The sequence below is a fragment of the Ammospiza caudacuta genome, chromosome 15 (assembly GCF_027887145.1).
Source record: "Ammospiza caudacuta isolate bAmmCau1 chromosome 15, bAmmCau1.pri, whole genome shotgun sequence".
NCBI lineage: Eukaryota > Metazoa > Chordata > Aves > Passeriformes > Passerellidae > Ammospiza > Ammospiza caudacuta.
The window spans coordinates 4,129,237-4,251,132 of record NC_080607.1 but is presented as its reverse complement, the minus strand read 5'-3'; the positions used below and the strand labels follow the sequence as shown (position 1 = coordinate 4,251,132).

Here is a 121,896-nt window from a genome sequence, read left to right as displayed (position 1 = left end):
GGGGAGCAAATTTCCCCCTCATGTCAGAGACAGACTAAGATCTTTGTGTGCCAAAAAAGCTGGGCTTGTCTGGCTGTCACCAAGTCCTTGTCCATGTCTTTAGCAACCTCATGGAGGTCAGTGGGCTGCATTTGGGATCCATGTGAGGAAAGAGAATCTGTTCAAATTTACCTTCTGTAGTTACTGTCAGATTAATTTGATCGTTTATAACCTATTCAGGATTTTCTCTGCTGGCATATGGACATGGTCTACGCCACCTTCACATTTTGAAGGGTATTTTATCTTTAATTTAATATTTCCATAACCTTTTTTTTTTTTGGTGCTTTGTAGCCATAGCTTTTTCTTTGTGGTAATACAAGTGTTCTGAGTAATTTTAGAATCTCCCTGCTTCTTACAACCTTTCTGTTTATTCATTTTTTAATAACCTCTTGAGGCAGGAATTTCTTTGTTGACGTTGTTTTTTCAATGTCACCAGATAGAGTACATTATACTCACTGCTATGCATAACTGTTCTAACAACCCCTCACAAAACTCAGCATTAAGCCCAGTCGCTTGTTTTATGTTCTCCAACCAGCTATTCCAAAAATCAAACCTTTGTGATATCTAAATGTAGCAAGCACATGATATGCTGATGTAACATTTACTCACTCAGTGTGGGGGAAATTGGAGACTTTTCATAATGATGTTTTCTGCCTTGGTAGCAACTCTAACCTCCTAAATACATTACTGTCACCACCGCTGGTTTTACACTCTGTTCACTACAATAGTCCTAATTCTCTCCTTTGCCTATTTAGGTCTGAATTTTCTGCATATAGGGGTTCAGCTACATCTTGGAAGATTAAAATGGTTTAGGTACATTGATTCTGAAGTTTCTTCAACATCCAGCATTACTCCTCCACATGCTCAGCAGTCAGTTCTTCCTGCATATCCGCAGCCAGCCACTTCAGTGTGCCACCTGTTACCTGCCTTGTACCTGTCTGATAAGGTTGTCCTCGGTCAAAACTGGGTAGTGCAGTTGTTCTGCCTGCTTTTGTGGTTGCTCAGATTTGTTACAGAGCACATCGGTGGCTGTTGCGAAGTTTCTGTGCCTTTTTAGGTCGTACTTCATTTGTTCATCTTCCCATTAGTAATTTCCAACTTCTTCAGTTTTGTCAACTTCCAGCCTCATCTTTTAAGTAAGCGAGGGAGTGGCCGTGCACCCCTCACCCCACTCCCTGATCCTGACCAACGGTGCGGGCAGAGGTCAGCGAGCAGCGAACGGCGGGCAGCGGGAAACGAGCGGTGGGCAGCGCGTAGCGCGGACGGGCGGCGCAGGCGGGAAGCAGAACAGAGAGGGGACAGTGCAGGAACGGAGCTGTGCAGGAATTGGGTGGCGCAGGAAGAAAAAAACCGGCATGCAGTCCCACATGGTCTAGCGGTTAGGATTCCTGGTTTTCACCCAGGCGGCCCGGGTTCGACTCCCGGTGTGGGAAAGCCCAACTTTTAATTTCCTTTGCGTGCTTGCTTTTTTTGCTCTGCGCGATCCCTCCTACCCCTCGCAGCGCAGGTAACACAAACTCCTGCCCGCAACCCTGGACCTGAGGCGAACGAACTTCCTGGCGCGAGTACGGAGCCAGGTTTAGAGTAAGGAACACCGGCGATAAGTCGGCATTATGTCTCAGCACTGCAGAGCCACTCTCTCCTCCGAATCAAGCCATCCCACAAACAAGAAAACCTTTTTTAGGAAGTATGTTACTGAGAGCTTCCCCTCAGCTCCAGAGGTGAATCCAGCCAAGTGTGTACTGACCACACCAACAGCCCTGCGGAGCTGAGCGTCGACAGCTGATGGATGGGTCGGGGCATTGCTGTGATACGCCGGGTCTAGCAACAGGGCTGGACATGCAGCTTGTGCAGCTATTTGCTAATCCAGGTCCCTCAATAGCCATCTTCACCCTCTCCGTGAGTACTGCTAGCGTGGGGTTGCATCCTTTCTCCCACACTGCCTGGGCACCAGCCATGGGCAAGGAGTGTGTTAGTGGAGTAGACAAAAAACCCCATGTCTGTGTACCCGTTCCAGAGCCTGGCTCCACAGGCAAACGGTGATAGAGAAAAGCCGTAGGTAAATCCACCAACGTGAGCCTATGCACATACTTCAGTCACAATCACAGCAAAGTGAGGGAACAAGGAACATGGAGATGGTTATACCAGACCTGGTATCTGACTGGAAGCCGAGAGGGGTAAGAGACAAGCAGCCAGAGCAGTGCATGGGAACAAATATAACAAACCGCATTTTGTCTGTAAGACTAGTAATTTTGTTTACAACCAAACGGTACAGAAATTATTAGGTTGGAAAAAACCCTATTATAGTAATGCTTCGTATTTAATTTTAAACAGATATTTTTTCCTGAATGTTCCAAACTCTACTAGTTGACTACTTCATCTTAGAAAGACTTGGGTACTGCGGGCAAGAGCTGCAGGATGATTTTCTGCTATTAACATTTCAGGAACTTAGTTAGAAATGAAATTAAATGAGACAGTAGCCTAGGATTTTCAGATAAAATTATAACTTAAGGAGGCAAAGTTTGTTTAGAATTTCTCTTTATGTTGTTTCGAATTTCTAAAATAACAACAACAACAAAACAACCTAAAATTCCCCAGCAATTTATTTCATGCTGATTGCAGCAGGAAACGTACTTAATGCTGTCTGTCCTACCTTGAACAATTGCCCCAAACTGTATTATTAAATTTAAATACAAATGAACAATTCTGTGAGCTCTGAGGGAAACAAAGCATTGTTAATGAGACAGCATCGAGCACTGTTAAAAAGGGGCTTTTTTCACAAAACACTATTTCCCTTCTGAGTTAAGCTTCAAGGCTCCAGCAATCTGCAGTGGCATGGGCCAAAAGCTGCACCTGAAGAGCAGGTCATTGACAGGTTGTTTTACTTGGAATTGAAGTGGCTAAAAAATCTGCAAGACACTGCTAGCCCATGAAGGGAGGTGGAGTTTCTGGCAGAAGAGTATGGCCGAAGGCGGGCATTGTTAATCTGATTGAACCACATCGAGCCCTCAGCCAAAAGGACGAAGATCAGACCACAGGCCTGATTTAATCATCGCGTCAGAACAATTTCTGGTGAAGGAACACAATAACCTCACCCTCCTGTCCACTCCATAACCTAAGCCACTTTAGATTGCTGGAAACCAAGAGTCTATGAAAGGCCTCGGCATGGGGCTCAAGAAAGTCCTTGAAGGATCTGGGACACGGCTCCTCCAGAGCCCGGGAAGGAACGGGTGCTCCGAACGCACCGGACCGCCACAAGGCCGGAGGCACCCGCACCGCGAGACCGCCGCGGCCCCGGCGCCCTCCTCCGGCCCCGGCCCCTCCCGGCGGGCGGGCGAGCCCTCGCGAGAGCGCAAAGGCGCGTGACAAGGCCACAAGGCTACCCAAATCTCGCGAGTATTTGAGCCACTGCTTCCGGGCTCAATATCTCGCGAGAGGCGGCGAGCTCGAGCGTGTAAGGGCTTGTTTGGCCGTGCGTCTCGCGAGAGGCCCCTGCGCGGTGCGCTGGGCGCCCCCGTGCCGTGCGCGGAGCCGCGAGCGGCCGGGCGCCATTTCGGGAGCAGCTGCGGAGCCACAGACGGGGCCAGACCGGCACCGGGATCGACTCACGGTCGCGCCGCCCCTCGCCGCCCGCTCCCCGGGGCTGCCTGAGCGCCGCCGTCCATTTAATATTCAGACGCCTGGAGAAGGTGCTCAAGCCCTCGGGCCCGTTCTCGACCGCCAGGGTAGTAACGCCGGAGCCGCTACTGCCGGACCTCGGGGCCCTAGCGAGGATCGCACTGCCCGCGGCGCAGGTAACTCGGGTGGGCCCCGGGCCCCGCCGCCGGGCGAGCGGCGGCCTGCTCCACGGGGTGCTGCGGCCTGGGCGTCTGCGCCCCTCCCGCTGCCATGGCCGCCTCGGCCCTGCCCGCGGGGCCGCTTTGCGCCTCACCAGGGCTAGCGCGGCCGGCGGTCCCCGCCCTGCGGCCAGGCCCTGTGCGGTTTGGTTGTTCCCGTGGCCACGTCGCGGGGAGGCCCCGCTTCCCCCGGCGTCGTGCTGCCCCGCCCCGGCTCCCCCCGCTCCAGCTCCCCCTCTCTTCTCGTGATGGCGCTGTGCGGAGGGACCGGGCGTGAGCAGCTTGGGGCCGTTCGCGCAGGGAGACGGGGCGGACGTGGGGGAGCAGCGGCCGCCGCGGGCGGGGAGTGAAGGCTTTGGAAGAAGCGACGTGAGAGGGCGGCCGCGGCGGGGCAGGCAGCGCGGGGCATCGCTGTTTCTGGGAAAACCGAATTCGGTCCGCTCGATCCTGTCAGGAGTATGTGGGAATTGAGGGAATTGGGAATTGCAGGCTGTGGACCTGCCCGCAGATGTATGTATGGGTCCTGCTGAGAGGCTGGCTTCCCTTCTGAGGCGTCGGAGCCCTCCTTAAAGTTTCCTGATGTTCTTCCCGGACACTACATGAAAAACGTGTCGAATTGACATTCGTTGGATTTCTAAAACAAATAATTTTGAGAACGGGACCCTTTTAAATTGCTTTTATGTAGTATAGTTTAGCAGAAAGAGAGTGATTTCTTTCCAAATAGTGACTAGTTCCGTTGCAATAAATTTCATGTCCCTTTACGCTTTCTGTAGATCCACAAAGTTTCAAGTGTAGTTCATTTTTTAAAATATTGATGTTTTGGTATGTGTTTTTGTTGGTGTTTTTCGTGTGCTTGTTTGAGTGGTTTTGGTTCGTTTTTCCCCTTTACGAACAAGTTAGCCATACTTAGCTTTTTTGAGAAAGCTGAAAGGCTTTTAGGAAAATTATTTGGAGCGTTGTTGTTTAATGAAAGATACCTAAGAATCTGTCAGGATTTTCTAGTAATTTGAAATTATTAAGGGTTTTCGTTTGCGTTTTTTAAAAAAATACTTCGAGCTTTGTATGAAGCATGATTATATGCATTACATGTATGCATCGCAGGGCTGATAGCAGGACTGGTATACGTAGAGATAAGGAATTCTGATAACATGGTATTGTCCCAGTGGAAGTGTTTTGTAAAGAGTACAAAGGGTACAGATTACTAGGGTGAGGCCAAAGGTCCATGCAGCTCAGGAGATTGAATGCTGGTGGCCGGCAGTAAAAGCCAAAAGCAGAATGAACAGCGCAGTCAAACATTGACAGTTCTCTCTGTGTGCGCTTAGTTGTCAGTTGTAGTTCAGGGTCACGAGGCGTGCCTTTGTTTAATGAAAATCTTTTTCTTTAAACTTTTTTGGTTTGGTTTTTTTTTTAAACATTGCATGTGCTTCTTTTTCTTTGTTAGGATCCACAGTGCCCTTCAACAGTGAATTCAATGATTAAATGCTTTGTGTATAAGGACGATTGTTTTGAATCCACTGGATGATAGTTCATTCACTTATTATGTGGGGGAATGCAGTAATAGTCATTCTCTCTGCAATTTTCCATGCTTTTCAGGATTTGGTGGTCCCTATTATGGCCACCCCTCTTCAGGATGAGGAATTCTTCCCCAAGTGTAGCTCGATATGTTGGCTAAATTACACGTCTGGAAATGTAATTTTGGGTGGGAGTTGTCACCAGGGGGAATTTTTTTGTAGAAATCTGGGTTTGCCTTTTCCATGCCTTTAATCATACTGATGTACTATTTATACTACATACTGATAGAACAGCTGTGAATTAAATCACGTGCATGTATGTAGATGGCTTGAAAAGCTGACTATAAATACTGTAGTAAAAAGTAAAATTGAGCTCTTACACTTGAAGGACAGTCATATCTGTAAGCGATAACACTGTAGCCCAACAGTAATAATTTGAAAATGAGGTTAGTATGCCTCAATTAAGTATTGAATGTGAACTTCCAGTGTTGTGATCCTGCTTGAGGATGGTGTTTTATTCTGGAATGTATCCCTGGGCCAGGGTCAGGTGTGCTGCAGCTCTGGCAAAGCATTCTCAATTACGACATTATAAGTGACTGGTGTAAAGGATCTTGATGTGTTGGAGCATTTTTGTTATTCTGCTGAAGTCTCAGGACAGCACAGTTCTACTGCCTGTAGACAAGGTGCAAGAACTAATCTGAATAATTAAAAATCCATTTTATGGTGCACACACAAACCTTCAGTGTTGGGCTGTCAGACTCTGATCTAGAGGACTGGCCATTCTGGAGCTTAAGAAAGAAAAAGAAGAGAAACTTCCACTAAGAGATTTGAGGAAGTTGAATATCTAAGTTTAATGCCAAGAGTCTTGAGAGGTGCTTAATGGCATACCTGCATAGGGAGAGGAAATCAAGTGTCAAAGTGATTCAGAGTATAGTGAACATAAAATTATATTGAGGGGTTGAAATTAGAAGTAAGAGGAGCAGCTAAACCCAAAATGTCTATGGTGTCAAGTGTTACCTGGTGTGATGGATGTTTTTGTTTTGAGATGTGAAATTCCAGACTGGATGGAATTTCAGGGCTTCAGCAATCTGCAGTGGCTTGGGCCAAAAGCCGCACCTGAAGAGCAGGTCATTGACAGATTGTTTTACTTGGAATTGAAGTGGCTAAAAAATCTGCAAGACACTGCTAGCCCATGAAGGGAGGTGGAGTTTCTGGCAGAAGAGTATGGCCGAAGGCGGGCATTGTTAATCTGATTGAACCACATCGAGCCCTCAGCCAAAAGGACGAAGATCAGACCACAGGCCTGATTTAATCATCGCGTCAGAACAATTTCTGGTGAAGGAACACAATAACCTCACCCTCCTGTCCACTCCATAACCTAAGCCACTTTAGATTGCTGGAAACCAAGAGTCTAAGTGTCAAAGTGATTCAGAGTATAGTGAACATAAAATTATATTAAGGGGTTGAAATTAGAAATAAGAGGAGCAGCTAAACCCGAAATGTCTATGGTGTCAAGTGTTACCTGGTGTGGTGACTTTTTGTATGCTTTAGTAGCTCCTAGTGCTGGAATCATAACTGTTTTCCTGTGACCCCTGTAATGGATTAAGCTGCATTTCTTAAAGCACCATGGTGTCCCCATGCTGAGATTGCTAAATGATGGTGGCAAAGGCTAGGAGCTGTGAACAGGTTTGCCTGATTGTTCATTGTCCTTTGCTGAAGCTCTAGCACTTCTCAAGATGGCCACCAGAGCTGTGTTAGTGTCATAAATATGCTGTGCTCTTTGTTTTGAAAGAAATTCATGGAGTGCCTCTGGATTTCCTCTGGCTAATGGTGTTCAGTCACATTTTGTTGTTTGCAGCTGTAATTATTTCGGACACATTTGTTACTATCTCATTGGGCAAAACTTCATTCCAGTTTTTGTTGGAAATACCTACTGAATTTTTAAATGTTTAGTGAATTCGAGCCAGTGCAGTGATGGCCTCATAAACAAAAGCTTTTGGAATATAAAGCACAAGGGTGTTTTCCAACTCAGATGAAAGTTGTTTCTTCTTTCAGGTGTCCTGAAAAATGGCTGATGATATTGATATTGAAGCAATGCTTGAAGCTCCTTACAAGAAGGTGAGAAAAAATATGCCAGTGAGGTCCTGTTTACCTTAATTTAGCATTATTCATGAAACTACTGCTGAACTGTAAACTAACATCCCTGGAGCCCTCATGATTTATCTTATTGGACATACATTACATGTAACTTTCAAGTTAATATATACTGTTAATGTAATTATATTGTGCAGTAGTTTCACTTCAGCGTGATGAATAAATGCCCATCTATCTCTCTTTGTAGACTTGCCTAACGATATCTCACCTCTACTCCCATGAATTCACCTTTGATTCCAGTGTGAACTGTCAATCATAAGGTAGTAATTGAGTGACGTATCGCTGTACCGTGGTCCCCTAGGTTAAAAAAAAAAAACCAGCCACCAAACACAATCCAAACAAAACAAAAGAAATCCACCCAAAAACCAACTAAACAAAACCAAAATCAAACAAACCCCAGAAATCAAAATCCTAAAACCTTTCCTCTAAAATTATGAATTCTAGTTTGGTATAGCAACAAGGTGAATGCAGTGGTTTGGGAAAACAGCGGGGCTCCAAGAATAACCTTTTCACCAGTCCCATGGCAAGTAAATATTTGAACAATCTGCTCAGTGCAAGAAGAGTGGGACTTGCTTTTAATGCAGAAGGCTGCTGGCGGGTAATCTTTCAACAGGGCAGATGAAAATCAATTGCTGAGTGAATGAATTTACAGAAATTCTTGGATCCCTGAATAGAATGTTCTTAGCAAGTAAAAGACAGTATCACAGTCTGCGGTATCATTCTAAAAGAAGCTCTTGTGTTCTTCTGTCCTAGTTGTTTAATTAGGAAATGTCAATTTTTCTGTAAAATTTTTATCAATTAGCTTAGTGATGTCCTTCACTTAAACCAGCAGCAAATGAATACTGTCTTTTTTTGTTTTCCACCAGATGGTGGTGAAGTGTTAATAGACTGCATGCTTTAGCTACTGATTTTGGAAGAAACGTATATAAGTTTAAATCGCCTAGGAATTGTACTTTTGATGTAACCAATGTGATTAAACTGTAAAGCCAGTATATAAGTTATATAGCAGCTGTTGTCAGTCTGTTCTGCAGTGTTTATTACAACCATGTCATGAATTTTTGGATGAGCATTTGTAAGTTTTAAGTGGTATATTTAGTTAATGTAATATTTAGCAGTTACATTTACATCTTGAAGAGAAATTTGTGAACTGTTGTGTTAAAATTCTTATGTCCTGGCTTAACATGGATATTTTCCATGTAAACAGGTATGGAAATAGGGGATGTTTAGGCTGCACTGGTGGATTATTGATGGCTTTCTTGGGAGTCGACGTTACTAAAGCAGTGTGAATCCCTGTTTGCTTCAGGGCGAGATGTGTGACAGAGGTGACATCAAGCTCTTACAACCCTTCAACGAAAATGAGTGAAGATCTCGGGAATGGCATCGGTCACAGGAAATCGATAGTGGCTGGCTGCTAGTGTAGCCACGGGGCTTAGGCAGAGATATAGCCTTGGTACTAATCAGAGGGGCTTGCAAACACCTCAGACTTCCTCTTAAATTTTATAGAAATAACATTTAGTCACTTGAGTGCTGAATTCTACAGGATAACTTGCTCTCTAAACCATGTATGGAAGTATCTACAATTTAATACACACTTATAAATGATGTAAGTCTTGTATTTTGTAATTGTATGACTTAAATTTAAGCAGCAAAGTGGTTAAACATGCCTACCTAAATTTTCTAAAGCTTTCCACATTAAACTGTAAACAAGTAATTTAGTATTAAAATTTTTGTTTTTTATTTTCTTATTCCTATTCCCATTACCCTTTGACCACTTGAAATATTTCCACTTCGTCCTCACGATGTTCTTCTATCAACCCTGCTTAGGATGAGAACAAATTGAGCAGTGCCAATGGCCATGAAGAACGCAGCAAGAAGTAAGTATTTTCTCAGTTCCCTGCATTTGGGTAGAGGCTGCTGGTTTTTGTGGACTTGTGAATCCGTGTCAGTGGTGTTTAAGGAAATAGTTTGCAAAAGCTTGGAATTTGCAGTTGCAGCAATTTGGAAATTTTATTTTGTTTACAAATGTAGTTAATACCCTTTGCAACTGATGTAATCTAAATTGCAGAAACATTCACCTAGCATCAGATAAAAATGCAGACTTAGTATGTTCAGCATATTTAAATTACTTTTGTTAATTTACCTATGCAATGGATTTTGCATTTTAAAACTTATTTATTGTAGAATTGTGGTTTGGAGCGGTGGAAAGCTGTTAAAGACACCAGTGGTTTCTTGAAAAGGTTTAGGGTGTTGAATTGTCTTGCTCTGTTCTCTGCGTCCCTGCCCTTTCAAGATGTGTAAATTTATAATACAAGTTTTTTAAAAAACAAGAGTACAAGCACACCTTGCTCACCAAGCGTAATTCCAGGATGTGAACGCCTGGATGTGATACCCAAAAGATGTGTAGTCTGTAAAATAAATTCCTTACCTTATAAGCATCATTTGGTGAAGAGGTTATTGATGTAAAGAGAAAAATTACAAAGTTGATAGTTGACAAAACACTAAAAAGTTAGCTGTGTATTACAGAAATGCACTGAAGTCAGCATGTATGCTGCTGTCACCTTCTGAAATCATACAGATTACATGCTTGTACTTGTGTTCTAAATAATATGAGTGGGAGTAGCAAGTAGGAAGCAAAACTCTTAAGCAGCATGTAAAAGACAATTGGCAGGGAGTATTAAGAGGAAACAACCCCAGAGTTGCCTTTCTTTCTGTTTTTGTTGCATTTTGTTTTACTTTACTATATGATTTATTCTTAAAATCACGAAGTATGTTTGAACACCAGATGAGGTACTGCAACTGCTGGGTACTAGGTCTAACATGGGAAATGGGTTTTTAGTCCTTTTACTCCTCTGAAAGCACTCTCTAGCAGTTAAAAAATTTAAAAGAAAAATGTGCTGTTGCCGATTTCATGTGGCTCATGAAAGGAGATTGCTGACATGCTTAGCCTCCCATTTACAATAAAAAGTACAAATACCATCAGGTACAAGCTTTTCCTATGGGTGTCTGTAACAGAGACACTGAACTGTATGTGTATCTGAAGTTGCACTTTTCTTTGTCAGGAGAAAAAAGAGCAAGAGTCGAAGTCGAAGCCATGACAGAAAGAGGAGCAGAAGTAAGGAACGCAAACGGAGCCGAGATCGGGAACGGAAAAAGAGCAGAAGCCGGGAAAGGAAACGGAGCAGAAGCAAAGAACGCAGACGCAGCCGGTCTAGGAGCAGAGACCGCAGATTCAGAGGCCGCTACAGAAGTCCCTAGTAGGTTATTTGTTCAGAGTTGCATGTGTGCTGCTTCACTGTTACAATGTGGAAGGTTGAAGTTTCACTCTCTGCTTTCTAAATTGGTTAATAATTATAATTGAAAAGAAAGTGAGAGGTGAAGTTTAAAGAATGTCAGTAAATACAGAGTGAAAATGAGGATAGTAATATTCCTCTTCTAGTTTTCATTTTTAGCCAAGACAGAGATGGGAAAGCAAATGAACGAATGTGTACAGCTGAGTGGAAAACCAAGTTTATCACAAAATCAATATAACAACCAAATTCTCTCCATGCCCTAACTATTTAAAGTATATGAACTTGATGGCTTAACTGCCAAAAAATTAATTGTAGTATGTTTATTTAGTTCCAGGCTCGTATCCTTTTTTTTGGGTATTACTAAAGATTTTTACTGTCTTGCTGTTCTTGAACATTAACTCCATAAATGGATATTCACACAAACATATTCCACGTTTATGCATCCAAACTGGGAGCATCTTGTCTTAGTAATGCCCATGTGTTGCAAATTTGCCCTGCTTTTTTCTCAGGCTTGTTTAGAGGCTGACAATTCCTCTCAGATATTTAGCTTGATAGAACTTCAGCAGTAGGTAGTTCCAGACATTTGTAAATCAATTCTCAAAAGATGTTTTTTCATCAGTATTGTTTCTGATGGTTTGTACTGTGGCTCTCCCCTATGCTTCCCATTGCCTCTTTCTGCAGAAACTCAGTGAGAACTGGGCTGTATGCTTGACTGTCATTGATTACCTGAGGCTGCTGTTTGTCTCTGTTGTTGTGCAGGTCTCATCTCAATTGTTGTCAAATTTTGGAATGAAAGATGATGTTAAAAGAAGGCATTTGAAAAGAATGTATTTTTTTAATCATGACATATAATGCCATCCATGATAGAGAAATCTCTTCAAGATGTTTGAGCAGACAGTGTTTACCTTCTGATAAATTGTAGGCTTGTCCAGTTTTATGAACATGAATGTTTTTCTTCGGGCTTTTTGTACTCTTGGACTACAAACAAAAACTTCCTGAGGTCTCAGGGTCTCAGTCTGTGCCAAGTCATCTGGATGTTGGCATTTTCGTCATGAAAACCTGCTGCAGTTCCTGGGTCCTCTAGGGTGCAATGGCGTCCTGTGCATCATCAGCCCTGTGTATGTGGGGATCGTAATATATCAGCCCTGCTTTTCCTTTGTCTTGAGTATCAGAGCCTCTGTACACGGCTCTGGACTTCAGCTGTAAAGATTTCAGCAGTACAGAGTAGTTTTCCCACAACTGTTGCACGTGTAAGATGACAGTAGCTGGTTGGGTTATGCCAGTGCCACTGTTGTGGCTCAAGGTACAGACGACCTTGATCAAAAACTTCAGCCTTCTGTATGTGGAGCCTGCTGGCATCCTTCCCTCCAGTGCAGTGTTGTGTGGAGAGGATGTCCTTTGTTTCATCTTGTGGTTGCTTGGGAGCTCTTGGGAGTTGCTGCGTTCTTCCAGCTGTGTTGGAGGGTTTTATTCTTTGTTTTTCTTGTTGTCACTGGGTGAGAAGGTTTTTCACCTGGAGAAATTTGGGAGTTCCAATGTTCTGAGGTTGAAAGTATTGTTTTACAATAACCCATGCCTGTTTTAATGCTCTGAGATACCTTATGCCAGAAAGGTAAGTAGTTGCAAGGGGTCTTTTTTGCTATCCTGACACTCTCTCGTAGCTGTTCTGGGTGATTGCTCTGGTGTTGAGATACAGGGAGCAAGAAGCAGGGATAATGTACTATGCTCTGACGGTACATAGTTGTGCTGTTCATTTGATAGTTTGTTCACTGCTTCAGTTGCCAAATCATTGCTTTCACTTAACCAAGTAGAATTCTAGTGTGTTTAGATGGTTTTGTGGAAAACTGGTATAGGGCAAGCACATGTGTCCCAGAAGGTTTGGTGTTGACTGATGGCAGTCAGCAAGCAGTTGCTGTCATTCAGTTGCAGAGGATGAACAGTCCTGTTAAAATTATAAACATGCTAATGTGATTCCAGAGTTCTAGTTTTGGCTCCAAATGTGTGAAAGAGAAGGGATTGTGAAGAATTCCTGTTCAGGGCTCTTAAAATGCAGGGACTCACTTTTAAATCTATGTAACAGATGCTGAATTTCAGAGAGATGAAAACTTTGGTGATAAAGCCCTCCTGCATCACCAGCCACCTTTGGATCTACCAATACTGAGCTTTCATTTGAAGAAGTTGTCTCTGTATCAGTGGCATAAGTTCAGTGTTTCAAAAGTGACTGCCAGAATACTCTTTCTGGCTGGAGAATTTATTTCTGGAATCTCTCCTTGTGGGGCTGTTCCGGTAGTTTTGGGTTGGAGTTAGTGCTGACAGGGTTGTGGCTAACTGCAGTATCTAGATCAAATTGCTTAATGGCTTCTATTTTATCTTATTTTTTACTCTTCCTCCTCCTTGTGATCTTCCTCATGAGCTTTATAAAGGCTCATTTCGAGCTGATTTTCTGTAAACCAAGATGGTTTTACTGCTGGGAGTAGCTAGGAGGCATCTCAGCAGTAGTGAGGAAAAAAGTTTAGTATAGATAATTCTGAAGGAAAAGGAGAGGAGAGTGCTACAGGGAACCTGAAAACTTTGAGTTTCTCACTTTAGGCTTCAAATGTGGTTAAATGTTTTAATTTTAAATTAGGTTAAAATTAGGTGACTGTATTGCATTGCTTAGTGTTCATAGGGTTTTTTATCTCATGTTATTTTCACATATATTGTCACTTAAGTGTTACATAGCTGTATCATAAGGTCTCTTAGGAGAAGGAATTTGACTGAGTAGTCTTGCATAGACATCTGTTGGGGAAATCCCAGCTGCTGCTAACATAAAGTAGCAGTCACTTAGACCATCCTGTTTCTATTTTGAAATTACAAATTTAGACAAAGCTGTTAGGAAAACAGGTTTATTACAATGATGACTGAAAGTTCCTTGTGATTCTCCTGGACTCTGTTAGCCAGAGTTTGCCTTGTCCAACATTTTTTTGTTGGAATCTTGAATATGAGTGAGTAGGTAACAGCTGATAATTTGCTAGCTGTCTTCTGACCTGACATTATTGGGCCCTGTGGCATCTCTTAGGTTTTGTGGAAGTGTGTGCTTTGGCTGCACACGGGACTTTGGCTTACAAAGAAGGTGACTCCTAGACATAGAGATTAATGGCTTGTGACATGGTGTTTACGTACAGGTTAGCAGGAACTGGGCAACAGTTGTAGAGACAGTGGAAGCAATGTAGAAACTTTACTTGAGATGTACAGCTTTATAAGCGAGTCTCCTTAGAAAAACACAGGGAGAGTACTGTTGAAAAGGGTAAATTGTTGATTTTGAGAAGATAATTTGGGCTCTCACCTTGCCCTAGGCAGTTTTCTGCTTGGTGTGTTCCAGTGGTCTGGGGTTTCTTAATGTTGGCCTCATGGAGTTCTGTAAATAAGATAGTACTAGTCAAGAAAGAAAAATGGAGATTTTTGGAGTTGTGATGGATTGTGGGTTTTTTGCTGCCCCTTTTTCTTCCTCCCTCCACCCCCACCCCCGCCTTGTGCATGCATTTGAAAACGGTTACTTCTCAGTTGTTTGTGTTTTGGTTTTGTTATTCATTAGATTTAGATGAGTACTTAAAATATTTCTTTCACCTTTTCCTTGAAAACTCCTGCTCTTAACTATTATTGTTTAGTTGGGTCTTCATGTTAGTGTTCTGGAGTCACTGTAATTGGTTTGTCTGTCTGCATTTGAATTAAAATAGAGAGCACCATGTTTTACATCTGATGTGAAAATGCAAGGTAGTCCCATGTCTGATAAGAAGGTAGCCTCTGAAATTAGTACCAGTATTTCCAGATGCAGCTTTTGGTAGTTGTTCCATAGATACTGAAGAACCTGAATGGACACTCCTGGCAATAATTTGTCTGGACTTGAGCAGGAAAGGGAGTAATTTCTCCTAGGCAAAAAAAAAGTCTGGTTTTGATCAATTGTGATCTCATCTCAACATGTGTCTGTGTTTTATGTCTTATTTTCTCTCAGTAAGTAGTTATCTTCTCTTCATGAGTAGTTTCTAAATGGTCTTTTTTCTTTATTTTTTTTCCAGTGTTGTACAGGGCCATATTTCCCTTGCTTTAACCTGGCCAGCACGGTTTTGGATCTTGGCCCACTACTTCCACCTGTGTCATGACATGCTTAAAAAAATGGGCATCCTCCTCCTTGTGGCGGATGCTGAGTTTAACTATAAGCATTACTGCTCCACTGAGGAGCAAGAAGACATTTTTCAGACAAATTGCATGACCAAACGGATTTAGTGAAAGACTACTTAATGTCTTCAGCCTGCCGTGTCTTTCAGGGTGTTTTACATCAATTTGTAGCAACAGCAGAAAGAATCAATTGTGTACAGATGGAAAGCCAAAGCCCAGTGCACAGTGTTCAGTCTGTGCAGAGTGCCTCTGCGCTTGGTGGAGATACAGGAAGAATGTTAACAGGTGTTGTTCTTTGCCTTTTGAACAACTCTCTACCAGGAGATCAAATTCAGGGAGAGCACAATAGGATAAATCTTACTGCCCTTGTCTCAGTCTCTTCATGGGTGCCCCCTTAACTAGCAAGAGGACTGTCCTGAACGTGGAAGCGAAGGGCAGATTACAGTTTGTTCTAAGAGACTCTGTGTGAGGCCTGGGGAATTAAATTAGATTCAGTCAAGAGATTGGATTCCTTTTGTGGTTATATGTCTGTATACAGCTGACTGCTGGGTTCACTGTTTCTGTGGTTTGATGGCCATGAGGAATTTTAAGGAAGCTTCATTTATATATTTGCAGCACTTCAGTGGTTAGAGCTGAGACACCATTAGTGAATGTGTCCCTTGCAGGTTTCTGCATGGAGCCACTTTTGGTTTGCTCTTGCACCTTAAATTTCTTGGAACTTTTTGATTTTAAAATGTTACACTTGAGCAAGTAATCCTGCCAGTACCACTTGGCATACAGCTCTGAAGCCGAGTTCCAGGCCATGAATGTTATGCTTTGCAGTCGTCAGTATGTAGAACTTGCATGTGGACAAAAAGACGGGTGAAAATAGTTATAACAGTAACTGTAGCTCAGAATAGTTTGCATATACAAATGTGCTATGGCTGACTGTCTCATGAAGAGTCCTGCATATTCTGGGATTTTGTGGTATAGATGAAAGTGGGAGGGGATCATATTCTGTGCCTTATGGTCTGAAGTGCTGCATGTATTGGTAACCAACTGATTATCTGATGCATGCTGTGAGTGCTGCTAATGGAAATGCTGACAAGTTCAGAGGCAAGGGTGGGTGAGCACTTGGAGTGTAATGTGAGTACAGACAGGAAATTTTGAATTCAAATACTCAGGTCTTTTGTCTTTTCTTCTGCCATAGTTCTGGTCCAAAATTCAACAGTGCCATCAGAGGGAAGATTGGTCTGCCTCACAGCATCAAATTAAGGTTTTTGACTTTTCTCTGTTTTTCATTGCATCATTAATAGATTTTGTTTAGAACCAGGAGTGGTATATTGGAAAGTTTTCTTCTAATCTTGTTGATCTTTCTTTTTAGCAGACGCCGCTCTAGAAGCAAAAGTCCTTTCAGAAAAGACAAAAGCCCTGTTAGGTATGACTTTTTACCTATGTTTGGGTTTGTTTGTTTTTGTCTAGTTGGAGTTGGAAAAGTGATGACGAAATAATGAATGACTACTTGCTCTCCAGCACTCATAAGTGATGCTGGAATTCATTGAGAAAGCTAGTGAGAAAAGGATATTGGTAGTATGTTGCTTTCTTCCCATGTCATAAAAGGTTGTAAATAATGTCAGTTTGCAAAACAAGTCTTTATTAGTTTGTGTTTCTGTATTTTCAATCTTCTCCCCATTAATTATGATTTAAATTAGTTTTTCTGCTGAATCATAGTTAATAATCTAGAGTATGAAATGGGAAAGTACAAATGCTTCTTTTTGCTGTCCAGTATTTATTAGTGTTATTTGTTGAGAGGCTATATGTCTCTGCAGTCCAGAAGCTGCTTATTCATTCTTAGTCTTCTCATTTAAGGGAATAGGATTTAGATAGCTGCTAATGAGACTATTCTCTTACGTTAATGCAGTCAAATTTCACCAATCTCATTTTGTTTTTCAATGACTGGCAAACTCTTACTAAGATAATGATGTTTAAATTTTTATTGTGTTTTCTAAGTGATTAGTATCTGTGTGGTTAATTTAATAAAAATACATACTACATCGATGGATACTCAATCCAGGATACACCATGCTACTTCTTATGTACTTTGTACTTGAGTATGAGTCAGATTTGTTTAGATTTGAAGCTTCAATATGTTAACAGTGGTGCATCTAATTTCAGCTAATAAATAAAATTATTGTAGTTCTGAATGTGTCAAGGATCAAAGTAATTCTACTATTCATTCCAGTAATTCAATACTATTCATACTTCTTTATGGGTTAACAAGCTGAAACTGTGGAATGAGGACTGCGCGTTCTATTTACAGGGATGTCAGTCTGGTTTTATGCAGTGGCTGTAGTGACTCCAAAGTGACTGGGTAAATGCAAGATGTGAGTTAGTAAAGCCTAGCCCACACTACTTCTCTGAGGATTTGAATAGCCAGTCTGTGCTAGTTTGCCCTGTTTGCTTTTATATTCTTGTTCTTCCATCCTTTTGATGAAAAGGACATATAAGCTCCAGTGGTATCTGGTACCAGTTCTGGACAGTAGCAAAATGGTACCTCAATTTATGGTTTTGCATATAAAATAGAATTTTCCAGTTATATTTGGTGCTCACAGGTGAAATAGGATATTCAGTCATGGAACAACTTGCCATGTTAATATTTGGTATTCCCTTCAGTTCTTTACTCTGCCTTTTTTTTAATACAGCAGGCTTTTTTTTTCCTATCAGACTATGAAGTACTGATTTTTTAGTGTATCATATGTGGTCCAAAGATGAATGATCTCAATTCAGTTGATTTTTTAGCTGAACTTTACTCTTTCCAGAGAACCAATTGATAATCTTACCCCTGAAGAGAGGGATGCTCGAACAGTGTTCTGCATGCAGTTGGCTGCAAGAATTCGACCAAGAGACCTGGAAGAATTTTTCTCTACAGTAGGGAAGGTAATTGATAGGGAAGTTAAAAAAATTTTGAACTTTGCCACAAGCTGTCCTAGTACAACTTAATACAGGTTCAGTATTTTTTCAGAATTGTAAGCATGTGGCTTTCTGGAGCTTCTTGTGCCTGTGCAAAGAGGGATTAATGATGAACTAATTATTAAAATCTTTGAACACAAAAATGTAGTTTCTCTGTAGCTGCTTGTTCATGTGATGTGAGGCAGAACATGTTGATGCAATTCTGACTCAACTTCATTTTTCATATTTTCTTCTTTTTTTAGATAGGTCAGTCAGTTATAGTGTCATTTGAAAATTCATCTCACTTCTAAGTTGGAAAAACTTCATTTCTTCTATCAGCTGCAAGGTTCTGGTGTAAAGCATTAGAGTGCTGCAAGCTCTGTCACATACAAAAAAAAAACAGCTTTAGTGCTAGCTTGCCTCTGGGATATGTTTGTTACAAAAAGTGTATGCTGCTGTAGAGTTAAAGCTGTTGGCTTGGCAAATAATTCTCAGTATTAATATGTGTCTGAGAAATAGGCTGCGTTAGGTTTTTTCATCTTTCTCTAAAAGTATTTCCATCTCTGTTGTTGCCTTTCAGGTTCGTGATGTGCGAATGATTTCAGATAGAAATTCCAGACGTTCAAAGGGGATTGCTTATGTTGAATTTGTTGATGTTAGTTCAGTGCCCCTGGCAATAGGACTGACTGGACAGAGAGTCCTGGGTGTACCTATCATAGTACAGGCATCACAGGTAAGGAATTGTAAACCTCATTTTTGTTCATGCAGAGTTATGCTTCTTGTATTTTGATGAGAAACTTTGTTTGAAAATTTGGCTACTACTGAATGTTTGGAAAACCATAACAAGGATGATTATTTAAGCTAATAAAATGGATTTTTGTTGCCAGTAGATAACAGGCAAATTAAAGTGATTGAAAGTTGTGTAAAGGTATTAGGAAAATGCTGACCTTAAGCAAATAACAGTAAAGAAATTGTTAATAGTGTTACAGAAGTGAAGGCTATATTGTGTATGCCTTCTAGATAATTTCCTAGGTAGAAGTCAGAATTTTGCATGAAGTTGTTCAATTTGAAGGCTTTTGGAGTCTCTTGTCTCTGTACTTGGTCATGATCTTGGGTTTTGTAGCTCTTAAGTTCAAGTCTGATAGACTGCAGATCATGCAACAGCTTCTGTATGTTTGGTGAATCTTCTAGTTTAGGTCTGATAGGTATTTACTTCTTATTTTAGGGGTTTTTTATTGATTTCTTATTGAAGGTGAATTTTTATTTTCTCCGTAGGCAGAGAAAAACAGAGCAGCAGCAATGGCAAATAATCTGCAGAAGGGCAGTGCTGGTCCTATGAGGCTCTATGTGGGATCATTACATTTCAATATAACTGAAGATATGCTTCGAGGAATCTTCGAGCCATTTGGCAGGGTAAACTTGAATTTGGCATGTTATGTTAGAGTAGTTTATTTGAAAAGCCTAGCTTAGTTGTAGAGCCTTAGCAGCTTCTGGAAATAATTCAGCTTCATACTCACAAAGCACTTGTCAGGCATACTGCTTTTCTTAGTTTGTAAAACAGAGTTTCTCAGCATATGAAGTGCCATGATGAGTGCGTTTCAGTTACGATCTGATCATGTCTGTGTGCTTATGCTGCTAGAATTCTGCATCAAGCCTCTACCCATAGATGAGCTCAAAACCCTTATGTTTACCTGCTTCTCTTACTATCCAAGTGCCTATTTAGCTGTCTGTATACTAATTTTGAAACGAGGAAGGAATGAGAAACTAATTTATAAAAAGTAATAGTTTCACATTCATGTCTGTGTATTTGACAATTTGACAGGGCTGTTTTCATGTTGTGTTCTGGTATCTTGGAGTTTGTTCCAAAATGTCTGTTAGTAAATAGCTTTTTTCTTATCTGCAGATTGAAAGTATTCAGCTCATGATGGACAGTGAAACTGGACGCTCAAAAGGATATGGATTCATTACGGTATGACTAGAATTGCCAGGTTTCTAAGATGATTTGAGTGTAACCTTCCCTTGCAGGAGTATATATCTCTATATGTCAACCTTCCTGTGTATGTTTATGTGGTTATATAGTAGCAATCAAAGCATAATAAACTAAGCGCAATCAAAATTTGTTACATATGCATGGGAGGTACTAAAATGCTACTCGATAACTGTATATGTCATTTCAGAAGTGTCATGCTGCAGGATGCAGCAGTGGCTTTTTCTTTGTTTCTGATGGTTGTCTGGGTATTGAGAATGAGCAGTGAATATGTTTAGATGGGAATAGTTTCCTCTGTAGTCAGTGCCAGCAAAAGTAAATGCTGTCTTCTGCAGGCAAAGTAACACCAGTAATGACTGGTGTTTTTATGGCTGAAAATAATTTAATTTGAACTTTATAGGGGAAATAATAGGGGCTAAAAATTTTTCAGTTAAAAAAATCTTTCGTCTTTACCCTCGGGTACACAGTTTTTTGAACTTGAGTTTCTTAACTGACCTGGCAATTTGTCATGAGGAAAATAGTCTCGGCTGGGACCTCTGGCACATGGACACAAATGAAACCAAACTTACTATATAGTTCATACTTGACGGTTTTAACACTGATAAAATGGCTTGTGTGTTTATTTTGATGTTTTGCAGCATAAAGCAGAATATCTCTTAGGAATAAACTGTAAATACCATGGCAGTTGTAAGGTTGCAGAAGAATTGAGTGTCACTCTTGAAAGACAGCCACAGTCATGACTTCTGTTGATTGCAGTATCTAGATGCTGTAACTTCAACAATATATTTAAATATATAGTACCTAACCATGAGAAAGTAAATACCAAAATATGTGTGTGTTTGGTTTAAATGAAAAATTCTGAGCACATGTACATTAGCTTGTTGCTATTCTCTTAAAGAGTTTCTCCTGTTTGCGTAATTGTGGATATTACATACAGTAGAAGCGTTGCTGAATCCTGTAGGCAAGCATTACTGAATTTTTGTTTCTCCAAACCACAGTTCTCAGACTCTGAGTGTGCCAAAAAAGCCCTGGAACAACTCAATGGATTTGAGCTGGCTGGGAGACCAATGAAAGTTGGACATGTAACTGAGCGTACTGATGCTTCCAGTGCTAGCTCATTTTTGGACAGTGATGAGTTGGAACGGACTGGAATTGATTTGGGAACAACTGGTCGGCTTCAGTTGATGGCAAGACTTGCAGAAGGTGTGTGCAATGTTGGATAACAAGTGTGTGAAGAAGTTTGCAGAATTTGAATTAAAACACTCCACAGAACTGTTTGGATAAATGAATGAAATATTTAAATGCATGGTATTTTTTATCTTATGACAAGAGGAATATTTATGATGCTTCTGTTACTGCATTCCTAAATAAATGAAAGGGCTTGCTCCAAGGTGTCTCTGTGTTCTGTTCCAGGTACTGGTTTGCAGATTCCTCCAGCTGCACAGCAGGCTCTGCAGATGAGTGGATCTTTGGCCTTTGGAGCAGTGACAGGTAAGAAATGATGACCTATATATATTTTTTAAAATTACTTTATAAATTTGAGACAGGCGGTACTTAACTATGTTTTTTTGTCTTTTAAAATAAAAATGCATTTTGGTCTTTTAAAATGAGGTATTGCAGCATGTTTTATGCACTGTAAAACACTGCAAAATCATAAGCAAGTAACTAATAATGGTATATCACAGTTTGGATGGGTGCGATTCACTTTGCATATTTTTCCAAATTTGCTGGTTTTCACCCCAAACCTTCCTCTCTTCACTATTCTCTGGGCTAGTGGGGATTTGTATGTTCTACTGCAGCATACGTGTTGACTGTTGAAAATGGCAGGCTCAGAATTGGAAGGGGATTGACCCCTGTAGAAAAATCAGAGCGGTACAAAGGGCAGGAAGGTTATTAGGACTCTATGGGAGACACATCATAAAGATGGCAGCAGCGTTTTTACAGCGTATGTCCTCGTGAGGAAAGACATTTTATGTCAGGGAATGTGTCTATTGCTTGGATTTGGCTATAGTTGTATGTGTGTTCTGCAGGTGGGTGTGCTGGAATGAGGCTGAGGGATGTGATTGCTGCTGCTTAGTTCATAGCTGGTCTGAAAAACTAACTATTCATGGGGTCTTCAGAACTAGAGCAGGGAGTAACCTCCCTGAATGTAATTTTTTTTTTTGCTACTTTTGATTAATACTATGAACATGGGATATGAAACTGTCATAACAGTAGAAAGGACCTGAATGTCACAAATAACCAGATGCTGGAATGTGTGGGATGTGTCAGAAAGTAGCAAAGAAAAGGTAGCATTCTTGTTTGCCTTCCAGCAGAGCTTGTGATGGAAATGATTCAGGCTTAGTAAGATAGGTCTGAATTGTGTTACTGAAAGGTCAGGTGCAGTCTTAAGAAGAGCATACATATGAAGCTGTAGACAGTTGCTAAAAGAATATAATAGAGGTGTTTTAGAGATGTGCCCTTGGAAGGAAAATGAACTGGCCAGTGACAGAAAAATGCTGGTTGCCTGTTTGAGAAGGATGAAAAACATACAGTAGTGAGGAAAAAGTGTGTCTAGTCCAGAAAGAGAAGGAAAGCTAACCACCGCTGAAGTTAGATCATAATTTATGCAGGTTATAAAGTGGTGTGGCAGTCTCATGTAGAAACATGTCAGCAATTAGAAATGAGAATAGTGTTTTAAAAAAACACCAGTCCATTTCCTCCCCTGCATTTGAAACAAACAAGGTCTAAAGAAATCCAGACTCACTAAATCAAGAACATGGCCATAAATGTCTGACACAGCTGAATGGTTCAGGTAGTATGCAATCAGCATGAGAAAACATGATTCTCTGCAGAGAAATACATGAGGCTGAATACAGATGTTAGAAAAAGATGCATGTTAGCAGCTGTGGAAATTAAGGTGGTAGGGTCCACTTGTATTGTACAAAAGCAATAACGCAGACATGTGCAACTTAAGTAACTTTGGAAAAAGATAAAGCTTTTTGCTGCCGTAGAGTCAATGAGCTGTCCCCAAAGTGAGATTTGGTTATGGATTAAAGATCTCTTTACTCTTGTTAGAGAAAATTACTACCAGGAATTATGTCATTGTGGGAGACTTTAACTTCCCCGATACAGATTGGAGAAGAATTGCTAGTAATAATGGTGGGGCCCAGATATTCCTGGATGTGATATCCGACAAATTTCTTCATCAAACACTCACTGACTCATGAAGAGGGGATGCTATTTTAAACTCAATTTGGTAAGTAATGAAGATGTTATGGATGAGAATAGAAATGACCATTGACTTGAGGGATCATGAGTTGCTCACATTTAAATGGAAGGATACACAAACAGGTCTAGCTGATGGTTGAAGAAACAAGGCAATTAAGTCATCTGGTCTGAGCAACTTGGGTGTTTGAACAGGCAGGATGTTTTACATTGCTAATGCTGTGTTGGATCTGTATTCTACAGAAAGAAGAAAAAGTTCTGTTAGTGTGGGCTCCACACTGAACCTGGGTGATCAGCTACCTCAAAAGAAATAAGGAATGACCACACAGCCTATGAAGAATAGGAAAAATGACTGATAATAAAACAAAATTTTTAGTTTGGGGGGAAACAGATAAAAAGATAATTGTCTGCCAACAATCCGATTGAGTTAGACATTGTTAAAGTCATGAAAGCAATAGATGAAGGTTTACCAACTCTTGAAGAAAAAAGGAAGTGGGACTCAGGTGAATGAAAAACTACTCCCAAGATGTTTGTATGTATTTAGTTGCCTCAACTTGCAGTGGGGATACTGGTCATAAAGTTTAGAATTTGAGGAAGGTAAGCTAGGAATATGTAGTTCAAAAATAAAAAAGGAAAAATACTCCATAGGTAGAAAGAAAGCTAAAAGTAAGAGGCTAATGTAAACAGGTCAGAGAAGTAAAAGTCCCATGAAATGAGTGATGGAATACATGTATGAGACATGTGGTCTCATCTCTGGTATTGTTGATAAACATTTTAAGTCCACGATGTGTACATAGCTGAAACATGTGACTAAATTAGACTTGAAGTACACTTGAAGGAAGAAGAATGTGGTCTGGCCAGATTCTGGTCCCGTTACTGAGTAGACTTTGCTCCTTCAGAGGTTATACTAAAGATGGGTAAACTGGAGAATATTATGAAAGTATAGCATACAGTCAGAAACTGTATTTAAAGACCAACAGTCATTGATTAAATTGCCTTTCCTTGGCAGAGGAGGAGCAGCTTCTTGCTGATCTTTAGATTCCTGTCATTTGCAAGTTATTAAACTGGAGAAGTGAGTAATACAGGAAGTACAAGGTGTGTCAGGAAGCTGGCTCAGAGAAAGAAGGACTTTTTTACAGGTGGAAGCTGGGAAAGTTGGAGGCTATTGTTAAAGCCAAAGTTTAGGTGTTGGTCTGGTCTTGAGTAATATTTACATGAATGAAAATGGTCAGTAGTAGAAATGAGGTGAATAAATGCGTAGGTGCTGTTGACAAGAAATTTTTGGGGTTTTGTATATTGTTCACCTCTTCAGGGTTAAATAAAATTCCAGTTGCATAGTCTGGGAGCTTAGCAATGGAAGAATGGCCAGGGAGGAGAAAAATATCTAAATGCTTCCGTTTATCAGAGCCAGAACATGACCTGGCAGCATGATATATCATTAAAATATTAGGTGTGTTCCTAGAGGCAAGTAGGCCTGAGCATCTGAGGTGTAATGTATACCTCTGCAAGCACTTCTGATAATCCATGTTCAAGAGGGAGTCAATAAAACTAAAGTAGGGAAGGTAAAGAATTAGTTCAAGGGGATACCTGAGAATTTGGCAATCCAGCAGGAAAAAGAATTTGAAGCTGAACAGTTGTCGCTGTGTACTCCCTGTTCTCTTTCTCAGCATAGGAAATTTAAAATAATCAGCCTATAGAATATGCTTCTACTGTTTTGTGGGACAAAGCATTCCTTTCTTGTGAAAGGAGCTGTCAGTTTATGGAAAAAATTGATATGGTGTGCTGTAAAAGAGGAAGAGATAGCTATTATCATCCTGGACCTCTATTTGGTCTCTGTTCTAAGAAATTACTCAAGATGCTAGGCAATGTTTGGCAGACTTTGGCTTATTTAAAGCCATCTGGATTTAAAAATAAACTTTTTATTTTAAGACACAAATTACTTTGATAGATTTGTTTGTATTTGTGCTTTCTGTGTACACTAAACATGTACTCCCATTGTGCTAAACTTGCTGCTCTTACAGGTGTTACACAAGAATATACTGAAAGAGTTACTTATATCTGAATTGGTCAGATGTATTAATTTTAGTTTCTGCATACTCTTTAAAACTATGTGTAGGGAAACATGAATTGACTATATAGAGTGACAATCAATTTCTTAATTTTGAGTGATTTTAGAAGTGAGAGGACAAGACTGTTCTTGAGTCATGAGCAACAAAAGAATCCAGTTTGTTGATAAAAAATCTGGTGAGCAGCAGGTTATGTTTCAAACGTGGTTAATAATTAACCTGTGAAACTGTTGCACACGATAGTGGTGGCTGACTTTGCTGTGCTTAGAACAGATCTTGGCTGTGGACAGAATTTGCAGTGATGATATGTGCAGGGATTTGGCTGTAGAGCCCCAGGCTGACCCACATAGACGAGTTCTGCTGGACATGATGGATTGGAATTGCAGCAGGAAAAGTGTCTCTCCTCTAAATTGGGAGTTTGGATATTTGCTGTTTTCTTTAAAAGGCCTTTGTTTTCACAAGAGTCTGAATATTAATTAACTAGGTAATTAGTTACAGATTTGGCCAAGACCATGCCGTTTCTTCAGAGAATACAGGCTAAGACAGCCTTTGCTGTTGTGATATTTCTCATTCTGTGGAGGTGAGGACTCTGGGTTCAGATCTGGATGGAAAACATGCCAAATATCACCGGCTCTTTTTACAACTCAACCTTCAGAGCTTACTCCTTCCAGCCCTTGCTTTTCAGTATGGTTCCTGGTACGTGTTCCTTGCAAAACGCTTGGAAAGGCACATCAGGAAAATCTAGAGAAAAACATTTATTTCTGTTGGTTCTTCAGTGTCGTGGAGGAGGTTTTATTAGAACGGGGAAAAGTATGTTGATACCTCGTGCCTTCAGGTATTTCCAGGTAAGCTTGGAAGCTTACTTGGTGCTCATCACTTTGCTACTCTGTAAATGAGTGAATTAAGGCAATTGTTTGCTCACACCTAGTGTCTCTTAAATGGAACCATGATTGAAGGGGCTTATACTTACAGTCTTGAATTCTGAAGTTTTATGTTAGCTCAAAGATGTCATGTTACTTGGAAATGGCTAGAAAGTCTGCATTTGTTTGTTCCCATCACTTTGGATTGGGACAAGTGTATGTTGTTAAATAAGTAAATCATGTTTTCTAGGCAAATCACATGTTCTGAACACTGGAAAATGTTTTGAATTTGAAAAATACCAAAGCTACTTGTATCATTATGCCATCTATATGAAAGCAAAGCAGACAAAATATTGCCTTATTCTACTTGAAATGAAATTTGATAACTGCTTTAAGAATGTCAGGTTTGGATAGCTGTGTGCTTAACTGCTTTCTGGTAGTAAAGATGTTGGTGTTGACACACACCTCTAATGCATGTCAGAATTGCTGTAATTATTTTCTCATGGAGTAAAACATGTCTTTTGAAGACGATCACAGCAAAAGCAAGTTGGGAGTGATACATTGAATTAAAGGTACATGGTCATGTCTGTCCTTTTAAGGTATTGTTGCTCTTTAAAATGCTTTGTTGTCACAGAATCTGTCAAGTACAGAACATTCTAGTACAGAAGCTGAAATTAGTGAAACTACTCACAACTAGAGAGGAACAGTGATACTGAAATAAGCTCTTAACCACAGAAAAACAAGCTGAACAACCTGGCTGGCAGGTGATGATACAGTGACTCTAGCAAGCATTATAATTAACTTCTCTGTATTTTTCTTTAGATTTACAAACGAGACTGTCCCAGCAGAATGAAGGTAAACTAGCATTTATTATGACTTGTAATTAGTAGATTTTATTTCAGATGTCTGTAGGGGAAATTCTTGTGGTATAGGGTTTGCCCATACCTGAGAAATTGTGTTCTCCTAGTTGTCTAGTCATCTGTGGGGAAGTGGGGAATCATCCTGTTATTTTTTTGACTGAAAATTCTTGGTAGCATTTTCTCCAGTGTTGGTAGCATTCTCCAGCCATGTACTAGTCCAAGAAAATGCGTGGACTGGTATTTGTGATTGGGTAGTAGTGTTCTCCCTGCCTTAGAGGGGTTATTTGAGAATCAGAAGTTTGGGTTTACTGTCTCAGAGTTTCTCATTATCTGACTGCACAACCCTTAATGTCTGAAGTATATGGGGAAGGCAGCTGTTATTGCAGCTCCATTGACAGAAGTCTGAAATCTGTGGAAGGGCAGCCTGTGGGACAGTGTTTAATGCAATGTACTGGCATGATAAACAGCAATAAATGACAAGTAATAATTTCACTGTTATAGGGAAAGAGCAATTTCAGGTGTCAAATGTTTCCTTCAGTCTGCGTTTTCAAGGGATGAAAGTGCAGGTACACTTCTGAAGCATAATTCAACGTGCTTAAAACAGGTTTTAGGAATTCCCCAAGGTTGTCTGTCCTTTGCTGTCCAGTCAGCTGGGGTGGTGCTGTCCTGAGCTGCTGCTGGGCATCTGCGAGGAGCAAAACATTAAAGGTGCTGACATACAACTCAGGCAGACATTTTAAATGCAAATGAAGATGCATGCCTTTTAATGTTCAAATGGAAAATCTGCCAAAATCAATGTACACGATGATATTTTCAATTTTCAGGTTCAACTGCGATTCATAGTGTGCTGGCTTTTGTATTGATCATTTTAAATATATCTATCATCAGTAGTGTCTGGTTTTGAGTTTTGCTTTCCTGCCTTCAGTTTCTGTTTAGTCAGAGCAGCTTCTATTATGCTGAATAAATTAGAGCCATGCATAGTGGGTTCTTAGATATGCTGTTTGTTTTTTTTTTTTTTTTTTCATTACAACAGTTCTGGCTGCAGCTGCTTCTGTACAACCACTTGCAACACAGTGCTTCCAGCTTTCCAACATGTTTAATCCTCAAACGTAAGTGATTTATCGTTGTCTGTTTGGCATTTGTCAATGACTTGAACATGTAAGAAAGAAATCAGAATGTTGCAGGCATGTGTTTAATGGGTTTTGGGGGTGGATTTTGTGTGAATGATCTCTGTCCTGTTTTTCCTTCCCCTGTACAGTGAAGAAGAAGCTGGCTGGGACACAGAAATTAAAGATGATGTGATTGAGGAATGTAACAAACATGGAGGAGTTATCCACATCTATGTTGACAAAAACTCAGCTCAGGTATGCCTGCTTCCGGGGATGACACACTGAGCTGATGTTAGGAGCTCTGTTGCTTTCTTTTGTCCAGGGGGAGCATTACAAATATGGGGCTTTTCCTAAACTGTACCTAAATTTCTTAGTTTGTGCAGAATGTAGATGGTTCTCTCCGATTGTGAATCATTGTGTGTAACTTGGATGAGTAGCTTTCTGGTGCTGCTCTTGAAGGTTTACCCAGCTGAAGTTGCTGTAGAAGAGCAGTGACTAGTTCAGGCATTTGGCATTTCCCTTAAGCTGTGCCTTTCCCACAAGTCAAGGACTTCAGTTGCCTCTTTCTAGAGCACAGGCTTCAGTAGAAAAGAGCTCTTGCTCCAGATAATTACAGTATAAGGTAAATATGTGCCTCATCCCGTGCTTAGAAACAGTTGTGGTCACTCACGGACATTAGTCTTGCAATGGGCAGTCTGAGGGCCTGGAGTTAGAACAGGGAAGAGCAACACCGTTGCTGCTGACTGAATTCCAGATTAATACCTGCATCTTAAACTGGTAAATATATTTTTCTTCTAAATTGACCTTGTTTACATAAACCCCAGACTGGTTACCTCTTCTCTGTATTTCAGCTCTTAGACTGTATAAACTCTGGAAGGTCTGTAAATAGATTAATTCTCTTGAACCCTTTTTAAAAAGAATTCACAGCCCAAACAGAAGTTCAATTTTCAGATGGTTTCACAGTTGGGTTCATTTCTATCTCTCTGACCCTAAAAGTGTCATCTTGTGTTCCATGCTAAGGTATAAGGCTGAAACTCGTGTTCCTGCTGGTGTGCTTTGGTGGGATTGTTCTGCCCTGCACTCAACCATTGCTGTCTTGTGCAGCTGCCCCAATATCACCTAAAACCGTTTCTTATGGGTTTCACAGAGGTTAGATAGGAGCTGCAGTCTAGCACATAAAACAGTGTGCTGCCTTACCTAGCATCTTGTAATCTTCAAGATTACGCCTGTGGTCTTGGACCATTTGACTGATAAGAGGAAGAAACCTTCCCCATAATGGGTTTGTTACTTAGAGAAAATGAAGTGTTCTTTGACAGAAAAAAAAAATTCCAAAATAGCCAACAACCCATAACACTTCCCACGTCCAAAAAACCCTCTCAACAACTAAACACACAAAAAAATCACTGCACAACCCCCCAGAAAACCACCACCCCCAAAACTACACTAGCCCTCAGGATACCTCACATAGATTCTAAGCCCATGGAGCTGCAAAATTCTGTTTCATGTTAGCAGGTGGATTTAAAAAAAAGCAACTGCAACATAATAAGTAATGAGTTAATGTTTCATAAAAAATGAAATCTGTTTTGTCATAGTATCACAGCAGTGACACAGCTATAAAATACCCACTGATAGTTTCCATTGTACAATTCTGTTTTCCAGGCTTAGATTCTGGGCACTTTCAGGGCTCTGTCCCAGACTTCTGTGCTGAGGGCTGTCAGGGGTTGGTTTATGAGCATGTGATTTGTTGAGGATTAAACAGTTGCAGTCCCAGCTGAGTGTATGGCTCATGTACCACATCTGTCTGTTCTACCTGGTGTTAAGGAAAGCCACAGCTTTGTGTTCCTGCACCTCATCTGGGCATTTAAGCAGTCTAGGTGCCTTTGCAGGGGGAGGCTGAGAGCAGAGCTCTATGTGTTAATTGATTCCTTAGTGCCTTAAACACCAGCCCCTAAGCTCAGGTTCACCCCATGAGAAAGGAATGAGTTAGATTGCAGTGGGAAGAGTTAATACCAGCTGACTAAAGCTGCTAAGGAAAGGCTGGAATCTATTTTTTAATGTACTGTTTTCCTGAAAAATCTGTTTCAGCTAGAATCGATCTTCTTTGGGTATTACTGATGGTCTGTTTTTAAGCAGGCAACCAGAAAAATGCCACACATTACTGTGGGCATCTCTGTGTCTCTTGGAGTTGTTGGGTGTGACTGTTGTGGTTCTCTGGATTAGGGAGGCACAGTGCTTGATCTGCAGATGGCAAACTCCAGATGTCTCTGGTGAAGTTCAAAGATCAGTCTGTCATGTGCTTTGGGAACAATCTCAAGCTCTTCCTGCCCTGCGGGGATGGGATTTTCCCTTTGCCTCAGTTCTTGCTCGAGTAAAGACAGACATGCTGATGTTTATGGAGGAGAATTTTTAGGGAATCTGTCTCCCTTGAAGTGTTGCTTCTGTGTGGGGGAACGGGGAGTGCTTGGTTCTTGTGGAATATAGGCTGTGAGTTTGCATGTTGAGTGGAGCATATGTAGTTGAGGTTTGTGGCTTATAGACCTTGGCAGCTGGGCTGCCTTGGGGGCAGTCAGACCCCTTGTGCTGTTTTATTTCACATGGTTTTAATGATTAGGAGCCTTTAGATCCTTTCTCTAAAAGGCTCTCAGGAGCAGATCAGCCATTCATGGCTCAGTGATTGCTGGTCAAATGCATGTTTGGGCTATCTTGCAAAATCCTATTTAGAAAAATTGAAGGTTGCAGTAACTGCCATAGTGGAGTAGTGCCTGCCAGTACCACCGTCCCCTTCTCTTGTGCTCATTCTGTGTTACGGATTAATCCCAGCGGGTGCCTCGTGGAGCAGGTGTGGCTCTCTCCCAGCCAGGTCCAGGGGTGGCTGAGGGAACAGCATTGGGCAAGTGTCTCTGACTTCTCATGGGCTGCACTATTCTGTCTTGCAGGGCAATGTGTATGTGAAATGTCCCTCCATCGCTGCTGCCATCGCGGCTGTCAATGCTTTGCATGGGAGGTGGTTTGCAGGTGAGTGTTCCATGTACACGCCTACATTTAGTCATCCATTACAGAAATGACAAACACTGATGTTTACTTTTTTCCTCTTGTGATTAGGTAAAATGATTACAGCAGCGTATGTACCTCTTCCAACATACCACAGCCTTTTCCCAGACTCTATGACTGCAACCCAACTGCTGGTTCCTGTTCGACGATGAAGATTAATTTAGTCAGTTTTGTACATAGGTATTTTTTGGAGGAAGATTGAGTTATCTTTTATTTAGATAAAACTAAAAGAAAGGATTTAATGTCATTTTGTGTACACTTCCTGCTATCTTTAAAAATAAAATGAAGTAAGCAGAAATGCAGTGTGTTCATTCTCCCTAACTAGCATTTCCACTGTATACAAAGCTGTTGACTTCTTGTTCTGCCTTGTAATTCTTGTACATTGACAAAGGTGATCTGTAGGAACCGAGAAGTAGCTCATAGATAACAAATACTCTGTAAAAGGCAGATGGGACATAATGACATTTTTAATGTTTCATGAGCCTTTCTTTTAATGCAGCAAAGACATTTTACATTTCACTAAATGTGGGTGATCTGCTCAAGGGTAGTATCAGAGAGAGACTGGATGAAGGGACATATTTAGTGTTTTTGTATAAATGGAAAATCCAAAAAGCTACTGAATGCTGACTGCAGACAGCTACTCAGCTTGCTTTGTGCCGAATAATTGGTAAGAATAGGAGGATTGAAGGGTTTTACTTCTTGATGGTAACTTTTGATTATTGTATCTGTAAAAGTTTCTTTGTAAATACTGTGAGGTGTGTCTAAGTTTCCAAACAAAACATCTCTGCATTTCCAGATGAGTGCAGTGGGGCAGAGCTGGAGGATTTCAGCCAAGTCTGAAAATGGGTAGGAAATACAGAAAAGTGTTTTGTTCTGGTTGCATATAATCTTTGCTCTTTTTAAGCTCTGTGAGCTCTGAAATATATTTTTGGGTTACTTCAGTGTGTTTGACAAGACAGCTTGATATTTCTATCAAAGACTTTCATATTGCAACAATCTTTGTAAGAACCACTCAAATAAAATTCTCTTAAAAAGGCTTTCATGAAGTTTTATTTCTCTGCTCTCCCAATGTGATTTAGGCAGTGGTGTGCTTAGGCCTGGAGGTGAGTGATAGATGCTGTGCAGTGCCCAGTGTCTGAGATACGACTACACAGTATGCAGGTACGCCCTGGGATGTCATGTGCTCAGAGTACATGCAGAAGCTGTTCCCAGCCCTCTGTGCAGTGTGACCGTGGTTGCTGAGGATCTGGGCACAACTCCTGTCCTCCTCAGGCATGCTTAAAGTTCAGTCCAGAGACAAAGCCCTCCTGCCCACCTCCACTCCCATCCTTCACAAATGGCTGAGAGTCCTGGGGCTGGACGAGTCAGTTATGTTTGCTTTCAGTCTGGTTTCTAGGGAGAAGCTGCCCCTGTGCTTTGCTCTTTCTATCCCTGTCCCACCTCCCTGGCCTTTTTAACCACTAAGAAAAGACCAAGGTGGAGAGTAGGGAGAACAGAACATTCCTTGGCAGTGGGTGAAGGTGGGGCAGGCAGCAGTGCTACGGGTGTTCTGTAGTATTGCAGGGAGAGGATCTGCTCTGCAGCCTCTAGGGCTGTAGCTGTCCTTGAGCTGCAGTGTGGCAAGGGCCTGTCCTTAATCAAAGAACTTGGAGCAAGCAAAAGGTAGAAGTGGAGAGGGGCTGGGGATACAGCAGGATTCTGGGAATAGTAACACAGCGGAAGAAGTAAAACTGGCTGTCTAGGTGTGCTTTATCTGAGAAAGGCTTTGAGTCATGAATTTGTGTTTCTGCCTTAAAAACTGGGGAAAAGGCACTTGTACCAGGTCCAGGCTGTACAGGTGCCAGTTGAGGCAGCGCTATTGCTCACATGTCTTCCTTACACAGAACTAAAGTAAAAGCAGAAAAAGGCCTTATTTCAAAAGGCAAGTAGTGGAAGACTACAACACCCAACGCCTTTCCTAGGTCAGCTGTAGGCAGTGCTTCTGGGGGTGGGGAGGATGAGGAGGGATTTCCATGCTCTCCTAGGGAAGTCCTGACCACCTTGTAGGCCTGCTAAACCAGAATGAAAGAAAAGGCTTTGTTTCTGGGAGCACAGCTCTTGCGGGAGCTGCCTGGATCCTGGGGTCCCTTACGCTGTTGAGGGCACCTGCCCCATGACACTGTGAATTCAGAAATGTGACCAGCTTCAACCCACCTATTTTTGCAAGAGGACAGAAATTTTATAATTAATCTGAAGTACCCACCATCTAACTTTCCTAGACTGAGGACTGCAAGAAGGGACAAAGCAGCTCCACATCCACATCAGCAATGTGAGCTGCCCAAGTGCCAAAGGGGGAAACTTGTGTGGTGTACTTCTATCTGTAAAACAGGAACTTCAATGTAGTAAAAATTATTATTAATTCTCATTGTTTTGGGAGAAAGAGATGGGAAGAAAGTAGAAATTTTTCTAAAAGGTGTGCTTACAATCAGCAGAGCACAGAGGGTAGGACTGTGCTGTTTCATTAAGAGCTCTCACTTCCAGGTATCTAAAGATTTTATTATTGTACAGTGGAGGAATGGCTGGGTGGGGGCACTCTGGGATAAATCCCAAACTCCAGATTAGCAGCGTATTCCCATACCAATGGCCATGAACGTCCCAAACGTCCCACCGCTTTGCATCATCGTTTTGCCAACTCCACCCATCAGCTCTCGTCCTCTCATGCCAATCCTGAGATAAAGAAAATCACAGGGATTATATAAAAGCTGAAACCTGACAGATCACAGACATGCAGCAGAAAACATCTCAGACAATCAGCTCACGGTTGCAAATTGAACACTTCTTCAGTCTAAATCTGTGCAATTGTACAGCTGCCTCCCCAGAGACTGGGTGCAGTGCCCTGTGCTACTGCCGGGGCTCTTGGGTGGCCCCCACCTCACATGGCCTATGTGTATTTTTCCTGCAGTGGAACCTTCCTGCCACACCCTTAGCAGGCACAGCTTTGCATCCTGGTCTCCCAAATACCCTTAATATGGGAAAAAAAATGCTGGCCAAGTATTTCACTTGCCAGAGTACAAAGAGTTGTCTGAGCTGTTGTACTGCCATCCTCTCTAGCTGCAGTGGCAATCTTTTTAATATCACCTTAAAATTTTAACATCAACTTAAAATTAAATTTTTATTTACTACTGACTCTGTGTTTTTAATATGGGATACCTGAAAGGCCTAGAAACTTCAAAAAGTGTTTCTGTTCTCCATTTTTCACTTACCTGAGGTCAGACTAAAACAAAAAGAATTGTTCTGTCGCAAGAAACTCTTGTAATATTTGGCTTTTAAACAGTGCAGTGACTTAAGAGTCTAAGGAATTTCATGCACTTCATTCTTAAAACATGAGATTTTCTCTCAAAAATAGAACAGCACAAGTACTGCAGCTGTGTCATTCAAGTACAACAGAACCACTCTCACTGATTCTTCTAAATTCTGTTAATATGTATCTTCTGCCATCTTCTGCTTATCCTCTGGGAATTGAGAGAGATTAGAAAACTTCAAACTCCCATTGGATTAAGATTTGTACCTCTTCCTCCTTCACCGCACTACCAAATCATCTCCAATGTTTAATCACAGGTAAAAACCATCAAACAGAGTTCTGCAAAGTATGAAAGAGCTGACTTCAGTGATTCTTTGTCACAGATTATGTGCAACACCAGTCAACAGTGCCAGAGCAAACAGAGCAACAAACACAGCTTGTTTTCATGTCATCATGCTGAGTCGCAGGGGAAGGTGGAATTTTGTCACTCTCCATTGCACAGTGGGACTGTGCCAATGTGAGCCATGGGTGTACCCACACTCCTGCCATTCAGACTCAGGGTCAGTTTGGTAACTGCCTCTGTGCAGGGCATGGGACACACAAAGGGACCATGATGCAGCCACTGAGAGCTTACACAGCACTTCAGGGAGCCAGGAGAGGGCTGCACATGTATCTGCATTGACAATTCATCTGGTTCCTCCTGGAGGTGATCCTCCACAGCCTCAGCTTCCCACTGAACCTTCCTTACAAGAGGCAAGAAAAGGTCTGTGAAGCTGTGACCTCCCGACATACAGGGCACCCAGGGGTGATGCTCTGCCAGCACCACACTCACATTTTGTAAGCCAGGGGCTTACTGCAGTAGCTGGGACTCACAGACAAAGTTCCATTCATGGGACCAGCACAGGACCAGACCCAATCCCTTCCCAACCCCACAGCATGACCATTTCTCTCTGGCTATCTCCCTGTCACCACTTGTCTGTGGAAGCCATTTCCTTGGCATACCTGAGGCAGGAAAATGTGCCGAACAGCGCTCCTGCAGCCATGCCCACTGCAAAGCCCATCATGAAACCCATCTTTACTCTGTCGAAACAGCTGGGCTGCGACTGCCCATATGGGCCCACGGTCACAGGCATCTAAAAAAGAAAGGACAATACCCATATCGATTTACTGCTTTGTCTAACAGACTTCTATAACCAAACTGGGCTGGCAGGCCAGGCTGTGCAGATCAGAGCTTCTCGTGCGTGCAGCGCAGGAGGTTGTGCTGGCTCCCAGGCTTGTTTCCTTGCGTGTCAGATAGGAAGGAGGAGGGAGCGATGGCGTCGTTTCCCCTCAACAAGCTCCTGCGAGCGCCGCTGTGGCAACCGAGGCTCTTTCGGGGCCTCACCCTGTGTGTTCTTAGTCCCTAGCGAGCAGCACACGCGGCACCTGAGCGAGCCTCCACTGCTGGCCCGACCTTCCCGGCTGCCGCTTGGTCTCGGAGGCAGAGGAGCGGGCAGTGAACCCTCCCTTAGGGAGATCGAGGCCAGGCCGAAGACTTAGTGCAGATATTCAGGCCGCGGAGGCCGTGGACTCCCCGGGAACGGCGGCCATCACCGTTGCGAGGCGCAAGAGCTCTCGAAGGCGAACTGGGGTCCTCAGCGCGCGCTTCACCTCACTAGCGCCCCGCCCCCCTGCCCCTCCCCCGTTCCCGTTCTCGTTCCCGTTCCCGTTCCCGTTCCCGGGTCCCAGCCCCGCCCGTACCTCGCTAGGCCGCACCGCGCCTCCGCCTGTCTGGGCCTCGCTTCCGGCGCGCGCCGTGACGTACAGGAAGAGGGGGGCACGCCCCGCTCTGGCCGTCGCGCGCTATGCTGCTGTGGCGGCGCTTGGCGGCCCTGAGGGGCGAACGAGCCCCCCGGCGGTTCCGAGCGGGGGGACCGGGACCGGGACCGGGACCGAGACCGGGATCCGGATCAGGATCGGGTAAGGCCGCGGTCGGGCAGAGCCCCTGTCTGGGAAGGAACAGCTCCCCCGCTCCTGCCGGCCCTTGACAACAGCTTTCCCCCTCTTCTCCCCTCAGGGCGAACCATCGATGGCGGCGGTGCTCCTCGGCCGCTTTACATGGATGTCCAGGCCACCACCCCGCTGGTAAGGGCCGTACCGAGCACGGGAAGCGGAGCAGGGCCCCCACACTCCCGGTTCTCTTGCCCGAGCGGTCGCGTGTGTCTCGAGCTGCCGTGGGGGACAGAAGCGGCGTTCGGCGCCACCTGTAGCGACACAGGCTGTTCCTGTCACCACAGGGCAGTGCGGGCATCCCCCAGTAGGGCTGTAGCTACGCCGGGGCAGCCCCCGGGATGGGCAGCCCCCGTGCCGCAGGGCCGGAGCGTGGCCGAGCCGCGAAGTGGCTTCCACCGACCCCTGCGGGAGTGGAGACAGTTGAGAGAAGCAGGAAGTGAATTCAGCCAAAATACTGATCTGACATTTTTCTTAACATTTTAAGACTTTGGTTTTTTTTCTGCTCAGAAGAAAGGCCAGGTTGGATGGGGCTTGGAGCAACCGGACCTAGTGGAAAGTGTGTCCCTGCCTGTGGCAGGGGCGTGGAACAAGACAAGCTTTAAAGTCTTTTCCAGCCCATACTGGTCTGTGATTCTGTTTTCTCAAATGATGTTGTTCTTCTTTGACCTTCGGTGCAGATCAGGGTTATGTGCACAGAGCATAACTGCTGAATACTTGTGTTACACGTAACATGTAATAGCCTCAAGTTTTAAGGTCAGGTCTAAGCTAAAGCAAGACACTGCCACAGAAGTGCTGCTGATACTGTGGCAAGGGGGTCTGTCCAGAGAGGACAGATATAGTTTCCGTTCTCCTTTTCTAAGGCTGGGTGGTTTGTGTTCCACAGGATCCCAGAGTCCTGGACAGCATGCTCCCATACCTGACAGCCTACTATGGCAACCCCCACTCCAGGACCCACGCCTATGGCTGGGAGAGTGAGGCTGCCATGGAAAAAGCGAGGCGGGTGAGTTGTTGGTTGTTGTTTGCGTTGGTTTTCCTACTGTTGAGGAAAATCAGGGTCAGAAGAACCTAACAAAAAAAGGAAGAAAAAAACCCCTGTTCTCTGTGGGCTGGATTTAGCAGCTTCCTCTTTGCTTAGCTGTACTTTAGTAGATTTATTGTAGGAAAAGATAGACTCATAGAATACTTCAAGTGGGAAGGGAACCACAAGCATCATGAAGTCCAACCCTGGCCCTGCACAGGATGCCCCAACAATCCCACCACCTGAGAGCATTCTCCAAACACTGTTTGAACTGTGGTAGGCTTCAGGCTGTAACCACTTCCCTGGCGAGCTTGTTCCAGTGCCTGACCACCCTCTGGGTAAAAAACTTTTTTCCTACTATCCTACCTACACCTCCTCGACACAGCTCTATCTGTTTCCTCAAGCCCTGTCATTGATCACTGAGAGCAGAGAGCTGCCTCTCTGATGCCCCTCATGAGGAAGCTGCAGCCCCCAGTGAGGTCTGACTTCAGTTTCCTTTTCTTCAGACTGAAAGAACCAAGTGACCTCAGCTGTTTGTTTTACAGACTGTCCTCTAGACCCTTAACCATTTCATGGCCCTCCTCTGGATGTTCTCTGATAACTTCATATCCTTATATAGATTTGCCCCAAAGTGCCCCCAGGACTTGAGGTGCAGCCTCCCCAGAGCAGAGCAGGACAGGACAGGACAGTCTCCCCCTTGCTCGATTGGCAATGCTGGGCCTGATGTCCCCTAGGACAGGCTGACCCTTGGGGCTGCCAGGGCACTGCTGGCTCCTGTTGCACTTGCCCTCAGCCCAAACTTCCAGGTCTCAGATTTCTGTGCTGCTGCTCTCCAGCCTCTTGTTCCCCAATCTGTCTGGGCTCCCAGGGTTCTCCAGTCCCAGGTGTAGAAGTCAGCACTTGCTCCAATAGTGATATTAGAGCAACTGAAATGGCAGAAACCAATACTGTACGTAAAAGTGCCACAGTATTAGTGGTTTCCTGGAGTCACAAGCATGTTGCTGCAGTCATTGGACTAACTCCTTATCTTATCATTCTTCTAATCTTAGGGAAGGATGTTTTTCATTTTTTTTTAAGTAATATGTAGTGGGGTTTTGTCTACTTAAGCTTTTATCTGTGTTATAACAGGTTAATGCTTAATACCACTTCTAATGACTGTGGATTCCTTGTGTATTTTATAATTCAGATATTTAGACTATTTTTAGCATAACTTTGTTAGGTACCAGCTGTAATCCTTTGAAGCTCAAGGGAGTATTCTTGAAAACATTTCACATGTATTTTGCTGTAGTGAATTTATTCTATGTTTTCTTAACAAGTTAAATTTGTATTTCTTTTTAAACAGCAAGTTGCAGATTTAATAGGAGCTGATTCACGGGAAATTATATTTACCAGTGGTGCAACAGAGTCCAATAATATGGCAATTAAGGTAAAAAGTTTATACTGATTCTCATTTATTATGTTAAAATTTTGTATTTAGGAATTGTATGCATCTCTCAACAATTTAAACGTTAATAATATGTTGGAGTATAACATATTTGCATTTCTGGATTTACTTTTTGTGATACTCTCTTACATATGTGGAGGAAATACATGGATGAATGTTTTGATGCCTGGGACATGATTTTGAGGGCAATGTAAAATATTTGATGTTTGTCTCGCATGCACTAAATACATTCCTTCTGCTTATGTAATTAAAATCTTTATTGTGAAATATAGTGGACATGCAGATTATAAACCTTTTTCTTATGAAGACTAGGTTTTGTATGTGGTATGTGGTTGTTCAGACTTCTCAGTGTTTATGACTCCATTGCAAAAGTTTTCCAAAAATGCTTTGGTTAATGGCTTCTACAGCTTAACAGCAATAAAGATTTTCACAGAGTTTTTGAGAAGTAAGATGCATTGAAAAGCAGGTGCTGATGGAGATATGTAGTGTGGATTATCTGTCAGTACCTTTTAGATTCATGACTTGGGTCAAACAGGAAAGATCCAAATGACCTATATCTAAGTAGTAATTTCTTATTTCCGATCATACTGTGTAATGCCTGCTTTCTTCAGTGGCCAATTTCTTTTTCATGGACTGTGCCTGACAGGGTGTTGCAAGGTTCTATAAATCCAGAAAAAAGCATATCATTACTACGCAAACAGAGCACAAGTGTGTGTTGGATTCTTGTCGTTCCCTGGAAACAGAAGGTTTTCACATCACATATCTACCTGTTAAAAAAAATGGGCTCATAGATCTGAAGGTAAGTTGTTACTGACAGAAAGAAACTAAAAAAAGAAGAGGTTTTTGCTTCAAATTGATGCTCAAAACCTTGTGTCCTCTAAAAGGATAATAAATATCACAAAGTAGTATGAGAATCATAGCTAAATCTGTCAGACCTGGAAAAGGATTTTCTGTTCTAACATCCTACACTTTTTCTCAACCAGAACATCCACCTTCTGTCCCACCCTTCAGCTGCTACTGTGCAGCTGGAGCTGTTGAGTACCCTATAAGGAGCCCAGTACTTGAGGCATTGTTTCAGTGATTACAGTACTTCCTATGGCTGTCCATGAGCCAGCCCTTCTGTGTGTACTGGCTGCAGCCCTAAAATGTAGAAGTTGTATGTTTTTAGTTCATCGTTGACGTCCTTTAGCACAGGGCAGCAACAGTTTTATTCGCAGTCCCTCACCTGCCATGGAGAGCAGTGGTTTGTGATGGGACCAAGGGATCAGCCTGTGGGCACAGTAATGAGTGGTGTTTTCTGAGCATGTTGCTGCAGATGTGATGTGACTGTTTAAAGAGCAGTTCCTTTACAGCCAGCCTCACCTTGGCTGGAAGAGGCTTAAGCTGTACTGTGGGTGGTTAATTCATTAAAGAAAATAGTTCGGGGACATATATGGGATATAGCAAAGCCTGTTGAGATTTGATTTAATCAAGTGGGGTGCCAGGTGCATTGAAGGGTTAGGACATTCAGAGACACAGTTGATTCACTCCTCTTCCAACAGGCATTTGATGTTCACATGGGTTAGTGTTCTCCCCAGAGCGGTTTGTCAGAACCCTAGGTGTTTGTTGCAAATGAGGGACTGGTGGTTGAGTTGCTGGTAAATTGAAGATGTGCACTGAAATCCTGCTTCTCTGTTAGTCACAACTTTTGTCCTTCTGAATCTTTCGCCAGGAGCTGGAGGCTGCATTCCAGCCCGATACAAGTTTGGTTTCTGTAATGACTGTAAATAATGAAATAGGAGTAAAGCAGCCTATTCATGACATTGGTAAGTACACTGCGGCTTCTAGATGCCAACTAAGGTTGCTTCTGCTTCATTTTAGATAATGTTTTCATCTCCAAATGGTACTGATGCAAAAGATTAGGTGTAATATAGCTAAGGAAAAAATGATAACATATTTTAAAATAAAAAATGTACTATAAATAAATAATACTACTGTCCCAAATAAAAATTGATTTCAAAGGGAAATGGGAATGAAATGCACTACCTTTATGGTGAGCATTGCAGCAATCATTGCTCTGGATGGATCAGCTGCAATTCATTCGATTGTACGATGGATTAAAAAATTGTACAGAATAACTGGCCAAAATTGGCTTATATACTATAATGATTTATTGAGCGCTTGTAGTGTTTAAGAGGAGAATTGTGCAGGATTTGGAGTGGGATAGTGAGCACCACACTTGGACAATCCTTCCCCCAGTATTGCCGTATAGAGTCATGAACAATTGCTTTGTAGGCCAAAAGCCCACTGAAGAGCTATGCTTCTGGAACAGGAGGCAGGGAGAGGGTGAGCCAGGCTCTGAGCTGGCAGGTGGAGTGACAGGGACCTCAGAGCAGATGAAGGGAGACCCTGGAGAACCACGGTTGTTGGAGCAAGCAGGGTGAGCATGTGCCTCCCTGATGATCCTCCAGATCCCTGGATCCCAGGTGATTTGTTGATAGTTTACTGTGACAGTAGCAAAACATATACAGATACCCTTTCTGACCTAGTTTCACCCGAGCTGGCAACCAAGCACCTTGCAGCCACTCAGTCACTCCCCTACCAGCAGGACTGGGGAGACAATTGGAATGGTAAAAGCTAGAAAATGCAGGGATTGAGATAAAGACAGTTTAATCTGGAAAGCAAAAACCATGCACACAAGCAAAGAAAAACAAAGAATTCCATACTGCTTTCCATGGACAGGCACCTCCAGGAGAGCAGGGCCCCATCCTAGTGGTGACTTGGGAAGACAAACACCATCACTCCAAATGTCTCCCCCTTCCACCTTCTTCCTCCCAGTTTTCTGTACTGAAAGTGTATGGCATATGTCATACGGTCTGAAATGTCTCTTTAGTAAGTTTGAGTCACCTGTCCTGGGTGTGTCTCCTCCCAGCCTCTCACATACCCACAGCCCCCTTGCCAGTATGGCCATATGAGGGGCAGAAGAGGCCTTGGCTCTGTGCAAGCCCTGGTCAAGCAATATCAGAAACATCTGTTATTACCCCTGTGTTCGGCACAAATCCAAAACACAGACCTATACTAGCCATTGTGGAGGAAGTTAGCTCTACCCCAGCCAAACCCAGCACACCTTCATATTCAAGATAGCCTTTCATAAGATGTTTGAGTTTTTGGACAATATTTGGACTGCTCTGGAGTACATATTCCGTAGGGTATTGTTTTCTTAGGCTGTGGCAGGCATCTCATGTATCTGGTTTTCTTCCTTAGCTGCTGCATTTATTTCTTTCTTCTTTAAGCTCAAAACATTATTTTTGCCAAAGTTTTTCAAGGTTGGTTGTGTTTCTTTGTTGACAAGCATTTGAGCATCAGTGAGTTGCTTATAGCCCCAGGGATTCTTTTTTTCTTCCTGTGCTTATATTGTCAAGGTCCTTACTATGGTCCCGTGTTTAAATGCCAGAGACAGCTGGTGCCAGCTGTAGTTCTCCTGGTATGTTCTAACACCTTGAACAGGTCCAAAAGGCCAGGCCTGAGGCCTTGCAGAGGGAACCTGAAGCCCTGCTACTGTGTGATGTGTGGCCTGTGGCCTGACCTTGCTGGACCACAGTGGGGGTTACTTATCCTGTGAAGTGCCATGTTGAACCTCTTGTGCAGAGGAGAGGTCTCGGATGCAGCTGTGCAGATCCTGTGGAAGATGTATTGTGATTTTTTTTATGACACAAATAAATAATACTTACGTTTTCTGCCCATGAACAATACATTATTTCTTCATATATTTTAGCCTGGTGACCAGTTCAGCTGACTTCATGTGGTAGTAATAAGTGTGTGTGTGATAATTCTGAGAATATTTTTGAAGCTGAATGCTGGAAAACTTGGAAAATAGAGGGAATGACATAAAAATATATGGCAAATAGAAACTTGAAAGGAAGGCTGGCTTGTACTGGACTTTGAAAAGCAAAAGAAGCAATAAAAACCAATATTTTCCAACTGTGGAGTCATTTCTGTGTGGAGACTTTGATATTTCATGTAACCATTTGTTCTTAAGCTTGTTAGGTGTGGGTTTGGAAATAGTCTCAATTCTTAACAGTAGAAGACTTTTACCTTCTCAGCTGGAGAAATTCACTGTAGTCTTACCTGCCTAAACCTGTGCCAAGGCATCAAACTACAGTAGCCCCTGCACAGCTTTAGCCACTTCAGTGTAAAAGAAACATCACATCCCCCATTTCTGCCTTTGTCACCTCAGATAGCTCAATAACTTCCTCTTGGTTTAGATTCAGTCATGCTTTAGATCCAGTGCTGGAATCTTTGGGATCATAGCAATTAGTTAAGGTAATCTGGTTTTGGTTTGGTGTTTTTATTACAGGTGAGATCTGCCGTGCACGTAACGTTTTCTTCCACACGGATGCTGCACAAGCGATTGGTAAAATTCCTATGGACGTCAACAACATGAAAATTGACTTAATGAGCATCAGTGGCCATAAAATTTATGGGCCCAAAGGTACTCACTGAAGTGCTTTATAGGGAATTGTTGTCTCCATACCTACCTTAAGGTAACAACACAAGGTGTGAAGTCGAACCCATTTGTCACAGTGTCAGTTACTTGAGCTGTAGAAAGCTGTTCTGAATGGTGTTGGACAGACTGCAGAGTAGCTCAGGCACTGCTGCCAGCGTAGAGCTGCAGTAAGTAGATCTTCAATGCTAGATGGGTTGAGGTGGCTTCACTGAAAGAAGAAAGAATGTTGTATGATGGTGGCAGCATAGCAGCAGTGGGTTTTTCAGGAGTCATGTGCTTGGTGTGAAGCAGAACTAATGCTGAAATTATTGAAATGAAATCACTTGGTGATAGAGCAAAGTTTAGACCAGAGTGTGATTTGAAACAAGGAGACCAAAAGGTAACTGATAGATGATTTTTGATTGTTATCTACTATCAGTGGCTCCATTCCAACAACTCCATTTGTGCATTTTCTTTGCAGAATGGGGTTTAAAATCCAGCTATACATTTTCTGGTTGACTGACAAATACTAAAAATACAGCTATTATTATTGTCAAGGTCTATTTGGCTTGTGACAGTGGGTGTTAGAGAGCCAGAAATCAGGTTTGCTGTATGCTATACATACAGCATTTTAACTTATAACGTTATATTATATATAACATTATATATATAATATTATAACTTTTGTTATTCTATTCAGAAACAAAAACCAAAATTCTTATTTTTCAACAAGGGTTTTTTTTTCTGAGTTCTGCTGAGAGCTGAAGACATTATCTCTGGACAAGGACTAAGTTTTCAACTAGTAATTTTGGACAAGTGATAGACATAAATTTTCACCATTTGTTATGCTGAGAAGTTGCAACTGTCCTTCCTGTGGTGACAGTCACTTATTAAGTGTACCAGGGCACTCAAAGACATGAAAATTTGGTTTCAAGGTGAGGAGAGTAGAGCACTAAAGTGACTGACTAGCAAAACTGGCTTATCTAATCCACTCGCTGAAAATTGTTGCCACTAATGAGTCTTCCTAATGAGAAGAAAGGGAGAGGACTCCTGGGACTGGTGCTGGTCCAGTAATCGAGGGAAAGAACTTGGAAGTCAGTAAGAGAGCACTGGTGAATGCCCATAAAAACTTTAGTGCAAGGGGCTGAACTTCAGCTGTGTACAGGAATTGTGGGAAGGAGGAGAAGCACTGAGTCCTTGGGTGACTGAAGCAGAGTGGAAGAAGCTGAGCTCCCATGGCTGAAGCTCTGCAAGCCTCAACATGGTTATTGGGGATAAACACCATTTCCTAGAAAACAATACTGAACTTGTTCACTTTATTTTTCTCCCATTAAGTGTTCACGTGTGTGTTTGCTGTGGAAATAAGAAATTTACCAAAGTTTGGAGTCCCTGTTCATAATTTCAGAACTCTGGGCATATGGTAAAACAGCTTTCCTTGCTTCCAAGGGGTTGGTGCTCTCTATGTTCGCCGTCGACCACGTGTCAGGCTAGAGCCCCTGCAGAGTGGGGGAGGCCAGGAGAGAGGACTGCGGTCTGGGACTGTGCCCACACCTCTAGCAGTGGGACTGGGGGCAGCATGTGAAGTGGCACAGCAGGAGATGGAGGTATGTGCAGCAAGATACTTTTCCTGGGTTCCAGAAAATAATGTAAAAGCACCATTTAAGTTATGGATTCCTTAGGTATTTTTGCAGCTATGTAACTGAATTAAATTTGATTCTCATATTTTAGCATTAAGTGAATGTTTTGAGAATTTAAGGGATGTTTTTGGGTGATTGTAAGTTCTTTCTAAAGTTTCTTTTTATTTCTTGAGTTTCTTGAATAGTTGTAGTTTTCTACAACAAGGCTACAATTGACAGTTTTAATGAAATATGGATTTATGTGCTTGTATTTACTTCTCCATTATGCACATCTGTATTAGCAACATCTTTGAAATGACTGTCATGTTTATGTAATGTATATTGAAAAAATAAGACTTCCCAGTCTGTTATTATATGTATTGCACCTATTAAGTATAATTTAAAGTTTACTGCAGCTTTGCAACTAAGAATTTATTTTCTTTTTTTTCCTAGCTTGGACAGTAAAGTTTACTTGCTAGGTCTGGTGTCTGAGCCTCTGTATGGTGCTACATTGGTTTGTGAGCACCAATGTCTTCCTTACAGCTGGAAAGTAAAAATACTTACAGTGACAATGGGATGCATAGGCCAGATACCTGCATCCAAGGATCAGGCTTCTTTCCAGGAGATAAGCAGAATTCCACCTTCTGAGCTGTGTGGTTATGGAAGTTGAGGCTAGGGAGCCTGCAGAGTCTGAATTCTGCACAAACCCCCAATCTGGATTCTCCTCCTTGCCTGGCAAAATTACGGCATTTTAAAACCAACTGGTGTTGGAGCTAGCCTGGTTTTCTTTTAACTTTTTCAAGTGTAAACAAGCATGAATTGCATGTGTGCATGTGGCCAGTCCTGTGTGCCAAAGCTGATCCTACACCTTTCTGCTTTCTTGGTTTAAGTGACCTCATTTTTCAGTCTAGAGCAAGACACTGCACATGGGCATGTGTCTCGCCATACAGGTTACTTATTGTAAAAGCTGAGTTCATAGTCATTTGCAAGTCCATGTCTTTCTGTGGTACAGTTAGAGAGCTCCTGGGAAATAAGAGGCATTGTCGTAATAGGAGCCCTTTCTTGTGTGCAAAATGCATCATCTTCTGCACTGCGTAACTTGTCTTTAAACCCAAAGAACTCAATGCTGTTATGAAAGTCGGTTTGGCAGCTTGTGTAGGTAGATCTTTCTGAGTGGTTTGAAACATTTGTGAAGACTGAGCTAGCTACAAGCCAAGGAGTTATTCTCTTTTAAAACAGTGTCCAGAGCAGGCAAAGTTTAACAGTTTAAGCTTCAGCTATGTTCATTCCCTTGTCTGGCCAAACCCAGTTACTTAATTCTGCTTGCAGCTAGTGACATGGAGCAGTTTGAGTGAGGTCTGACTGTATACTGTTTATTATTTGTGTCTTTTCTGCTTTCTCTGTTAGTATGACCATAAGCGAATCTCACAATTGGCAGAACGATTGGTTACAAAAATAATGAGTGAAGTTCCTGATGTGGTGATGAATGGAGATCAAAAGCATCGCTATCCAGGTAACTCATGCAAAATTCTGAGCCTGTTAGTACTGTCTGGCTCCTTGGTGTTAATGGCCATGGCTGAATAATGCACTTGAGCACATGATGCAAATCCTGCCTTGCAGGGGACAATTTGCTTGAGATTTCAGTTGATGGATTCTTTTTTCTATTTCATTTATGTGTATGTAGGATGCATCAATTTATCTTTTGCATATGTGGAAGGGGAGAGTCTTCTGATGGCTCTGAAAGATGTGGCTCTGTCTTCAGGAAGGTATGTGGAATGTATGGGAAGGATAGCAGTTGTATATTTTTGAGAGAAAATAGCATCTGCTAATGAAGGTAAAAGCTAAGTAGTAGTTTCCTCTGTGCCCTGTATTCACATATTCAGTTAATGAGTCAGCCTGGCATTGATTACATTCTACAGTGGTGTTTAGGGACACATTTCAACTGAAGGTCAAATTTATTTATCCTGGAAAAAAAAACAACAAACAAAACTAAACAAAAACCAACCAAAAAAATATCCTAACAGAAAGACCCCCACAAAATTAACCCAGAAATTCCTACCTACTAGCCTTGCAAACTGGTTATTTGAGTAACCTTAACTTCTACTGGTGACACTTTTATTCTAAAGGCCACCAAGATTTGAACAACTTCTGTCCTTCAGCAGATTTTTACTGCGATTAGTGAAGCTGGGCACATATCTGAATTAAATCAGCTCATAGTTCCTGTGTTAAATGCCAAACTGAGAAAGAAAATTGCATGTGCTTTTATGGCGCTCTCCTGACTACAGGAGTGATGAGGAATATTTCAGTTACCCAGACAAACCTGATGTTCAGGATGAAATGAATGGAGTGTAAAGATGCCCCTCCTCTCCTTCTCTCACCTTTGAGAACAAAGTGGTCAACATATCCTAATTAGAAACTAGTTGGCACTATGAGGAGGAAGAGCAAGTCTCCACATGACTGCCCCTGAAGCCAAACACTTCTGTAATGTGAAGATCTCTTTTGAGTCTCTACTTAGTGCACTGGGGAGCTTTTTACAGCTCTCCAATTGGCACTGCATGTTGCTACCTGTAAAAACGGAGTCACGGCCAACTGAGTCATGTAACCAGTTCTGTATACTGCTGCAAAGTGGAAGCTCTCTCTATTGACAACTGCAATCATCTCGCTCTGGATCCTTCTGTGCGCTGTTTTTCATGTATTTGTTCTGCTGCCAAACAGCAGCTTGTGAAGTCTTTTTTTTTTTTTTTTTCCTTTTATGTTCTGAGTGTATTACTTTCTCCAGGTAGTTTCTGTCTTTTTTTCACAGCCTCTACATCAGCTACCTCTTAATCTGCATTCCTGCTGCCTCTATGTGGCATTGTGTTTATTCTTGTGTATTACCTGTATTCTCTCTCCTTTCCTTATACTCCTAATTTATTACTCTCATTTCTCAATAATGCCTGGTTCTTGTATTCTTTTTTTCTGCAGTAGCAGAAATATCACTTTACTTGCTTGTATTCACTTGTGGTTTCTAGGAGGCTGGGGAAGTAGATAGATGGTGTTGTAAAGAGGTAAGTGACCTGTTCTGTGTTGGAGGAGATTAAGCAAAAGTCTGACATTTCCCTGCCTACCCTTTCCCAGTGCTTGCACATCAGCTTCTCTGGAGCCTTCCTATGTTTTGCGGGCAATCGGAACAGATGAAGACTTGGCTCACTCATCTATAAGGTGTGTAGTGTGGTCTGCCCTTATGCTTCCAAATATTTTTCTTTCCTGATAAACATAAATTTGTTCCACCCTCTTCATGTACTTGTTATTCAGTTCCTTAAGATTTTCTTTTTCTTTAGGTTTGGCATCGGTCGTTTCACTACAGAAGAAGAAGTGGATTATACAGTGCAGAAGTGCATACAGCACGTGAAGAGGCTGAGGGAAATGAGGTGAGATATTGTCTCATTGAACACAAAGACTTCTTAGGTGTGGTAATCATGGGAAGAATTGGATTTATTTACTTGCAAGTAATTGTTTGCTTCAAGAATCTGCTGGTGTTTCTCCATATCAGCAACTTTGTCCCCCAGGTGGGTAGGAGCCTGATTCGAACATTAGTGACAAATAAATTTCTAAGGAAACAAACCTGACACTAAACCTTTTCTATTCAGAGAAAGAATATGAGTAGGGCAGGCACATAAGGCAGTACCTAGGAGATTTTAAGCCAGAGATGGTATTACTGAGTTAATGTATTGATAAATTGTTTTATTCTGATGAAACTGAAAGACTGGTGACTAATCTGGACAGTAAAAATGCTAGGGCTCAGTCTCAGAGACACCAGTGCTTTATGCTGAAAGTAGGAGCAGGAAATGAGGTGGAGCATCTGCCCTCTCATCTCTTGTATTTTTGGTTGAGAACACAGTTGAGGGCTGATCACCTGAAGCTCACTGACCTCCAGAAGGGCAAGACAGGCAGATAGATATCTCCTAATTCCTTGTGTCATTGAAAAAATCTGTTTAATTATTGTTGATGATGTCCTGTGCATTTTAGCTAGCCCTCAGTTTTCTCCTTTTCTTTACAGCCCTCTCTGGGAAATGGTGCAGGATGGAATTGACCTCAAAAGCATTAAATGGACTCAGCACTGAGAAAACATTGCTATCCATGGACTAGATATGGATTAAAACACATTTTTCTGCACAGTCTTGAGCAAATTATGCAGCACTTCTGTTTTCTGACACTTGCAGTTTGACTGGAGAACTACCTTTACAGACCACAAGCTCTAAGAAGCCAAAAATAAAACTAGTTTTTAACATGGAGAAGGGCAGGCTGATCCAACATATACTGTGCTTCTATTGACACACAGAAATTTATGCTAAAATGTAATTTATTCAGAAATTAATTTTCTAATGAGAAAATTAAATCAGTGTGTTACTCCTAGGCCAGTGAATTCTGGCAAGAGGTTGCTTCTTGGTGTGATTCATCCCAAGTCACTGTTGTGTTTGCACCACAGACCTGTTGCAAATTTGTTCTGTTTGAGGTAGGTATCCTGCAACATCAGCTGGGTTTTGCCTCTCAAATGCCTTGTACTGCAAGAAATTCTCAGATAGGAGGACCCTTGGATCTCTAGAGGAAAACGATGCCTCAGTGTGGCTATGTGCCTTCACAGATAAGTTTTATGTATAGTTAAGAACAATTTTTTTCCTGAAATTTAGTATTTTTGGCCTATTTTCCTTGGTTTCTTTGTGTGTGCATCTTTTGTGTGTGTGTGTGCATTAATTCAAAAGGTTCTTCTGTGTTCCAGAGTTTATGATACAATCATGATGCACTTTGCTGTCTCCTCCATTGGTTTTCTTCCATGCAATTTTTTCTTAGTGAGGTTAGAAAACTTGAATGACTGGGGGAGGGTATAGGCAGAATATGTCAGCTTTGGTGGCAGCACCAGTTTGGTGGGAGCATGAGTGGTAGAGGTGGTGGGGAGAGCAAATAGAGTGCAATGTCTTAAGGCAGTCTGGGGGTTTGGGTTTTTTTTCCCTCCCCTTGTCATGAGATCTTTGCTGTTACTTGGTTTGCCTATGGGCCCTTGTTTTCTGTCGCTGCAAGGAGTCTGCCCAGCTCAGCCAGTATATTTTGACTGGAAATAAGAAAGATAAGAACACCTGGCACTGAAGTTTTCTTTGTCTCACAGACTGTACTGTCTGACTAGAGATTCGCATGGGAATCCATTCCCTGCACATGCTGGGGGAAGTATCTGTTAAAGAGGGTTTGATGAGATAAGAAACCCAACCCTGTGTATGGCAAAGTGCCTTTTTTTCAGTGCATAAACAAAGAGCTCTCAAATTAGTTGTGCTGATTGATGGATGCTGTGTGAGCTGCTGAATTTGGTATACCCCATAGACAACATGTTCACCTTCAGTATGGGATGGAATCTACCTCGAGGATCAACCGTGTTGTGCAAAACCTGAAGCTGAATCTCACAAGATGGACTGTGTTACAAGAAGCTTGTGCATTTTTTGTAACTAAGGACAGATTTAGCTGTTTGTAATGCAAAGCTAATCCTTGTTCGTTCTATTCAAAATTATGAGCTTTAGCAGTTTTAATATTGTAGTGCTGGCACCTTATATTTCATCACAATATTTTTTAAAATACCATATGCATAAATACATTTTAGAGGTGTTGTATGTACTCTTTTTCATCCTTGGGCCCCACATATTTTCTGGACTAAGCATGTGATAACATGCTTTCCTAGCATGTTTTAGAAATATATGTTTATGAATTGTTCTTTGTGTTTTGAGAGTGATAAAAAATTGCACATAAGAATTAAACTTGGCTACTGTCAGTCTTTTTGGATCCGCCTTTTTGGGTGAACCATGCAGGACAATCAATAAGTTGCTGTATTGCAGGTTTCATTAGGCAACAGAAAAGGGTAAGCTTTTCTGTGAACATTGTAAGAAGTTTGCCATCATCGAGGTGACACTTGACTTCTGAAGAGTCATTCTTCTCAAACTCAGTGCCTGTTCTGAGCTAATTTTTTTTAAACTCAACCTAAATTGTGGTTATTTTGACAAAAGGGAACCTCAAATCTTGAAGATTCTGACCACTTCTTATTTGATAAGATTTAAAATAAAAATTCTGCATGTAAAGGTTAGGGAAACTCATTCATACTAGTAACAAATGTTTATTTGAAATGTTTATGGGACAAGATGAGGAAAAATGTATAGTGGAGATACTTCCCTCATGACAGAAAGAAGTAATGCTAAGGATGAACATCTAGCTGTACCTCACTGAATGCAGATAAAGCCTTTGGGGAATGGGAACTTCAGTCTGTCCCACTCTTACCAGCTGGATGCCAATAAATGGTCGTGCATCCCTCCCCAGGCTGCACCATGATCTGAAAAATGCTTACTAGGCTTGGCCTTGAACAACCCTCAGGTTCAGTTCCTCTGGAGCTTATCAAAAAAACTGCTTCAGGAACTGGTCCTGTATAATGAGTTCCTGGGATTTTTTTGGTTGGTTTTTTGTTTGTGTTTTTTTTTTTTTTTCTTTTGTTTTTTTCTTTGTTCATTAGTTTTGGGGCCTTTTTGTTTGGTTTTTTTTTTTTTTTTTTTTTTTAATGGCATAATATTCTCCCACTTTCAAATAAAGTTTTTGACCTGAAGTGGGGCCAGGATGAAACACTGTTGTGACTAAAGCACATCTCTTGTGGCCTTGTAAACAGCGGCCCTGAGTGAGACCCTTGGGGCTCTCCTGGGTTGCAGTGACCTCCCTGTGCTGGGGCCTCTCAGAGCCGGGAACTCTCCCATTTTCTGTACTCAGAAAATCCCCAAAGGATGGGTCCTGGGCCAATCCCCCTACTCCTCAAGGCTCTGCCCTTCACACAGTGAAAAAAACAAAGGTATCTAAAGTGAGAACCATTTCAGTTAGAACCATTCATGTGTCTGCATGGCTGTGATCTTATTAATGACAAGGAAATGTGTTGGGATGACTCTTGCAACTGGAGGGTTGGAATGGAAGGATACAGGCAGGGGAGAAGAGAAGCAGTGTTGCTCTTTATGCCAATGACCAGCAGAAGTGCATGGAGCTCCACCTGGGGATGAATGAGGAACTGACTGAGAATTTAGGAGTCAGGATTAAATGGAGGGCAGGGACAGGTGACATCACAGAGGGGGTCTGCTGCAGGCCACCTGAGAAGGAAGATGAGTCAATGAGGGTCATCACAGACAAACAGGAATTGTCTCATATTTACAAGCGCTAGTTTTCATGGGGGAATTCAACCACCCTGACGTCTGCTGGGGGGAGAACCCAGCAGGGCACAGGCAATCCAGGAGGTTTGTCGAATACACTGATGTCAACTTCCTTCTCCAAGTGGTAGAGGAGACAATGAGGAGAGGTGCAATGTCACCATATTCTCACCAACAAGGACAGGCCAGTGGGGAATGTGAAGCTCAAGGGCAGCCTGGACTGCACTGACCATGAAATGGTGGATATTGAGATCCCCGGGGCACTGACAAGGGTGAGAAGCAAGCCCACTGTGTTCAATTCAGGAGAGTAGACTTTGGACTCACATGAGATCTGCTTGATAGGGTCCTATGGGATAATGCCCTAGAGGGAAGAGGAGCCCAAGCAAGCTGTAGCAATGGGAAACAAAGCGACACAGATCCCCTCACGCATCTGAAGGAGATCCCTTTATTACAGAAATTGCCCCTTTTTTACACCTTCAATCTCCACCTCCACACCTGAAAGCAAACCGAGGCCCAACCAAACCTAAGAGAAAGAGGGCACCCATTGGCTGGCTCAGTGCTGTCACCCAATCAGCTCCCTGCTCATACACTGTCCTTGCGTTCCTCCAGTCAATCACAACCTCGCTCCCAGCTGTCACTCAGCTGACTCTCTCCTCACTCATAAGGGCCCCTCAGCCCCTCAGCCGATTTGCCGCACCGGGGCCTTTCCCACAGGGCCTTCTCGTGAGCATAAGCCTCAAACACTTTAACAATTATAGCCTGGTGTCCTACATCAAACTGGTTGATATTAAAGGATCCGCTCTTTGAACTCAGCAGCAATGCATCCCAACAAAGACAAAGTCAGGCAGCAATGCCAGGAGGCCTGTACGGAACTGAGAGAGGAAATGACTAAACACCATTCATCAGCTTGAGAAGTTATGGCAGTCTGGTGAAGTTTTCACTGACTGGAAAATATCCCCCATTTTTAAAAAGGGAAATATGGAAGCCTTGGGGAGCTACACCTGCCTGACTGGCTGGCAATTCTCTCTCTGCTGAGACATCAGTCATGGGCCAACTGTTTCCAGTCAAATTGTATCTGCTGACATGTATGGTCTGTGCTTTGAAGTGGTACAGTTTCCCAGTGCTGAGTGCCAAAAAACTGGCCTGAGACCTCTACTATTGGCAGCTTTGATGAAATTTCAGGCTGGCAAATAAGGTCCTGCACTAGAAGGAAGAAAATGACAGTTTTTAAAATGGACAATGTGAGTGGCTAGGAGAAATGATCCCTCTGACAGCTGATCCAAATCAGAGTCATAAAAAAGGCAGGTACAAGATGCTCTTACAAGAAGCAAAGCTCATACTAATGAACAATCAGAGTGGGCTTGTGCTAAGTAGGCATAGTAAAACCAACAAAGTGTTGATTCTAAGAGTACCTACACAGGATCATTAAGCCAGATCATATCTGACAGGTTTTAAGTAGAGATTGAGATGAGGCATGAAGAGAGTGTTTCTGGGAGATTCTGTGAGGATTATTTCTCTTGAACAGTTTTCTAAATGATTTGGAAACAAGATTTGTGGTTGACATGTAGTTATTGGAAAGGAAAACACAAAGTAGTACAAATCATTTAGCAAACTGAGTTAATTCGTCCAAACCATAGATGAAGGAATAGGTTTAGAGGCTGTATTTATGGAATGGTACCGTTAGGGTCTGGGGAAGCAAAGAACCCTGGATTTGGGGGTAATACTTCCAGACTAATGGTGCAGCAAAACTAATATTGCAAGGAGGAAAATATATTTATTTAATATGTGCAATTGACACAGTGGATGCTGGTTTCATCAAGCTTTACTTTAAAATGTCTTGTGTAAATTTTCCTCCCCTGGTTGCATACCTAATACCTTTCTTCAGTTTTGATTTAGGTAAAGGAGACATAAATTAGTGTGCCCTCAGTGTTTTCCTAGTGTCTAATAAGGGAAAAACCCATTATTTTCTAATGCTTTTTTTCCTCTGCCTTTCCCCACATGCATGTTACAGGGAAAATACTGGACATGGTTACATGATCACTTGTCCTATAACCTTCTGTCTATCAATGTTTTGCTTTCCACAGATACTTTCCTCTTGTTGTTGGTAACTATCTGCATTATGCTGCTGACTTGTCTTTGGTACTCTTGGTCCCTTGGCATGCTCCTAATGGTCCACACAGTAAACCTCACAAGTATCTTCACCATACTTTTTTTGACCAACAAAAATTAACGTGGTGACTCATCACATTGAACATAAACTTGTTATCGGGCTTGCAAGGGTTTTTCAGGGTGAAGAGAGAGACGAGAATCTTGACTCCATGATCAGAAGGCTGGATTCATTATTTTATGATATAAGTTTCATTAAGACTATACTAAAAGGAATAGAGAGAGAAGTTCAGAAGCTTGCTAAGCTAAGAATAGAAAAGAAATGAATCAACAAAGGAGCTCTCTCTGATCTGTCCCAGAGAGAGCTTGGCCCCTGATTGGCCCTTAATTGTAAACATCCAACATGGTCCAATCACAGGTGCACCCGTTGCATTCCACAGCAGCAGATAACCATTGTTTACATTCTCTTTCTGGGGCCTCAGCCTTCCAGAAGAGGGAGAAATCATAAAGAAAGAATTTTTCACAAAAGATGTCTGTGACATAAGCTGAAAAGTCTTATTTTTCCTCTGACCTGGGGTATTCCAGCACTGTCCTTTTGTTATGCCACACTGTCTCCCCACTGCAGGGTGGCTGGTGCAGCTTGGGAAGTGCTATGGTGTCACAGAGTGAAGCCCTGAACTGCAGATGCTCCTGCTCGAGATCCCTCGCATGCTCTAGGCAACCAGCTCTCCAGGGAAGCTGGCAAGCCTGGCTATTGATGCCTCTGGTGACTTCACTCACCTGCTTTTCTGGGCTGTGTCAGGGTGCATGGTGACAGCCAACCCTATCTATTGTCACTAGTGCTATAGAAAGGTGAACTACTGGATACTGCCCACACTTGGCTAGACGAGAAGGAGATATTAGCTTGGCAGAACTAGTATTTTCAGGCCATATATTATCATAAATACCAAATAGAATACAAAATCTTAAAACTGGAGTTAATAGGGAGAAGATAAGCACATGTATGCTGTTGCCTGGGAGGGGATGAGAGTAGTAAAGTAGAATTTGAGAGTAAAAAGAAGGGATATACAGGAAAACAAATGGAGTGGGGATGATTGTGCTGCTGAGCAACCCCATGCTGGATCTCTCCACCTCAGGAGAGCACAACCGTGACTGTTTTCACCCCTTAAGAGAAACCAGGGCCAAAGTAAACTGAGTTGTTGAACTCCAACATTCACTGCAAAAGCATTTTCAAAGGGAGGCAATTATTTATTTTTATCCGTTTATTGCAGAGAAGTAAACGGGGATTTTTTCCATTGGAAATGGCTGGTGCTGCTGTGCCTGTGTCCGTTGAAGCGCAGTGACGGAGAACCCAGAAGAGTCCGGGGGTCGCTGAGCTCAGTGCACTGCCTGGTTATCAGTGTTGCATTCAGTCAAGCCAAGGAGACAATCACAGCACGGGGCATCGGCTCCCAGGAATCTTTCATTTTTATTCTGCAACTTGGTCGTACATCCAGAGGTTAGAAACAGCCGCTCTCAGGGTTGTTTTCCTCCTTGTTAGTTCAGCGCTCTCCAGGAGTCCCCGTTCCCTCAGCAACAGTCCTCAGCGGCGCCGCACGCGCAGTGCAGGCCCCGCCCCGGCCAGTCCAGTCCAGCGCACGCGCCACCGCCCCCGCGCGACCCCGCCTTCGCCGTGCCGCTCGCCCGGCCCCCGCGCCGCCCGGGCCCCGCCCCCCAGCGGCGCCGCATCGCGGCGGCCATTTTGTGAGGCTGCGGTCGGTGCGCGGGGCTCGGCGCGCCGCGGGCCCGGTGGGGGTGGCTCCGTTCTAACCCTTTTTCCCGTACAGATCCCTCGGTAAGAGCGCGGCGGCGCCCGGGCAGGCCGGGTCGCCTGCCTGATCCGGCGCTGCGGGCCCGCGGCGCGGCGGGGAGACGCGGGGAGGGAGGCCGGGCGGGCGCGTTCCCGCGCACAAAGGGCCGGGCCGGGCGGCGCCTCCCGCCTGCAGCCCCGGGGCGCCGAGCGGGGCCGCTCCCGCCTCGCCGCAGCCCGGCGCGCTGAGGCCCGCGGCTCGGGCCGGCCCCGGCCGCTCCCCCGTCCCTGACTCCCTGTCGCCGCCCGCGCACGCCGGCCCGCGGAGCTGCGCGGGCAGGTGAGTCGGTGCGGGCCGAACGCAGGCGCCGCTGGCCCGTCCGGCGGGAGCGGCCGAGTGACCTTGCGGTGGCGCCGGGGCCCGAGCCGTGGCACGGGCCGCATGGCGGGGGCTGTGCCGGAGCCCGAGGCGGGGATTTGACGGGTGCGACGGGGTACTCTGCGGTCCCGTTGTCGGCGCCGGGCCCCGGCGTGTCTGGATCCCGGGGGTGCTGAGGCGGAGCGGCTGCGCCTTGCCCCGCCCCGCCCCGGGGGACGAAGCGAGGCAAGTACTCCGCACCTTGCGGAGAGGAAGGTCCCCGGTGTCTGCGGCGCTACCAACGCTCGTCGGGTGCACCTTATAAACACCAGCGGAGTTGCTGTTCAGTAAAGTCGCTTCTGCTAGAAAAAATCAGCTCCGCTAAAGAAACCCAAAACAACCAAACAGCAACAACCAACCAAACAAAATACCACCCCACTCCCCCACGATCGATAAACGAAAAAATAAAAAACCTTAAAGCCACCTTTCCAAGAAAAAAAACCCAAAGCGAATTAGCGTTCAAATGAGCCCCGGAAATACACACTGTGAGTTTTCTTTCGATAAAACCTTATGGCTCTGGTTTTACTCACTCCTAAACTTACTTGTTATTAGTGGTTTATTTCCCCACCTTGATCTACTCGTGTTAGTCAGGCAAATCGGCTGATTGTTTCCTTGGTGGTTTCCTCTGGTTAAATAATTTGTTGTGTCCAGTGGATGTTGGATCTTTCTATACAGCGGACAGGGTGTTGTGGAGGTTTCTCCAGAGAACTCTCAGAGATGGGGTGCCAGCTCTGTGGGAACACCTGTGCTCTAGCTGATTCTTGTCTAGTTAATGTGCTCTTGCATATTCTGTTGATTGGAAAGGTAATTTTTACCTACAGAAGGCATGGATGGTTTTCTTTAAAGTTGGGAGATGTGACACTTGAAATTAAAAGTAGATGGTATTTGGTGAAGAAGTTAAACATAGCAAAGTGGAGTTTTGCTCCTATTCTGAATGCTGCCTGGTTTTGTTTGCGTTGTCTTAGTCCACTGCAGATCTTCAGCTTGTTTTCAGTGTTGTGAAGGGGAACATGGTTGCTATACTGGAAATCCATCTAATGATTTAGGCTTTTCTTCTAAATGGGAAGTTCCTTGTGCATGAAAGATTTATCTGCTGCTTGAAGCAGGTGTGGTTTTGCATGAAATGGTTTTTCAGGTGGTTGCATTTCTTTCTTTCTTTGCAAACTGCTGGTTGACGCTGCTATACATGAAACCATGTAGTTGAGTTCTTCTAATGCAGGATTGCTTGTTTCTCTTAAAGGTCTAATAAACAAAAGTCTTATTTTTCTAAATGTGTTTGCCATTTTAATTTAAGTGTAGTGTTATCTTTCTCACTTGTAAGTCTGCCGTTGATATCCTGGAAGATATGTGAATAGTTACGTTTGTTTTAATTCTCTCTCTTAGGGAGTTTGTGAAGGGTTTGTTAGTACTTCTTGCTCTTGCTCTAAGTTCACTTCAGTAATGATGCTTGTAACTGAAACCAGCTTGTTGGGGTTGTGTGAGGAGGCAGTTATCTGTTCTTAGTGAGATTCGTTCCTCAATGACTTTCCAAAGAATCACAGTTTAAGTGTGAGGTGGTCTGCCAAGTAATGAAAGAGCAAAGGTTTTCCATCCTATCTTTCAATACAAAATAGTTGTGTTGCCACGTAAAATGCTTGGCTTTTTTGTTGAGTTGTAAACCTGGGAAGATAATTTTTATAAAGGAATGAAAAAAATGGGCATTTGATGAGGATTTGAGTAATAAAATGGCAGATTACAAATGAAAGTAGAGTGTCTTATGGGAGTTCTTGCTGTGTGCTCTGTGGAGTTGACTGCATAGACATGGCTGTGAAATGTCACTTAGTTTTACCCAGTTAGTGTGACTCTTGAAGAATTCTTCAGGTGCAGTTCTGGGGTGGTTTTCTTAGGCATGGCTTACTCTACCTTACTTTGTTCAAGTAAGTAGGTGCACCATTGGAGGAAGGAATACCATTATTAATGGAGCAGGGTTTGGTAAAATTCAGGGCTTTCAAGTATTTAACTCTTATTCTTTGCCTTTGAAAGAGAGATTTTTTTCACCTATTGGTGATAGGAAAATTTGAAAGACTCTTAAAAAGCTTTCTGGCTCTTTCTATAGTCTTTGTGGAAGGCATTTATGTCTTGAAACCATACAAAAACTCTACAATGCAATTGCCAGTAAGTCATATAGAGATAATCTATAGAAAATGCACCCTTATGATTCTTTTATGTTGCAGTGCCTTGTGGTGGTTGCAGGTTTGAAATTCTGTGTATACAGTTCTTTGTGGACTGTTACTGCTGTTGTGTTGCCTGCATTGATTTTTGCCTCCATTTATTCTTTATTGCAGTCTAAAAGTTGGTTTTAATTGGTTGCCCACAGGATTGGCTTGGCTTCTGCTACTTGTTAAGAAAAAAACATCTGTCTTTGCAGGTAAGAGCTTTTGAATTGAAGACTTCTTTTTATGCCTATTGAGTATATCCTAAGAAACAAATGAAGGTTTTGGAATCAGTAAATTTGTGTCAAAAGACTTGAGTCAGATATTCTATAGCTTGTCTACTCACCACCGGTGGTGGTTGTTTTGGCAATGTTTTTCTTGTAAACAATTTTCTGCCAAACTAATGTTTTGTTGTTTCATCAGCATGTGGTAGACTGGAACACTCTCCCATTTATTTTGCACTGTTGGCAAATGCAGTTACTTTGCTGCAAGCCACGGGTCTGTGTGTTTGTAATTGTTGGAGTGTAGGAGTGTACATCAATTGGTTCTGATTAGGTTTTGCAGTACTTAAAGGGGTCAGATAGTTTTGAATTGGCTCCAGGATGACTATTAACAGGTTGATTTTAGCCTTAAGTAAAAGACAAAACTGTAGTTTGCAGTTTTAACTTTTGTGAGACAGTTCATTCTTAAAATTCCTCCTACAGGAACCAGTGTTCCTGCAGTTCTTAGTCTTCAGTCAAGACCTGCCAAATATGTTTGTGTGTGTGTGTTTGTGTATCATGTGGGTATTGTACTTTAAATACTTCCCAGGGACTAGGAGGAATCTTCTGAACTTTTCTATTGCAAAATCCATACATCTTAAAAGGCTAATGTGGTGTGCTTACGAATTTAAATGTTTGACCCAAATAATTATTATTTTACTAATGAGCACATTGATGAGATAAATAGTATTGTCATCTTTTACACCTTTTTTTTCCCAGTGTAACATCAACATTTTAAAAGATATTACTGTTAAGGCGTGTTAAAATTCATTAAATGAGTTGAATTAGGTTGGTTGTCAGCAGCCTGTAAATCTCCAGCTTTGATCACAGCTAGCTAATGGGGATGGATTGTCCATAGTACACTCATAGGATGTTGTCTTTCCACAAATATATGAAATGCAGAAAATGGCAATAAAACCCACTTTTGCCTTGAAGTACCTTTTTGTACTCAGAGAAAATTAGGCAGTCTGAGAACTGACAGCCCAACAAAAAGCCTTCAGTGCCTGCTGAAATGATGTGTGGCCTGTTTTGTGTCTGAAATTAATGTTGCCTCTGCATGTGCTGGTCTCTGCAAGTCAACAGTGAAATATTGGAGCAGGCTTTGCATTTTCATTGCTTGGAAAATTTGAGCAAGTGGGTTATTGTCTCCTAACTGCATTTTGGAAAAAATGGGGTTTGTGAGTGTTTAGAAATTTAAAATTTGGCCCTTTTTGTCCTTGAGATTTTTCTGTAATTAACAGAACTGACACTATTACTTTGTCTAAGTATCAAAATTCTCAAAAAATGAAGCAGCTGTGTTACATGTTCCTTTATCAAAAATACTTGATTAGTCAAGTCCTTAAAACTCTTTTTATTCAGACCATGGTATTGTCAGCTCTTGCTTAACATTAAGCAAGCATTTGCTTAACACTCTGCATGGAATTAACTACACTGAAGTCATTGCAGATAGGTTTTTTAGTAATTATATGCCTAAGCAGCTCTTTAGATTTTTTTGTCAATAGTGATTTAGTGGATCTGAATAGAGTACTTAGTAACAAGACTTCAAATACTCTCTTAGTGTTTATTATGAAGTTTTGAATTTAATGTGAAACTGAAAGATTTGCATTATCCCAGAATTTATGTAAGTGTTCAAATGCTTGAACTCTTCTGTTACTTCCTCTGTTGATTTGTCCTCTGGGCTGAAATAATTTATAAACGCAGTTATCTAGTAGGTGCCAGTTCTCTTAGAGAAAGTAAGGTGTTCCAAAGCAGCAGACCTTAGTACAAGGTCTTCCCACACCTTCCCAAGTTGTCTTTGTTCCACCAATGGCTATATGAGATCGTCATCCCTTTTGGATTAAGGAAATAGCTAAAAGTAGTCTCTCACTTAACACAAGACACTTCAAATGTCTTTAACTTCTGATACCTAAAAATTTCTAAACTAATTTCTATCTATAACAGGTAGTAGAAGAAATCTAAATCTCCTGGCAAGATTTGCTTTTAGTAGTATTCCAGTTTTGAAAGCATAGGTGCCAAGCCAGGGATATTTTTATACTGCTTGCTTGCCTCAGGATCATCTAATTCAGAAGCAATCCTGTAGCACAACATAAACCTTGGGTTTACAATACTCTTTAATATGGCTTCTTAAAGGTGGCAGAATTTTAATTTTAACTTTAATTTTGGAGATTGTCATCAATGCTAGGCAAGTTTAAAATAAAACAACAGAATCATTATAAACCACTACTTTTTAAAGCAGTTCAAAAAGTCCTAGATGTGTTTTTAGATGTTTTAGATAGCATAGGTGGTCCTTACTTTGACTTCTATTTTTTTTTCCTCATGGGCAAGTTATTTTGTTGTTGGAAAATGATTGGGCAGTGAATTTTATTTTCAGATTAAATGTAATTCCACTATAAGAGTTAAAGGCAAGGATGTTGCTTCTGTTGCCTCACGATGGAGATGAGAAAGTTGCTTTCAAAAAAAACTATCCCCAAAGCTTAGTACAGTATAAGTCTTAGTATAGTATAAGCCTTTCTGTTGCAGTCTTTCCTTGGTGGAATAGGGGTTTTCTTAGTGGTATTTTTTCTTTTTTTTTTTTTTGTTTAGTCTTATATTATGAACTGCAAGGATGGTGCAGTAAGGAATCCAGTATTTATGCACAGTGACTAAAGCTGCAGAACTGACTTTGTGCAAATGGACTTGTTTGCTGCTTCCTTGAGGGAGAAAGGCCCTCCACACTTTTCTGGTGTCTGGTGATAGTTGTGGGGCAATGCCCTATAATACCCCAGGATGTTGCTTGAGTTCATTAGTGTGTTGGAGGACTTACTTCTGGTGTGTTGGTCAACAGAACAAAATACTTAGGACACATTTTAGTAATCTGAGGTTCCATTATGCAAACAAAAGAATTGTTGCTTCTTCACCCTGTAAAAGAATTGTTACTCTTGTTTTCATTAAGTACTGGATTCAGCCTTACCTGATTAAATTGTGGCTTTACCTAGTCATTCAAGACTTGTCTTCTCTAATGTGTTTGGATGACCTGGACAAACAAATGGAGCCAATTTAGAGATTTGACTGTATGCTGGGATATAGCTGAGTTGCTGGGAGATGGTTATTGATTGTGGTTGGTCAGAGCTTTGGTAGTGGCTGGGAGTCTTTGATGCATAGCTTTGTGGTGTTGCATTGGGGCATCTGGTTAGACTTGGTCTTTAAGGTCTTTTCCAGCGTAAACAGTTCTGTGATTCTGTGATCTAGTTCATCCTTGATTTCAAATGATGAGTTAACACTACTGGTATGTGACTTAGGGGAGCTTTGGAGATCTTCCATACAGATACTGAACTGGCTTGTACTTAGGAAGTTCAGAAGTTTCAGAGATTAAGTGGCTCAAGTGAAGCATGGTGCTATTGCTGATAGTTTAGGATGAGAGACTGGCTTCTGAGATGTTGAATTGTGCTAATATTATTTAATATCATGCTTTCAGCCTTTGCTGAAGGTTTGCCTAAGTGACAGCTATCTAGTTTCCTCTTTATATTCAATTTCTGATATGAGAAATACTTCTGAGGTCACAAGGTAACTGTTCAGATCTAGCTGTTCAGAATTACCTTAAGGATCTATTAATGGCAGCTGTGGAAATAAAATTCATTTATTTACATCTGAGATGTAAGGGGTCACAGTAGACAGAATATCTGCAACTTTTAAAAAATACCTTGTTTTTGAAAATTGTGAAGGTCATTATCTAGATATGCATAAATGTTAATTTAGGTGAGGTCTCTATTGTCACAAAACGTCTGGGGCTGGTTTATAATAGCAAGCTTCAGGTCACCTGGACCTCTTGCCTTTGCTAGGAGAAAAAACATCAGGTCAGTGTAATATATAGACGCTCCCTGTCAGGATGTCTTGTGAGTCTCACAGTTGCTAGTTGTCCGTAATGGGTTTTTGTTCTTTCCCAACCCACTGTTATGTTTCTAATTGTCTTCACCTGGCAGGAGGTAAAATCCTTCCCCAAATTAAAGGGAACTGTTTGTTTCCTATAGCTGTGCAGAAGTTTTCAGCCACCTTGTCAGGTAGAGTGGATACCATATCAGGGTAATGGTAAATTAATTTTGCTTTGTCTGGCTAAAATACTCCTTTTGCTTACATTCCATTGATGAACTACTGATGTAATAGTTACGGTTTTTGATGTTCCTTTGTTTTTTTTAACTGACACTTGTGGGTCTTCGTATAACAGCTATTTTGGAATTTCTCGTGCAAAATGTATACTGATTGTGTTGATAAATGTTTAATACTTCAGTCTGTATGAAGTAAACAAACATGAATAAGGAACTTGGAATATAAACACGCTTAATCTTTGCAAGATGTTATTAGGTGTATATAAACAAATATAGTAGATGGTATCTGTAGGTAATTGCATGATGCCACGAACAGTAGTCTGACATAGCCGTTGCCTTTTCTCATCTGCAGGTGTGTGTTGTTTCAGCGCAGCATGGCTGTGGTCATCCGCTTGCAAGGTCTCCCGATTGTGGCGGGGACCATGGACATTCGCCACTTCTTCTCTGGATTGACCATTCCTGATGGGGGCGTGCATATTGTAGGGGGTGAACTGGGTGAGGCTTTCATCGTTTTTGCCACTGATGAAGATGCAAGGCTTGGTATGATGCGCACAGGTGGTACAATTAAAGGGTCAAAAGTAACGTTGTTGCTGAGCAGTAAAACTGAAATGCAGAATATGATAGAGCTCAGTCGTAGGCGTTTTGAAACTGCCAATCTAGATATGCCTCCAGCAAATGCTAGCAGGTCAGGACCACCACCTAGTTCTGGAATGAGTGGAAGAGTTAACTTACCTACTACTGTACCTAACTTTAATAATCCTTCTCCTAGTGTAGTAACTGCTTCTACTACCGTGCATGAAAGCAATAAAAACATATCCACTTTTTCTACTGCCAGTATTGGCACTGCACCTCCAAATCTTGGGAGTACCTTTGGTAGTCCAACATTTAGCTCAACCATACCTAGCACAGCATCCCCAATGAACACAGTACCTCCTCCACCAATCCCTCCAATTCCAGCTATGCCATCTTTGCCACCAATGCCTTCTATTCCCCCTATACCTGTTCCACCTCCTGTACCCACACTGCCTCCCGTTCCTCCAGTTCCTCCAATACCCCCTGTGCCCCCTGTACCTCCAATGACGCCTCTGCCTCCCATATCAGGAATGCCTCCTATGAATCCTCCACCTGTAGCACCCTTACCCACTGGAGTTAATGGGTCTGGAGCAGCAGTGAATATGAACAGCGGCTTGAATCCATTGTTTATTGGTCCCATGAATCCTGTAAATCCTATCCAGATGAATTCTCAAGGTAGTGTCAAGCCAATTCCAATCAATCCAGATGATTTGTATGTCAGCGTTCATGGAATGCCCTTTACTGCAACAGAATCTGATGTGAAAGACTTTTTCCTTGGGCTCCGTGTGGATGCAGTCCATATGCTGAAGGATCATGTAGGTCGAAATAATGGAAATGGACTAGTTAAGTTTTTTTCTCCTCAAGATACATTTGAAGCACTGAAGCGAAACAGAATGCTAATGATTCAGCGCTATGTTGAAGTTAGTCCTGCAACAGAGAGACAGTGGGTAGCTGCTGGAGGCCACATAACTTTCAAGCAAACCATGGGTCCCTCTGGGCAGGCACATGCTCCTCCCCAGGCTCATCCTAGGTCCAAATCTCCCAGTGGACAGAAAAGGTCGCGGTCAAGATCTCCCCATGAGCACGGTTTCTGTGTTTATTTGAAAGGTCTTCCCTTTGAATCAGAGAACAAACATGTGATAGATTTTTTTAAAAAGCTGGATATAGTTGAGGACAGCATTTATATAGCTTATGGACCCAATGGGAAGGCAATTGGGGAGGGGTTTGTTGAGTTTAGAAATGAAGCTGATTATAAAGCAGCTTTGTGTCATCATAAGCAGTACATAGGGAATCGCTTCATTCAGGTACATCCAATTACTAAAAAGGCAATGTTAGAAAAGATAGATATGATTCGTAAAAGATTGCAGAACTTCAGCTATGACCAGAGAGAAATTCTGATGAATGCTGAGGGAGAATCAGGCTTGCAAAAACTGTGTGCGCATATATCTAATATTCCATACAATATAACAAAAATTGAAATACTTCAGTTTCTAGAGGGACTGGCAGTGGAAGAAAACTCTGTGCAAATTCTTCTTGATAATAATGGGCAAGGTTTAGGACAAGCACTGGTTCAGTTTAAAGCTGAAGATGATGCTCGTAAGGCAGAACGCTTGCACCGTAAAAAGCTGAATGGAAGAGATGTTAATTTGCGTTTGATAACTGTAGAAGAAATGAGAGATATTGAGAGAAACCCAGCATCTCAAGGAAAAAAGATCCTGAAAATACCGATCCAGGGAAATGCAGCTGTGCCAGGAGCACAGGGCCCTGGTGGGGATGAGCATGCCTTCTTGGGGGGAAATGCTAAAGAAGCAAATAATGGTCCTCCGTTTAATTTCCCTGGTAGTTTCAGTGGGTCTGGCACATTTGGTCCGCCTTTACCGCCACCTGGAATAGGTGGCTTTCCTGATTCTAGACCAGGAATACCAACAGTTGCAGCTAGTGGTTTACCTGGTGCAAGTATTGAGGTACCAGGTTTTGCAGGTGGTCCTGCTAATTTAAGTGGACCAGCAGGTTTTGCAGGGGGTCCTCAGACGTTTGGTAATGGTCCTGGCAATTTAAGTGGGCCCCCTGCCTTTGGTGCTGGTCCTCCAGCAATTGCTAGTGGTCTTGGACATTTGAGTGGACCTCCAGGGTTTGGACCTGGACCGGGAAACATACATATTGGTGGACCCCCAGGTTTTGGAACAGGGTCTGGGAAGCCAGGGCCGACTGTCATTAAAGTGCAGAATATGCCCTTTACCGTTTCGGTGGATGAAATTTTGGATTTCTTTTATGGTTACCAAGTGATCCCTGGTTCAGTGTGCTTAAAATATAATGAAAAAGGCATGCCAACTGGAGAAGCAATGGTTGCATTTGAGTCTCGTGATGAAGCTATGGCGGCTGTTGTTGATTTAAATGACAGGCCTATAGGTTCCAGGAAAGTAAAACTTGTATTAGGGTAGCTGTTCATCAAGTAGTTGTAGAATAGATATTCATAGTGCTGTGACAAATGCATCTGGATTGGTTTTTATAGTATTTCCAGGATAGAACCTGTGGATTGTTTAAATTGTAAAACAGATGGGTTTTGATAAGACAGAGCACTGGGTTAGCCATTACATGAGAAACACTGCAAGGAGAGAGGTGTGGTGGATTTTCCTCGTACAAATATGTGGAGAAGCTGGAGAGATTCTTATTCGTCATAAAAGTTTGGTAAACTCTTCTGGACACAGTGCTTATTGAGAAACTGAGATTGGTTTGACATAGTTTTGGATAAGGGAAATAGATGAAGTCAGTGAAGCTCTTCAGTGGTGTTCTTGTAAGCCATTGTAAATTAGATAGCTATTTTTAGATTTGGTTATAAGCTGGCTGAATTCGCTTTGTTCACAGGTCAAGCTTTGTTTGAAGTCCTGATTTTATTCTGCGACTGAATGAATTCTCAGTGTACACAGATGAATTGTTTTGTATATGTATCTTTATTTTTTTCCAGAATTCTCACTGTATGAACAGTTGAATTATGCCCTTTGCTGATATGTCTACCAAACTAATTCCTATGAGTATGAGCAGAATCGTTCTGTAAAATTCAAGCTGTTCTGTGTGGTATAACCTTTAGTTATTTATATATTGCAATTATAACTGTGCAGAATAAGACTTTTGCCACAAGTGTAGCTAACCTCAACATAAGCCATATGAGTTTTGTAGTACATTTAAAATGTTTTCAGTTGAAAATAATCATTATTGTTTAAGTAGCTTGATTTGTTAGGATTACACAAATCAGTTGAGAAAGGATCTTTGACACTAGTTGGATATTGGTGTTTCTCACATGTCTCTTGAACTCCTCACATAGAGTCTCTGCTAAGAGAACCAAAGTGGTGATTGTTAGTAGAAGATTGGAGTCCATATAAAGTTTTTAAATTAGGTTATAATGGAAGAAACTTGTATCTTCAGCAACTCTGTTGTGAATTACTGCCGTGGGTGAATTCAGAGATAAAATTTATTTTTCTCCAAAAATTGAAAGTACTGAGTTTACTATATATTTTTGCAATAAAGTTGTTACGTTGTATTCAAAGTCTGTAAAGAGTTGCCATTTTCTTTGTTGTGCAGTGAAACCTTCCATGGAAAAACAGAGAAATGGAAAGGAAGTAATTACGCAAGTGAAAAGTAGAATTTTTTTGGTTTATCCTTGCTTGGCTTATGATAAATTTTAAGACTTGGGCATTGCCTGAAAAAAATCCTGCTATTCCCTGCAAATCATTGTACTTAAACATAGCAAACTTCAAACTGTTCTTGGTTTTTTTTGACAAAGAAAAACACTGCTTTTTGGTGTTGCATTCCATGGAACACTGAAGTGCATGGGCAGGCAAAATTGAGAGGTGCAAGTGGCAACAGTTTTATTCATGTGGTGTGTAGGAGAGATTTGCAAACCTGTGCAGCGCTGCATCCTGAGAGGATTTCACAGTACAGGAATCCGTGGAAGGATTGTATAAAGGTGTACTTCAATAAAGAGGCTGGTTGCATTACACAGATGCTTCTGTAATTCATTAGCATAATTTTGTTTTGACAGATTACTAGGTGGTCCCAACTTTGGAAAAGTCATGTGATTTGTATATACTGTTTAAAATTAAGCCTCCTGTTAATAAAACTGTCTGTCTCTGAAGCTTCATGTTATGCATTTCAACAGTCTTTGGGAGTAATGTTTCAACAGCAGATCTTTGTTTCTTTCTTTTTTTTTCCCGACAGTCTGAAAGTACTCTTCCTGATGTCAGAAAGATGTGTGTGATTAGGAGTCAAGTCAGTTTATTTTAAAATTTTGCTCTTTGTTTTTTAAGCAACTTTTATTAAAGTTTCATACTATATTGGAGTTTTTTGGGTGCTTGTTTCTTCGTGTTTCACATTAGAATAAAATCACTGAAAAGGAAAACTTGGCTTCATTGTTCACAGAATTGATTTAAGATATTAGTGTGTGTTGACTCACCAAAACTGGTGATAACTGCTTTTTCAAGTTCAAATGCATCACAACAATGCTTGCCTTGTTGTGAAACGTAGTTAAACTACAGGTGTCTGGAATTAGATACACAGTTCTGTGTTACTGTCTTTTGATTTCACATCGTGATCCTCTTGGTAATGGATCCAAGGCTTCTAGTGTTTGTGTTAGACACAGCATATGCTGTGAAACATGCTTGTGTGCCTGTTCCTTTGGACTTGCTAAAAGTGCAGGTTTGTTTTGGAAAGCTTTTTTCTGATTCTTGGTTTTTCAGTATGGTCTAAAGATGTTTCAATGCTTATCTGAAAAAAAGCACAAACCAGAAAGCCATGGGGGTTGGGAATGTTGACTTGGATGGAATGTTTAAATGGAAGATTTGGGGTGGGGCAGGGGCTCTTCATTTTGCCAAGCAGTTGATTCTTCTTATCTTTTAGCATAAATTGGTTAGTAAATATCCCCTCTTTCTTAAGAGTAGGCTCTTGGAAAAAAATAGGAAGTCATAGCATGCTTAGGTTTTCTGTATGTATCAGAAACAGTACATCAACTCAAATAGTTACAGTTGATCCTTTAAAACGTAGAGAAAAGTTCATTATCAAGGGTCAATGCAAACTGTTTACTGTAACAATGTGGTTTCATGTTAGAAGTAGCCTTAAACTGCTAAATTATGAGCAATGCCCATAGACTACATGTCTAGAGTTCATAAAATTGCTTACCTTAGCACTTGTCTATATTCATGAACAGCCTTGAAAATGGGGTAGGATCTCTGAGGTCCCATCCCCTATGTGGAAGGTGTGAAACTGCCATTGGATAGAACACCCCAAGCTGATTGCTAGCGAGAGGTAGCAATAGACAGAATCAGCTGATGAATGCTGCTCAAATCCCCAGTTGTTTTAACCTTAATGCCTTGAGTGTCAGGAAGTTAACATCCTTGATGTCCCAATTTCTCCAAATAATGGCAAGAAGGTACTTGTGTTTATGTTACTGGCTAGGTTGATATTTTAAGCAGTTACTTATGTGTGTCTAAGTACTACTGCTGAAAGAAAAGTTGGGAATGTAACATTTTGCCACATGATTTGTTTAATGTATGGGGTTTTCCCCACCCTAAATAGTAATGTAATTAGTCAGTGATAAAATTATGACTTACATGAAAGAACTTCAATAGTTGGGTGACAGTGTGACTTAGTATTACCAGATTTCAAGCAGTTATCCATTAATGTGACAGTCAGATTTTGTTGGCATTCTGTAATATCAGCATTAAAACCAGTTCTTTACCAATGAATTGTTGCTGTGATCTGAATGTGGATTTATGAGATGTTTGAGGCTTTTTAGGTTTAAAGAAACCTGAAGGATGATTTAAATAGCATTCCTTTCATAGCATGTAGTATTTTCCTTGAGTGTCTATGCTCTGAATTTGTGTTGAGTGGAGAGAAAGATTGATGCAAAAATGAAGACTGTAGTTGTGTAGCAAATGACATTGAAGGTCTGCCTTTTAAAAATACATGTACTGCTCAGTTCCACATTGCTCATGCTTGTCCCTAACGTCATTGCCTATACTCAGTGAAATCAACAGCTTGTTTTGCTGAGAGTATTTTGGAGTGCTGAAGACTGTAGACTCTATAAAAAGAGTATGTTTCTAGTTTCTAGGCACACCAGTGGTGCATTAAATGTAAATAATGATTCTGGTTTCTTTATTTTGTTTCTCCTTAGTCTTCTGCTGTGGTGGTTCCTAAGTTGCTGCTTGTAGCAAGTGCCGTTGACCCTCAGCGGGTTGTTCAGCAGCACTGAACTGTGTTGGTCTTCTGATGTGCAAAACTGAAGCTACTATGTATTATGGACCATTTAAAACCTCTGGTTGGCCAATAAATCACTGTTTGAGAGCAGTTGGTTTAGGTTCATTATTCAGATACATGGATTAGACCCTGAAACAAAGGATTGCAATTCCTGTTCAGTATGGACTCTAGTGGAAGAAAACAACTAGTTGCTATATTTGCTAATTGATTGGAAAGAAACAGTTTTGAAACTGGACATATTAGGAAACATTTAGTTGGAGTTCAGGGAAATAGACAAATTAGTTTTATGTTGGTTTGCTGCTTTAGATGTGCATGTCTTTGAAAAGAAAATGAGATGGTAAATTCTGTTGCTGTAAGGTTTTTCATAAACTGCTTTGGCCTGGAGGCAGTTGCCAAATACATTTGGTTGTCTTTGCTCTTTTCCAGGTTTGCTGATGCTGCTTGCTGCTCTGTGGCTGTATTTTTTTTAATGGCTTTGGGAATACTGAGCTAGAGTTTGTGTACAGAAGGAGGAGAGGAAGGGAGGCTGTTTAATGCTTCTGCAGGAAGAGTAACTTCAAAGTGTTCTCTTCCTATCTGTTTTTTTGCAGTGAGAATGTGATTGCAGTTCAAAGATTTGTTTTTTCTACAGTCTGGATTTTCCATGGAATGAAAACCTGTTGGTTGGTAGTACGCACACTGATTTGTGGCTGTATACTGAAATCCACCTCTCTTTCCATATGTCATGATCAGGTAGGTCTAACTGCGGCTAGTTTTCTATACAGATGACATTAGTAATTTTTTTGGAGCTTTGTTACTGAGTGGAATGTTTGGGTGTTGTTTGTGTGAGGAGTGTTTCCCACCTCCCTGACCTGGATGCTTTTCACTCCTGGCTATAAACACCAAAAGGAACAAAAACAGCCCTAAAAGCAGCCCAGTTCTTTTTTGGTAGCTCCAACCTGAACATGGGTGTCAGATGGTTTGGCTGTGACTCCTTTCCCTTACTGGTGTTCACTTCTGTGCAGATTCCTTTGTTATCATTCTGGGTTTCTTTGTGTATTCACAGCATGGCAGCTTCGGAGAGAATTAGCCAGATGAGTTCCTTTACTGCTTCTGCAGAGGCAAAGCTTACTCCTTTGTGGCTATCTTTCTTGTGTGTTCTCGTGTCTACGGCCTGAAATTCAAATGGTCTTACCTAGTTGCTTCCCAAATACCTTAGGTAAGCTTTCAGAAACAGGGAATGTGTTTTCTTTCACCATGAGTTCCACAAAATCAGTTTGAAACTCTGTTTTTGCTATTCTCACATCAGTTTCACCATTTTCCTCAACTTTTGAGTTCTTTTGCTATGAATCAGCAGTGAATTAGACCTGGTTGATCATAGTCAGGAAAAATTTGGGGCCTGGAGTGGAGGTTGCCCTTATGTTGCACAGTACACAGGAGTGCTAATTTAATTTCCCTGTAAAGTTTAAAACCAAAAAGTAAGGACTTGTAAGGCTTTCACAGGGAAAATAGGAATTAATCCTGCCTAAAACCGTCTCTGGCATAGTGTGGCCTTTTGGGCTGGTCACTACTTCAGGAAGACTGGTGACACTTACAGCTTTTCATGTTGTAGTTACAGTATGGTTAAACAAGGAATTGATTGGATTGTATGACTCTGATTTCTGACCATCTAAAGGAAGGTGGAACTTCCAGCTAGCAATTTCAGAGTTTGGAACAAATAGTTTAATGTCGACTCTTTTCCATTGAATGTGAATATGTGGATGTAGCACTGCTCTATGTGACAGTGGAAAGCTTAGAAATGCTTTCTAGTCACTTAAGCAAATTTGGGGAGGAAAACAGTGATATAATCGGAACCTAGACTACTTCAAGAATTCCTTCTAGATAATTTTGGTTGAGTGCGTTTTATGATGAAATTCACAGGATCTCTCTCATTAAAATATGAAGCCTCTGTGTAGCACCCATTTGTTTAGTGACCTTGCTGTGGTGGCATTTGGCAGAATGTGCTTCTCAATGAGCTTTTTATGAAACTTCTTTGTTTTCAGCAGTATAGCCAAAGCACTGCTACTTGTTTTGAGGGGAGGATTGATATGGGTTGTGGAAAGTCCTTGCTTGTTTGATCAGGAAGCTGAGCTCTGAAGTGCAAATGATGGTTGCCAATACTTTTTCATTATTGGGCAAATGTTTCTAATACAAGGGTAGAATTTATAAACCATGTGTGTTTGAGCAACACTAGTGCAGCCAGCTATGAAAGTGAAGAGGCTCATTAAAAGTAACATTAGACACTGGCAGTTCACTGACTGAATGTATGGGAAATCCTGTTCCTTAAGGAGAGGAGGCAAAGTTATTAAATACCACAAATTCATCTGTCTAGAGTTCCCCCACTAGACTCCATGGCTGCAGAGCCAGTTTTCTGTGTTGCATGTCCAGTCTTACATGAATACATGACAGTGTTTTTAACAGCTCTTAGAGATCTCTTCAAATACTGACTTGAGTGCTCTTGGGAGGTATGTGTCCAGAGTGGTGGTGGTATAGCTAATTTGTCTCTCAGTAACCAGTATGCAAGTGGCAGAATGTTTTCAGCCTCACTTTAAGGGGACTTCAACTTTATCATCAGAGATGAGGCAGTAGGCGGGTTAATTGAAAGGTTGAGGCCAAACCGTCATGCTTTAGCTATAGTGAAAACAACAAGTGTTGCACTGATCTAATGAAGAATGGACACGGGTTCAGAAACTTCAGCACTGAGTTTGTGTGAAAAGGAGCACAATAAATCAGTGACTAAATACTTACATTGTTAAACTGATTTGAAATGTAAATTCAGCTGTTATGATAGAATGGATGAGATAGGTAATTGATCTAAATGAGTTGCTGTTAAACTTTGCAGAGTCTTACGTTTTCTTAGATTGTAAATCAAAATATTTTTGATGGTAAGTCTTTATAAAGTTTTTTTTAAGACAACTGGTAGTTGTTATCACTTAAGTCAGCGTGTATTTATTCTGGATGCATCTCTTCAAAAAGTCTTTCGGGTATATGTGGAAAATCACATGCACAACACCGTGACCTACTGCACAAATGCCCTGAATTTTTGAAGGCCTTTTTTTGTCATCCAAACACTTAGCTCTAACTTTGGGTAACTGACGCTGTAGTTTTGTTAAGCTAATAACCCAAATAGCGCTTCTTCCTTGCAGCGCAAGCACTGCATCATGCTACTTTTTTGAATGAGTAGGCAGTATTTGGCTACTTTCATGACTCCAGGAACAGAAGACTTTGTAGTCTTTTTTCTGCATGATAGCTTGTGTTACTTTTTGTATCAAATTTTGTCATTAGCTAGGTCTGTAAAAACAGCTTCAAACAGAAGCGACAGTAAATTTTCTGAAACCTAAAATGTTTAGTTTTAAACTAAATAAGTGAATGTACTATGAATCCTAATGAATCTGCAGGTAATGTATCTGTATGAAATACCAGCTATTTCAGTGCAGTGACTGGAATGAATATATAACTACAGGATCACTTAATTTTGTTATTATGAAAGGTGAGAGGAATCTCTGTAACTGTGTTCTGTGCCAGCCATGGTGTGGTGATGTAGAAAAACCTTCTTCTCTGTCTTGTTTAGATTTGAAGAAGTAATTTAGGTAGGAAGAACCTGCTTTTTGAATTTCTTTGGGCAGCTCACAGATACTGTTTTAATATTTTTGTGCTTTTCAAATCCCCCTGCTCCTGCATTAGGTTCACATAAAAGCTCTGAATCTGTGATGGACAAATGACTCTGGTGCTGAATTCAGTCTGATGTTTGTCCTGACTGCTGCCTGGTTGAGACAAGTAGTGCTCTGCAGTTTGTAACCCAAGTTTGCAGGTTCCACCTAATGGTGGTAACTCAGAGTCTCTCTGCTTAGAGGGAATATAATTTCATTATTTTGTAGCTGTTAAATTTTCTCTAGATTTTTCATCAGAGAGGTTGCTTGGAGAATTTGGTCTGCTTCAGTTCAGTCATGTTTCTTACAAGTTTATTGAAACTTTTCCTTTCATTTTGAGGAAAGAAAGAAGTTCCCTGGTGGGAGTTGTGGGAGTTTTCAGGTGCTTGGCTTGCAGAGATGTGCTTTCTCAAAGGTGTGGAACACCTTTGTAACAAATTCAAACCTGATGACAACAGATTTCTTCAGGGTATAGATTAGAAACTATTACAGTGCATATACTGTGGATTGCAGACATGGAAGAGCATTGAGGAAATAGGTGACTGCCTGCATTTGTGTAGTCTCTTCTCCCTTAATGCAGGAAGATTCATTTGGCCCACTTGTCTCTGGCACAAATGGAGTGGCTTGAACCCACAGTTGTAATGGGTTTGTGCTTTTGTGAAGGCACACTGGCAAGAGAAGCTGGATCTGGAACAGAAAGGGAACATGAGGTCTGTTTTGTGTTTGTGGCCTTTAAATTGTTCTATTGCTAGTCTGAATGGGCAAGAGAAAAAACAACTTTTAAAATCTCTTGCTGTATCCTTCCCTTTATCCTACTTCCTTAATGTCAGGCTTTTGTGATGGTGGTATTTCATTTTTTTGTATGTTTGTTTGTTTGTTTTGAAATATCATTATTTTGTAACAGATTAGGATGGAGAAGTTAAGATGTTCATGTTGTAGGTGGTAATCATTAGTGACAGAAAAGTAGAATGAGTGTGAATCTCTCTCTTAAAAGGGAGCATATACTCAAAAGCAGAACTGAAAGAGTTTTGGCAATTAGGCTGAACTTGCAATGAATAAGTCAAAGACATCAATTTTCCAGGAGTACTGCAGAATTGATACTAAGGTTTGGGATTTTTTCTGGATCATATTTAGTGAGCTAGATTCAGTACTAAAGTCTATAAAGAGGAAAGCCTGACATATAATGTGAAGGGGTAATGTTTTTAAAGTGTGAGAAAATGAAAGGTTCTGCTTTATGTCCTTCCTAATTCTTTAGGCAAGAGTTGTCACTGTGCCATAATAACTTCAGGGTGACTGGGAATAGCATAAAGAATTCCTGTAGTATTTCAGTATTTTCTGGTGATTATTCAACAAGTGCAGTGAAAAGAAGCTGGCATGACAAGCTTGTCATTTATTAAATGGCTGTTGGTACAATGTAGCCACCAAAATTCTTATGTGAATTTGATACAATAGCAAAGATCAGTAAAATGTATTGCTGGCATATTTGTATTTAAAGTCTTACTTTGAACTCATGATATTCACACAGTATGAACTAGTCCAGATAGATGGACTTACTGAATTTCTGCCTTGAAGTCACCAGGCCTAGTTTTGGAGATGTAGTTAAAATTATATCAGTGTAGTATAACTACAGGACAATGGTGCTATAGTTTAGATTTCCAGAGTTTGGGAAGGGTAGAGGTTGTGAAGGGGAAAGCAGAATTAGTGCTGAGGAATCACTTCAAAAATCATGGGTGCATGTAAGTAAGAATTGGTGTGTGGAGGTACTTGCTGGTGAAGCTGCAGTGTAGTTGAAGAACCAAAGAAGAGGAATATGGTGAAGTCATTGATCTCAGCGTAAGGAGTTTGGATGGAAAAATGGAAGACTGAGTGATAGACAACTGGATTTACCTGGGGAATGGGACAGAATGTTTAGGCCTGAAGTATAAATAGCTAGAGTTTAAGGGAAAGAACAAGACCTTACTGGAGAAAGGCAAAGATGATTGGCAATGTAAAATATGTGTTTGGGGTTGTTACAAAGGTCTGTGTGGTGGAGATGTTAAGTCTGTTTTTCAATTTAGTTGTTCTTCAGGTTTCAGTAATAAATACTTGAGAATCATGGTGAGGAGAAGGAAAAAGCAGGTGAATAAATATGAAAGGAATGGAAAAAATATCTTACTTGGTGGGAGGAATCAGTGAACACTTTTAGGGCTGCAGTTACTATTGTAGCTTAAGTCCAGTGACTGACTCCAAAGTTATAGCCTGTGTCAAGTTACTTTTTCAAGGAAATGGTTTTGCTATTCTGCTGTTAAATCCTATGAAGAACTTTGAAATGTTTTCTTTGTGTGAAGAATTTGGTTTAGTAATAGGTTTTGCTTAAGTCCAGGTGCTAATTTGAAACCTTTTGTAATTTAATATGTTCCAAACGAATATTTTAAATAGTTTCAGTTTTGGCCTATCAGTTCTTTATTTCTCAAAAAAGTGGAGAATATATCTATAGTGAAGGCATGCATGATCATTTCTTTGACTTTATTGATCGTGATTAAGGGGCATATTGGTGGTGTACAAGTTAACAGTGAACGTTGTACAGGTGGAAAGGTGAATTTGTAGAAGGTACTTTTTCCCCAGAGCTGGGACTTGTCTCTTGGGTAGGGGGGAAGCTGCAGTAAAAATGAACTGAGTGAAGTTCCTGTTTGCATTTTTTCCTGTAAATTGCCATGCCAATTGTGATTGTTTGGCTTGGTTTCAAGTTTTATTTTTTTTTTCCCCCCAGTGTTCTAAGCTTGTTATTTTTGTTATAAATGGGAGCTTTGCCTCCTCAGTCAGTTTCTGGGAGCTTCGTGGAGGTTAGGTTGTCAGAGCTTGTACCCGTTGGCTGACTTTGGACACACTGCCCCCCCAACCCCCCCATTTTCAGGGTGATACTGGAGCTTCAGTGTTCCTGTGGAGACAGCTCAGTGGATAGAGCCAGGCTGTACCTTCCTGCGTGTTCAGTGGGCCCACAGGTCTGCAGTGGTCAGTAAAGTGTTTGATGAAGCCTGCAGTCCAGTTCTGAGCTCAGGGGCTGGGCTGGGGGTCTTACCCTTGGTCATGGCTCAGAGTTTCAGCATCAGCACAGCCTCCACTTGACCCTGCAGCAGTTGTGTCGGTCCTCTCTGGGAGCTCTCATCCCTGGAATTAAGGCTGGCTGTACCATGGGCACTCTTTACCAGGACTGAATCAAGTTGACAGTGGTTTGTTTAGAAAGTTGTTCTTCATGGTATTCACCATTCTTTTATAACAAGAGATGCCTTTTGTTTCAGGTTATATGTCAAATTTGTAACAGCAGTTAATTAACCCCTTGTATCTATGGTGACAGCTTGGAACACAGTGTGGAGAGTATGATTTATTCCCTGCCTGTAGCAATAGTGATCTTAACGCATTTGCATCCCCGTTGCAAACAACCACAAATAATGAAATTATAGAAAAATTGCAGCCATTTATATTTTCTGCAGAACATCTCAAGCTATGGAATGAGGTTCTGTGGCCCATGGAAGAGCTGAAGTGCTGGAAAAGGCCTGTATTGACGAATAATTTGTGCACTGTGGTCCTTCTCATTAGATTGCCTTACTGTCAGTTTAAAATAAAGATGCATTTTAGTGCATCTTTACAAAACTAGCTATATGATTTCTTTTAGAGCCTTATGGTGTTCAGGAAAGAAGGATCAAATGATAGCTTTTATTCCGATAGCATTCAGCAAGTGATCCTGACCTCAGCACTAGGATCAATTTTGTAATATCAAAACCCAAAATGTAACAAGCTGCCCCCTCAAAATTGAACTAATAATAAGACAAAGCATTGCTTCTGCTGGTCTGCATATTTTGGGATCACAGCAGAAAAAGAGAGAAGGAGTTTTGAAAAAAGTTGGCTGATAACTGGAAGATGTGGGATTAAACTAAGCAATAGACAAGGGGGAGAGGGTTTTTCATAAGTGCAAGATTAATTAATGGAGATGCTGTGTTACATGTGTTGGGTTAATTTCTTGAGTTGTTGGATAGCAAAAGGCTAGGATGATGAAAATTGCAGTAGGGACATCTTGCAGGTATGATTGCTGACAGTTGTGCTGGGTTTGTAAGCAGAATGTAAGGCAGGAGTTATGGCCAATCCAGTACAAAGTAAATTTTTTGGAAATCAGTTGTCCTGGACCATATGCATTAAAACTTCAAGTTTGAGTTAAACAAGGTGCTAAATTAATGTGTAAAGTTTGGTGTACACTGCAATAGAGCTGGTTGGGTATTTTGTACAGTATTTAATGTGAATTTATTAGTGTGTTTAAATACAAAAATCCTGTGGATTTTCTTGGGCTGAATCCTTGCTTGTATTTCATTTTATGCAGAGGAGCGAAACCAGGCTGATCCACGAGACTTGTATTCAGTGATAGTACTACCGTTTTCTCTCAAGAAGATACCACCTCCTGGCACTGCTAAAAATACTGCTGATGGTGTTTGATGCCATGAAGTTATTAGAGTTTTTTCTTGTCCTCTGGGTGACTGTGGCTACTGTGACTTGCCGTGCTGGGGTGATCACAGTGCCCCTCTTGCCCAGTGCTTGCTGTCTCCAGCTCATCCTCCCAGCCTGAAGAGTAGCTTCTGGCCTTAAGGCTTATTGAGGGATGGAAGTATATAAAACAATGTAATTCAATAATTCTCACCTTAGAGTGTCCAGCACTTGATCCTTAGTTGGCTAAATGGTGGCACTCAGGGGTAAGTAAAGAGAAGTTTATTTATGCTTCAGGCACCCATATGTGGCATTTTGGGGAAATGCAAGACTCTCCAAAGTTCTAAACTGGGACAGTTAAAGCCTTCAATCACACTTGGTTTGGAGTTTTCTTCAACCATAAGTGTACAGTGCTTTCTTCTCTTACAATTGACTTGCTTTAAGCTTTGGTTAAGCTCAATCACTAGAGGAATAATAAATTTAATGTTATAGAGACTTGTAAATGTGTTGATTTTCTTTATGTTGGAGGTGTTCTTTTTTGTGTGGAAAGAGGTTGCTTTTTCTGCAGGAATGTGAAAAAATTGGAAGTTCTGAAATGCCTATATGAAACTCCAGAAAGTAGCGGGTAGTTGCTTATTCTTCTGAGTGTGTAGCGGTAATTTTCCTAGAAAGCAACTTTTTATTTTTCATCTTGGTTTGATTAGGACCGTATTCATTACTTCTGTACTTCATTTCTGTGTAGAAAAATTCTATTGAAAAGTTGAGATTTATCTTTTCGTATGTATTATACAGCTATTGGAGTTTATGATCATCTTTACAGGTAAAAGCTGGTATGCATAGTAAAAATAATTTTGACTTTTTAAACTGGACCTCAGTTTGGTTGTCTGAGCACTTCTTAAAGTGTACCTAGTACGGAGGCATTCTGTGTTTTACTTAAACAAGTGGGAATGACATCTGGTTGGGTAGTGAAAGACTTCCCTGAAATATGTGCTTGGGATCTTGCAGATTTCTATGGATAGTATTTTGCTGTAGTGTTGGTAGGGATAAGATGGGTGATATATTTTTTTTCTTCAAAATTTGGTGTTATATCATGTGCAATTCTAAATAAGAGCAAAAAATAGAGGTACCTGATGGATCTGAAGCTGTATGTTGGAAACTCTTCCCTTGAAGGAGTGTACAGAATTTGACTCAAGATGAAACTTCATGGGTGATGTCTCTCACCAGTAAGATCCCCAGGTGGTGGGAGCAGTGGATCAGATGTTTGTGGCTATTGTCCCTGTAATCATCGATCATGAGGGTATAGCACAGCCTCAGCTGTATTTTACAAGCTCTTTCAAGCAACAGCACTTCCCTGGTGGCTTGTTTATGGTGCCTTTTCGTTAGAAACTACTATGATGGGATGTACCCAGTAGGTCAGTTTTCTATATTTTAAAGAATGTTTGAATTTATTACTGCTTTTGGAGTTAATTTTCACCTGGTAATCTGAATTCCTGTGGCTAGATTAGTTTTTATACTTCCAGACCATGCTGTACTTCAATGAACTGATGGCAGTTGGAGGTTGTTAAACTGTTGCTGTTGCAAGCTGATCAGGATCAATGTATAATAAATTCTTTGTAAATTAAATGTGATAACTTTGTGGAAAGTAGTTTGCTCTAGCTGCTAGTTTTCCTTCGGAAATACCTACTGTCTTCCGTAAACCAGAAGATTCAAGTAGTAGACATCAGTATTAATTATCAAAGGTGGTTGTGAGGGGAACAACAGGAAAACAGTGCATTTTATAATTTCTGAAACTGTTGGAAAAATTTGTGTTGCAACAAATGTAAATAATATTTTGTCATTATAAATACTGTTGTAAGTCTAAAAACTAAGTTTCTTTTTTGTGTATGAATGAATACAATAAGTATGCTCTATGAAAATTCAGTGAAACAACATAAAATGTGGTTTTGAAATGTTGATTCCAGTCTGCAAGCTGAATACAGTTGATGTTCTTGAATGCATGCTGAGGAAAAAAAGGACGGCTGTTAATAAAAATAATAAAACCCCAAGTCCTTTCAGTATAATTGCAGCAAACTGTATGTTTAGCCTGAGATCAGAGCCTTTGTACACTGTTAGAGCTTAGTAATCACTAGAAGATTGTTCTCTGCTCATGTGTCATTGCACAGCACTGGTAAGTGGTGAAGTGTTGCTGCTCCGACAGTGTCAGCACGGAGGGGTGCCATAGTGCCTGTCCCTGGCAGTGAGCTGGCATGTGCCAGCCTGGCAGCTTGGAGTAATGAAGTGCCAAGATGGCGTTGCAGCGTTGTGTGGAAGTGGAGAAAGCATCATAGGCTCCAGCTTAAAGAGGAACAGAGTGGGGGGTTGTGTTAGGTGTGGCATATTTGAAGACTTTTGGAATTGTTACTTCTCTTATAGGAAAATAACTGGGACTTTGTGGAAAGAAGTGGAGATGAAAGTCAGCAGATAAATTTCACACAAACTATTCACTTTTTTATAGAAAGAGAGATGCAATCACTATAGTTTACTATGAGAAATGAAAGTAAAGTCTAGAATCTTACTTTATGGAGGAAAAGAAAAAAATTAAGTCAATATTATCATAATGAAATCCTGTTAAAAAAAATCAAGTTGGAGGTAGATTTTCTAATTGGTGAGGAACTTCACTATTTTTTCTTCCCATTCAGTTTTTTTTTGTTTGTTTGTTTTTGTTTTTGTTTTTTTGTTTTTATATATATGTGTCTGGGGATGAAAATATGTTAAGCTTTTAATCTTTCTAAGCTTTTCAAATGCAGGCAGATTTCCAGAAATTTGTGCTGCTCAGTTAACTGCATGAGCAGGGTAACTGAGCAAAGTTGCTTACTTGCAGACTAAGCGGGTCTTCAGGCTTGGCTGAAATAGATACTGTGTTTTAGCAGACCAACTACTCGTTGCTCTTGCTGCTGGGATGTCTATGACCAGGATTTTCTTCTGCTGCTATTCATGGAATGGACTGATACTGTAGAACACCTTACAGTGTGTTTGGGTAGCCATGAGGTGAAAAGAAGGTTGTGTGGGCTCTTTGAGGACATCCATAGGCAGTAATCTATAAATAATTGCTGGCTGAGGTTCAAACCGGTGTCTTCAGGTTAATTTTTTAAAAAAATCTGAATCTGTTAAGGAGCTCTCCCTCTTTTCTTAAGGATTCAGTCTGTAGTTGTTAAACCTGTTATCTCCCGAGCTGGTGAGGAAAGGTGTACAGCCAGTTAGGACAATTCCTGCTCAGCTACTCCAAACAGCTGGCCTGCTTTGCTGTGTCTTGGTGATTATGTGCACCAGTGAGCGTCCTGTGATCTCCTGATGGAGCAAGAGGATATAGTGGGAAAGGATCCCTTGTAGTTTGTGTATGTCCCCAGTGGTTCAGCAGAACATCTGGGATGTATTTCAAGGGAAATCCTATGCCATTACTAAATGTAAAACAATCAGATGAGATAGCCTTCTGGGTGTTAGGGCACTGGAAGTCAAATCTTTGAAACAGTGGAGTATTTTCATAATTTCATTGTTGCTGATCTGGAGAAGAGATTCGGGTACCAGTTAAGAGGTGATTGGGTTTGAGGACTTGCGTCCCTTCAGCTCCTGGCTTCATTGTGTTTAACAGTTGCTATCTCAAACTCTTCCTTTTTGGTGTCTTTGTAACATGGAATAAATATATGTGGGCTTGTTCTGTATGCAGCTTAAGATCTGCAGTAGCGGTTTCCTCCCAGAAAGAAGCCACTGCTGACTGGGATGCTAAAGCTTATGGGGAGCTGTTTCTTTGAGGTCAACTTAACTCCTGCTTTGAGCTCTACTGGGAGGAAAGGTATCTCTTGGCTAGTACAGAACTCTCTGTTGCAGTAGAGAAAAACAGAGGCAAAATGTTGGCAAAGAGCCCAGACTGGATGTCCTAATCTTGTTGTCAAATAGTGGGTGTCAGACAAAGTTTTGCTGTTGTCTGTTTGCACCTATGTGAGTCTGGGAGATGAATGCTGGTCTGGTAGGACAATATGTGTCAGTAAAGAAAAAACTTGATAACTGTGACTTGCAATTTTACAAGAAATGTATTTATTAAAGTCAGTGGTTTCTTTGTGAATCTTGTGGTTGAAGGCAACTGAGTAGAAAATGGATGGCTTCTGCCACTAGTTTTAACAGCTGACCACCAGACCACTTCAAACAATTTTTAAGAAATATTCTGGTGTTAAACCAAGTGATGATGATGACCTTAGTTTAATGCTGCACTATGATTGTCTTTGCCTAAAGCTTTGCTAAATTTTACTGAGTGCTGGTTTTGTCCTGTCACTATCACTGGAGCACCATGCACTGGCATGTTAAGTGACTTCGTTAATATTTGACCAGGGTAGATTGCTGACTGGGATGTCCAAGGGATTAAATGTTGTACAATAAAAGCTCATCTCTTTGAGTTAAATATATTCACCTTGCAAGTATGAGGAAGCCATGGGTTACTTGGGTACTAAAAAGCCAAAGCAAGTATTTCCTTATTTTTGAGACTTAGAAGAAGAAGCTTCTCTATGAAATAATCTCATTTAAAGGTCTAGTCCTCAAACTGTCCAGTCTCTGAAATGTTTTGGTGCTTGAAGGCTTATTTTCTAATTCAGTTTTGAGAATTATAGCTGTTCCTCAAACAGAAACGTCTGCAGTTTAATGTCTAAAAAAATTTAGTTATCCCCTGTTTGCGGGATGATGTTGCGGTGTTTTGGAAGCCAGCACGGCAAGGCACGGGGGCTCTGTGGCTCCCGTGGGTGAGCAGGGGGAGCTTTGGCAGTGCTTTCACCGCGTGGGGCGACTCTTCGGCGCGGAGCGGTGGCTGCGGCGCTGGCGGGACGGAGGTCCCGGTCCCTGTGCTGGGCTGTGAGCGGCGGTCCCGGGGAGGGGACAACAGGCCCGGCCCTTTGTAGAAACCTGAGGCAGCAGCACGCACCGAGGCAAAGGGAAGGGCTCCTGCGGGGGGAGCGGGAGCAGCGGGGAGAGGCCGGTAGAAATAGGTGAATTCAAGAGGGAGGGGCGAGGCGGGCCGCAGTTGGTGCCCGGCTGCGCGGAGGTCCCGCGCTCCTGCGCACCGCCCGGCCCGAGGCGGGAGGGGCCGCGGAGCGCCGGTAGCCGCGGCCCCGCCCCGCCCGCGCGTGCCTCGATCCGCCGCGTCGGGGGCACGCGGGGTCCGGGCCGGGCCGTCTGACGCTGTGCTCTGCCCGCAGATGGCCGCGTGCGTGTCCCGGGTGGAGCTGTCCGTGGCCTGGAGGAGCCTCCTCGACGGGACCTGAGCTCCAGGTCGGACTCCCTCTGCGTCCTGCCGCAGGACGCGGGGCGATGGCCGCTGGGCTGAGGTAAGAGCGGCCCGCGCGCTGCCGGTGGCTGTAGAAACGCTGAGTCTCCCCTTTTCCATCCCGTAGGTTTTCCTGGCAGGTGTGTGACATACTTAATTCAGATTTACGATTGGTGAGCAGTCACATTGCCCACACTTCAGTGTTTTCTTTAATTGCTGACTTGTTTGCTCAGAGTTGCATCAGGAGGCTCATTTGCCTGTAACGATGTGACTTGCTGTAGAGCACAAGCTCCAGAATACATTGTTTCAGCAGTCTTTTCCCCCTAGTTTCCAGAATTTTCCCATACAATAGCGTTTTTCAATGCCATTTCCTTTCTCGGTGAGCCATTGGTCAGCCCAGTTTGTCACTGAGCATGAGGCATGGTGCAGTGTGTGTAGCCTTGCTGGTGCCTGTGTCCACCTGGTGCAGGTAAAAAGCTGTGTAGGAGAATATGGGCTTGTTACTCATTGTCAACAGCTTTGCTCCTGTGTTGTTTTGCAGCTAGATCACATGGAAAAGGTCAAGAACTGCCAAGACGCTGAATTCTGCAAGAAACTGGTTGTGGACTACTACTTTGAGAAAGTACAGAAGCTAAAATTCAGTGTGTATGATATTGATAACAAGTCCTTTGATTTAAATGATGATGACTACCTGGGAGGGATTGAGTGTGCACTGGATCAGGTACGTGTAGACGTGTTAAATGATGTACAAAATAGCAGCGAAAGTTGGCTTTACTATGAAAAATGAAGTGAAAATATGCTTTGTCAAAGGCTGAAACATATTCAAATTTGAAAACACTGTTAAACATGTTTGTTTGTGTTACCATTGAATGTGGTTAGAAAAATCATGATGTCGATCAAAGCAAAGGTTAGAAATACATGTATTTTGTAATTAATTGCTTAACTTAGGAGGCACTTCAAGAGTGATTCTTTCCTCTTTGTCTAACATGATATTTTTATTATTATTTTTTTATTATCTGTCTTCTAACCTTAGGTTGTGTCCAGCTCAGTGTTCGCCCAACTGCTGGAACTGAAGCAGGAAAAGCCAGCAGGAAAGGGCACTATTACAGTAGATAAGGTTTTTGTTTGAAAAAACTCTCTCAATGTGTTGTCTGGGATAAAGTGGCTTTCTTTTCTGGTTTCTTGTCAGTATATCTTCAAACGCTACATATATACAGGAGAGAGATATTTAAAAGAAATTACAGTTTCTTTTATGGACAAAATATAAGCAAAACTCTGTGATTTCTTGTTTACACTTTTTCCCCCCCTAAATTTCCATGGCAGGGATTTCAGCAGAGAAGATTAAGGATACCAGGGTTGTGTACCTGGAAATTGAAGCCCAAAACTTGGAAAAAAAGGTATTGATTTTAAAAATAATATCTTGCATACTTCTCTAGTAATTACATTTTGTGCCTTTTGGTCAGGAATCTCTGTGTTTGCAGACGTTAAGCTAAGCCAGTAATCCATTTGTGAGCAAAGGCTTGCTGTATTTTGTGTTATTTACAGTGGAGTAAGTTGGAGATACAATTGCATGTTGAAGTCCACAATGTCAAACTAGAAACTCAACTGCCAGGTTTAGGTTTTAAGGTATTATTTTGGTTTTGAATATTCTGTATGTGAATACCAATCACTTATATAATTGTCTCAAGCGAACTGATATTTCAGTAATTTTGTTAAAGAAGAAAAGGTGGAAATTTAGGTGTTCTGCTCAATGTTATTTTAAGACCAATACAGGGATTTAGTCACCTAACTCTCAGTTAGCAAAATGATGCGATTTGTAGGGACAAAAGTGGTTTGAGGAGGAGATCTTGGAATTGGAGCTTATAAATGCTGATGACTTACAGAGTGCAGCAGTTTTTAAAAGGAAAATAAAAAAGGAAAGAAAATTAATGCACAGTTTGTTTGACTTCATTCTTTTTTGAAGTATTGTCTACTATTTAGTTAATTCTTTACTCATTTTGGTAAAATATAGAGGAGGCTGATTACTTCTGGGTTTTTGTGTGCAGGATTTCTTAGGTAAATCAGATCAATTTCTGGAGTTTAACAAGCAGAGCAATGCTGGAGCATGACAGCTTGTGTACAGAACAGAGGTAGAATTTCCACAAAGTGTTTTCCTTGAGTTGATCAGACAGCTTATTCTTACTCAAAGTGAGAGAGACTTCCATTCCTGGTCACGCTTTGCACCAGTTTTGTAGAGAAAGTATCGTATAAAAAGGTATTCTGCTCACTATGGCTGCAGCAAATTGTTTATTTGCTGCCTGGTGACTGGATGGAACTACCTGAGTAAGGAGTCTGACCACGGACAGCAAATGAGAAGAGGGTCTCTCTTCCTTCTCATTGGTGTTGAGCTTGGCTGTAAAATGTAACTTCACTGAGAGCATCAAGCTTTTATTTCTTGCAGAGCTGTTGCTTGGCCATTGATACATGCCCAGATTGAACTGATTGAAGCTATTCTTAACTTGCCATGAAGAGCCCTCATGTCATCATTCCTTGTGAGTTGCATGCTGTATTCCTCATGTGACATTATGCTGTCATATTTTTAAGGTCATCAAGAACAACTTAAATCCATGCTGGAGGAAGTTCAGTTGTTCCCTTGCAAACTTTCTGTGGTGGAGATTTTAATAAACCTATCAAGGTACAGCCTTTAGAAATTCTCTTTGTTGTTCCATGGCATCAATTTTCTGTTGATGCTAACTATGAGTTATCAGGTTGTCTAGTCATATTTAAGTTATTAGATTGCCTTTCTAGAATTGTAGTGCAGCAGATGAGGGATTATATGTCTGTTTTAAAATATGATGAGTTGTCAAATTGAGAAGTCAGGAAATGCAGAAGTGACACAGTTTCCAATGATTAGTCATAAGAAGAATTGTAACTGGTTTTTTTTCACTATTCTGGCCAGGGTTTCAAGTTGAGCTTTGGTGATGGTGTCTTGGTTGGTTGGGTTTTTTGGGTTTTTTTCATTGCAGCTTTCTAGCACTGTTTCTAAGTTGACTGAGAAACGTGCAGATATTGGACAAACTTAAGTGCCTTGGGATATTAACACAGAGAGGTCTTTGAGTTATCTGTCAGATTTATCCACTCAAGAGACTGGAAGGTTTTCCCAACTCTTTTTCTATCTTTTTCAAGTAGAAATTTAGTTTTGAGTCAGAATTGCATTCCCCTGTGGTCTTGTATATGATAATTAATTCTTTGTGTCCCTGGCTTGTGGAGGTATAGCAGAACAACTGCATATTTAAGGCATTTAAATACATAGATTGTTCTGTGTGAGTGTAATTTCTTTCTACTTTTCTAACACCTAAATGCTTTACATTTGCAGAATTTTACTTCTTCATCCTCTCTCTGAAGAAATCTCATGCTGAAAGCTTGATATGGAAGATTTAGCAAACACATGCATGCTAATGTTGTTCTTTGTGCAGTATGGTAGTTCCTAATAATTACTGAGATTATTAACCTCGAAATAGGTGTTCAGGTGTTGTCTTGGTGTAAAAGACAGGTGTCTGCCAAAGAAGGCAGGAACCTCCCATGGAAAGGAGACTATGACCCTCTTCCCTCTGAATTATTATAACTTTGAAATTACAGGGCTTTCAGGCAAAGATAGGAGAAGAGGAATAGCAGTTCCTTGCTAGCGTGTGTGTGTGTGTATAACGTGGCAAACCAACCCCAAGGCGGCAGCACCGACGAGCAGACGCAGAGCCCCAGGGCCGGCCTTGTCCCGGCTGCAGGCCCCTTCCCCTGCGGTGCAGTTCCGGGCACAGCCAGCAGGGGCGCTGGTGGCTCCCGGCCGGGCAGGGTGGGGCAATGATTCCCCCGGGGCTGCAGGGGGCGCTGTGGCGCGAGCTCGGCCGCCTCTCTGCGCACGGCAATGGCGGCCGGGCTGGCGGAAGGGATGCACAAGGGGCTTCTTTGGCGAACTCACGGGAAGCAGCCAGGCAGGACCCTCAGAACAGCAGGCTGGAACAGCAGAGGTGAGCAGACCCTGGGTGGCAAACAAAGTGGAGCAAAAAACCCGAAGCTGTGGCAGGAGCAATGGGGGTCCAGCAGTGGTAACCAGGCTCCCACAGGCAGCAGGGAGCTGCTCCCTCCAGAGGGGGAGAGGGGTCCTGGGTTTCCCCTGAGGCACTCAACAACTTGATGAGGGTCTCTTCCAGTGAGGTTGGTTGCTGAAAAGGTCCCAGTTCAACAGCTGCTCTTACGAGCAGAGGCTCACCCAGGGTTAGGAGAAGCAGTGAAGGACAAAACTCCACAGTGGTGAAGCCTTTGGGCAGCAGCAGTTCAGCACCAAATTAGTCTTGGTATCTCTGCACTTCGCAAGAGAAAATCTCCCCCACGTACCAAGCTCACTCCCCAGCTGAGACTGCAGCCAACTACACCCCTTGTCCCCTCCTCCCCATCTTGGCCACATCTTTTGTCCCTCGTAGGCAACAAATGGGAGGAAAATTCCCTGAGAGAAAGAAAAAAAAAAAAAAGAAAAATCCAAACCTTGAACAGGTGTGCTGGGCTTATTGATTGGTGGCAGTGTTCTAAGTGGTGTTTGTGAGTTGTTATTGGTGGGGAATCAACAATCTTAGGTCAGAAAGAAGTCATCTTTGTTCAAAAGTGTGCAGCAAGCATATAGAGGAGGTGACTAAGAGGTGCATATTGTCATTGGTTAGAACTGACATGATATGGTCTACACATGCTGTTTTGTGGGGCTGTATTTGCTATAGCCCAAAAATATTGTGTTGTTATTTTGTTTTGTTTGTTTTCTAGAAGCTTTCTATGCTTTGGAGTTCACTTCAGAATTATGTACTTCTTCAAAAGGATAGCTTTTTTCTGTTAGTTCATTTAAGCCAAAATTCTTGATGTATGGGCAAATAATCTCTGAAATTTCCCAATGTAGCTGTGAAAAAGGATTAAGCTGTTCATATCCTTAACATGCTGGGGAAGTTAGTCAGGGGAGTCTAGACTGATAGTCCGGAGTTTCACTAACAACACTGAAGTATATAATGTTGCACTACTGTTTTATTTTTAATTTGGAATTTGTTCCTCGAAACCTCTTGTTTGAGGCTTCCAAAAATTTACCTAGTGGTGAAACTTTGGGCAGCATACACCATTTTGGTGTATGCCCTAAACAACAACTTTGCCAGCTCTGTGTGAGGATTAAATGCTGAATATGTGTGTGAACATAAATCTTTTGATCAAATGTTATGTACTGTTATGGCAATTCTTTCTTCATTGTGATTCAGAGTGATGTTCTCCTTGTTCTGTGTTAAGAACAGCTCATATTTGTGACACAGCCTAATCTTTGTTCTGGTCTTACGAAAAATAAGTGAGAGCAGCATCTCAACCCCATAGTTACTAAATAGAAATAACAAATGTAGCAAATAGAAGTAGCAAAATAGAAATTTGTATTTGTTGGTATTCTCAGGTTTAGTGGCATATACACAAAGGCAAAATAATTTTATGTGGATTTTGAAAGTTCCTCCTGTAGATGAAAGGGGCCTTTTTCTTGCTGACTGTATTCCATGGCTTGTAATGAGTATTGGAGAGTTCATTTGTGAAGAAATAATAAATAAGTCAATACAGTGTCCTGCAGTATTGGAGGGTTTTGTTTGCAGCAACACCACTCTTTGGGCTGCCTGCAGTGAATCTTGGCCAGTCTTAGAAAAAAGCCCTTGTAAGAAGAGGTTTGTTTTAAACCATACCATGTTGTGAACTAATAACTGAACTGGTCCTTGGCATAGCTGTGAGGGGAGTAGGAGCAGGAAGGAGGGGAGAAGAGATATGTGGAGATGGCTGGATTCCCTGAAGCTCTCCAGGGGTACTGGCATAAAGGAGACTCTTCACTGGGAGTCTGCACCCTGGCTTCTGCACAAGAGAAGGCCTCCCTGGCATGATCCAGTCACTTTTGGGTGATGTGCAAACATCAGAAATGTTGGGAGAAGCCAAGTAAAGTTCAGGGAGGAGGGGTGGGAATTGCTTCATGGTGGAGTGTTTAGATGAGAAGAGCAGGAGTTAGGTGGGAAGGATGGGGGAGGAGAAGGGGAAACAGTTTCTGTGGTATCTTTTGCCATTAAGACACTGGATGATGCCACGGTGCTTCCCATTTAGGTGACTACATTAAGCCATAATTCACCTGGCTGTTTGCATGGGTTTTCCATTGATACCAGTGGAAGACACCCTTTAGATCTGAATAGTCCTGTAAAGAGCCCTATGTCAAATTCAGGTATGTAGCCATTGAATTTGACATCCTTATCAGGGTGTGAAATTACCCATGGGTTCATCTTGTCCCATTGTCCTTAGGAGAAAGCTGTCACTGTGGTTTATACTGGAGTAGCGTCAACTTGATTTCTGAAGGCAGATCTCAGAAAGAGAGTTCCTGAATCTGTGTGGCATGTGAGCTTCAGAGGAGGAAGAGGCAGCTGCTTACAACTGTCCCTTAGTTGACTGCTTCTGGAATTACTTGTGTTCTGCAGTTGAACATGTTAGAAATGCTCCTCGCTGGTGATTTTGTGGAGAGCTATGACACCATGTTCCTGTAAACTGGTTATTAATGTATTTTTATTTGTATATGCATTGCTGTTCTGCATTATCTAGTTCTGAAGCCTTCATTCTGACATAAAAATTACTGTTTATTAATAAAGTATTTATAATTTGGTTGGTATAAGATGCAGAAAGAGACAGACTTACTGTTCCATGGAAATTGGAATTTCCTTATAAATTGATACTATTGTTTGACAGAAAAAAGGAACACAGTTTGAATAATAAAGTTTTAATTGCTTGTTCCCATTACCCCATTTGCATATCTTGTCCTGAATGACCTCACATTTACACATTTGTACTGTGAAATGTTGGGGGGTTTTAATGTTTCTTTAAAATATTTATTTATTTATTTAATCTCTTCCATTTAAACCAGGGGAAGATTATTTTTTTTAAGTTTTCACCATGCATACTTAAATGGGTGAGGAAGTGAACATGTTCCTCTCTTGAGATTAACTGTGGCCGTGTGTCTTTGCTCCTGAGTTTCAGTTAGTGGTGTGGCCAGCATCTCCAGTCCTGATGGCATGGGGGAGTTCACCAGCATTGATGCAGAGCTGTCAGACAGGAGATGGGGCAGTGAGCCATGGCCTGCTTCCTCCTCCTTTCAGGTGCAGTGTGCAGATCGTGACAGTGATGGCTCCCATGACTTGTTAGGCGCTTTAGAAACGACCCTGGGCACATGCAGACAGCTGGTGCTGCCTCTCTGGTGAACTTCCTCAGCCCCTGCTTAGTCCAGATTTCAGCCTTTCAAACCCTTTCTAATATTGACCTTGGACATGCCCTTTTAGTTGTTGCCTCCAAATGTGTATTTTTGTATTATTAAGCCAACATTTAAAAATAATAAAAACTGGTGTGGGAATTATATTTCTTTGTTTTCTTTGGGTTCTGTTACCATTCCTATTTCTAAAAATATCCTTGAGCCGGTTATCTGCTGATCCTGTTGTCCGCTGAGCTACTTTTCCCAGCAGTTCAGCTTGCTTTGGCCTCTGCTGAGTCAAGTGAAAATAGAAGTGCGTTTTGATGTTGTAACAGGTGAGTCCAGAAACACAGCTTGTCTCATATAATGTATGTGCTGGAGCTGGTCCCCCTCCTGAGCACTCTGGTCACCTTGCTTGCTAACAGCTAACTGTAGTCCTTCCAAGGGGCACTTGTCTTGGTCATCCAATACTAGAGTAAGTTGAGTCACATGCTGGTGGTGCTGGTTTTGGTTTGTTTGCAGTGAAAACCTGACATCTCATTCTCCTGGAGATTGAGATTCACCTGAATTGAGGCAGCTGTATTTGCACACAGGACGTAGCCCAGGACTACTCCAGTTGCCAGCCAGCTTGATTGGGCATAATACAAAAGTGGATGGAAGTTTCTTGCCTTTTCTCTAGGCCTTGTGACTTCAGAACCAATGTGAATGAATCCAAGCAGGTAAGCACTGCCACTGGGAACCTGTGGCCCAGGCTTTTTTAGCCTTCCCACCCTGAGAATTTTGCTTCCTCTGCCTAGTGCTGGTGGCAAAAGCACTCTGTTTAGCTCATCAGATAGTGGCCAAAGTAGTCACAGACCTTTCAAAATTCAATTTCTTAATTCTGCTGGGTATTTTGGTAACTCTGAAACTGGGGGATGTGTGGCACTGTCTGTTTCAGTGATTTGCTGTCCTGTAAAGGCACATATTTTGGAACATGCTTCTGTGCTTGCTTTCTGTAAGTGGAATATGAATGCATTCATCCTGAGAAAAAAACAAAAGAAAAAACTACAAAAACTCTGGCATTATTAGGATAAAATCCTGCAAGGTAGGAAGATTTTTGTTGGGTATCTTTTTTTTTTATTTTCTGATTGTAGTGACATGAGTAGATGATATTATATCTATTCCTCTAGATTGAGACAGAATATTAATTTCTGGACTATGTGATGGGAGGCTGCCAGATTAACTTTATGGTGAGTTGTTCCCTACTGCTTGTATTGGTAGATGACAGGACAAAAGCAGTGAGGTTGTGTTCAGTACTTTTATTGGCAGCATGAGTGACTGCAAATGCAGTATGAATTTGCAGTGATGAAGTCTGCAAAACACTAAAGGATACTGTGTTTTTGCTTTTTGTGATCAAATAGCACTTTAATGGAGCTAGGGCTTCTTAAATGTCTTTTGAGAAATTGGTTTGGTCTGTCAATGGAAAGGATTGCTATGGGTTGGAAATACCTGTACCCAAGTGGGAAAAGGGGTGCAGACTTGTGTGCATGTCCCTGCGTAGGGTTGCTGTGTGCCTGGGAGAAAAGGAACTGCGTGGTCTTGAGCTAACCCCCTGTTTCTGGATATAGTTTGTTCTTCTCATTTGTTTGTGCTGACATATCAGTGACTTGCTGCCATCATGTTGCCTGATCAGGTGGGTGTAGACTTCACTGCCTCTAGTGGAGATCCCAATTCACCAGATTCTTTTCACTACATCAGCCCAGATGGGATAAATGAGTACCTTGATTGCCATCTGGAGTGTGGGAAGTGTAGTCCAGAATTATGATACATATGTAATGATCTTGACTCACCATGTCAAAAATGTGACTAGAACAGCTTGTTCTAGCCCTGCACTCTTTTAAGGATTGAAGGACTGCCTTTCCTTGGGAGATCCCTTTAGGAGCTGCTACTGTTTCCTCTTGCTTCTGTCAGTGCTAGGGAGGGCAATGGCAGCCCTTCATAATTTGCCATATTTGCTTGGCTTGTCCCTTCTGAGTCCCTTGATGCTTCAGCTGGGCACTGATCTCTTGTTGCAGATGATGCATTGCAAACATGAATACCCTATTTAGTTCAATGGGAATGGACATTGGGAGCAATGGGAGCAGTCATGTTTGTCTGCTTTGTCCTGTAGCCAGGCTGGGAGTGGTCTGGCTTTTCTTTTGCTACTTTGAAATCTCCTGAGAGTCCTGTGGGGTGCTGCACTGAGAGAAATTATCTAACTCTCAAGCCCAAGTCTGAAACCATTGGATACCTGGTGCTAGGCCATGGGCAGCTAGATGATGTACCAATTCCTTGTGGCAGGAATTCTGCCTTGGTCTCCAGCTACTTTTGGTGAATAAAACTGAAGAGTGAGTTATTACAGAATTGCTCTTTCTCATTTTTATTGTTGCCCTTTCTTTCCAGTAACAAGCTGTTTCCTGCATTTGGGTTTGGAGCTCGGGTTCCTCCTAGCTGGCAGGTAGGGCGTTCACCATGCTGGGCCCTTGCTCTGTCCATGTCTGCATTCCCTAACTGTTTGTAATGTCCCATTTCCCAAGGTATCTCATGAGTTTGCTTTGAACTTCAACCCCAGCAACCCTTATTGCCAAGATGAGAACACCTTTTTATTAATAATGCCACTGAGTGGGGTGTTGCCTTCTGGATCAAGGCAGGTGACCTAGTTCTGAGGATCAGCACGGCGGCCCACTCTCCAGGGCTGCTCGGGCCAATGACACACGCAGACACCAATATGGTGGACGGTCAAAAGGCGTTTATTACTTCTTCTCGTGGGGTCTTATAGTCTAAGGGGTCTCTACGTCAAAAGGGGGTTTGTCCTTCTTATCTATGGTTAGTAGGGAATGGAAAAGTACTGGGTAAGGAATGGAAAGTTACTGGCATTACTGTTAGTGGGGCCACATTCCTACTGTTAGTGGGGCCACATTCTTAGGGTAATCTCTTATCTTAGAGGAACAAAGGGTCCTGGCTTTCCGTGACATCGCGTGATCTTCCGCAGCGCCTTTCCCTATCTACCACATCTCCCCCCCCTTTTTCACAAATGAATGAGGTAGTCATATACTAAAATGAGGCATAAGGTTGTAACTTGACAAGGGAAAGGGGTTTTGGAAAACCTGAGTAAGCTTTTGCCAGACAAGTTCAGAAAATCTTGTGACTGGCAGTGTTCCCTGGTTGAATTCACAGCAATTGTCGTCGCCCTACGAACAGGATGTTGGTCCGTTCCAGGCGGCTCTGAACGAATGAGACCAGCTTGTTCAGCAGGCATGGTCCGAAGGTAACTGTTAGAAACAGCATCGCCAATGGACCTATCAGGGCAGAAATCAGAGTGGTTAGCCAAGGTGATTGATTGAACCAGGACTCGTACCAGCCCTGTTGGGCTTCCCTGTCTTTCTGTCTCTGAGCCAGTCGGTTCCGGAGTTCTGCCATGGAGTCTCTCACTACTCCCGTGTGGTTTGCATAGAAACAACACTCCTCTTTCAAGGTGGCACACAGGCCTCCTTGCTGCATGAACAGGAGGTCCAGGCCTCGCCTGTTCTGCAAGACCACTTCTGAGAGTGAGGAGACTGACTTCTCTAGAAAGGAGATGGATTTCTCGATCCTTTGCAGGTCCTCATCAATGGTCTGTTGCAGCTGGGACAGTCCTTGGTGCTGGGTCGCTAGGGCTGAGACACTCGTGGCCGTTCCGGCTGCTCCCAGGCCGAGCAGCATTGCGATAGTTATACCTGTCATTATTTCTCTTTTGTGGATCCGGCTGGGTTCCTCAAGAAGATGGTACATTTCTTCGTCTGAGTGGTACAGGACCCTAGAAACAATCAGAACTTGGACACAGAAGTCGTTAGAGTCATTGAATTTGGGAAGGAACACACGAGGACTCACTTCCGGATCGCTGGCAAACCCACATCCCAGATGCGGATGGGAATACCCACTTATTGTTTTTCCTGTTAGGCTTGACAATTTTGGTGCAGACGTTGCCTTTCTGCCTAGCTAGGGTTGCATTGCCAAAGCATCTGCCTCGGCCTGTGACTTGACTCAGGGTGATTCCTTTGCGAGGGGTATCCCATCTGCACTGGTGAGGGGCGTCGGCTGTGGAGTAACTGAAGGGAGTGTTTAGAGCGACTCCTTCGTAAAAGGGGGGTTTGACATCGTAACAAAGCCAGCAGGGTTCGGTTAGGTTAGGGTCGGATTCGTTCAGGGATACAAAGGTAGCTTCTAACATATGAAGGATTGGGTCCGAGTCTGACTCGGTTAAGCGGCTCATCTGAAAGGTTTCCGCTTGACCGGTCGGGACATTGCTGACCCCTGTGGGTAAGGTTTTGGGGTAGGTTACATTTCTCCCTTTCGGCACGCTTTTAATCGTTTTGTTGGGTCCGACCGCTCGGGGTGCCGATGGTTGGAGCCTGATAATTTGCACGTTCACCCTCTCTTTTGACCCTTGAAGGACCACTGTCCATGTTTTGCCTGTGGCCCAGCTAGGGTGTTCTGGCTGCAAGACCGTCATATTGTAATCAGTGCATGCCCAAAATCTAGGGATTTTATGTTGGTTTCGATGGAAGTTTCCGTGAGAGAAGAAGGGTGTTTTGCAGCCGATGGGTGCCCAGGTGAACTGTAAGAATTTGTCTGGTTCTTGTGGATCCTACCCAGGCCCCGACGGTCTGGCATCTGTAACTATGGTTTTGCAGCCCCAGTGCCCACAATATCCCCACCCTGGGTGATTGCAGTAGCTTTTCCCAGGGTTTGAAGCTGGGCACCAGTAGGATAGGTACGAGTGTGTGACGTGTGGGGAATAGGGGTTTACCCTTGGCTGTCCTGGAAACAGGTCGGTGATGTGGAGCACGAAGGATGGGGTGTTTGGTGTGGTGATTTCTCTGAGTACTTTGCCACTACTAAGGTGTCGCATGACCCACCTGAAGGGCCGATGGGGGTAGTGGTCTGGGCTGGCTTGCCCTCTGGCAACAAGCCCCAACAGCAAAATCACACAGAAACACCCTTTGTGCTTGGGTCTCACCCGTGCGGGTCTCTCGGGTTCTGCCTGATGGCTTGGTGGTCTGTCACTTTCGTCTGGAACCGGGATGTACGCGTCACGAGGACGTCCCACGAGCAGGTCCTGTAAACAAAGACTCGCAATTCTCGTCAGTCTCATTCCGCTCGCTATGAAGGTCCGGTTTAATCGACTTAAGTGGACACCACCTGATTTTGCCATCCTTTTTGACAGCTGCGTACCCTCGCCCCGTGAGCATCAGCCTCCAACCCCGTTCCCACTTGCCTAACTCATTTCTAATTACCACCTGTGGGCCCTCTTCTAGCGTTCGAGTGGCCCAGTGTTTTTGGACGGGACTGTTTGTTTCATCTCCCCTAGGGAATTGATTCAGTGCCAGCAAAGCGGTTGCCAGCATACGTGCCTGCTCTCCTGGGGGAATGGCATTGGCAAAGCCCTCTGCTTTTGCCAACAGTTCTATCTTGGTTTTCAGGGTCTGGTTTGCTCTCTCAACTATGGCCTGCCCGGTACTGTTGTATGGGATGCCTTGCACTAACGTGATGCCCCATTTCGAGGCGAATTCCTGTACTGGTTTGGAGGTGAAATTGGAGCCATTGTCCGTTTTGATCTGCTTGGGGATACCAAGCCAAGCCATGGCTGTCAGCCAGTGCTGAATTGTGGTTTTGGAGTTAGTTTTAAGGTGCTGTGTGGCTATGATCGTTCCGCTATAAGTGTCCACTGTCACTGCAAGCCATGCTTGGGGCTTCAGCAGTTCGCACCAGGTGAAGTCTGACTGCCAGATTTCTGAGGGCTTGAGACCTCTCGGGTTGACCCCGTAGGTCCAAAGGGGTGACTTCTGGCAATAAAGGCAGGTGGCTACCACATGTTTTGCGTCCGCTGTCGAGATTTCGCATTTCTTCGCCAGTGCTTTGACTCCGATGTGGAGTGACTCATGCAGTTGACGAGCTCTTTGCAAGGTCCAAACGCCTTTTGCTGTGGCGTCCGCTTTGTCGTTGCCGATCTGGAAGTAACCTTTGACTGGGTCATGGCTGTTGATGTGGATGACTGACACGGTGCCCTGTCGCGAGGAGAGTGCTTCTTCCAGCATTAGGGCTGCTGCTGATGTTGACACTCCTGGTCCTGCCATGGCTAGGCAGAGCCTTGCCACGAATATAGAGTCCGTTACGATGTTGAGGTGTTCGTCTTGGAAGAGTCCGCACGCCAAAACCACTGCTGCTGCCTCCAGTTGCTGCACTGACAGTGTGGGGTCACACGCTTTGACGCAGTGCCATTGCTCTCCTGCCTGCCACACTGCTGCTGCGGTTGAAGTCGTGGAGGAAGCGTCTGTGAAGACCGTTGGTCCTGGCTGCGGTCTGTCCTTGACATTCGGTGGCATGTCCATGTCGACTACGGTCAGCAGCTTAGTCCAGGGTGGCTTGGAGGAGTAGGAGATTTCTCCTCCGAAGCCAGAGAGAGCAAGGGCCAGGTACTCTGATATTGTGGCTGACTCCACGGTCGGCTGCTTGCGAAATGGAAGGTGGATGCTTGTCGGCTCGGTCCCTGGGTGTTTCAAGGCGAGTCTCCTGCCTTTCATGATGAGGCTGGCAATGCATTCGATTCCTGGGGAGAATGCATGAGCGGGTCTTCCGAGCACCACCCATTGGATCGGTCGGGCCTTTTCAGAAGGTCCTTGGGCCAGTGCTCCCACTCCGCCCTTCGGTGTAAAGTGGACGTACAGGTCCAGTGGCATGGCTGGGTTCCACCTGGCAAGCGTGCCAGTGGACATCTGGTTTTCGATGAAGTCGAGGGAGCTCGTTGCTTGCGGCGTCAGCTCCTTGGGTTCCCAGGGGTTCTTTCCTTTCAGGAGGTCGTACAGAGGGTCCATGACCTCGGGAGGAATCAGGACAATGTTGCGAAGCCACTGCAGCGATCCCACCAGGCGTTGCATGTCGTGGAGCGTCTCGACGTCTCGGTTGACCTTCATCTCGGGGGGTGTCACGTAGGAGCTTGTAATTCCTACTCCCAGGAAGGTCACGCAGGGTCCTTTCTTGATCTTTGCGCTCGCGATCTCGAAGCCGTTGGCCTGAAGGGTCTCCGTGATTGTGGACACCAGGTCATCTACTTGGCTTGTTGATGGTGCTGCGACCAGGATGTCGTCCATGTACTGGATGATGGTTGCGGTGGGATTGGAGTGTCGGACCGGCATCAGTGCTTTGTCCACGGTGATTTGGCATATGGTCGGGCTGTCGACCAGGCCTTGTGGAAGTACTCTCCATTGGAAGCGAAGGTTGGGCCGCTCGCTGTTTTGAAACGCTACGGAAAAGGCGAATCGTTCTTTGTCCTCAGGGTGCAGAGGTATTGAAAAGAAACAGTCCTTGATGTCCAGTACTGCGCATGGCTGCCCTGCGGGTATGGCTGAGTTCGCGGGTAGCAGTGTCTGGACTGGACCCATGGGTCGGATCGTCTTGTTCACTTCTCTCAGGTTGTGGACGAGACGATAGCCTTCTCCGGACCTTTTGGGGATCACGAATACAGGGGTGTTCCATGGGCTGGTGGAGGGTTCTATGTGACCCTTTTGCAGTTCGCGGTCGACCAGTTCCAGCAAGGCTGCCATTCGAGGCTCTGTCAAGGGCCACTGCTCAACCCATACAGGGTCTGATGACTTCCAAGTCAATTTGATTGGCAGTGGAGGGTGTATGGCAGTGGCCCTCATGATAAATTTGTAATCCGAAATCCGAGCATGGAAAGGACGTCCCTTCCTAACAGGGGTGGAGAATTTTGCAAAATGTAGGGGTAGATTGCTACTGTCTGTTCTGGTCCCTTTTTCGTGTGAAGTGTTATAGCCACCAGCTGGGTGCTTTTCCATGCCCGGGACTGCCCCCCCACTCCGTTCACTGGGGGAACTTCTTTGAATTGCCAATGTCCGGGCCAGTGTGCTTGGGGAAAAATCGTGCAGTCTGATCCCATGTCCGCCCAAAACTGAAACCCTATGACATGGGGATCCTGGCTGCCGTAAAGGCGGCATGTCCCCCACACCATCAGGGGCTCCTTCCCTATTTTCATGACCAAGGCCACCCAGGGATCCCACTCTGGGGCGTCCCCTGCTGTTCCTGTGACACCGGCGCGGCTTGTGGCGGTAGGGGGTGCGAAGGTATTGAGGGTGCTGCACAACTCTGCCATTGTATTGCTGGGGGGGATGCAAAGGTGACTGCTCCCTGTGGGGGCATAGGGTATGAGGGTCCCCTGCCCCACTGGGGGTTGCTGTAGCTGGGCCGCTGCATATTCCAGGTGGGAGGGGGCTGGCTGCGGCCCAGGTGCCCCCTCCCTCTCCCGTTTCCCTGGGGCGTGGATCTGCATTCCTTAGCTAAATGCCCCTTCCTTCCACACACCCAGCATGGCCCCCTACCTCCCCCTTGGCGTGGTGGAGCAGCTGCTGATAGGCACCTTGGCTGGGGGCAGTTTACTGCCAAGTGGCCTGCCTCGCCACACTTAAAACACGCCATCACGCTGGTTATTGCAGTGTGAACTGCTGCTTGAATGGGAGCTAGATGTTCCTCCTTTGCAACGTGTCTGATCATGGCAGCTATATTAGACCCCTGTGGCAGTGACCTTAAAATGTCCTTGGTGGCTGAGTTGCATTGCTGGCGTAGGCACTCTGCCAGCATGGGACCCTTCGCCTCTGAGGGTAACGCAGAGGAATCTAATGCGGCCTGAAACTTGTCCACAAACTGAGTGAAGCTCTCACTCTCACCCTGCTTTATGGAAGACCACGGCGATGGTCTGGCTACCACTTGGGAAGCATTACGGATGGCTTCTCGGGCAGCACGGGTTGTCATAACCTCATGGGCCCGCAAGCCCCTCAGCCTGTAGCTGGGGGGTGATCATAGTGGGGTCTGTGCCCATTAGCCTCTGTATGCTGGAGCTGTGCAGTGGATGGTCTGCCCCTGTTACCAAGGCTAGCTGTTTGATGCAATTGTCCTCCCATTCTTGTTTAAAAACTGTCGACGGAAGGAGACCCAGACATCAATTTGATCATCACAGGCCAATTTTATTGATCAGTACGGCGGGTTAAATACAGTTCATAATGAGCTTCATACATATTGCAAAAGTTGAGCTCAGGATTGGTCAGTTACATATCAGCACCTACGCCTACTTCTGCATTCCTATGGTTCTACTTTTGATACTTTTCACATATTCTCAGGATATATTCAGGACTAATCTCTACTCCCTTTTCTCATGTTGCAGCAAGGTCACTGCTGACCTTTCCTTTTAGCTTGCTGACTGCTGGCTTTTCTCCTTCAGCTTAACCAGCGGCATTATTTCAGCGTGGCCTTTCTCAGCTAGCCAATTATTAATAATACTCTCCACAAAAAACTATCATCCCTGCACCATCAAATATCATTCTACACGTCTGCTTAATATCAAAGGGAAGCATATCGTCCCCACCGAAAAGGCCGTCAATAAGTGTGCAAACCATGGCAGAATTAATTCCCTTATCCGCAATCGCTTTAACAATTGCCTGCACATCTTTTGGATTGACTGGTGAATAAGTCCTTTGGTTTCCGCCTGCCCCCCCCCCCCCCCACGGACCGGGAACACCAAAGTGGCAGACGGAGCCCATTCCGCGCAAGCCATTTTTATTTTCCGCCAGTTTGTAAGCGGGGTTCAGTTTTTCTCTGGTAACCCCTTCACCCATGCAGGAGCGCTGTGGCTAGTGACCTTACATGCCGCTGCTCTCTCTCTGTTAAAGCTAGAATCTGAGTCGGAATCCTCCGACCCTATCTCGGGCTCAGAGCTCAAGTCCGAGTCCGAGCCGGAAGTCGAGTAACTAGACGCTTCTTGGGCTGCTCTGCCTTTTCCTCAGGCTCTGACCCCGCCCCTTCCTGCGGGGGTCGGGCCATTCCCTCCCCCTGGGGTCCCCCTGCCTCCTGCTGGGGGAGGTCCTTGCCCTACAAGGACTTAATTTGAATAAAGCGCTCTGATTGGTCTTACGCGCCTCCGTGGGGGCCGCCCCATCTCCCCACTCGCCCGTGCGTGCGTTGTTAAGTGGGCTGACTGCGTTTCCACCCCCCGCCTCCTCCTTTCCGCCCTGACCACGCGGTCCGGCGCCATTTTCAAACGTATATGGTGGGGGGGCGTTTTTATCGATCCCTATGGGGTCCGACAATCCGGCCGCGTTCCGCGCCTCCTCTGTGAGCCCCTGCCAGAACGCCTGCGCGTGCTCCCCCCCCTCCGATGGTGAGTCCGCTCGCTGAGGGGGATCTGGCGTTCGCGCCTCCACGCGTCCGCCCGGGTCAAGCACCTCCGCGGTTTGTGTCGCCGCGCCCACCCCCAACTGCGGCACGGCTAATAAACAAGTTCGCGCGGCTGTCCAGGTTTCTTGCTCTTGTCGAGCTTTCTGCAGAGCCTGGACAACTCTGCCCCACGATTTTAGGGCTTTCCCTGAGCCCGAGGACATAGTGTCCTCCGCCAGAGGTTTTGTACAATTATCCCACACGTCCGAATGTAGGACGTCCACAGGGCTTTCAGTAGCCCCAAGCTTAATCAATCTCAGCAATGCGAGAGTTAAATCTCTAAGTTTACATTCTATACCCCATTGTGCATGCATCTCTGTTACGACCTTCGTGATGGCTTCCATGGTCCACGCTGGTCCGGAGGCGTCCTTCCCGCTGTGGTCAGACCTGCTGCCGCAGCCGCTGTCCTTTTTCCAGGAGAATCCCCGTTCCCCGGGCGCAAGCTGCTTCCTGGGTTTTGGGCACCAAATGTTGCCTTCTGGATCAAGGCAGGCAACCTGGTTCTGAGGATCAGCACGGCAGCCCACTCTCCAGGGCCGCTCGGGCCAATGACACCACCAATATGGTGGACGGTCAAAAGGCGTTTATTACTTCTTCTCGTGGGGTCTTATAGTCTAAGGGGTCTCTACGTCAAAAGGGGGTTTGTCCTTCTTATCTATGGTTAGTAGGGAATGGAAAAGTACTGGGTAAGGAATGGAAAGTTACTGGCATTACTGTTAGTGGGGCCACATTCTTAGGGTAATCTCTTATCTTAGAGGAACAAAGGGTCCTGGCTTTCCGTGACATCGCGTGATCTTCCGCGGCGCCTTTCCCTATCTACCACAGTGGGGGAGATGTTTGAAGTGCTGTGTTTATTTCACAACTGGTAGAAATCAAATGCAGCACCAAGACATGGGGCAAATATAGCTTTACTCTCACCTTGATGCTGACAAAAGCAGATGTGTGTTGATGCGGGCAAGCTCCATAACCTTCAGTGAAAGGGTCTAGATTTAATTGGTTGTCAGTCTGTACTGAAATTTTTGTTGCTTCAAATTGGTTACTTCTGCTGGGTTACAGGTGCCAGTGGATTCAGCTCAGCCCTTTGCCTGTGCTTGTTAAGATTCCAGAGCCACCATCTGCTGAGGCTGTTAGAAACCAGGATTTCCCCACCAGCAATGTGGATATGTTTGACCACTCTCTTTTCAAGTTTGTCTTAAAAGCTTGCTTTTCTTCATAGCCATCTTCTTCAGAGGAGGTGGTTTCAGGTTATATTTGGTTTGTATGGCAATGTTTTGGTAGTGGGGGCTACAGGGGCAGTTTCTCTGACAAGCTGCCAGAGTCTTCCCTGGTATCTAATGGAGCTGATGCCAGCCAGCTCCAAGACAGACTCATCACTGGCAAAGACCAAGTCCATCAGTGAGGGTAGGATAACAGATTTAAGAAGGAGGAAAAAAACCTTGTGTGACAGCACGCAGAGGGAAGGAGTGAGAATATATTAGAGGATCAATACTAGAGACACCAAGGCTGGTAAATAAGAAGGAGGAGAAAGTGTTCCAAGCACTCAAGCAGAGAATGCATCTTGTGGGAGGGACCTACACAGGCAGTTCATTAAGATCTGCAGCTTGTGGGGAGGACTCATATGGGAGACGTTTATTGAGGATTGTTTCCTGTGGAAGTGACCCTTTGCTGGAGCAGGGTAGGAGTGAGGAGAGACTTTCCTCTGAAGAAGGAGCAGCAAAGATGATATGTGAACTGACCACAGACCCCATTTGCTGTACCCCACTGAGGAGGGAGGAGAGAGAGAATTTGGGAGTGAATTTGAGCCCCAGAAGAGGGGAGGTGAGGGGAAGATGTTTTCAAGATTTAGTTTTTACTTTTTTTTATCCTATTCAGATTTGATTAGCAACAAATTCATCTGATTTCCCCATGTCAAATCTGGTTTGCCTATGATGGTGGGTGCTGAGCAATCTCCCTGTCCTTATCTTGATCCATGAGCCTGTTGGAGAATTTTGCTCAGACATGGCTTATAGAGTTTTGTTCAGACATGCCATAATAATATACAGCTGATTGAAAAGTAAAAGGCAGCTGTAAGCAGCAAATTCTCAAGCATGTTCCTGTAAACAGCAGAGTTCTCAGGCTTGTTTTTTAATAACAAGTAAATACCTTGTCCTTGGATAGTTATGGGAAAGCAGAGTGACAAACATGGAGGCCTTGAGAACCGTTCACAACAGGATGAGAAAAACAAGTCTTGGTCTCAATAACAAACCACAGGTATTGAAAACAAAAGGAGGGGTTGGTGTGTAATCTGTAGCCAATGATGAGCTCGGGTTTTGCAATATGTATGAACTTAATTAACACGGTTATAAAATGTGCATGTTGTATCAATAAATCGGAGTTTGATGCTGATCAAAGGATGGGTCGTCTCCCTTCGCCTCGTCAAATGGTGACACCCGATCGTGACACGGCAATGCACCACGGAGGAGGGAAGACACGGGTCAGGTCCTGAGCAGCCGGGATGGCAGTAAACGCGAAGAAGAAAAAAAAAAAAGGGATAAAAAAGAAGCTGAGACGCGTCATGCCTCGGGTGTCGTACAGGCGAGCACGACTGATACGTGCTGCACGGACCTTGAAGAGGCTGCAATCAGCGCTGACGATTTTAGGTATGGAAAGGCAAGCAGCATATGATTTATTTACTGCCTTTTTACAAAAACGGCAGGTTAAGGGGATAGATTTGCAGAAGGATTTACCAGGGCTTTTATCTTATGGCTATGATAGGGGAGTTTTCCTTAACCCCCATATGGTTCACGAGTTAACGGAATGGTGTAAATTTGGTGATTTATTATGGGAAGCTACTTTAGAGGGTGATAAAACTGCCAAGAAGTTAGGTAAATTATGGTGGGTCGTTTGCAATTAATTACTGCAGTTTCAGGTCGAGAAAGAGGCTGCCCAGCAGGCTAACGCTGCTCATGGGTGTAATAAAGGATACGATCCGGACAGGGGATTACCATTAGCCCCTGCAATGAGGACGGTTTTATTACCTGCTTCGCCGCCCTCTTCAGCAAGCCAGGCTACACAGAGCACTTCTGAGGCTTCCACACCCCCTGAACAACAGCAGCCATGGCCGAGACCTCCTGATCATCTCCCGAAAATCAATGAGCTGATCCCTGGGGCGGAAAACGACCTAGTGGGGGCTATTGCAAGGGAACGGAGGTTGGCGTGGGCTGCGCTTGCCACAGAGGCAATGAAAAAGGGTGATAAGGAAATGATCAGCGCTGTTACCGAGCTGGCTTGCCCTGTTGTATTCACCCCGCAGGTGGGAGGGGGCATGCAGGCTACTATTACTGCTCTTGATTGGAAATTGCTGTCTCAACTGTGATCTACTGTTAGTCAGTTTGGAGTTAAAAGTGAGCCAGCCAAACAGATTATATTTTTGATACTAGTCTCCTTCTCGTTAACAATTGTCGTGGATTAGCTAAATTGGTTTTTACTCAACATCAGCAGTTGTTATTTAATGCTCATTGGCAAGGGCTTTTTAACGAGTATGTGGCGGTCCAGAGGCAGCCTGGAGACCCTCTCCATGGCATAACTGTTAATGAGCTTATGGGCCTGGGACCTTTTCTTCGTACTGAGGCACAAGCTCTATTGGGCCAGGAGAAGTGCCGGGAGGCTGTGAGGTTGGTCAGGCTTGCTATAGAGAGGGTAAAAGAACCAGGAGGGATACCCATGTATATGGGAATTAAGCAAGGGGCAGAAGAGTCATTTGGGTCATTTATTGATAAGGCTGCTGCCGCAATTGAAAGGGCTGGGGTGCCAGAATATCTTAGGGAGGCATTACTCAAGGAGTGTGCTCTCCAAAATTGTAATTCTGCTACTAGGAGAGTGCTTAATACTCTGGGTGCCAATTGGACTATAGAGGAGGCATTAGAGAGGATGGCTTTGGTGCCAACAGGAGCAGAAGCCTTTGTAGTAGATGCAATCAAACAATTAGGGCTAAGCTTACAAGAACAGGCAAAGACCTCTCAGAATCAGGTGTTAGCTGCTCTTGCACCTCTTCAAACGTCAGCAGCACTGCCTCCAACGGCTAGTTGGTGCCAGAACCGCAGTGACCACGCACCAACAGAAGTCGTCGCTGCAGCATCAGCACCCTTTCCTGTCTCCAACCCGACACCACAGGGAGCTTTGGCTTGGAACCACCAGCCACCGTAGAAACTATGCTGATAACCTCGCACCCACGGAAAATTCCGACAGGGATTCATGGACCTGTGTTATACAGGGTCAAGCTGGGTGCTCTGCTGTTCGGAAGATCATCTGCGTTGGGACTATTTGTTTTGCTTGGTGTCATTGGTTGAACTATATGTTATGGTGCATACTCCTTTCCCACCACTCCAAATTAACAAAGGACTGAGAATTGCTCAGCTGGTGCCACTTGAGCCAAATGACTAAGGGATTACAGACTGTAAAAGGACAAGAGAGGGGAGAAATGGTTTTGAATCCACCGGAGGACTTACCTTACTGACTTTGAACCTTTCTGAGAGACCCAAGAAAAGGGTGGAAGTGGAATTTCAAGGACAGAAAGGATCATTTTCAGGCTTGTTGGACACTGGGGTCGATTCCAGCATTATTAGCCCTAGCTGTTTGCCTCCTCTCCGGGTTCGCATGAATGAAAACAGCTAACAGCTTTCTTTTCTTAGTCCAATTACCACCTACTGTGCAATGCCTGATAAGGCAGGACATTATGGCTCAGTTGGGGGTGGTTTTAACCCTTTGGGGTAAAAGCCATTGCTCGGACCGTGGCTGGGGAACCTTATAGAGATACTGGGTGTGCTTTTAAATGCTTTTGCTTATTTTACTTTGTGTTTTTAATTGTATTCAAGATATGGTCAGTAGAATGATAGAGAAACCCTGGCAGACTAACCTCCTTGTGCAAAAAAGAAAAAAGGGGGAATTTGTTGGAGAATTTTGCTCAGACATGGCTTATAGAGTTTTGTTCAGACATGCCATAATAATATACAGCTGATTGAAAAGTAAAAGGCAGCTGTAAGCAGCAAATTCTCAAGCATGTTCCTGTAAACAGCAGAGTTCTCAGGCTTGTTTTTTAATAACAAGTAAATACCTTGTCCTTGGATAGTTATGGGAAAGCAGAGTGACAAACATGGAGGCCTTGAGAACCGTTCACAACAGGATGAGAAAAACAAGTCTTGGTCTCAATAACAAACCACAGGTATTGAAAACAAAAGGAGGGGTTGGTGTGTAATCTGTAGCCAATGATGAGCTCGGGTTTTGCAATATGTATGAACTTAATTAACACGGTTATAAAATGTGCATGTTGTATCAATAAATCGGAGTTTGATGCTGATCAAAGGATGGGTCGTCTCCCTTCGCCTCGTCATGAGCCTTATTGTGTTTTCTCTCCCTTGTCCAGCTGAAGAGTGGGGTGATAAATGGCTTTGATGGGCATCACATATCCAGCCAGGGTCACCCCAGCACACTGCTGTATTTAAGGGCAGATCCCAATGCTAGATCATGACCTTTAAGGGCTGAGATCTCTCAGTGTGCTGTCACACAGAATTGTTCTTGAACAAGCATTTTTCACTTATTTTTTTTTCTCTGGTCTTAGGCCAACAAAAAGTTGAAGTAGAAATCCAGTGCTAATATCCAAGCATTTCTTCTCAGTTCAGCCTTGTCTGCCTCACTGGGATCTGGGTCTGTGATCTTTTAGGGTCTTTGTGCAGCAGTTTTGAGCAGTACCATGCTAAAACCTGATGATGGACAATGTAAACAGTGACAAATGAAGCTTCATTGATACAAGCCAGGAATAGGCCAATTTAGATGGATCCATAGAAGAGTACGTACCATCTAAAATAGGACTTAAAAAAAAATTGTTTGGTTAAACTGAAAAAAGCTTTTTGCATTAGAAAACCTCTTAGAGATTGCCATTTCTGTTACAGAAATGGTTGAATTTTCAATCAGGGATTGTTTTCTCACTTCTACACAAAGAAAATGAAAAGATAGTGTTCCCAAGAGCTTCTGACCTTGTCTAATTAGGACATAACCAATTAAACAAGGTAAATAGACAAGGTAGAAAGGAGGAGTAAACATAGTCTTCAGCATATCTTTGCTAGGTTATTTTTCCTGCAATTTCATAGAATCAGAGAATGGTTTGAATTGGAAAGGACATTAAAGATCATCTAGTTTCAGACCCCTGCTATGGGCAGGGAGACCTTTTGCTAGACCAGGGCTGCTCAGAGTTCTATCCAACCTGGCCTTGAACACTTCCAAGCAAGGGGCAGCCACAACTACTCCGGGCAACTTGTTCCAGTGCCTCACCACCCTCACAGCAAAGAAGTATCTAATCTAAACCTACTCTCCGTTTGAATCCATTCCTCTTTTTCCTGTCACTACATGCTCTTGTAAAAAGTCCCTGTCCATCTTTCTTGTAAGCCCCCCTTAGGAACTGGAAGGCTGCAATTATGTCACCCCTAAGCCTCCTGTTTTCCAGGCTGAACAAACCCAATTCTCTCAGCCTTTCCTCCTAAGAGAGGTGCTCCATCCCCCTGATTAACCTGGTGGCCTCCTCTGGACTGGTTCCACCAGGTTCATGTCTGTCTGGCACTGAGGACTCCAGAGCTGGATGCAGCACTGCAGGTGGGGCCTCAGCTGAGGGGACTGGAGGGGCAGAATCCCCTCCCTTGACCTGCTGCCCACACTTCTTTTGATGCAGCCAGGACATGGTTGGTTTCTGGGTGCCAGCACACACGGCCGGGCGTGTGCCGCCTCTCATCCACCAGCACCTCCAAACCCTTCTCATCAGGGCTGCTCTCGATCTGTTCCTGCCCCGGTCTGGATCAATACTGGGACTGATACCCAGCTCAGATGCAGCACCAGCATCTGGCCTTGTTAAACCTCAGAGATTCCTGTGGGCCACTTCTCAGGCTTGTCCAGGTCTCTCTGGATGGCCCTGTCCTTCAGGTGTGTCATCTGCAAACCGGCTGAGGGTACACTTGTTCCCTTCATGTACTAATGAAGATATTAACCAACACTGGTCCCAGTATGGACCCCTGAGGGACCCCACTTGTCACTAAGGTGCATTGGGTCTCTGAGCCATTGACCACTCCTCTCTGGATGTGACTGTCCAACCACTTTGTTACCCACCTAACAGTCCACTCATCAACTTCATCTCTCTCCAATTTAGAGAGAAGGATGTTGTGGGGATCTGTGTCAAAGCCTTTACAGAAGTCCATATAAATGACATCTCTGTCCCCTCCCTTGTCTACTGAGCGATGCCGTTGTGCAAGGCCACTGGGTTGGTCAGGGAGGACTTGCCCTTGGTGAAGCCATCTATGGGTCCCACAGACTTAAGCACATTCAGATACCTCAGGTGATCACACACCCGATCTTTACTTACAGTGGGAGGGACTTAGCTCCTCCAGTCCTCAGCCTGCTGTCCATCCACTCAAGAGGTGTGGAAAGAGAGTTTGCCATTGAAGGCTGAGGCAAAAAAGCTATTGGGTACCTCAGCCTCCTCATCTGTTGTTACCAGTTTTCCGGCATTGTTGATCAGGGTCTAACACCTTTGACTTTTCTTTTCTGGTTAATGGGCCTATAGAAGCTCTTCCTTTTACCCTTTACCTACTTTGTCAGGTTCAGTTCCAGCTCCACCTTGGCCACCCCTACACAACTGAACTTTATACTCTTCGTGGGTGACCTGTCTTAGCTTCAACTGTCTATGCATTTGTTTCTTTCCCTTTAGTTTGACCAGCAGTTCCCTACTCAGCTATAGTGGTGTCTTGCCTTCCTTGCCTGATTTCTTGCTCCTGGGATTGCTAGCTTTTGTGTTCTATGGAAAGCTTCCTTAAAAGTCTGCCAAGCTCTGTTCTTCTCCCTTGTCCCCGAGGGCAGTATCCTAGAGGATCCCACTGGTTGTCTCTCTGAAGAGCTGGAAGTCTGCTTTCCTAACCTTCAGGAGCCTAATTTTACCTGACCCATATTTGTCAGGACTGCCAATTTCATCAATGCAGTCAGTGCAGGTTGTCTCTGATCTTGATGTTCCCAATTTGCTGCCTTGCGTTGGTGACCAGCAGATCCAGTAATGCATCCTCTCTGGCAGGGCTGTTGATTATGGGGGTCAAGAAGTTATCTTCTTCCATGCATTCCTGGAGTCTCCTGGATTGCCTACAGCTCACTGTGCTACTTTCCCAGCAGACACCAGGACAGTTCAAGTCCCCCAGCAGGACTAACAAGAGCCTCCCGTAGCTGGAGCAGAAAGGTTTCATCAACAGGCTCCCCTTGATCCGGCAGTCTGTGGTGGACCCCAACCATGAAGTTCCCTTTGTTGCCTTGGTCACTAATTTTTACCCACAGGCTTTCTATCTGATTTTACCCACATAGCTGCTCTTCACACTCAGTCCACCTCTTGGTATAGAGGGCAGCCCTTCCACCTCTTCTTACTCTCCTGTTCCTTCCTGACAGCCTGTAGCCATCAATAGCTGTATACTCTAGTGACAGGGTTCCCATGGATGTCCCACCAAGTTTCAATAAGGGCACAAAGTTGTAGCTTTCTAGGAGCACCAATGGCTTCCAGGTCCTCCTGTCTGTTGCTTGTGCTCTTTGTGTAGGTGTAAAGCACTCAGCTGGGCTGTATCGCCTTCCTGGAGGAATATTCATCATTCCTTTGAGATAATTTTCTGCTGTTTCCCTTTTGGCTTTTATTACCATAGGAAAGTCTGGCTTGTCTCTGTAAGTGTGCAGGTGTGTTCCAATGATACTTACACACTTCAAAGTCAGCAGGGTATAGATGCACTTTAGCTGGGCTTTTGATTTCACCCCCCAATGCTGGCATGTCGGTCCTAGGCTCATGTCTGCCAAGTCTGGTCTTATTGCCTTCCCCTTCAAACCTAGTTTGAAGCCTTCTCAATCAGCCCTGCCAGCTCAAAAGCTAAAATCCTGAACTTTCTGATGTTAAAGGCACAAAAACTAATGTGAAGAACTGTAGAATGGGGAAGAAATGTGCAAATCCTATCTCTGCAACTGTCCACTATTTTCATCTCTATGCTTCCTGTATTTCCAGTTACGCCGCTGCTTTATTTTCCCTTCAGGAGTTCACAGCTGTGTCAGTTGTCTTCTGGCTATGCTGTTTAGTAATGCTTATAAAATAATGACTGGAGGAATTGTGGGCTCTTGTGCAGCTTTCCGTCCTTGTGTTGTAGGGATCCAAGGAATAACGGATGCCTACCACCGAATTCTGCCGCAGATCCAGCTCTACAGGCCAACCAACTTCTCTCCTATTATAAACCATGTGGCAAGGTTTGCAGCACACTTGCTGCAACAAGGAACTGCTGCAGTAAGTGCAAGGTCTTTATTGTGGATATGCTTTGCGTTGATGTTTCTGTTTTCCATGTTGATGGTTGAATAGAATGGAATAGTAAATTGATGTTAACTTCCTTCCTTTGAATTCCAAGTTTGGTCTTCTGTTGTCAGCCTACAGAGAGCATGTCGATGCTCTCTCTTGGTACATACTCATATGAACCTATACTGGGTAGACACATTAGTTTCATTGCTCAAGTGATATTTATTTCTCTCCCAGTTTGCTGACACTGTTCTTACTGTTGCGTTGTACAGGGGTGCTGTGTTGGCTGTTCAGCCAGTTGGACTGAGGCAGCAGTTGCCTTGCTCTAATCTCTCTTACCAAGCTCTGTTACCTGTAGGGCATGCACATAGAATAGAGTTTTGTGCTGAAAAATTTTGCTCTCAAGAATGTTGAGAAAAAACCTCTAAGCAGCTACCAGAGGGCTTGACTGTCTGTCCCACCATAGTGGCATGGAGTCTGAGAACTGTTCAATCACTGTGCTGATTGCAGAGCATCTGTGCTTCTCTATGGTCATGGGCTCATTTGTGTGCTGGTGTGGCCATGTTTGCTGTTAAAATTTTACTTCATTTCTTTAAAACTTAATTTGTTTTGCTTAAGAATGAAGGACTTGGATGTACTGATAGATTTTAGCTGATTTCATTCTGACAGACCAAACAGAAAATTTTGACATATACTGTGCTACTTGTTTTATCACCAAGCTCTGTCAGTATTTTGGTGCTCCTTAATGTTTGTATGTATATCAAATATATTTCCCATGCTGTGAGCCACTTGGGCTAAGGAGATCCATTTCTTGCATTTCTGAGGGTATTTTTTAACTTTCCCAGCACTTTGGGGAAATATTCCTCATTCTTGTAATGTGTTAAATATCTCTACTTTTTCTTTCAGATTTAAACCTAACTATTTAAATAAAGAATCAGCATTTGGGTACAGCAATTTGTATTAACTGTGCTTTGGAATTGGAAATTCAGTTTTCTCTTATTTTCATTGTGTCTGCCTCCTTTTAAGTCTGTAAATAGCTGCTATAAAACAGCAGTTGCTCATTTCAAAACCAGGTACTGAACTTCAGCTTCTGGAAAATTATAGAAATTTTAAACACTTTACCACACTAAGACATTGGTTTGAGGTACTCCTTTCTTTCTGGAAAAGCTCTTGTTCCCTTCATGTTACCTCTAGAACCTCTCATGGTTTTTATCACTGCTGTGTTTTGGATATCTAATACTTCTAATGCTTCTAATTAGACACACCTGAATTAAATTATCGATAAAAAAAGAACCAAGGCTTTTTGAGTTATACTGCAGGGATATTAAATATCTCTAGCTTTTCTGAATGCCAGTCAGTAAAACAGCACCTATCAGTGAATTTCATATGCAGCTGTGTTTATTTACTAGTACTTTTTGTCTCTAGTACTTTTTGCCTATTGATGTAACTGTTCTTTATAAATTGAACTTAATACTTTCTCTTTTTTCTAGTACAGAGAATATTGGAAGTGCACAGTGAAAATCATTAGGCATAGGAAAAATGCGAATGAACATAAGTTTCTTTAATGTTCTGGTTTTGTCTCATGCACAGCAATATTTGATTTCTTTCTTAGCATAAGGGAGTGCTCTATCTGCCTTCAGTTATGTGAGCTCTGATGTTGAAATACCTAACTGTATGCTTTCTCATGTTTTTCAGCAATACTTTATCTTGCTGATCATCACAGATGGAGAGATCACTCATCTAGACCAAACTAGGCAAGCCATTGTTAATGTCTCTAATCTGCCCATGTCCATTATCATTGTTGGTGTTGGTGAAGCCAGTTTTAAAGCAATGGAGTTCCTTGATGGAGACAGTGATGTTCTGAAATCTGTGACAGGAGAGCCAGCTGCACAAGACATTGTCCAGTTTATGCCTTTCCAACAGTTCAAAAATATATGTTTTTTTTTTTTAATTCAGAAGAGTCCCATTGCCAGGATGTATGCATCCTAAAAATGACCACGGTCTTGACAAGGCAGCAAGCTGCATGCTCAGAGGACATGCCTGTGCAGCTTGTTCCCAGTGAGAGTTGAGATGTTGGCTTCTATGTTCAAAGCTGTATCTTGCTGTCTTGCCATTCTTGAGAGCCTTCATTGTATAATTGATTTCGCATACTATCTCTTGGCTATTGCAGACTTAAAGGGGATGCTCTCTGTCCTGGGATATGAACATTTAGCAGAGAACTGAGATCATACTGTCAGTCTCTGATGTTGAGGCCCATGAGTGATTGAAGATGAGGTCAGTCTTTGCTGCTGTCGAAAGCAGTCCAGTCACACACCAGCTCCCTGACTTCCACTGTTGGCATTGGTGTTCATGCATTTTGCATAGTCTATTGGCTTGAGTGATTCAAATGAAAACCCAAAATGAGAGACCTTGCTAGTGGCTAGGGCAGTTTTCACTCAGACTGGGGCCACATAAGGGCTATGTGAGTCTGAGGTTGAAGTGAGAACAAGTGGTTTTTCATCAGCAGCGTTCACTGAGACTGACTGGAAATGCTCCTAAAGCTGTAGCAAGCAATTCTTAAAACAGAATGAGCAGGGGAGGTGTTCTGAATTCTCTAAGAGAGTGTTTCACTAGGCTACCAAATCTGTTCTTTGTGGTATTTTTGATTTATTCTCCCCATTCTCCTTTCAGGCTTCCCAGGAAGCACTTTCCCAGATAGTTCTGGCTGAAGTGCCCAAGCAGCTAGTGTCGTAATATGAATGGCCAGGATGGCCCCCCCTGAAACTGCCAGAAATCAAGGTGATGTAGATTCAGCTAGCCCTGGCTACCTGTAGCACTGGGGTGAAGGAGAGCTGCCTGCAGCCACACTCTCTCTTGCACACTGTGGATGCTCGGTGCCTTGAGATTGCACCAGTCACGCCACTTCTTTCACCTATTTGCGCTGAGTCTTTGATCTTTCAAAGATTTCTATTGAAAGAAGTGTAAATACAGAAAAACCTCCAAGTGCTGGAAGTTTTTGTCACAGAAAGATTGACCTTGTTTGTTTTCCACCTTACAACAGCGACACTTTGTGATACATCACACTGCACATAGTTGCTTGACACAGCCCATCTGCTGCTCACTATGAGGGTAGGCCTCTGAACTGAGCTGCTCTAGTGCTGACCTTGGTGATAGAAGTGTTGCACCTGTGTTTGCTGTAATGACACTTACCATGTGCTCCTGGATAGGTGTCTTTTATCAAGCTGCCTTTCAAATGGATGTGACCAAAGACTGTTGGTCGGATGCCTGAGGTAGTTCCTGTTGTCTTCATAAAGTGCCAGTATATTTTTTTTATGTTTCAGTGACCATACCTTTCTGACCATACCTTTCTTTTTAATCACATTTTTCTATTAGCAAAATTTCTTTCTGTGATGAACTCCTGCTTGAAGCCATTGTTATAGTTCAAGAACACGGCACTTGGCTTATTTATGTGGGTTAAATGAGAATTAATCATTAATTAATGGAATTGGGGTGAGATTAATGAGTCATATTAATGTGACTTTAAAAATCCTGCAGATGGGAACACTGAAATGAAGATGCTTTGAGTGAATTCTTTATATTACACAAGTTACAAAGTGAAGAAGTAACTTTTCTGTGGAAGTCCAAGGAGGTGCCACCTCAGTAGTGTGAAGTGTGTATTACATGATCTGGGGACTATAGAACAGGCATATGATAGCAAAGCACAAATGTTTTGAGGAAGTTGGTTTATTTCAAAGTAGAGACAAAGAAGCTTGGGGTTGTCATTGCACTACAAGTTTCAACACTTTCAGTTATATAAATAAATATCCTACTTTGACTTAGATAACATGTCTGGACTTTGATTTCTTTCCTGGACTTTTCCCTTTGTTTTCCAGCAATGTGGATGGTGATGTTTCAGTATTTGAGTGAGCCTAGGTTCAGTGAGATCCAAATAAAAAGCAGAGCCAGTTGTCCATCATTGTTAATTTTGTTCCCCTTTAAGACTGCTGAATCCCACAGCCCTTTCCTGCAGCAAAATAAGATGTTCCTTTACTGAGAAGTTGCAAAATGTATTCTCACCATCTTCTGGTTTATCTACCTGATAAACCAGAAGATGGTGAGAATACTTTGACAGACTGCATCTGTGATCCAGGCCCTGAAACTTAAATTACAAGCTTGAGTGAAAGCAGAACTTGGGGTTGAATTCCCAGAATTCACAGAATGACTAGGTTGGAAGAGACCTTCAAGATCATCAAGTCCAACCCATGCTCTAACACCTCAACTAAACCATGGCACCGAGTGCCACATCCAGGCGTTTTTTTAAACACATGCATGGATGGTGACTCCACCACCTCCCCGGGCAGGCCATTCCAGTACTTTATCACTCTTCAGTAAAAAACTTTTTCCTAATGTCCAACCTATATTTCCCCTGGTGCAGCTTAAGACTGTGTCCTCTGGTTCTGTTAGTTGTTGCCTGGAGAAAGAGACCAACCCTCACCTGGCTACAACCACATTTCAGGAAGTTGTAGAGAGTGATAAGGTCACCCTCAAGTCTCCTTTACTCCAGACTAAACAACCCCAGCTCCCTCAGTCATTCCTCACAGGGTTTGTATTCCAAACCCCTCAGCAGCCGTGTTGCCCTCCTCTGGGTGTGCTCAAGTGTCTCAAAGTCCTTCCCAAACTGAGGGCCCAGAACTGGACGCAATACTCAAGGTGGGTCCTCACCAGTGCCTAGTGCAGGGGCAGAATGCTCTCCCTGCTCTTGCTGGCCACACCACTCCTGAGCCAGGAGCCATGGGCCTTCTTGGCCACCAGGGCACACTGCTGGCTCACGTTCAGCTGGCTGTCAACCAGTAACCCCAGGTCCCTTTGTGCCTGAGCACTGTCCAGCCACACCATCCCCAGCCTATAACGTTGCAGGGGGTTATTGTGGCCAAAATGCAGAACTGGGCACTTGGATTTGTTAACTTTATCCTATTGGACTCTGCCCATCCGTCCAACAGTTCCAGGTCTCCCAGCAGAGCCCTCCTACCCTCCAACAGATGGACGCTCCCAGCTTGGAGTTGTCTGCAAATTTACTAATGAGAGACTGAATACCCTCATCCATGTCATCAATAAAAATATTGAACAGAGCTTGCCCCAGAACAGACCCCTGAGGGACACCCCTGGTGCCTGGCTGCCAGCTGGATACAGCACTGTTCACCACCACTCTCTGGGCCATCCAGCCAGTTCTGAGCCCAGCACAGAGTGCTCCTGTCCCAGCCCTGAGCTGCAGCTTTTCCAGGAGTGTGCTGTGGGAGACAGTGCCAAAGGCCTTGCTGAAGTCCAGATACACATCAACATCTACAGCCTTTCCTGCATCCACCAGGAGGGTCACCTGATCATAAAAGGAGACCAGGTTGGTCAAACATGACCTACCCCTCCTAAACCACTGCTGGCTGGGTCTGATACCCTGGTAGTCCTGCAAGTGCTGCATGATGACACTCAGTATAAACTGTTCAATTACCTTACAGGGTACTGAGGTCAGGCTGAGTGGTCTGTAATTACTTGGATCCTCCTTCCCACCCTTGTTGTGAATAGGTGTCACATTGGCCAGCTTCCCGTCATCTGGAACCTCACCAGGACTGCTGGTAAATGGTGGAGAGCGAGTTCATAAGCTCATCTGCCAGCTCCCTCATCACCCTGGGGTGGATCCTATTTGGTCCCATGTATTTATGAATATACAAGCTGCTCAGCAGTTCTCTGACTGCTTCCTCTTAGATAATGGGGGGACCATTCTGCTCCCTGATGTCATCAACCAATCCAAGAGGACAGCTGTCCTGAAGGCAAGTCATCTTCTCACTAAAAACTGAGGCAAAGAAGGTGGTAAACACTTCTGCCTTCTCTTAGTCTGCAGTTATTAAGTTCCCTTTCAGATCTAATAAAGAATAAAGCTTGGTCTTACCCTTTCTTTTACAATGGATATATTTGCAAAAACATATTTTATTATCCTTTACAGAAGTTGCCATTTTAAGTTCCAACTGACCTTTGGCCTCCCTAATTTTTTTTCCCACATGCTCTAGCAAGCCCCTTAAATACTTCCTGAGACACCTGACCCTCCTACCAAAGATGATACATCTTCTTTTTATTCCTAAGCTCCTCCAAAACCTCCTTGCCCATCCAGGCTGGACATTTGCCTCATCAACTCATCTTTCGGCACATAGGGACAGTCGGTTCCTGTGCCCTCAAGATCTCTGTTTCGAAGCACACCCACCTTTCATGAAGTCCTTTGTTTTTAAGGGTGCTTCCCAAGGAACTCTCTGAATAAGTCTCCTAAGTAGGCCAAAGTCTGCCCTCCGGAAGTCAAATGTAAAAATATTATTGGTGTTCCTCCTCATTTCACCAAATATCAAGAATTCTATAATTTCATGATCACTGTGCCCCAAGCGACCTCCAACCACATCTCCCACCAGCCCACCTCTATTTGCAAACAGCACATCTAACACAGTCCCTCTCCAGTGGGCTCATCCACTGGCTGCAACAAAAAGTTGTCCTCCACACACTCTAAAAATTTCCTGGACTGCCTTTTTTCAGCTGTATTAAGTTCCCAGCAGATCTCTGGCAAGTTGAAGTCTCCTACAAGAACAAGGGCTGATGAACCTGAAATTCTAGCTGTTTATAGAATAAGTTGTCCACCTCTTCTTCCTGGTTGGGTGGACGATAACAGACTCCAAGTAGGATGTCAGCCTTGTTGGCCTTCCCCCTAATTCTCACCCACAGGCATTCAGCTTCATCGTCATTAGTTTCAATACCTATGGCAACAAAAGCCTCCCTAATATAAAGGGCCACCCCTCCACCTCTTCTCCCTTTCCTGTCTCTCCTGAAGAGCTTGTAGCCATCCAGTGCAGTGCTCCAGCCATGTGAGTCATCCCATCACGTTTCCCTGATGGCAATTATATCACAGCTCTGCTGCTGGACCATGGCCTCCAGCTCTTCTTGTTTGTTACCCATGCTGTGTGCACTGGTATACATGCACCTCAGCTGGGCTGCTGATTTCACCCCAACTCAGGCTTACCACCCTTGGGTCTGCTTTCAGACAGTGCAGATGCATCTCCTTCCCCTTTCAGACCTAGTTTAAAGCCCTCCCAACAAGTTCTGCCAGTTCATGAGCTAAAAACGTTCTGCCCTTAACAGAGAGATGGAGCCTGTCTGGTTCCAGTAGGCCAGGTGCTGTAAAAGTTGCCCCATGATCAAAGAATCCTAAGTTCTGCCAATGACACCAACCCTTGAGCCACTTACTGATAATGTGAGCTCTCCTATTCTTTCACCATTTTTCTCAAAAGGACTGAGGAAAAGACTACCTGCACCCCTGTTCTATCAACCACTTGTTCTAGTGCCCAAAAGTCTCTTTTAATTGTCCTGTTGTGCTTCTTTTCAATCTCATTACTGCCAGCCTGGAGTCTCAGCAGTGGGTAATAATCAGAGGGCTGAATCAGCCCAGGCAGTTTCTCAGTAATATCCCGTACCCAAGCCCCAGGTAGGCAGCAGACCTCCCTGTGGGGTGGGTCTGGTCAACATATGGGGCCCTCTGTTCCCCTCTGAAAGGAGTCACTCGCTACAATTACCCTTCTTTTCTTTTTCATATTGGAGGTGGTGATCCGTCTTACAGATGAATCATAATTGGGAGGCTCACTGGGCAGATAATTTTCTTCTAAATCATCTGTCTAACTCTCCAGATCCAGGGGCTCATACCTATTCTGAAGTGGCACCTGGCTAGGGGATGGGGGTCAGGAGGAATTTTTATTATTACCTCCCCAAGCAGAGACCCATTTCCACTCTCCTTCATCTACCAGGTGTCCTTCTGTTGTCTGACAGTGGGAGGCATGGGTGTCCTCTGACCCTTGGTGGGCCTCTCTCAAGGATGGAAGGGCAGAACTCCCCCAATCTATTTCGCTTTCACTTTCCCTGATACTCCTTAGTCTTTCAGCCTCCTCCCTAAGCTCAGTGAAAGGAGATCATTCACCTGTTCACACCGCAGGCAAATTTCTTCTGCAATGCCCCCTGAAACCACTGATAAGCTCAAACACTCTGCACAGGAATGGGTCTGGACAGGTGGATTCTTTTTGGAGGGTTCCATCTGGTTACATACACTATTACTGACTACAGTTTTCGATCGCGTAAAAGCCATTACTAACAGAATCCTAAAACCTACCAACCAACAGAAACACTGCAAACAATACACAGTACCCTTACTAGCAGGAAAAACCTGCAACCCTGCCTGCTTGCCCTCCCTGTGCAAACTGCCTTACAAACTCAGAAACGTGCCACACCCCTGTTTGCCCGCTCCTGTTCACTGCACTCAGCGTCACTGCGCTCTAGCTGGTAATGCACGATGGAGGAAGCTGCACTACATCTACCATTATGTAGCTTGTGCTTGAAGGGCTGTGCGATTAGAACCACTGCTGAGCCAAGATGAATCTATTCTAGTTTTTAATTCAAACCTATTTTGACTATGTTATGTTCTCTCACGTTACATAAATAGCAGCCAGCTTCCTCTAGAGAAAGTTGGACTGTCTTTCTTGACACCTAACCTGCAGAACCCCATTTTTTTGCACTTCTTGCACTGTCATGCACTTCAATACTTAGTCTTGAAGGAAACCGAGCAACCTCTCATCTTGAGTGGCTAAACTGAAATGTGTTAGAGGTGTGGAAGAGAGGGAAGAAAGCTGCCAAGTCATCTCTGAGAAACTTCTCCTTTGGTTGAGAACTTGTGTTCTTGATTTTTCAGCTGCTTACAGCCTGTAGACAGAGCTCTCTTTCTCTGTTATACATACAAGAAACCTAAGGCTGTTTTTTTTGTCTGTGTGTATTTTGAAGCCCATTTTACTACTCCTTGTTAAACCTCTGCCAGTTCCCATGCAAAAGGGAGTGAGTCCTCTGTGTCTGCCCTGTAAGGAGTGAAGTCACTGTTCTGCAGCAAGCTGAGGTATCTCCAGGTATAGGACTCGTTTATGGTAGAAGAGACCTTTCCTGTTTTGGGGAGGAAGAGGCCAAGAAGTGGTAGAGGCAGGTCTGAGTGGGGTCTGGGGAAGTTCTTTCCACTATGGGAGCAAACCAGAATTTGAAGGAGATGCTCCTAACCCACAGGTAAGTGGCTGAAATGTGAGCAAGAAAAGGGACAAGTTCTGTAGTTGTAACTGAGGAAGAAGAGCTACATGGGTGTGGGCCTGTGTGAAAAGCCATGGGAAGCTAAATTTAGAAGCTACTGACCTAGGATGGCAGAATTTTGCCTGTTTTCTGTGTTTTACTCTCCTTGGGGCTTCAGGTTTTAGAGGAAGTGCAGACATCTGCTGGGCACTTTGGTGGAAGGATGGTAGCTCTGTTTCCTGCCACATGCCACCCTGGTTGTAGCTGGAATGCAGATTGATGGCACGGCATGGCTGTTGAGTTAGAGGAGAGGTCAGGTTATTTTCCTCAGGACAATGTGTTGTGCATGCTCTCTGTGTCCCCCTGTCACTGGCTTGATTTATCTTCCTGGTGAGCACAGGGAACACCCCAGAAGTCTTTTTACCCTTGCCAAGATTAAATGAGCACCTTTATACTTGTGATCCCCAAGGGTATTTCAGCCTCAGGGCTTTGAAAAAAATCAAAAGCTGTTGCATGTGGGAGCTCAGTGGGGAGGGTTCCTTTTGCTTCCTGGACATATGGTAATAAATATCAGTGACATTTCATGCCAGGCTATGCCACATTACCCAGCAGGCAGTGGGAGATAATGCCTTTTTTGCCTGTATAACTGGTTGGGTTAATGTCCCTCCTTGAGGTCTAAAATACACAGTGGACAATTTTGCTAAAAATGAGGCACTGTCTTCAGGTGGGTGCAGTCATGAGATTGCTCCAGGTGCTTGAGGAAGCCTCAGAAACTCCATAGTGTTATAAATGATCAATTGAAAGCCAAGTTATCAAAAAATGTGAAAAAAATTTATTTACCTTTTTCTGTGACCAAAATACGGTCCTCAAAACAGCCAAAGAGACAGTGTCAAGCCTGGGATTGGCGCTGGGTGAACCTGGATCCGACCTCTATCGCATCAGATCTACCCCCGCTCACGAGCGCTGCTTTTTGCAGGGCTGTTTTATACAGTTTTTTATGCCTGAGACAGAGAAATCCCAGTTTCTTTTGTAACTCTGCATATTCAAGACAGTTTCTTTCACTGTGCAGAGCTGGACAATCGCTGTTTCCTGGTTGATAGCCGGTATTAGTCATGTCCTGGAAGTCGCGTATTCAGATGTATCTTTCTGGCGACTCCTGCTATCTTGATTGATGGTATCAACAGGGCGATGATTGTCCTTGGGCATCTTCTGATCACTCAGGATAGCGGTGATCATTGCGCTGGCCATGTCTATTCATAAGTTAACTGAGTGTTGTTCTCCTGCCACCTTCAGGAACCTTGGAATTCAAGTTGATGTCTATCTTTGGGCTGCTTGTGGTCAGAGACTTGTTTGGATTTCACAATCTTATAAAATACATCCTCTCTATAAAGCATGAATTATTTCATAACATGTATTACAACAGGGATGTGCTTTCTTCTGACCAACTTTGAGCAGGTACTGGATCCACTCAGCAGCAGCATAATTTGATGGTGTGGATGTCTCATTAAGCTTCCTAAGTTGCACTCCTCACTCCACTCTACCGATGACTGGATGTGGGATCAGCATATTGAGCTTTCAGTTTGTTTTAAATTGATGAGCTCCCTTGGGTTCACAAAAGTTTTGCCAAATGCTGTCAAGTTTGCCATGTTTTGTTGTTGCATGGTCATGCTGGTTTGAAAGTAAACTGGTGTGTCAAATGAACCCCACTCAACAACCTTAAGAGAGATTACAGGTCAGAGTTAAAATTTATTAAAGAGATCACGATAAATACAATAATATAGAGAAAAGTGGTTTTAACCCACAATGACTGAATACAACCTGGCACCCTGTTGGTCAGGGTGATGGTACCAGTCCTGTTGGAGTTCTGGTCCTCCTCTAAATCTATCAAGTGCTGGTGCCAGAAGTTCCCAGGCCTAAAGATTTTATACACTCATGTTTGTTAGGAAAATTAATCCACAACGCCAGAGGTTTATGTCTGAAAAGGACACAGAGGAGTCCTGTGGCTTTATTTGTGAATGAAGGGGGAGACAATGGGGCATTTTCCATAAGGTCTCTCAAAATGATGGAGGATGCAGCCTCCTTTTTATCCTGATTTCCCAGCCAATTTTCCCTCTCTTTTTCCCAGTTGGCTGAGGTACTTGAGAAGTACAGACTTCCCTAATGGCCTAATACAGACCCCCTTCCAATGCGCACACACCACAACCCCAAGCCCCCACCCCTCTTTTCTTTATATCTCTGTTCTGTTTTTTTAAGTCCAAGAAGTTAGCAAAGCTTGGGTGAGCAACAGTGTCAACTGGTGGAATTCCTCTGGAATTTATGTTTCTTCCCATTGTTTTTTTCACCTATTGATATCTGGCCTTATCTACAAACAGGTCCACAGTTTGTAAAGACACGTCCCTCTCATTCCTTTCAGGTTCAGGTGGGGATGCTCAGTACCTCCCTCAGGGTGGAGAGTTTCAGAATTCATGAGGTAACACTGTGTGAGTCATGGGATATTTTGAGAGTCCTTGATAGTTTAAGTGTTGCAGCTGCCCATACTGCTGTCCCATTGAGTCCTTTATGGCCCATTAGCAGAGATGACCCCTCAGGCTCTCACCTCACAATCTAGGTGTGACTGTGCTGATGTTTCCTTGGTGGGAGTTATCACAGCTGAGTCATTGGCATGAAGAAAAAGGAACTCTGCCCCGTGTCACAGGGTTTGCCTCTCCTTCTTATTTAACACCCAGCTCATAGGCCTGAGGGGTCGGCTGTGCATTGGGCAGCTCCTGCAAATGATCCATCATCAACAGTTCA

General features: G+C 43.2%; 5 protein-coding genes and 1 non-coding gene across 21 annotated transcripts; 5 read left to right on the top strand and 1 right to left on the bottom strand.

The window, feature by feature from the left end:
* The first annotated feature begins 1,400 nt into the window (after positions 1 to 1,400).
* Positions 1,401 to 1,472, top strand: TRNAE-UUC (transfer RNA glutamic acid (anticodon UUC)). The gene has a single exon. It is a non-coding gene; the product is annotated as a tRNA-Glu (tRNA).
* A 2,076-nt stretch (positions 1,473 to 3,548) lies between these two features.
* On the top strand, positions 3,549 to 32,090 carry RBM39 (RNA binding motif protein 39). 13 transcript variants are annotated; one of them, XM_058814922.1, is made up of 19 exons: positions 3,552 to 3,833; positions 7,442 to 7,504; positions 7,728 to 7,800; positions 8,844 to 9,143; positions 9,365 to 9,414; positions 10,600 to 10,794; positions 16,175 to 16,240; positions 16,349 to 16,402; positions 17,784 to 17,901; positions 18,494 to 18,646; positions 19,189 to 19,326; positions 19,817 to 19,882; positions 20,899 to 21,103; positions 21,314 to 21,391; positions 26,856 to 26,888; positions 27,927 to 28,002; positions 28,152 to 28,257; positions 30,939 to 31,017; positions 31,105 to 32,090. In XM_058814922.1, exons 9-19 carry the CDS (start codon positions 17,839 to 17,841, stop codon positions 31,203 to 31,205), a joined length of 1,098 nt encoding a protein of 365 aa, XP_058670905.1. In that variant the 5' UTR covers positions 3,552 to 3,833; positions 7,442 to 7,504; positions 7,728 to 7,800; positions 8,844 to 9,143; positions 9,365 to 9,414; positions 10,600 to 10,794; positions 16,175 to 16,240; positions 16,349 to 16,402; positions 17,784 to 17,838; the 3' UTR covers positions 31,206 to 32,090. The 13 variants fall into 13 exon arrangements, 11 of the variants coding, with proteins under 11 accessions (XP_058670897.1, XP_058670899.1, XP_058670898.1 ...); XM_058814921.1 differs by having other exon boundaries at positions 8,745 to 9,143; XM_058814923.1 differs by lacking the exon at positions 7,728 to 7,800 and having other exon boundaries at positions 8,745 to 9,143.
* Positions 32,091 to 33,567: 1,477 nt separating this feature from the next.
* On the bottom strand, positions 33,568 to 36,149 carry ROMO1 (reactive oxygen species modulator 1). Of its 3 annotated transcripts, none has more exons than XM_058815006.1 (3): positions 36,074 to 36,149; positions 35,336 to 35,466; positions 33,568 to 33,759 (listed from the first exon to the last, which is right to left on the bottom strand). In XM_058815006.1, the coding sequence occupies exons 2-3, from the start codon at positions 35,464 to 35,466 to the stop codon at positions 33,651 to 33,653; spliced, it is 240 nt and encodes a 79-aa protein (XP_058670989.1). In that variant the 5' UTR covers positions 36,074 to 36,149; the 3' UTR covers positions 33,568 to 33,650. The 3 variants fall into 3 exon arrangements, with proteins under 3 accessions (XP_058670989.1, XP_058670990.1, XP_058670992.1); XM_058815007.1 differs by lacking the exon at positions 36,074 to 36,149 and adding an exon at positions 35,759 to 35,964; XM_058815009.1 differs by lacking the exon at positions 36,074 to 36,149 and adding an exon at positions 35,718 to 35,795.
* Positions 36,072 to 50,642, top strand: NFS1 (NFS1 cysteine desulfurase). Its single transcript, XM_058815005.1, has 13 exons — positions 36,072 to 36,292; positions 36,390 to 36,457; positions 37,209 to 37,325; positions 38,686 to 38,769; positions 39,434 to 39,586; positions 40,499 to 40,592; positions 43,124 to 43,258; positions 44,699 to 44,856; positions 46,276 to 46,381; positions 46,553 to 46,634; positions 47,986 to 48,069; positions 48,189 to 48,278; positions 48,908 to 50,642. Exons 1-13 carry the CDS (start codon positions 36,178 to 36,180, stop codon positions 48,969 to 48,971), a joined length of 1,350 nt encoding a protein of 449 aa, XP_058670988.1. The 5' UTR covers positions 36,072 to 36,177; the 3' UTR covers positions 48,972 to 50,642.
* A 5,249-nt stretch (positions 50,643 to 55,891) lies between these two features.
* On the top strand, positions 55,892 to 67,616 carry RBM12 (RNA binding motif protein 12). 2 transcript variants are annotated; one of them, XM_058814626.1, is made up of 3 exons: positions 55,892 to 56,004; positions 58,702 to 58,784; positions 63,264 to 67,616. In XM_058814626.1, the coding sequence occupies exon 3, from the start codon at positions 63,286 to 63,288 to the stop codon at positions 65,923 to 65,925; it is 2,640 nt and encodes an 879-aa protein (XP_058670609.1). In that variant the 5' UTR covers positions 55,892 to 56,004; positions 58,702 to 58,784; positions 63,264 to 63,285; the 3' UTR covers positions 65,926 to 67,616. The 2 variants fall into 2 exon arrangements, with proteins under 2 accessions (XP_058670609.1, XP_058670610.1); XM_058814627.1 differs by lacking the exon at positions 55,892 to 56,004 and adding an exon at positions 56,631 to 56,862.
* Positions 58,753 to 113,734, top strand: CPNE1 (copine 1). The gene is given in 24 exon segments (XM_058814628.1): positions 58,753 to 58,784; positions 63,264 to 63,406; positions 70,324 to 70,465; positions 83,073 to 83,127; positions 83,130 to 83,179; positions 83,181 to 83,201; positions 83,682 to 83,861; positions 84,174 to 84,247; positions 84,465 to 84,537; positions 85,186 to 85,269; positions 85,724 to 85,771; positions 85,773 to 85,814; positions 90,307 to 90,390; positions 90,736 to 90,751; positions 91,395 to 91,424; positions 91,427 to 91,479; positions 91,565 to 91,624; positions 92,068 to 92,154; positions 92,156 to 92,199; positions 92,814 to 92,871; positions 92,951 to 93,000; positions 109,860 to 109,995; positions 111,697 to 111,933; positions 112,672 to 113,734. Coding segments are annotated over 22 exon segments (1,629 nt in total). The 5' UTR covers positions 58,753 to 58,784; positions 63,264 to 63,406; positions 70,324 to 70,381; the 3' UTR covers positions 112,735 to 113,734.
* The last annotated feature ends 8,162 nt before the right edge of the window (positions 113,735 to 121,896 follow it).

Excerpts from the sequence above, each read along its gene's own strand:
- RBM12 (XM_058814626.1), top strand. The coding sequence starts at position 63,286 with ATGGCTGTGGTCATCCGCTTGCAAGGTCTCCCGATTGTGGCGGGGACC.
- NFS1 (XM_058815005.1), top strand. The coding sequence starts at position 36,178 with ATGCTGCTGTGGCGGCGCTTGGCGGCCCTGAGGGGCGAACGAGCCCCC. Across the intron at positions 37,326-38,685 it reads CCATGGAAAAAGCGAGGCGG|CAAGTTGCAGATTTAATAGG; the intron begins GTGAGTTGTTGG and ends CTTTTTAAACAG. Across the intron at positions 40,593-43,123 it reads GCAGCCTATTCATGACATTG|GTGAGATCTGCCGTGCACGT; the intron begins GTAAGTACACTG and ends TTTTTATTACAG.
- RBM39 (XM_058814913.1), top strand. The coding sequence starts at position 7,454 with ATGGCTGATGATATTGATATTGAAGCAATGCTTGAAGCTCCTTACAAG. Across the intron at positions 7,505-9,364 it reads TTGAAGCTCCTTACAAGAAG|GATGAGAACAAATTGAGCAG; the intron begins GTGAGAAAAAAT and ends AACCCTGCTTAG. Across the intron at positions 10,795-16,174 it reads GGCCGCTACAGAAGTCCCTA|TTCTGGTCCAAAATTCAACA; the intron begins GTAGGTTATTTG and ends CTTCTGCCATAG.
- ROMO1 (XM_058815006.1), bottom strand. The coding sequence starts at position 35,466 with ATGCCTGTGACCGTGGGCCCATATGGGCAGTCGCAGCCCAGCTGTTTC. Across the intron at positions 33,760-35,335 it reads GGCACATTTTCCTGCCTCAG|GATTGGCATGAGAGGACGAG; the intron begins GTATGCCAAGGA and ends TCTTTATCTCAG.